The sequence below is a fragment of the Sus scrofa genome, chromosome 3 (assembly GCF_054392235.1).
Source record: "Sus scrofa isolate SSC_HxYL_T2T_F1_AM1 chromosome 3, Sscrofa_HxYL_maternal_Yorkshire_Landrace_v2.0, whole genome shotgun sequence".
NCBI classification, from domain to species: Eukaryota; Metazoa; Chordata; class Mammalia; order Artiodactyla; family Suidae; genus Sus; species Sus scrofa.
The window spans coordinates 43,683,773-43,823,606 of record NC_139385.1 but is presented as its reverse complement, the minus strand read 5'-3'; the positions used below and the strand labels follow the sequence as shown (position 1 = coordinate 43,823,606).

Sequence of the window (139,834 nt, the reverse complement as noted above, 5' to 3'; positions counted from 1 at the left end):
CCGCTGAGTCTTTAACTGCTAGGCCACCAGGGAACTTCTTTTTTTAATTTTAATTAATTTATTACTTATTTATTTTTAGGGTTGAACCTGTGGCATATGGAAGTTCCCAGGTTAGGGGCTGAATTAGAACTGCGGCTTCGGAGTTCCCGTCGTGGCGCAGTGGTTAACGAATCCGACTAGGAACCATGAGGTTGTGGGTTCGGTCCCTGCCCCGGCTCAGTGGGTTAAGGATCCGGCGTTGCCGTGAGCTGTGGTGTAGGTTGCAGACGCGGCTCGGATCTTGCGTTGCTGTGGCTCTGGCGTAGGCCTGTGGCTACAGCTCCGATTCAACCCCTAGCCTGGGAACCTCCATATGCCACGGAAGCGGCCCAAGAAATGGCAAAAAGACAAAAAAAAAAAAAAAAAAAGAACTGTGGCTGCCAGCCTATACCACAGTCACAGCAACACCAGATCTGAGCTGCGTCTGAAACCTACACTGCAGCTTGTGGGAACACCAGATCCTTAACCCAGTGAGCAAGGCCAGGGATCGAACCTGCATCCTCATGAATACTAGTCAGGTTCTTAACCGCTCAGCCATGACAGGAACTCCAGGGAACTTCTCTTTTTTTAAAAAAAAATGCTTGATATTCTCTTGTGGTGCAGTGGGTTAAGAATCCAGCGTTGTCTCTGCAGCAGCTTGGGCCACTGCTATGGCCAAGCCGCTGCTGTAGCAAGGATTTGCTTCTTGGCCAAGGAACTTCCACATGCTGAAGGTGCAATCAAAAAAAATATTTCTTTTAATTTAAAAGAAATTTCAAATGTTTTTGGTCACAGCATGCAGCAGCTGATGTGGGAATCTCAGTTCCTAGACCAGGACTCAAACCCAGGCTGCATCGGTGAAAGTGCTAAAGTCCTAAAGACCTGGAACTCTCCCTTTCTAAAGTGAAACCACATGCTCAGCTGCAGTGATAGCTCAGTCAGCCTCCTGCACACATGCCCTATGCAGCTTTTCTTCAAGGGGTTATGCTTCAAGAAGCCTCATGTGCTTCTATCTCAGAATCCCTGTCTCCACCTTGAACCCAAGCCTGAGCCACCCTCCTGGAGGATGAGACACCACGCAGACCAGATCTACATCCTCAGCTGTGGCCACCCCCGACCAGGTCCCAGCTGGCCCCTCAGCTGATCGCAGACACAAGAGTGAGCCCAGATGGAAACAGTGACCCTAACCCAGATCAACAGACTCACCCAGCTGACCCTAGAATCACAAGAAGCAATTATTTTCCAAGAGAAGCAATGACTTTTTGTTTGTTTGTTTGAAGGGCCGCGCCTGTGGCATATAGAGGTTCCCAGGCGAGGGGTCAAATCAGAGCTGTAGCTACGGGTCCACGCCACAGCAACGCAGGATCCAAGCCGGATCTGAGACCTACACCAGATCCTTAACCCACAGAGTGAGGCCAGAGATCGAACCTGCAACCACATGGTTGCTAGTCGGATTCGTTTCCACTTGTAAATAATGGGACCTCCTGGTTGTTTTAAACTACCAGTTTGGGGCCAGTTTGTTGGGCAGCACTATGCAAACCACTACAGTTATCATCCAAGAGGAAGGTGCCCGCAGATCCCATCCTCGGTGAAAGCCCCCTGCCTGCTTCGCAGGCGATCCCCTCCCGCCACATGCCCACATGGCCTTGTCCTCGTGTGCACATGTGCCCGTGCGGGAGAGTGCTCTCGCGTTGCTTCCTCTTCTTATAAAGACACCACGCTCATCACATCATCTAAACCTAATTTAAATAAGCCAAAGCCCCCACCTCCTAATACCATCATACTGGGGGGGTGGGGCGTCAATATGTGAATTTGGGGGGACACATTCAGCCTGCAACGTGCATGGATCTGAGGATCTGATGGAAGCAGCAGCACCGCCCCCACTTCCCCCCCTCCTGAGAAGCTGCTAAACATTCACGCGGCAGGCTGTCCCCAGGCACTTCCTGAAGACCCTTTGGGGCCACAAGTTACAAACTCTAATACTCACAGGGATGCAGGTCACAGGCGAGGGAAGCCGGTGGCTGGGGCTCCGAGGAGCTGGAGGAGGCGAAGCCAGAAGGGACCGCGATTCTGAGCCGGCAGACCACTTGCTTGCGGCCTTGAGAGGGCGCCAGCTCGGGCTGCGAGCTCTCTTTCTTCTCACGAGAAACCAGAAACCTGGAGTTGTTACGCTCCTGAATGTACTAGTTTGGTCACTTAAAATACAGTGTGGACTTAGCCTTTTTCCTTCCAGCGTGGCCCAGGCGCCCGAGCCACCACCACCAGGGAGCTCGCGAGACTTGTGGACTCGCGGCCCTGCCCCAGGCGGGAATCCGAGGTTTAACAAGCCCTCCACGTGGTTCCAGTGCCTTTAAGTGAGAAGATGCCCCCCCCCCCACCCCGCCCCATTGAACAACACAGACCAGGGAGCTGGAAGTTCCCTGTTGTGGCTCAGTGGGTTAAGGACCCAACACAGTGACCATGAGGATGTGGGTTCCATCCCTGGCCTTGCTCAGTGGGTTACAGATCTGGCCCCAGCCTGGAATTCCCATATGCTGCAGGTGCAGCCCTCAAATGGAAAAAAAAAAAAAAAAAACCAACAGGGAGTTGGATGTGTCCTCTGCTGCCCGCTTACAACCCCTAGGCAGCCCCACCTGTCAAGACCTAGGCCGGCCTCAAGTCCGCAGTTCCGAATTCAGAGGGTGCTCATCCTTGGATTGTATCAATTTATTCAAGTGGTAGAAAAACCCTCTTGGCAGTAGAGCCTGTAAACATGATTTCACCCCTCTTCCCTTCTAAGGATCTTCCCTTGACAGGAAACAGAATTCTAGTTGGCAAATTCAGTGATGAGGTCTGTAAAAAAAGGGTCCTGTGATGTGGCCGTTGCCCCTTCAATCCACCGGGTCCGAGGGGGCTGGCTGGACCCTGCACTTGGCCATGGCTCAGTCATGACAAGTTCCATTCACTGGCAGCCCCGTCCCAGGAGGCTGGAGGCTCTTTGGCAGTGGGGCAGGCCCTGGGGGATGGGCCTCCGAGCAGCAGACACAGGCAGGCGGGGAGGGAGGCAGTCTCTCCAGGAAGCGCTGGACTACTGGGGTGGCATGTGCCACGGCAGGCGTCCGGGTGAGGTGCTGAGGCACAGGTGCTGTCAGGAAACCACCCAGATGGTCAGGGCCTGGCACTTCCCCTGCAGAAGCCGGAGCTTGTGGAAACAAGCCCTCAAAACAGGCTGTGATGGGTAGCCGGAGGCTTCAGTCCTTGAAGGGATTACAGGTGTCACCTGGCTGCTCCTTCTCAACGGCCAGGAGCTCCCCATTCGTCTCCTGCAGCGGGTGGTAGGCGTAGGCCCCGACCAGATGCCGGCTCCGCTTTGCCCTTGACCCAAGGAACAAGGACACGTTCGCAGCCATGCTGATCAGCAGAAGGAAAACCAGGGCCAAGGTGAGGGCCAGCCAGGTGGTCCTGTGGGCAAGAGAGAAGCCCCGACTGGGGATGATGTTTGGTGACTCAGGCTGGGGTGTGCTGCAAGGGCCCAGGGTCCAGGACTGTGCAGGGACCGTCAGGAGCAAACGGGGCTGGGTGGGGGTAGGCACTCCACGCCTGTTTGGAGCAGCAGCAACAGTTCTCATGTGGGACAAAGGCCAGCACTGCCACATCTGATCTTTCAAGAGAAGCCGTGAAAAGATTTTTACGTGACTGTTACCGATTTTCAGATGTTGCTAGTAAATGATACTTTTAACTGCTCAGGCCAAATGCAATAGTTTGGGATCTCGTCTGCCCTGGGAAGCAGGGGTTTGTGTCTTGTGCTCCCAGGGATGCTGCCCACAGAGACCGGGCTCCCTCCAGGGTCCTCAAAGCAGACAGAGCAGGGAGGACCCACACCGCTCCTCTAGGCAGGGAGCTGGTGGGGGGGATGGATGGGGTCCTTCAATGATCTTTTTTCCTACACAGTCTTTGCCTGAAGCCCTCAGCCCCAAAGAGGACACAAACAGGAGTTCCCGCCGTGGTGCAAAGGGATGGGCAGCCTGTCTGGAGCACCAGGACACGGGTTCGATCCCTGGCCTGGCACAGTGGATTAAGGGTGGAGCATTGCCTGAGAACTCCATATGCTGCAGGGCAGGCGGGGGGGGGGGGGGGAAGCAGACTGCCAGACCCCTCAGCCTGCCACAGCACCCCTCCTTTGCTCTAGTTCTACATGGTCTCATACCCAAGGAACCTCAGCTTGGGGTGTGGGGCTCCAGGGGGCCACCATCCCTGCTTTCTGCGTTTCTCAGCATGCTTCCAGGATTTTCCTCTGGGCTGCACTCAAGTTATGGGGTCAGGACCTACAGGAGGGACCCAGGATCTGCATCTGATGAGCTCCCAGGTGCTGCCTCCAAGACAAGGTCGAGGGGCTCTTCGTTCATGCCCATGCCCGTTCCCACCTGAGGGGGTGGGGCTGGCACCCAGGGCTGGGTTATGGGCGGTGAGAACCATGGGAAGTGGTTCTTCCTCCAAGAGTTTCTTTGGGCTCCCAGACCGACTACCTCAATTCTTGCACCCAGATACTTTTTCTTTTCAGGGTCACACCTGCAGCACAAGGAAGTTCCCAGGCTAGGGATCGAATCAGAGCTGCCGCTGCCAGCCTACACCACAGCCACAGAACACCAGATCTGAGCCATGTCCGTGACCTGTGCCACAGCTCATGGCCACATCAGATCCTTAACCCACTGAGCCATGATGGGAACTCTGCCCAACTCTCTATCTTACTGTCTTCGTCTTTTTAGAGCTGCACCCACGGCATATGGAGATTCCCAAGCCAGGATTCAAAATGGAGCTGTAGCTGCCAGCCTCTGCCACAGCCATGGCAATGTGGGATCCAAGCCCTGTCTGTGACCTACACCACAGCTCATGGTGACACCGGATCCTCAACCCACTGAGCAAGGCCAAGGATTGAACCTACATCCTCATGGATGCTAGTCAGATCCATTTCCTCTGAGCCATGACGGGAACTCCCCAACCCTTTAATACACCCCTTTGCACTAGAAAACAGAGATAAAACCTCCAAGATAAGGCCTGAGCACATGGGGGTGCCCAAGAATGAAGTGAATTCCTCAGGGCTTCACGCTTCTGCACTGGGAACAGAGAAAAGCAGCCCACAACCTGCTCCATCAGTTCCACTGGGTTGGTGGCTGGGGTCCTTCTCAGCATCTCCCTGGATGGTTCAGGTGGCTGCAAGCATTAGCTGGGACTCTTTGTGTGCTTATGTGGGAGAAATGTCACATGGTGCCCAGCTGCCACCCCCCAGCCCCGCCCAGTCCCTGAGCAGAGATCACACCTCCTCTCTCCTGCCCCAGCTCCCACCAAAGCACCCACCTGGTGGAGACAGAGAGCTCTTCTGTCTTCAGGGTGGCCCCGGGAGGCGGGAGACACTGCTTCACTGCAAGATGCCAGGGAGAGGCTGAAGGTGGGGAGGGGAGGGGAGGGGTCTGCCCGCTGCTGCCCTGGAGGGCCCGGGAGCTGTACCTTGGGAGAGGAGGCTGTTCAGTGTGGGTGACCAGGTGAGGCTGCAGTTGCCTGTCTGCGGGTCACAGGGACACTGGTGCTCACACTTGCAAGGGCTCTGGCAGCCTGGCCCGTACCAGCCGAGGGGACACTCTGTGGGGAGAAGGCAGAAGGACATGGGTGAGGCCTTGGGGGCGGGGCTCTCTCTGCGAGGCCAGCATGGGCCCCGGTGTGTGCAGAGCTGGGCTGACACAGAAGCGCCCCAGGCGGGGCTCCCTCCCTGCTGATGCAAGGGCCATCCAGCTTACCCTGCACACACGTGTCTCCAGTGAAGCCAGGGGGACAGGCACAGGTCCCCTGTATGGGGTCACAGGTGGCTCCATTATGACACTGGCACTTCTTGGCACAGTCCTCCCCAAAGAAGCCGTTGGTGCAAGCTAGGATGGGGGAAGGGGGGCGGTCTTTGCAAAATCCAGTCTTGCGCCACCCCAGGCCTGGGCCAACAGGATGGCAAACACACCCAAGTGGCCCCACAGGTTCAGGCATTCTCCCTACAGCTTGTTCCAGAGAACTTGCTATGCGGCAGGCCCTGGGGCTGCGCCCTCGCCAACTTCCGGTCTGGCAGGACAGGCCGCCAGCGAGCCAGAAAGCAGGTATCAAAGGACAATGAGGACACAGGTGGGAGGGACCAGACCCAGGGTGGCGGCAACAGAGCACGGAGGGAGGGGGTGGGGCGGGGAGGCTTTCGAGGACACTGAGGCTGAGACTTGGAAAGCATGGTGATGCTGGAGCACCTGGGGCCTGGAGGACCAGCCAAGGAGTTCAGACTTCTCTCTTAGCGCCAAAGAAAGCCACTGCAGCATTTAAGCTGTGGATGGCTGTAGTGGACTGAACTGTGTCCCCCTGCGAAGACACACTCTCACCCCCAGAACCTGTAAGCTCATTTGGAAAAAGGGTCTTTGCAGACGTAAGTTAGGGATCTCGGGATGAGAACACCCTGCATTGAGGGTGGACCCCAAATCCAGTGGCCTGGGATCCGTGTAAGAAGGCGGAGAGGAAGCCTGGACACGGAAGAAAAAGCTGTGCTGGTGAAGCCAGAGGCAGGGACCAGGGTGATGCAGCCATAAGCCAAGGACTGCAGGAGCCACCAGGAGTGGGGAGAGGTAGAAGGGACCCTCCCCTAGAGCCTTCAGAGCAAGTCTGGCCCTGCTGACCCCTTGATTGCGGAGTTCTAGCCTCCAGAACTGGGAGAGAATGAAGTACTGCCGTTTTAAGATCCTGTTTGTGGAATCGGCTGCAGCAGCCCCAGGACACTAACTCGCTGATTCACGCATGAGACACAAATAACAGGCAAGAGGCAAGCGACCTGCAGCCCAAGAGGCAGGCTCGCCCGCTGCCAGGCTCCCCCTGTCCCGTGTGCCTGGGGGGTCAGGGAGGAGGCTGGCCCAGTGGCTTTTACCTTCACTGCAGTTGGACCCTGTCCATCCAGCTTCGCAGCGGCAGCCGGCTGCCAAGACAAGACCGAGAAGGCCAGGTGAGGGCCCGGGCAGGGCGGCGGCAGCGAGAGGGGGGCGCCCGGGCTGGAGCTGCCTCCCACAGAGCCCCACTCACTCTCCGTGCAGAGCCCGTGCTGGCTGCAGTTGGCGGGGCCACAGTCCAGCTCGTCGCAGGCAGCGCCCCGCCAGAAGCTCCCCACGCACTGGCAGTGCCCCTCCACACAGGTCCCATGGCCGCTGCAGTCAGGCGGCTGGCAGCGGGGCTCGTGCACGCACACCACAGTGGACACGCTGCGGGGACAGCGCCACATGTTGTCCTGGCTGCGGGAGACAGGAGAGTGAAGCAAGCCTGAGGTGCTGGCCCGCAGAAACCCCTCAAAGCGCCCGCTGCATCCCTGAGGGCTGCCTCTCCCTGCCTCTCTCCGCTGTGCCTTCTCCGGCCTCTTAGAAGGTCTTCCCATCCCCATGATCCCTTTCATCCCAGGGCCTTTGCACGTGCTGGGTGTTTTTTGTTGTTGTTTTTTTTTTTTTTTTTTTTTTTTTTTTGCTTTTTAGGGCCGTACTCGTGGCATGTGGAGGTTCCCAGGCTAGGGGTCCAATCAGAGCTGTAGCTGCTGTCTGTGACAACCATAGCAATGCCAGATCTGAGCCACGTCTGTGATCTACACCACAGCTCAGGACAATGCCGGATCATTAACCCACTGACCGAGGCCAGGGATCAAACGTGCATCCTCATGGATACTAGTCAGCTTTTCCTCCGCTGCACCACAACGGGAACTCCCTGCGTGTGCTGTTCTGTACCCACTCCCACCCAGCAGCTGCCTCCTCATCCTCCAGATCTCAGCCATGCTTCACTATCCCCAGGTCTCTCCTGATCAATCACCCCCTTCCATCCGCCTGGGCGGAGCGGGCATGTATACTTCCTGGAAGGAGCGAGAAGCGGGGGTCTCGGTGCCCCCTGCTCTCTGCTGAATCCCCAGGGCCTGGCACATAGTAGGCACTCAATATTTGTGAATGAGATCGTCAGGGACAGGCCTGGCCTCGAACCTCAACAAGGGGGCTGTGGTAGGCTTACCAGTGATCAGACGGGTAACTGGCCAAGGTCCCGTTGAGCACGAAGGTGGCGGAGCCCCCTCCGTCCAGGTTGATGGCGTTAACCACGTCCTGTTTCAGCAGGAACTCTGCCATTTCCCACAGGTTGATGCTGCAGCACAAGAGCGGTGTCGCTGACCACAACATGGCCGTTTTCTGGTTGACAGTCTTACTTTCCATGGTGGGGGCGGTATCACACACCCACTGTGGCAGGCAAATTTCTGAATGGCCCCCTAAAGGTGTCCCCCTTTCAGTCCCTGAAGCTCTTGACTACAACCAGAGATCACTCTCATGACTGTGTTATGAAACGAGGCACAGCCATCCATAAATGGGGACACTGTCCTGGATTATCTGGGCGGACCCAATGGAATCAGAAGAGCCCTTAGAAGCTCAGGACGTTCTCAGGCTGGGGGCAAAAATGGAAGTGAGAGAGATGGGAAATACAAGGGGGTTAGATGGATTCAACACACTTCTGCAGCTTGAAGGAGGAACATTGGTGGCCTTAGGAGTGGAGAGGCTCTGCTGACAGCCAGCAAAGGCATAAAGCCCTCAGTCCTACAATCGCTGCATCCTGCCAACCTGAATGAGCCAGGAAGAGGAGTCTTTCCCAGAAGCTCCAGATGAGCACCCTGCCTGGCCAGCAGCTGGACTCTGGTCTGTGGGACTCCAGGAACAGAGAACCCAGGTGAGCCCTCCCAGACTGCCGACCTCTAGAGTGATGTATGATCTAATAAATTAGTGCAGCCTGGGCTAGTTTGTTACACAGCAACAGCAAACTAGCACACTCACTTTACAGAGGAGAAAAGAGCAGCTCAGAGAGAGCAAGGGACTTGTCTGTGGCCACAGACCTAGCCGCTGGTTGAGCTCGGACTGGAACTGAGTCACCTCCCTGCTACCATTGTGATACTTTGCTTTCACCCCAACCACAGCTCAGAGATGAGGCCCTAAGTTGGGGAGACTGAGTGCTAGTGTATGGAAGATGACGAATTCTTAGAAGTGGGACAGACCTAGGGACCCTCTACTGGTGGGAAGATCCCCAGGGGATGGCTGGGGGTCAGAAGAGCAGCTGCTGGTGGGGTGAAGTTCCTCAGAGCAGGACTCAGCCCTGGCCAAGAGACCCTGGCTCACAGCACTCACCCCCGCTGCTCTGTCTGCCCGTCCACATGGAAGAGCACCAGCTGCCCCTTCCGGTCGTGGCCCACAGCTGTCCGGGCCGATATCACGTTTATAAATTTGCTGAAGGAACCTGAGGGAGAGACAACCTAGCTGAGCACCCAGGCTTCAGGAGGCTTTCTGGGCTCTGCCCACTACTTCCTGCCAGTCCAACACCACTCTCCACCTCCAGTCTATGCAGCCAGCTCTCCCTGCCTCCCCTGCCCCATCCCAGTCATCTCTACAGAGTAGCCAAAGGGCTCTTCTTCAGTGTCGATCAAGAAACATCAGCCTCCAAATGACAACGCTCCAACAGTCTCCCATGTCCTTAAAAAAAATCCAAATGCCTTACCAAGGCCTGGCATGACCTCCCTGACCTGCTTCTTCTACCATATCTCCTGGGGGCACCCTAACCCCCTCAACACCTGCAGCCACCATCTGCTCCTTCTGACCAGACTGTGCCTCTCCTTGGCTCCTCCCATGGCTTGCTCCTTCTGACTTCAGTCACCTCCTCCATGTGCCTTCCATGATTGCAGGGTCTCAAAGAGTCCATTTCCTGAAGCTGCTGCTGTGGCCTAGCAGGTTAAAGATCTGGCGCTGTTCTGCAGTGGTGCCAGTTCAATCCCCCGCCCGGAGCAGGGGGTTAAGGATTGGGTGTTGCCATAGCCGTGTAGGTCACAGCTGCACCTGGGAACTTCCATATGCCGTGGCTGCAGCCAAAAAAATAAAATAGCCTTTTTCCACATCAGGGCCAATGGCATCCCTTCCCTATCCCAGCATTCCACATCCCAGTGGTTCTCAAACTGGAACATCAATCAGAATCACCTGGGAGGCTCCTTAGAGCACACACTCTTGGGTCTCACCCCCAGGGATTCTGATCCTGTAGTTCTGGGGTGCAGGGGAGAGAGGGAGGAGGAGGGCAGGTGCTGAAGTTGTGCATTTATAACAAGCTCCCGGGCAATGCTGATGCTGCTGGTCCATAAACAACTTAGCGACACTTCTCTATTCCCTTGCCCATGCGCCTTTCCTCCAACTTTATTTTTCTTTCTTAGCACTTAGCCCTTCTTTTCAGCATACTCTATATTTATTTTCCCCCTCATATGTTCCACGAGAGCACAGATCTTATCTGTCTTAATCCCCACTGATTCCCCAGGACCTAGAATAGCACTTGCTGAAAAACTACACCTCCCTGGCCAGTCCTGCTTCTCAAGCTGTTGCCAACTCCCCCGCCCTTCACCCACATCTCACTGCAAGCAATGCCCCCTTCCCCACCTGTCTCCTGTGTCTCGTCACACTCAGCCGCCTGACTCTCATTGATGTGGATACTTCCATTGCGAATCAGCCACACGACCCCACTCAGCAGCTGCACAAAGGGGTTCTCAGTGTCCAGAACCTCCTCTTCAGACAGGTACCTGGACACAGGGAAGGCAGGAGATGAGATTCATCCAACAGCAGTGGCAGCCCCACCCCTGGTCTGGCTACTCGATCCCTCCTCATGGCCCAGGAACCTGCCAGGAACTGGAAGCAGCCTTTACAAATAATCTACACATCCCAGTCAACACTTCATTTAACAGAAACAACCATTCCCAACAGGTCTCAAGTCCACCTATGGTGGCCCTCAATCTCTCAGGCTGTCACTCCAACCAAACTACCACTTGATGCCTGAAACAGCCTCTTAATTGGTCTCCTTGCTTCTACTATGACCTCATGTCCAGTCAGAGTAAGCTTTTAAGGAGGAGTTCCCGTCGTGGTGCAGTGGTTAACGAATCCGACTAGGAACCATGAGATTGTGGGTTTGATCCCTGCCCTTGCTCAGTGGGTTAAGGATCCGGTGCTGCCATGAGCGTGATGAAGGTTGCAGACGTGGCTTGGATCCTGTGTTGCTGTGGCTCTGGCGCAGGCTGGCGGCTACAGCTTTGAGTAGACCCCTAGCCTGGAAACCTCCATATGCCGCAGGAGTGGCCCTAGAAAAGGCAAAAAAAAAAAAAAAAAAAAAAAAAAGTAAGAGTAAGCTTTTAAATAACCAGAGTCAGGAGTTCTCTTGTGCAGCAGGTTAAGGATCTGCCGTTGTCACTGCAGTGAAGCAGCTTCGATCTCTGGCCCGGGAACTTCCACCTGCCACAGCTGTGGCCAAAAATTAAAATAAATAACCAAAAGTCAGTTCTGTCCTCCTCTGATACTTTGCTCCTTCCTTCAGTCCCTCATACATACCAAACCCTTCTCTGCACCTCTCGCCTTTTCCTTCTGAGGCAATGCTCTTCCTCCAATTCTGACACTGGCTGACTTGTGATTAATCTTCAGATCTCAACTCAAAGGTTACCTTCTCAGATAAGCCAATCCTGATCACCTTCCCTAAATGTAACACTCTATTAACAATCAGTTCAACCTGTTCATGGCTTCACTGCACATATACAATTTGATTGATTGATTTTCCTGCCTTTTGTTTATTTTCTCTAGTCACGGGAGAGGTCCGTGAAGGCAAGGACCGTGTGCTTGTTCACAGCTACATCTCGGGGTACAGCACCGCTCGACACAAAGCAAGCGCTCCAAAATACGGGAACATGAATAAACTCTGTAAGGAAGGTATTACTGTTTCCATTCTGCAGATGAGGAAAACGGAAGCTGAGCTTGGTAAGGAGACCTGAACACGGACACAAGGCTACACTCCAAATCTCAGGCCCTCGGCCAGTGACAGTCCTGGGGCTCCCCGCCTCCTCACCCAGTGACGAGGGTCCCGTCGCGGCGGATCCCGAACTGCGCGTTCTGCAGCCCCTCGGCGTTCCCCACCAGCCGCCCGTCGCTCACAACGTTCCCCAGGCACTCGCCAGTGTCCATGCGGAAGAAGCCGCCGTTCTGAGCAACGCTGCAGCCGGCCTCCCGCGCAGTCTCTTCCACCGTCACGCGGCGCCTCGACGCGCAGCCGCCGGGTCCGCCAGGCTCCAGTACCGAGAAGGTGCGCAGGGGCTCGGCGGCCCGTGTCAGGTGGCCCGCAACTGCGCGGCCTGAAAAGTGTGAGACGAAAGTGCGCACTGAGGGGCCGCGGGCGCTGGGGGTCGCGGAGGATGGCAGCCAGCTCTCATGCTCTCGGCGGCCGGCGCGCACCCTTGTGCAGTCCCGGGAGAAGCGCGTGCGCGCACGGGGGTAAGGCAGCAGCAAGTCGTCGTCGCGGGAGGCCCTGCGAAGATAGGGCAGGCATGAGTTCCGAGGACTATGCCCCAGGCAAGGAGACTCCTGAACCAGACTTGCCCCCAAGAGTGGTACTCACCCTAAGCCGAGGTAGCCGGACGCCTCACCGAGGAAATGGCACAGCGCAATGAGGAAGAGAAGGCAGCGGCCTATGGAGGCCGCCATGTTGGACTTGGTTGCTGGTCACGTGGGCTCGCCCCACGTGACTCGGGTCCTCTGGCGGCGGCTTTTAGCCTGAAGTGCTTCCTTTCGTCGTTTATCGCGCGATCTCGTCTTGTTTGTATTTTTGTATTTTGTTCTGACGGGATGGTGGCGGGAGTTTTTATTTATTTGTTTGTTTGTTTGTCTTTTGTCTTTTTAGGGCCGCACCCACGGCACATGGAGGTTCCCAGGTTAGGGGTCTACTCGGAGCTGCAGCCTGCAGCCTACACCAGAGTCACAGCAACGCCAGGCAGATCCAAGCCGCGTCTGCAACCTACACCAGAGCTCATGGCAACGCAGGATACCCAACCCACTGAGCGAGGCCAGGGATCGAACCTTCAACCTCATGGTTCCTAGTTCGGATTTGTTTCCGCTGCACCACAAGGGGAACTCCGTGTTGGTTTTTTTTTGTTTGTTTTTGGGGTTTTTTTTGGGGGGTGGAGTTTTTTATGTTGAGTGAATTTCACGTTTAAGGAAAGTTGAAAAAGTGCTATAAGGAACACCTGTATACGTTTTATTTATCTTTACCAATTGTTACCGTTTGTATAAAGTATACATTTACCATGTATATAAAGTATATTTTTACTGTATATATACAGTATTGTGTGTATATATAGTATTACTGTGTAAAGTATTTTACTGTATGTATATTCATGTACCTTTTTTCAGAATCATTTGCAACCAGCCTGCAGACATTACGGCCTTTCACCTGAGCACTTCATGTATCTTCTGCCAACAGATTTTCTTACATAACCACAGGTCAAGTAAAATGAGCACATTTCACACTGATAGAGTTCTATTAACTAATCCACAGCTCACATTCACATGTTGCCAGTTGTCTCTATAATGCCCTTTATGGCTGGTCCAGGGTTAGGTGGCCTTTTGATGCCACTGTAATGCACAGGCCACCCAGGACACAGTACAAGTCTAATTGTCCTTTGGTGCCAAGAGTACTCAGGGCCAGGCAGTTGTTGGTTAAGAACCCAACCAGCTGAAGCTCTGATTCAAACCCCTAGCCCTGTAATTTACATATGCCACAGGTGCTGCAGAAAGAGAGAGAGAGAAAAAAAAAAAAAGGAGTTCCCATCATGCTCAGTGGTTAGTGAATCCGACTAGGAACACTGAGGTTGTTGGTTTGATCCCTGGCCTAGCTCAGTAAGGATCTGGTGCTGCCGTGAGCTGTGATGTAGGTCGAAGACACGGCTCAGATCCCGTGTTGCTGTGGCTCTGGCGTAGGCTGGCGGCTACAGCTCCGATTAGACCCCTAGCCTGGGAACCTCCATGTGCCACGGGTGCGGCCCTAGAAAAGACAAAAGGACAAAAAAAGAAGAGCATGCCAGGCCAGCCCTTTTCTGTCCACAGTGCCTGAGCAGAGGCCCCTCTTTGAGCCACTGTCAGGACACTGGGTGGAATAGTGTCTCAGTGACTCCCCAGATGAACACCCTCCTAGAACCTCAGAATCTGATCTTACTTGAAAACAGGATCTTTGCAGATGCGATTAGTGAAGACGAGGTCATACTAGGGTAGGGTGAGCCCTGAATTCAATCCAGCTGGTGTCCTTAGGAGAAGAGAAGGAGACACACAGAGAGCAGAAGACCAGTTGAGGACAGAGGCAGAGACTGAGGGATGCAGCCACAAGCCAAGGACATCCACGATTGCTGGCAACCAGAAGCTCGAAGAGAGGCTCAGAACAGATTCTCCTCTCCAGGCTTCAGAGAGAGCAGAGCCCTCTGACACCTTCGTTTCAGAAATAATACTGTCAGACTTCAAGTGAGCCCCTGGGAGCATCCCTGTGAACTTGGGGGAACCACAGATAGTTCACTTTAGTGAACAACATTCAAAATGATTGCTCCCCTGTGAGTTAAATGATCTAGCCTAATGCAAATATGTTGATGTGGAGGGAATGCCTTTCTTTTTATTTTTTGGGGGGCCGCACCCACAGCATATGTAAGTCCCCAGGCGAGGAGTCAAATTGGAGCTGCAGCTGCTGGCCTACGCCACAGCCATAGCAATGGCAGATCAGAACTGCATCTGCTATCTACGCAGCAGCTCCCGGCAACGCCAGATCCTGTAACCCACTGAGCGAGGCCAGGGATCCAACCCAAATCCTCATGGAGATGAGTCAAGTTCTGAACCCTCTGAGCCACACCGGGAACTCTGGGGGATGTCTTTCTAATCTTTATATCCAGGCGACAGAAATCATCAGCAAACCAGCAAAGCCTGCCACCAACCTCCCTGCTCCTGATGGCCTCTGCTCTCAGTCAACTAGGAGTTGCAGGTGGCGGGCAGTCTTTGCTAACTTCTGGCTTCTCCCTACTTTGAGGTTTGTCACACCCTTGTCAAGTTGTTATATGCCTACTAGGGAAGAACAAATGTGACTCCATATCAGACCTTTCTTTTACTTTAACCTTTGTATTCTGTTGCTCTTGCTTCAAGTGGAGGATATTGCCTCTAGCCTGAAATATGCAGGAGGGCCCATTCTCAAGACTCTGACCTTTAAATGTGTAACACTTTTGCATTCACAGAGATAAAAAGTTGCAGAACAGAGAATAGCATTTGTCCTGTTGTAGGTTTATAGCAACATGGTGACCTGACATATGCAGACAGCTGCGAGAACAAAGGGTTATGACAAGAAGTTTCCACCAACCAACCACACCTCGTCCTCTTTTAGTGTAAAAGAAGCCTAAATTCTTTTTTTTTTTTAATTTTATTTTCCCACTGTACAGCAAGGGGGTCAGGTTATCCTTACATGTATACATTACAATTACAGTTTTTCCCCCACCATTTCTTCTGTTGCAACATGAGTATCTAGACATAGTTCTCAATGCTATTCAGCAGGATCTCCTTGTAAATCTATTCTAGGTTGTGTCTGATAAGCCCAAGCTCCTGATCCCTCCCACTCCCTCCCCCTCCCATCAGGCAACCACAAGTCTCTTCTCCAAGTCCATGATTTTCTCTTTTGAGGAGATGTTCATTTGTGCTGGATATTAGATTCCAGTTATAAGTGATATCATATGGTATTTGTCTTTGTCTTTCTGGCTCATTTCACTCAGGATGAGATTCTCTAGTTCCATCCATGTTGCTGCAAATGGCATGATGTCATCCTTTTTTATGGCTGAGTAGTATTCCATTGTGTATATATACCACATCTTCCGAATCCAATCCTCTGTCGATGGACATTTGGGTTGTTTCCATGTCCTGGCTATTGTGAATAGTGCTGCAATGAACATGCGGGTGCATGTGTCTCTTTTAAGTAGAGCTTTGTCCGAATAGATGCCCAAGAGTGGGATTGCAGGGTCATATGGAAGTTCTATGTATAGATTTCTAAGGTATCTCCAAACTGTTCTCCATAGTGGCTGTACCAGTTTACATTCCCACCAGCAGTGCAGGAGGGTTCCCTTTTCTCCACAGCCCCTCCAGCACTTGTTATTTGTGGATTTATTAATGAGGGCCATTCTGACTGGTGTGAGGTGGTATCTCATGGTAGTTTTGATTTGCATTTCTCTTATAATCAGCGATGTTGAGCATTTTTTCATGTGTTTGCTGGCCATCTGTATATCTTCTTTGGAGAAATGTCTATTCATGTCTTTTGCCCATTTTTCCATTGATTGATTGGTTTTTTTGCTGTTGAGTTGTATAAGTTGCTTATATATTCTAGAGATTAAGCCCTTGTCGGTTGCATCATTTGAAACTATTTTCTCCCATTCTGTAAGTTGTCTTTTTGTTTTCTTTTGGGTTTCCTTTGCTGTGCAAAAGCTTTTCAGTTTGATGAGGTCCCATGGGTTTATTTTTGCTCTAATTTCTATTGCTTTGGGAGACTGCCCTGAGAAAATATTCATGATGTTGATGTCAGAGAGTGTTTTGCCTATGTTTTCTTCTAGGAGTTTGATGGTGTCCTGTCGTATATTTAAGTCTTTCAGCCATTTGGAGTTTATTTTTGTGCATGGTGTGAGGGTGTGTTCTAGTTTCATTGCTTTGCATGCAGCTGTCCAGGTTTCCCAGCAATGCTTGCTGAATAGACTTTCCTTTTCCCATTTTATGTTCTTGCCTCCCTTGTCAAAGATTAATTGACCATAGGTGTCAGGGTTAATTTCCGGATTCTCTATTCTGTTCCATTGGTCTGTCTGTCTGTTTTGATACCAGTACCACACTGTTTTGATGACTGTGGCTTTGTAGTATTTCTTGAAGTCTGGGAGAGTTATGCCTCCTGCTTGGTTTTTGTTTCTCAGGATTGCTTTGGCGATTCTGGGTCTTTTGTTGTTCCATATAAATGTTTGGATTGTTTGTTCTAGTTCTGTGAAAAATGTCATGGGTAATTTGATAGGGATTGCATTGAATCTGTAGATTGCTTTGGGTAGGATGGCCATTTTCACAATATTGATTTTTCCAATCCAGGAACATGGAATATCTTTCCATTTCTTTACATCTTCTTTGATTTCTTTGATTAAGGTTTTATAGTTCTCAGCATATAGGTCCTTTACCTCTTTGGTCAGGTGTATTCCGAGGTATTTGATTTTGTGAGGTACAATTTTAAAAGGTATCGTATTTTTGTATTCCTTTTCTAATGTTTCATTGCTGGTATACAGAAATGCAACTGACTTCTGAATGTTAATCTTATATCCTGCCACTTTGCTGAATTTATTAATCAGTTCAAGGAGTTTTGGGGTTGTGTCCTTAGGGTTTTCTAGGTATAGAATCATGTCATCTGCATACAGTGACAGTTTGATCTCTTCTCTTCCTATATGGATGCCTTTGATTTCTTTTGTTTGTCTAATTGCTGTGGCTAGGACTTCCAAAACTATGTTGAAGAGCAGTGGTGAGAGTGGGCATCCCTGTCTTGTTCCAGATTTGAGTGAGAAGGCTTTCAGTTTTTCCCCATTGAGTATTATATTTGCTGTGGGTTTATCATAAATGGCTTTGATTATATTCAGGAATGTTCCCTCTATACCCACTTTGGCGAGGGTCTTGATCATGAATGGATGTTGGACTTTGTCAAATGCTTTTTCTGCATCTATTGAGATGATCATATGATTTTTGACTTTTTTTTTGTTAATGTGGTGTATGATGCTGATTGATTTGCGTATGTTGAACCATCCTTGTGAACCTGGGATGAACCCAACCTGGTCATGGTGTATAATTTTTTTGATATGTTGTTGAATTCGGTTGGCTAAGATTTTGTTGAGAATTTTTGCATCTATATTCATCAAAGATATTGGGCGATAGTTTTCTTTTTTGGTGGTATCTCTGCCTGGTTTTGGAATGAGGGTGATGGTGGCATCATAGAATGTCTTTGGGAGTATTCCTTCTTCTTCAACCTTTTGGAAGAGTTTAAGGAGGATGGGCACCAATTCCTCTTTATATGTTTGATAAAATTCACCTGTGAAGCCATCTGGTCCTGGGCTTTTATTTGTAGGGAGTGATTTTATGACCTCTTCAATTTCATTTCTAGTGATTGGTCTGTTCAGTTGGTCTGTTTCTGCTTGATTCAGTTTTGGCAGGCTGTAAGATTCTAGAAAATTGTCCATTTCTTCCAGATTGTCAAACTTATTGCCATACAGTTGTTCATAGTATTCTCTTATGGTTTTCTGTATTTCTGCTGTATCCGTTGTGATTTCTCCCTTTTCATTTATAATTTTGGTGATTTGGGTTCTTTCTCTCCTCTTTTTAGTGAGTCTGGCCAGGGGTTTATCAATTTTGTTCACCTTTTCAAAGAACCAGCTCTTGGTTTTATTAATTTTCTCTATTGTTTTTTGAGTCTCTATTTTATTGATTTCTTCTTTGAGCTTTATAATTTCCTTCCTTCTGCTGACTTTAGGACTTTTTTGTTAAGAAGCCTAAATTCTAACTAGGATATGCTAGTCTTCTCAGGATGATGGTTTTCTGAATAAAGTCACTATTTCCTATTCCTGTCATGGCTCAGCAGTAACAAATGCAAGTAGTATCCATGAGGACATGGGTTCCATCCTGGCCTCGCTTAGTGGGTTAAACTATCTGAATCTGACGTTGCTGTGAGCTGTGGTGAAGTTTGCAGATGTGGCTCGTATCTGGTGTTGCAGTGGCTGTGGTGTAGACCAGCAGCTGCAGCTCCTATTCGACCTCTAACCTGGGAAACTCCATATGCTGTGGTGCAGCCCCCCCCCCCAAATTCCTTACTTTGCCTCTGCGCTTTCTCTATAGAAGACTTTCCTCTGCACCTAACCGCTTCTGGTTTGCTGTTGCTCATTTCAATTTTTTTTTCTTTCTTTTTAGGGATGCATCTACAGCATTTAGAAGTTCCTGGGCTAAAGGTCCAGTTACAGCTGCATCTGCCAGGCACAGCCACAGCCACAGCAACGCCAGATCTGAGCTGTGTCTGCAACTTATACTGCAGCTCATGCCACGCTGGATCCTTAACCAACTGAGGGTGGCCAGGGGTCGAACACGAGTCCTCATGGGTACTAGTCTGGTTCGTTACCACTGAGCCACAATGGGAACTCCTCAGTTTATCTTGTAACAACACCCAAAGTACAGTTCTAGCCAAACCAACTAACTCAGGGCTTCCTCCTTTGTTCACACCTACTCTTTTCAGAAAACCTTGGTCCCCTCCCTCTAAGCATCCTCATCTGGGCTCTCCAGTTGAAACTGACAGCACCAACAGCCTGAACCTAGCCAGAACACGGACTGGGACCTGAACCCGTGTGCCGGTACTCGAACCCAGCCTAAACCCAGACTGGGACTTGAACCCACAGTTTCAAATTAGAATCACTCACCCAGTGTCTGAACTCACTTTAGGTTCTTCATGCCTCCACACCCAAGGAATTCAGCGAGAGATAAAGCGATAGGCAATAGTGACAGAAATAGATTTATTAAGATAGGATGCTTGTGAGAGATGCAAGCAGGCAGGCACGGAAACTCTGCCCTGAGGATCCAGTGGGCTACAGTTTTATCATCCAAGGGGAGTGGGGATCGGAAAAGACCGCTTCTTCCTTTCTGGGAGTGGTAGCGACTCTGCGGTATCTGGTAAGGTGTGTGTTCAAATCAGCAGAAGGGATGTCCTCAAACGCTTGCCCTGGATCTGAACCTGAAATGCAGGCCTCATCCCATCCCCCACCCAATGACCTGAGGCAGTTCTTGCACCTCCACTAGTCAAGCAAGCCTGCCTTGTTCTGATGGCTTTTTTGAGCAATGTATTTACTTACAGTGATCTCCCAGATCTCCCCTAGATTTCCTTCTTTATCTGTGATCCTTTATTGGGACTTCTACAACCACCTGTGGCTATTCCATCCCTATCACAATCATTTGTGGATTCAGCAGATTGAGTACCTTTTCTCCTCTAGATGCTAATAAAACTGGCAGACGGACCCAGCTGTGTTGGAGTTTGGATCTGAGTAAGCTATGAGAGTGGAGAAGAAGCAGGACAAAAAAAGAAAGGTGTCCCAGGGGTGGCAGAGAAGGCCTGTGTAAGCCCGTTTAGACAGAGACAGAAGGATAGGGAAGGTGCAGCGCTATATACAACGGCCAAGACATGGAAACAACCTAAATGTCCGTCCACAGAGGAGTGGATCCAGAAGATGTGCTGCCCTGGAGTTCCCATCGTGGTGCAGTGGAAATGAATCCGACTAAGAACCATGAGGTTGTGGGTTTGATCTCTGACCTCACTCAGTGGGTTAAAGATCTCACGTTGCCATGGGCTGTGGTGTAGGTTGAAGATGTGGCTTGGATTTGGCATTGCTGTGATTGTGGTGTAGGCTGGCAGCTGTAGCTCTGATTAGACCCCTAGCCTGGGAACCTCCCTATGCCACGGGTGCAGCCCTAAAAAGAAAAAACAGAAAACTAACAAAAAAAACCCTTGATGTATAGCTCTGGGAACTATATCTAGCCACTTATGTTGGAGCATGATAATGAAGAAAAAAGAATGTATACATGTATGTGTGACTGGGTCACCTTGCTGTACAGTAGAAAATCGATAGAACACTGTAAACCAGCTATAATCAAAAAAATAAAAATCATTATGAAAAAATTAAAGATGTGGTACATATACACAATGGAATATTACTCAGCCTTTAAAAGGAAAGAAATAATGGCATTGCAGCAACATGGATGGACCTAGAAATTACCGTAAGTGAAGTTAGACAGTGAGACACCACCATAAAATGCTATCACTTACATGTGGAATCTAAAAAAAAAAGACACAATGAATTTCTTTGCAGAGCAGATACTGGCTCACAGATTTTGAAAAACAGGGTTTCCAAATGAGACAGGTTGGGGGTGGGGGGATGCACTGGGGGTTTAGGATGGAAATGCTATAAAATTGGGTTGTGATGATAGTTGTACAACTGTAAATGTAATAAAAGTCATTGGGTAATAATAATAAAAAAGAAGAAGGATTGGGAAGGGACAGCTGTGTGGAGATGGGGGCCAGAGCCCTGTAGGCAGAGGGCACTGCAGAGCCTGGAGCGGTTTAGAACCTGGGGAGAAGAAGAGGAAGATGAGCCAGGAGGGTGGAGGCAGGAGGGCCAGGCCATTGCCAGACCCTGCAGGGTTCCAGGGAAATAAATTCTGATTTCAGTCCAAGAGAAACAGGAAGCTTTTGAAGGGTTTTGTTTTGTTAAAAACAGTTTTATTGAGGTGTTTACATACCATACACTCTTTTTAAATGATTTTAGTAAATGTCCAGAGAGACTGCAGCATCGTCTTAAAACCACTTTGAGGATGTTTTTGTCACCTCTGAGATCCTCTGGATTCCATTTGTATTCAGTGTTGGGAAAAGGCCAATCTGGAGATGCAGAGAGGAGATTAGTGGTTGCCTGGAGCTGGGGGTGGAACAGGAAGAGGTTGCAGCTTTCCCCAGAGATAAAGCTGGCAGTATGGTGGTTGGGTGTTGTGGCCTCTCTTGGAGCCCTCAGTTCACAGTTCTTGGCAGTTCTTACTCTGCAGCTTTGGGCCATACATCTGATACATACACCATCTTTCTTTTTCTTTTTTTTCTTTTTTGGCTGCCCTGTAGCACATGGAGCTCCCAGGCCAAGGATCAATGCTGAGCCACAGCAGCAATGCTGGATCTTTAACCCACTGTGGTGCACCTGGAATCGAACCTGCTTTCTAGTGCTGCAGAGACACTGCCAATCCCATTGCACCGCAGCAGCAACTGCAGAAGATGCCTCTTCTGTAGCTGTGAGCTTGTTCATGCATTTTAGCAGACCCCTTTGCTGAGAGCTCTGAGCCTCAACTGGGCATGGAAAATAGCAAATATATGTTTCCTTCACCAGGAACACAATCTTTGTGCATTGGTCCATGTTTATCAGTCGAGGGGAAGAAGAACCCCTTTAAGCACTGCACCCAGTCTTTCCTGCCATAAGCTTGATGTGCTTGGTTACAATTGTCTCCTAATGCCCGTGTCCTCGCCTTGACTGTCATCTCCATGAGCAGGAGACAGACGGGCTCCAGGATGGACATTTACAACTTCCCTCTTGTTTACACCTTTTTTCTTTCTTTCTTTTTTTTTATCTTTTGTCTTTTTAGGGCCACACCCTCAGCATATGGAAGTTCCCAGGCTAGGGGTCAAATTGGAACTACAGCTGCCAGCCTGTGCCACAGCCCCAGCAACAAATGATCCAAGCCACATCTGTGCCCTATAACACAGCTCATGGCAATGCCAGATCCCGAACCCAGTGAGCGAGGCCAGAAATCAAACCTGCATCCTCATGCATCCCAATCAGGTTCCTTAACCACTGAGCCACATGGGAACTCCTGTTTACACGTCTTAAGGCAAGAGACAAATACAACCTTCCTCTTGCTTGCACTGCCCGAAGCAGGAGATGGGTGGGCTCCAGAATAAACATTTACAACCAGCCACCCATCTATATTCCAAGATAGAAAAAAACAAGCACAACGAAAATACCTGGAACTTGTCTTCTGTAAACTTGTTCAACAGGATCTTTTGACAGGATCCAAATAGAGGTGAAGCCCTGCTTGGGCAATAGACCAAAATGCCATATACTTCCCATCCTCAGGGTCAGGGGAACCCCAACTATACACATGCATCCCCTGGGTCAAAAAGGGAGGAGGTGCCAGGCCGTAATAAGTCTAGATAACCTTCCCATTATACTTTGCTTTTTAGGGCTTTACCTGCAGCATATGGAGACTCCCAGACTAGGGACTGAATTGGAGCTAGAGCTGCCAGCCTATGCCACAGCCACAGCAACATGGAATCCAAGACGAGCCTTCAACCTTCACCACGGCTCATGGCAATGCCGGATTCCCAATGTTGATGCTCACTGAGGCCAGGGATCGAACCCACATCCTCATAGGTACCAGTCATATTCGTTTCTGCTGTGCCACAACAGGAACTCCCTTCCTACCATATTTTGTTGAGGATTTTAAAATTTTTTATTTATTTTTATTTTTTGCTTTTTAGGGCCCCACCCCAGGTACACGGAAGTTCCCAGGCGAGGGGTCAAATTGGAGATATAGCTGCCAGCCTATACCACAGCCACAGCAACACGGGAATCCCAGCCGTGTCTGCGACCTACAACACAGCTCACAGCAACACCGGACCCTTAACCCACTAAGTGAGGCCAGGGATCGAACCTGCCACCTCGTGGTTCCTAGTCGGATTCTTTAACCACTGAGCCACGACGGGAACTCCTCAGCCACTGTTTTTATTACCTCTTTTCAGTGCCTGGCAGTGGCAGAAATCCAAAGAAGTGATGATTCAGGTGGGGTTCACCTTGCAAGTTTTTCTTCTATCTTTGCATTAGGATTCCCTTTTTAAAAAATTTTTATTTATTTTTTATTTTTTGCTTTTTAGGGCCGCACCTGAGGCATATGGAAGTTCCCAGGCTAGGGGTTGAATGGGAGCTGCAGTTGCCGGCCTTGACCACAGCCACAGCCACACTATTTATTTTTTAACTGAAGTGTTGTTGAAGGAGTCCCTTTTCTAGAAAATGACTTGTAAGCTCAGCTTTCTCCCAGACTCATTCCACCCTGGTCACTGAAGCCTTCTAAAAGTCTGTATGAGGCTCTGCTAACTAGTATGTCCCAAATTCAGGAAAGAGGGGTGGGGTGTGGTGGGGGGATTGGGGATGAGGGGTGGGATATAATCCCTACCCCGAATTCCGGTTCCATGCCGGTCTTGGTAATCTTTTGTTTGAACTGCAACGTTGAAGAAATCCCTGAAGTGTACAAAGTGCTGAGTGGGTATTAAATTCTGCCCCCGCTTCCGCTAGAAAACTACAACTTCAAAAGTGAGTCATGCTCGCCAGCACAATCCAGGTACATTCCTGCTGGCCTGACAATTCAAGAGCACCTTCGGGAAGGCATCGGGGGCTGTAGTAGAGAGGAAGAGATAGACCAGCTTCTAAAGGGCTGGTTTATTTAATTTAATTTGCTTTTGAGAGCCACACCTGTGGCATATGGAGGTTCCCAGACTAGGGGTCTAATCAGAGCTACAGCTGCCAACCTACACCACAGTCACAGCAATGCAGGATCCAAGCCACATCTGCGACATACACCCACAGCTCATGGCAACGTTCGGATCCTTAACCCACTGAGTGAGGCCAGGGATCGAACCTGTGTTCTCATGGATGCTAGTCAGATTTGTTAACCGCTGAGCTACAATGGGAACTCCTAAAGGGCAGGGTTAGAAGAAATTACTCCCCTCACTGGATTATTCAGCTTTGCACAAAAGGAGTAAAGCATATTTTAATTCAGTTTCCCAGAATTCAGATTCTCTAAATTGTCACAGGTGTTAATGGTGTGGCTCAGTGGGTTAAGAACACGACATGGTGTTCATGAGGGTGTGGGTTTGATCTTTGATCCCTGGCCTCACTCAGTGAATCAAGGATCTGGTGTTGCTAAGAGCTGTGGCGTAGGTTGCATGTGACTTATGGATTCGACCCCTAGCCTGGGAACTTCCATATGCAGAGAGTGTGGCCCTAAAAAATAATAATAATAATAAAATAAATTTTCACGTAAAGATGACTGTCAGCTACTTTGTGGCAAAGCAAGACGATGGACTTAAAGACCCTTCCAGGCCAACAACTGGGTTTTTTGCCGCTTGCTGACCCCTGACCCTTTTTTGGCTGAGCCCACAGCATTCAGATGTTCCCAGGCCAGGGATCCAAACCATGCCACAGCAGTGACAATGCCAGATCCTTAACCACCCTTTAGGTTTCTTTTTTTGATGCCCATAAAATCAGTACCACAGACACACCTGGGCCCATAGTAAGGTTCTGGGTCTTTTTCCAGACATGAGATTGGTGTCTGAGCAGCAGACACATTTAGATGCTTGCACACTGAAGCAGAACGGGAGGGAAGAAGAGCAAGCTGGGAACAAGAGAAATGTCCATGAGTCAGCTGCCCCTTCCCACTGCTTGGGGACAAGCGCCCACGGAATGTGACATCATCACTGTGTGGTAGCAGGTGGCACTTGCAGGGAAGGCATGGTTCTTGGTACTCTGCAGACATGGCTCCCCCAGGTGTGGAGGTACCACTGAGGCAGGTGCCATAATTACTCCAGTACTGATGGGGAAACTGAGTCACGGGGAGGCTAGATGACTTCACAAGAACACAGAGCTCATGAGCCGGGCGGCTGGGATTCGGACTTGGGTAGCCGGGGCACAGAAACGCCCCACTAATCACCCTGCTACGCTGCCTTTTGGGACATGACAGGACACACAAGCTCTTTGCATGGGATCTGAAGATCTTCTGTGCTGCCTTTCATGGTCCTATGTGGAGTTCTAGGTCATGACTTGGACTGTTATTTTCTGAGCCCCTTCTTTCTCCCCCACGAAGGATGCACCAGTTGATATCTGAACAATTCACCTTTAAGACTCAAGTTTACAGAGTTCCTGTTGTGGCTCAGCAGTAACGAACCTGACTGGTATCCATGAGGATGCAGGTTCGATCCCTGGCCTTGCTCAGTGGGTTAAGGATCCTGCGTTGCTGTGGCTAAAGCATAGGCTAGCAGCTGCAGTTCCGATTTGATCTGGGAACTTCCATATGCTGCAGGTACAGCCCTAAAAGAAAAAAAAAGACTCAAGTTTGTGCGTCTTTAGATCCTGGGTTGCTGGGGTTGAAGACTCAAAACGGAGCCCTAAAAGTTGCCAGAAAGTCTGAGAATCAAGACTCAATGCCCACTTGACGGCACTCCCCATTTATTCATCTGCTCCCAGACCAGGGCCCATCCCAACCCCACCTCCCAGGCCCACCTCCCCCAGAGGATGACGCTGGGTGGCTTTGCTTCAGCTGCCTCCTGACCCAGGCCCTAGGGCTTGAAGAAGGAAGGACTAAAGGCATGTATTTCATCTTTCTGGTGGGCGACAGGCCTGGAAACTTCCGTGTCAGTGGTCGCTGAGCAGTGCTGGTACAGAAGGCTGCAGCTCTCTGTCTGCTGGGGGGTGTTCCGCCAGGATGTAGAGGAAGCCACCCAGGGCCGCGACGGCCATGGCTGTGTTGTGGGAGGAGCAGCCGTCTAGGGGCAGAGGCAGAGGAGCAGCTGTCTGGGGGGCAGCCACCGTTCCATGGCAAGGGCTTTTCAGATGTTTCCCCAGCCAGCCTGGGGCCCCTGGATCACCTGGGCAGGGCTGGGCACCCACCTGCCAGCCTCCACGAGTGCTGGCTGCTAAAGGCTCCTTTCTCTGCAGAAATGTCTTCAGCCAGTCAGAGCCTCCACATCTGGGAGGTTATGCCGGTGATTTCTGGGTGTGTGTGTGGGGGGGTGACTCCGTGCTGTGATTTACGCCCCAGGGCTTCCTCCCATGGGATCTGACCTGAGGCCCACACCCTGGTCCACTCCTTCCCACCTTCTGTGCTCAGGCCCCCCGTGAGACCTTCTAGGAAGGCACCTGAGGCCCGGTTTCACAGATGGGGAAACTGAGGCTCAGGGAGCAGAGCTGAGCTCCCAGCCCTGGTGACTCTACAGCTTATTTCTTCACCTCGATGGCCTCCCTCATTGCTGCCTGGGCCCCACCTGGTCCCAGGCCACCCTGAACACCTGCCTGAGCCCTGAGCCCCTTAGATGTTGTTTAATCCTCTGAGCTGAAAGTGGGCAGCCCACCTTTAGTCTCAGGGCAGGTGTGAGGGGCTGGGGCTTTCCCCTCCCCTCCCAGACCTAGAGGAGGAAAAGACCCCAGGCCAGCCCCTTGCAGGGAGGGAGAAGGCAGATTTCCAGGAGCCTGATTACTAACCCTGGCAGTCCCCGCTTAGCGGTGGCCTTCCACAGGCCACATGTCATGGGGACCACTTTGCACAATGACCTACCATTAACCCCCATAAAGGAGGCATTGCTTGGTCCCCATTTTACAGATGAGGAGACTGAGGCTCAGAGTGATTGAGTGACTCCCACAGCAAAGAAAGGCAGAAGCAGACTCAAACCCAGACATTCTGACGTTCAAACCTCTTGGTCAACGCAGGTGTGTGTTGTAAGTGAGGGAAGGCGCGTGCCTCTGCCTGCCGGGCAGCTGTCCAGGCTGCTGGTCAACCTGCGGGGGCCCCAGGAGGGACCTCGGGCTTTGGAATTCCTGCAGCTCTGTCTCCAACCTTCAGGTCGGTCCTAGTATCCAGCTGTCAGTCTCTAGGGAGCAGCTAGCTCTCCAGGGAGCACGCAGCAGGCCCCCGACCACTGGCTATCAGCAGCCCCTGCCCCTGAATCGGGCAGACCTTGCCAGGGCAGGGGGCCTCTGGAGGTCTTCTGAGAACTTCCTCTCCCTTCGCCTGCCCAACTACAGCTACCAAACAGACCCATCAGATTTGTGACTTCACTCTCTTTTCTTGTCACCTGCAGGTAGATGGCGAGGCTGTAGGGGGTTGACAGCGAGATATTTCGGAGCTGGAATGGCTCCCCGAATGTGTGCTGGACATCTACTCTGAGCTGGCCATCCCACCTCCCTTCCTGTTTTGTCTTGCATCTGTTTATGTTTTTATTAATAAAAAACCCTGAAATCAAGTCTTCTCCCTTCTTTCTTTTTCTCTCCTTCCCTCCCTCTCACCATCCCTTCCTTCCACATTGTGTCTTGCTTTCTTCCCTTCCCTAAATAGGTGCATCCTCGTCTAACTTTCTCTATGGTGGTAGGCTACCCACATAACTGATCATCCCAACCAGGGTACATCTGGAATGGCAGGGGGACTACTCATAACGGCTCCAGGACAAGAGATGTAAACTGAGGATGCTAGGACACGTGGCCACCAGGACTGTGCTGGCCACTTGCCCGCTGGCTCAAAGATCCCCTTTCTGCCCTGTGCTCCAAACCCCAGTGCACCAACTCCTCCAAACTACACTTCCCAGACTGCCTTGCCCACCAGCAGCAAACTACACTTCCCAGACGGCCTTGCCCATGACCAGCAGGCACAGGTGGGACAAAGGGACAAAGACAAGGTATTTCTCCCCCTGCCCCTCTCTGTCTCCTCCGTGTCCAGTTTCCATAGGCTCTGCTCACGGCGCCTCCTTCCTGCAGTGGTTAATTTCTGTTTTCTCACTTCTGTTTTCAGCAACCGCAGCCCCTCTCAGATGAGTTTCCTACGTTCAATTCCCACTGCTGATGTTCCTGATGTGGGTCCTGTTTTCCTGACTAGACCTTGACTGAGAGGGTTATCAACGCGATTTTCAGTGTGTAATACACTGAACCATTTATGTTCCCTGCACTGGAGACATTGTCTCTGAACTCCCCACTTTCAAAGAGGAGGGCATCAGAGACCCCCACCCTTCCCTCCTGCTCCCAAACACGTAGACCCTCCACCTTGGCTCCTCGGTGAGAGTGGGAGCCTGTTTTCATGTGTGAGCCGTGTATATCCTTTTTATGATCCGTTGGTTTCCTGCTACGAAGGTCCCTTGGGTATTTTCATTACCTGTAAATTGCTTTTCTCGCCTCTTCACTCTTCTCAAAGAATGCTGTTGGTGGTGAATGGCTTTAGGTAATTCTTCACCGTCAGCAGCTGGAAGAAGAGTGCGAGGTGAACTTTTCAGGATGGATTTTTTTTTTTTTTTTTGTCTTTTTGCTATTTCTTGGGCCGCTCCCTCGGCATATGGAGGTTCCCAGGCTAGGGGTCTAATCGGAGCTGTAGCCACCGGCCTACGCCAGAGCCACAGCAACGCGGGATCCGAGCTGCGTCTGCAACCTACACCACAGCTAACAGCAACGCCGGATCGTTAACCCACTGAGCAAGGGCAGGGACCGAACCCGCGACCTCATGGTTCCTAGTCGGATTCGTTAACCACTGCGCCACGACGGGAACTCCTCAGGATGGATTTTTAAATGACACTGGCGAAGCCACCCTGCCCCCGTCCCCCAAGCAACTCAGGTCTTCTCTTGAATCTGGAAGCTCTTCAGGAAGTTTCCTCAAGCCCCTGGTACAGATATTTTCACAGCACCTAAACCTGTATCTACTGAGGTTTCCCAAATTGTGGTTCCCTAACCACCCATGTCAGTGTGGCCAGAGGAGCTCAGTGAAAATGCAGGTTCCCCAGCCCTTCCACCTGCGGCATCTATAGGTCCAGTTTTCATGTTAAAAACTCCTCTATTTTTTTTTTTGTTGTTGTTGATTTTTGCTTTTCAGGGCTGCACCTATGGTATATGGAGGTTCCCAGGCTAGGGGTCCAGTTGGAGCTGTAGCTGCCGACCTATACCACAGCCACAGCAACACAGGATCTGAGCACACCTGTGACCTACACCACAGCTCACAGCAACACGGGATCCTTAACCCACTGAGCAAGGCCAGGGATGGAACCCACAACCTCATGGTTCCTAGTTGGATTCATTTCAGCTGTGCCATAATGGGAACTCTCCCTAAAAACTCCTCTGTTTTAAAACAGACTATTTTGGAGTTCCCGTCATGGCTCAGTGGTTAACAAATCCAACCTGGAACTATGAGGTTGTGGGTTTGATCCCTGGCTTCGCTCAGTGGGTTAAGGATCTGGTGTTGCCATGAGTTGTGGTGTAAGTCGCAGATGCAGCTTGGATCTTCATTGTTGTGGCTCTGGCGTAGGCCAGAAGCTGTAGCTCCAATTAGACCCCTGGCCTGGGAACCTCCATAAGCCACAGGTGTGGCCCTAAAAAGAATAAATAAATAAATAAATAAAACAGACTATTTTGTTTCAAAAGCTTTGCTCTTTGTGTATCCTAAGCTTCTCATTTGGGAAGCTAGCATTTCCTGGGAGCCTTGACTGTACCCAGCCCAGGCTAGGTGGTTTCATATGTCTAGTCTTTACGGCTCAGGAAGGTGGAGGTTATTTTGCTCATTATTTTATTTTCATTTTTTTTGGCCACACCCACAGCATATGGATGTTCCCCGGCCAGGGATGGAATCCAAGCCATAGCTGTGACCCACGCCACAGCTGTGACATCACAGGATCTTTAACCTGCTGTCCCACAGCAGAAATTCCTGCTCATTTATTTACAGATGGGAACATTGAGACTCAGAGAGGTGAAGCAACTGACTCCAAAGAAGACCAGCTGTGTGGTGTCACAAGGCTGGAGAGGGACGGTGTCCTCTGCCTTTCCACCCTGCGCTTCTGTGTCACCCCCTCCCAGACATCTCCCCTGACCATCCCGCCTAAAGAACCTTCGCCAGTGATCTTCTCTTTCTCAGCCTGTTGTCTCCTTTGCAACCGTGATCGGAACTTGCATTCACTTATTGGTTTGTTTTGATGGTTTCTGTCTCTTCCTCTTTATTCTGTTCCCTGCCTAGTTTCCCCGGAGCCTAGAACAGGGTCCAGCACATCGTAGGTGCTCAGGGATACTGGATTAAGAAATAAATTTGTTAATGCAGGCACAGGGGCCCAACATCTTCCAACAAGACTGCCTCTCATCCTTCCAAAGCTCCGAGCTTATTTCCGTGTCTGTGTGTGTGAGCACACATGTGCACACATGCATATTGCATATCCCCCCACACACACCACTGCATCCTTTCCCCACCTAGTGTAGAAGCTCAGTGTCCCCCACCCCCTTCCGGATCCCAGCCAGGGAGGAAGTGTGGCTCACCAGGCCTCCCGAAGCATCCTTCCTGCGGCTTCTGCCAGCTGAGAATGGCCTCCAGCCACCGAAGCTTGTAGAAGTCAGAGAAGCCACCCAGGCCACAAAACATGACTGGAAGCAAAGACAGGAGACCCCCTGTAGGCCAGCCCCCCAGGCCACCTCTTCCCACTCTACCATGAGGCCACCTGCTAGAGAGGCAGGACCAGGTAGTGGGCACTCAAGCAGCAACTGGAAGGAGGCAGCCCCCAGGGTTTGCCGTAGTGAGCAAAAGTTCCCAGACCCCGGTCATGCCTCCGTTTAGGCCTTCACATGGGGCCACTCAAGGGTCAGGGTCAGTGGAGGGCGCTGGACATCTAAGCCAAGGAGCAGCCCCCCTAGGGACCCTCTTCTACCTCATATCTAAGGCTTTAAGGGTCTGTTTGCCAATTAGCTACTCGGTCAGTCCATCCAGAGCTCTACCACTGGGTTAGCTTGTGAGGGCAGGAAGTCAAAACAGTGGCAGATAACATATAGGATGCCCACTTAAATTTGAGTTTCCAGGAGTTCCCGTTGTAGCTTAGCAGTAACAAACCCAACTAGTATTCATGAAGATGCGGGTTCCATTCTTGGCCTTGCCCAGTGGGTTAAGCATCCCGTGTTGCCTTGAACTGTGATGCATGTTGAAGATGCAGCTCAGATCTTGCGTTGCTGTGGCTGTGGCGTAGGCTGGCAGCTGCAGCTCTGATTCGACCCCTAGCCTGGAAACTTCCACATGCCACGGGTGCAGCCCTAAAAAGACAAAAAAAAAAAAAGTTTTTAGGAGTTCCCCTGTGGCACAGTGGGTTAAGGACCTGGAGTTGTCACTGAAGTGGCTTGGGGTTGCTTCTTGCACCTCTGGCCTGGGAACTTCCACATGCTGCTGGCCAGGTCAAAAAAAAATTTTTTTTTGTTTCCAATAAATGATGAATTAAAAGTTGTTAGGTATAGCGCATGCAATGTTTGGGATATACTTATACTAAAAATATATTCATTGTTAATCAGAAGTTCAAATTTACTTGGGCCTTCTGTGTTTTCACTTGCCTAGCCTGGCAGCCCTAGTGTGTGTGTGTGTGTGTGTGTGTATGTGCGCGTGTGTGAGCGTGCGCGCGCTTGCATGTGCCTGGAATCAGGGACACCCTGTTGCTTTGTTCTTAGAGCAGAATGCGGGGTGGTCCCTACTGTTTTCCATGAAGACATCCCGGGTGGGGTAGGTGTAGCCGATGGCTTCAGCTCTCCGGTTCACGTCCATCATGTTGGCGCAGAAGAGATTCATGTAGCGCCGGCTTTGGCGGAACAGCCCCTCTGTGCATCCCCTCTGGGGTGGGGGAGAGGGGAACAAACACCAAGAGTCAGGGAAGTTGGTGGTCTGAGCGCGCGCTGATACAGGGAAAGACCCCCCTGCCACTGTCTTGAAATGGTTTTGCAAGTCTTCCTCCTTTTCCCAGAATTTTTTTCCCACCCACCCTCCCAGCTTGCTGGGGGCTCAGACACTGGGAGTCAGAGAGATCTGGGTTCAAGTTCCGGCTCTGATACTCTGGAGTCCTGCAATTTCCACTCCCTTGGGTAACCTCTGTGGGCCTCAGGGGTCTTCACAGGGAAAGGGCGATGCAGCGGGGAGCAGCACCTGGGGGTGGGGGTGGGCCAGCTCACAGGGCAGGAGGTACCATAACCAGGACCTGCTGGACACTAGGAGTCACTCCAAAGCCGTTAGCTGCTGTTCCTACATTTTTTTTTCTTTTTGTCACTACATTCGGATTCCTGGCTGGCTCTACACCCTGCAACCTCGACTGCAGCAGCTGCCCCCACCCTAGGCCAGCTACAGCGATACTCAAACCCTGGGCCTCGGAGGGGTCTCATTGAGAGGACAGAGGATGAGAAGGGGCTTTAGAAACTTCTACAGCAGTGTGCGAGCAACTTTCTAGCTACTGAATCTAATAATCACAATGATTTTCCTTGTAATTTGGCTTTTGCTGTATACAAAAACAGTGCTCAGTGGTTAATGAATCTGACTAGGAATCATGAGGTTGCAGGTTCGATCCCTGGCCTCGCTCAGTGGGTTAGGGATCTGGTGTTACCATGAGCTGTGGTGCAGGTTGCAGATGTGGCTTGGATCTGGCATGGCTGTGGCTGTGGTGTAGGCTGGCAGCTGTAGCTCCAATTGGACCCCTAGCCTGGGAACCTCCACATGCTGTGGATGCAGCCCTAAAAAGCAAAACAAACAAAAAAAAAACAAAAAAAACCCCACTGGTCTGCCACAGCTTGCAAATAAATAGTAACAAAGTCTCAAAGAAAATCAGCAAGTCCTTTCTCTGCTAAGAATTTCTGGACATTGCGTAACATTTTTGAATAGAGAAAGCAAGCCCCAATTTCTATATAAATAAATACGTTTAAAATGAGTATTTAGGAGTTCCCGTCGTGGCGCAGTGGTTAACCAATCCGACTAGGAACGATGAGGTTGCAGGTTCAATCCCTGCCCTTGCTCAGTGGGTTAACGATCTGGCGTTGCCGTGAGCTGTGGTGTAGGTTGCAGATTCGGCTCGGATCCCGTGTTGCTGTGGCTCTGGCATAGGCTGGCAGCTACAGCTCCGATTAGACCCCTAGCCTGGGAACCTCCATATGCTGCGGGAGCGGCCCAAGAAATGGCAAAAAGACCAAAAAAAAAAAAAAAAAGAGTATTTAGCAAAATTTGAGGGTTTTTTTCCCCCTTAGGGCCGTACCTGTGGCTTATGGCAGTTCCCAGGCTAGGGGGTTGAATTGGAGCTGCAGCTACCTGCCTTCACGGCCACAGCAATACCAGATCTGAGCTGCATCTGCGACCTACATTGCAGCTTGCAGCAATGCCAGATCCTCAACCCACTGAGCAAGACCAAGGCTGGAACCTGCATCCTCATGGATACTATGCCAGGTTCTTAACTTGCTGAGCCACAATGGGAACTCCCTTTCTTTTCTTTTTTCTTTTTGTTTTTTAGGGCTGCACCCGTGGCATATTGAAGTTCCCAGGCTAGGGGTCAACCACAGTCACAGCAACACCAGATCTGAGCATCTGCGACCTACATCACAGCTCATGGCATTGCTGGGTCCTTAAGCAGCTGAGCGAGGCCAGGGATCGAACGCTCATCCTCACAGATACTAGTTGGATTCATTACTGCCTAGCTACGATGGGAACGACCCCCCCTCCCCGTTTTTGACCATGCCCTCAGCACACAGAAATTCCTGGCCCTGGGATGGAACCTGTGCCACAGCAGTGACAATGCCAGATCCTTAACTCACTGCATTGCTAGGGAACTCTGCAAAATTTGAGTTCTTGAGCTTAGGAGAGTGTTGGGACTGGAGAGGTGTGTGTGGGGGAGTGCGTTTTGGTCTTGGTTTGGTTTTCTAGAAGCAGCTAGCGACTGACTTTGTCCTAAGAGCTTTTCCATTTGTGGTTTACTGAGTTCTCTCTGCTCTTTCTTTCTCTCTCTCTCTCCTCTGGACATCCCTCTCTCTCGGTTTTTCTGATGCCCTATGATCCAGCTCAGCTTGCAGAGCTCTCCGTGCAGTAGAATCTCGGTCCCCCACCGTCTACCAGCTTGGCTGGATTTCATTGCGGCTGAGTGGCAGGCTACTCACTTTCCCCTCCTGAAGTCCAAAGCACAAGGTTAAAGCCCGCTTGTTTTCCTGGTGTGAACGTACAAGACTACATTGTCAGGAGCCCCTTTGGGCCTTCCTGCTCCTCCTCGGGGTGTGATGGGCACTCACCATTCTGGCCGAGAGAAAGAAGAGCATCTGGTGGGACAGACAGTAGCCAGAGCAGCCAGGCTTGGTCATGAGGTTTCTGCAGAAGTCTGAGAGCCTGCAGGGCGGGCTGCTGTCTGCCCTGTGGGAGAGTTGTTCCGGGCTGTTAGGAGCATCCTAAATGAAGCCCAAGGGCATGGAGCCTTCCCTGGTCCTGATTCCCCCTCTAGCTATTGGTCCCCAGGCACACGGCTGAGCCATAAACACAGGTGTCCTGTGCCTGGATGGGTACCCCCAAATCAGTACCCCCCAGGATGTGCTGGGGGAGACACCAGCAGCTGTGACTTCCCATTGCTCTGTGTGACCCCCAAGTACTGTCTTCCCCCAAACTGCCCTAAACAGTGGGTCCCTGGGACCAGCATGCCCATCCCCACCCCTGTGCCAGTCCTGCCCCATAGAACGGACAGGGCAGGTCCTTCACAGGAACGCAGCCTCTCTGGGAGCCCAGCTCTGTCCTGGCCTAAACACCTCTCTGAAGGATGCTGAGAGGATGGCGGCCTGGGCAACTGCTGCCCCTTCTGCTCATGGGTCCTGGGTCCCTGCAGCCAGGGCTGCCCCTGGAAGTCTGTTCTAAGCTCACTGCACAGGAGGATAAAACAGTGAACTAAACTTGGCTGGGTCCTGTTTTCTGAGACCTATAGCCCTGTCTTGCTTTCTGGGACTGGTTCTTCTCTGCAGATGCACTTTCTGCTTTTTTTACAGAACCATAAAACTGGAGAACTGGTCCACCGTGGGAGGTCAGCCTCCTGCAGTGGGGTCAGGGAATGTTCTGGAGGAACAATGCTGGAGCTGGCCCTGAAGTGTGAGCAGTTACTTAGGCCCAGGAGCTGGGGTGGGGAAGGTGGGAACAGACCCCACAGAGGTGACTGCTGGGCATAAGTAGGAGGGAGTCGGTGCCTTTGAGCATCTGAAAAGCAGCCCCAGGGGCTGTACCTGGAGGACAGAGGAGCTGGGGCTTTGTCCTGAGAACAAGGAAGCTTCGCACTGGGGTGGGGACTTCAGATGGGGTTTTGGAAAGACCCCTCTGGTGTGGGGAGACCAGTCAGCTGGGGGAGGTGGGGCAGGAGTGCAGGGCGTGGAAGTGGCTGTTTGGACCAGCCTGGATGCCTCAGGTAGAGAGAGAGGGGCTGACTCACATGATGGGGGTGGGAGAGGCAGTGCCAGGGCGGGGCCAGGTTTTGGGCAGACCCCCTGGGGACTTGGAGAGCCAGTGGGTTGGGAAGACTGATGCGGAGCTAGCGCTTTGGGGTTTTCAGGAAGAGGGGCAGGTCCAGGGGGCCCACCCAGTTCCCAGAAGCTGTGCCAGGCACAGGTCACTGTGCTCCTCTGAGAAGGAGTCCTGTGGCTCGAACGAGGTGTAGACCATGGAGTCGCTGGTGTGGGTCCAGGCACGCGGGAGCTTCCAAAACCCAGGCTCGATGGTCGGCTGGAACTCTGGCAGAGAGGAGGGGTTTGGGGAGACCCAGGAGCCATGGGCCTTGCCATGCTTACTGCCCCCAGGCTCCTGCTGCTCCAAGCCCAGGTTCCAGAAACCGGGTGTCCTGCCCCAGGCAGCCCTGACCGCACTCAGGTGACTTCAGGGCTCTGAGCCTCGTGTGCAGGTTGGGCACTGCATTTGAAACACTCAGGAAGCCACTTTTCTAAAAATAATTTCTTAAGAAGTTCCTGTTATGGCTCAGGGGAGACAAACCTGACTAGTATCCATGAAGATGTGGGTTCGATCCCTGGCCTCACTCAGTGGGTTAAGGATCTGGCATTGCCGTGAGCTGTGGTATAGATCACAGATGTGGTTCAGATCCTGAGTTGCTGTGGCTGTGATGTAGGCTGGCAGCTGTAGCTCTGATTCTACTCCTAGCCTGGGAGCTTCCATATGCTGCAGGTGCAGCCCTAAAAAAAAAAAAATAATAAAAATAATATTTTAAAATCACTAGGAAGTGATTGGGATGGGCTCTATGTCCATTGCATCCCATGGAAGCTCGAGACATATAAATAGGGTTATTCACCTCCTTTGTTTTTTCTTCTTTTCTTTTTTTTTTTTGTCTTTTTATTTATTTTTAATTAATTAATTAATTAATTAATTTTTTTGTCTTTTTGCCATTTCTTGGGCCGCTCTTGTGGCATATGGAGGTTCCCAGCTAGGGGTCGAATTGGAGCTGTAGCCACCGGCCTACGCCAGAGCCACAGCAACATGGAATTCGAGCGGTGTCTGCAACCCTACACCACAGCTCACGGCAACGCTGGATCCTTAACCCACTGAGCAAGGCCAGGGATCGAACCTGAAACCTCGTGGTTCCTAGTCGGATTTGTTAACCACTGTGCCATGGCGGGAACTCCTTTTTTGTCTTTTTAGGGCCACATCCATGGCATATGGAAGTTCCCAGACTAGGGGTTGAATGGGAGCTGTAGCCGCTGGCCTGTGCCACAGCCGCAGCAACGCGGGATCTGAGGTATGTCTGTGACCTACACCACAGCTCATGGCAATGCCGCATCCTTTAACCCACTGATGGAAGCCAGGGATCGAATTTGCATCCTCATGGATATGAGTCGGGTTCATTCCCACTGAGCCCTGATGGGAACCCCTACTCACCTCCTTTGGTTCCATTAGAACGTGGAAGCCTTACAAGACAGACTTCTTCAGGATGACACAGGCTGGGGTGGTCTTAGGCACCAGGCCTGGAAGAGGGTGGGGGGCCCTGACTGCGGAGAGACAGGTGGGTGCTGGGGTGGGGGCCGCTGGGGTGTGGTCACATGAGCCGGCTGCTGTCTGGCCAGTCATCTCCCCTCTCGCCCCCACGTACCCGGGACCTGGGAGCCTGGGAGGCAGAGTCAGACAACTCAGGGGAATGGTTTATACACCACCCCTGCCTCACCCAGGAACAACTCAGGCCAGGGCTTATAGGGTGGGGCTCTTGGTGAGGTGACTCACGGTGGACAAGGAGACAGACGCTCTGCCTTATAAGGTGCAAGAGAGATGCTAGCAAGACACCAATGTTTGCTGTGCAAAGGACCGGACTGCCTTTCCCATCTCTGCCCCCCACCTCCCGGGGATGAGGATGGAGGTCCCCAAGTCTAGACATGAGCTGAACAAATGAGGGACACTCGTCCCACCCCTGCTGCGTGGGTGGGGGAGGCATCTCCAGCTGAAGTCAAGGATGACCCAACATCCCAGGGCAGCTGCTTATGGGCAGGACCAGACCCTCTCTTGCACTAGGAGGTTATTTCAATAAACACTCCCAAGTCCTGCCTGGGTTCCTAAGAAACCAGATGCCACCCGTGCTGTTACCTCTTAGGTACTCGGGGTCACTCAGCCTGAGGTAGAAGATGGATCTGTGGAGGAGAGGAGCCAGCTTGTCTGCCAGCTCCCCCACACGCAGGCTGAGCGGCTGCAGCTGGGGATCCCGGGCCCACTTCTCCTGGACGCCTTGGAGCTGTGCTGGGAGCAAGCAGAGTTCATTCATTCCAACATCTGACAAACCATGTGGACCGGAAAAAATACTCTCTGCTATAATGCTTACCGAGCCTCTCTGCTTCTTCCAGCTCCTGAAGGGAAAAAATTTGCTGAGCTTATTGGAAATTAGGCCTCCGTGGGGCTCAGCTGGGTCCTGGGAGGTGGGGCCATTGGGGGCTAAGAGTTTGAACTCTGGAGCTTGAACTCTGGATCTGCAGCTTGAGTTGCAAATTCGGCCTCGAATGCTTTTTTGTTGGGTGAGCAGGGAGAGTTATTTTCTCTTTCTCTGTCTCACTTTCTTTCTTTTTTCTTTTTCTTTCTTTTTTTTTTTTTTTTTGGTATTTTTGCCTTTTTCTAGGGTTGCTCCCATGGCATATGGAGGTTCCCAGGCTAGGGGTCCAATCGGAGCTGCAGGCAACGGCCTACGCCAGAGCCACAGCAACATGGAATCCGAGCCGTGTCTGCAACCCTACACCACAGCTCATGGCAACGCTGGATCCTTAACCCATGGAGCAAGGCCAGGGACCGAACCCGCCACCTCATGGTTCCTAGTCGGATTCGTTAACCACTGTCCCACGACGGGAACTCCTGTCTCACTTTCTTCATCTGTAAAATGGGGATAGTGAGAGTCTTTGCTTCTTAGAGGAGGGGGTTATTAAGGATTAAAGGAACTAATGCATAGAGAGAACTTAGCATTGTCCAGACTGCAAAGTGAACACTTTAAGTTTAGCTGTTACTATTCACTAGAGCGACTCTGGGTTTGCTGTACAGGAGGGAAAAATGTGAGGGAGGGAATCAGATGGCAGGGTAGAGAGCCACTGTGTGCAGTTGAGCAGGTTGTACACTGCACAAGGGCAACACACATTCCTATCAGGGGTTTGTTCAGGTTTCAAGACCATTTTCCAGCAGATGGCAGTCAAGTGACTTGAGAAAAGGGGCACCTTTTTCTAATTCTCATGGGGGTGCTCTGCGGACTAACAGTGGTCCTGCAGGGGTGGGAGAGGATGGTGGTGAGGGGGAGAGGAGGTCAAAGAGGTGGCCAGAAAGAGAGGAGATGTAAAGTATATCAGTGCAGGGCTGAGAGGTTGAGATCAGGTAAGGCAGGTGCCTTCAGGTAGGGCACTGGGTGGGGGAGGGGCAGATGAGGTTTAAGGAGGGTGCTGAGCCAGGCTTGGGGGTGATGGGCCCTGTAATACCCTTCCCCCCGACTTAGCTCCCTCTCTGAACTTGGACAAGGCAGTCTAGTTCAGAAGCCTTGTTCTAGACCATTTGGCTCTACCTGCAGATGGAACGTCCTGCATGGCAGCCAGGAGGGCGGCTGAATCATCAGAGTGACCAGGTGAGCCCAACCTGGCCTCACGGTGGTCCTGGTCCTAAGCCTTGTTGCCATCTCTCCCTGCATGTGTGGTGTGGGGCTGCTTCCACATTCTGAACCCCCCTTCGCCGCTGACAGAGGGATCCTTTGCTCTCTTAGGTCAATGTCTAGCCCCAAGCAGAGAGCACCTAGGAGACTGATGGCTATTCTGTTGCTCCGGGATCCCTCCCAGAATGTGAGTCCCACCTCTCTTTTCTAGGAAGGCAGGCAGGACCCTCATAAGGAGTGCTGAGGTAGCGGCTAATTTTTACCCCCTTTGAGCCCCCTCCCACTTTGCAAGGGGCCGACCTGTGAAACCAACAAGAAACTGGGGGATGATGGCATGTGACTTCCAAGGCGGTTGTAAAGGACACGGAGCTCTCTCCTGGGTCACTTGCTCTGGGGAAAGTGGCTGCCACGTTGCGAGGATGCAGAAGCAGCCCATGGAGTTGAGAGGCCCAGAGGGTGAGAAAGCCAGGCCTCCAGCCACCAGCCGGCGCCCACCCGCAGGGCCGAGCACAGTGAGGCAGAGGCAGCTCCTCCAGCACCAGAGGAGCCTTCGGATGACCACAGCCCTGGCCTGCAACCTTGTGTGAGACCCTGCATCAGAACCACCCAGCTAAGCTGCTCCTGGATTCCTGACCCACAAAAACCATGAGATAATAATTGTTGTTTCAAGCAGATAAATCCCGGGTGATTTGTTACTCAGCAATAGGCATTGAAGGGGAGGAGCAGAGACTGGAGGGGGAGGGGGCAGATGGCAGGAGAAGTCTGCAGAGGGGGGCGCCGCCTGGTGGAGGATTTGATGTGGTGCCCGCGGTGCCTGCTTCAGCTGCCACCTCCCTCCTTCTAAGCCGCTGCTGCCCTGCATCGATTCAGAGACCGGCACTGAGTCAGACAGTGCAGGGCTCCAATCGACCTCGTTCACTGACTCACTGTGTGACCCTGGACATTCTTTTTTTTTTTTTTTTTTTTGCTTTTTAGGGCTGTACCTACAGCATATGGAGGTTCCCAGGCTAGGGGTCGAATCAGAGCTACACCTGCCGGCCTACCCCACAGCCACTGCAATTCCAGGTCTGAGCCATGTCTGCAACCTACACCACAGCTCACGGCAATGCCAGATCCATGACCCACGGAGCGAGGCCAGGGATCGAACCCACGACCTTGTGGTTCCTAGTTAGATTCGTTTCCGCTGCGCCACCATGGGAACTCCTGGACATTCTCTAAAGCCCATTTCTTGTTGGTATAAAGGGGATGATGGTGATAATGGACTCAGCTCAAGGGTTACTGGGAGAAGTCAGTGAACACCCCATGTGTGCTTAGCGGGCACTCAAACAACATTAGCTTTTACTGTCACATGCACCCCAAAACCCACAGCCCAGGGAGCCACCTGAAGCCCCACCTCTCTCCACAATGAGCCAGCAGACCCACCGGGCTGCTGCTGTCAAGAGCCTGTTGCCTAGATCTGGAATGTTCATTTGACTACAACCAACGCTGTGCTCATCCCCCCCGGGGGGGGGGGGGACATAAAAGTCAGGATGATGCCGGAGTTTCCTCCGTGGGGCAGCGGGATCGGCAGTGTCTTGGGAGCACTGGGAAGCAGGTTCGATCCCCAGCCTGGCTCAGTGGGTTAAGGACCCAGCATTGCTGTAGGTGAGGCTTAGGTCGCAGCTGCGGCTCCTATCTGATCCCTGGCCTGGGAACTCCATGTGCCACGGGTCAGCCAAAAAAGAAAAAAAAAAGAATGATGCCTACCCTGCCCGTAAAGGGTGTTAGAGCTGGTGGATTTGAATCCGAGGCCCCTTCTTATCAGCTGTGAGGTGTCAGGGGGTGACTGAATCTCCCTGTGCCTCAGTTTCCCCACCTGCAGAAGAAACACCTCCCTCTCTGGGCTGTTGGGGGATTACAGGCAGCAGGTGCCCAGGCAGCACGCCGGGTGTGTCTGGGGGGCCCTGTCAAGGCTTCATGGGCTCTCTCCTCCATTAAAAAAGCACACTGGAGGAGTTCCCGTAGTGGCTCAGTGGTTAACGAATCCGACTAGGAACCATAAGGTTGATCCCTGGCCTTGCTCAGTGGGTTAAGGATCTGGTGTTGCCGTGAGCTGTGGTATAGGTTGCAGACGTGGCTTGGATCTCGTGTGTCGCGAGACATGTTTCTACAATATTTTCTTAGCCTCTTTGCTGAAAATCTTAGCCTCTTTGCTGAAAATCTATCTTGTCTTGCTTTACTTTACCCCATCTTCCTGCTTGAAAAACAGTCACAGTAACTGTGAATGACTTAAGCTTAAGAACAAAGACCTAAAGGCATAAGTTATTCATAGGGTCAGCTGAATGAGGACTTAATGCGTTGGTCTAGGCACGCTGGACCTGTGTAGATTGGCACACCGTTTGCACAGCATGATATGTCCTCTTAAGAATAAAAGAGGAGCCCCATAGCCCCAAGGGGTTTATGAGGGGTCATTAGCTGGATATGCATTAGCAAAGAACAACCGAGGTGCAAACCTAGGCAAGCTGGGTTGCTGCAAATATGCATGCTGTCTACAGAAGCACAATGGTGATTCTCTAGATGCTCTGCATAGGTAGCTGACACCAAGCTTCCTCAAATGCTAATGATTGTTAAATGCCTAAAGATCAGGGAGTTCCTTTCGTGGCTCAGTGGTTAAGGAATCCAGCTAGGAACCATGAGGTTGCGGGTTTGATCCCTGGCCTTGCTCAGTGGGTTAGGGATCTGGCATTGCCGTGAGCTGTGGTGTAGGTTGCAGACGCGGCTCGGATCCCGCGTTGCTGTGGCTCTGGCATAGGCCGGTGGCTACAGCTCTGATTCAACCCCTAGCCTGGGAATCTCCATATGCCGCGGGAGCGGCCCAAGAAATAGCAACAACAACAACAACAACAAAAAGACAAAAGACCAAAAATAAAATAAAATAAAATAAAATAAAATAACTTAAATAACCCTATATCCTGCACCTACAACGCCCTTCTCACTTAACATAATCCTAAAAAACACAATAAAAGCAGTGTGGTTTCTTGAGGTGGGGCTCTTGGTCCCTGAGACCTTGAGTCTCCGGGTTCCCACCTTTACTTAAGATAAATGTCTCTGTGTCTTGTTTTATGTTAACTTTTTTCCTTAAGTTTCACAGCACCCGTTCTTCAGCCCCATCCTGCTGAGCTGGTCTCCACACCCGCCTTGCTGTGGCTACAGCTCCGATTGGATCCCTAGCCTGGGAACCTCCATATGCCACGGGAGCGGCCCTACCAATGGCAAACAAACAAACAAATGAACAAAAAACCACACTGGAGATTGTTTTACAACTAGATTGTTAGAATGTCTGATAAAAATGGAAAATTATGTATTAAATCATTTTCTTTGACCTATAAGTTCATTTTTCTTCTCCCTAACTTAATAGAAATTAAAACATTTTCGGGTAGTTCCTGTGGTGGCTTGGTGAAAACGAATCCGACTAGCATCCATGAGGATGCAGGTTCGATCCCTGGCCTTGCTCAATGAGTTAAGGGTTCGGTGTTGCATGAGCTGTGGTGCAGGTCACAGACCCAGCTTGGATCCCTCGTGGCTGTGGGTGTGGTGTAGGCCAGTAGCTACAGCTCTGATTCCACCCCTAGCCTGGGAACCTCCATATGCTGTGGGTGTGGCCCTAAAAAGACAAAAAAAAAAACCCCAAACAAACCCAAAAACCCATTTTCATGGGCCCCTGAAAGTATCATGTGCCTGATGGGGAAGCTGGCCCTGCGTGTTTATGATTATTATTAATTTCTACAGGAGTCAGAGGCTGGGGCTGGGGTTAAATGTCTTGGCCCACCCTGGTCCTGGCCTGGAGGGGAGGGACCAGGTCTTGAGGGTCTCCAGGATCCAGCCCGGGGGCGCAGGGCGTGGGGAGGACACCATGACAGCCTGAGGTGTGAGGCCATGACACAGGCCAGGGAATGGAGGATGAAGCCTGGCAGGTGGAAAGCCGCTCTGGCAACACCGAGGGGTACCAGGGAGCAGGGAGCAGGGAGCAGGGTCTTTGTCCCTTGGGTGGGGGAGGGGCACGTGGCAACCCTGTGTGTGTGTGTGTGTGTGTGTGTGTGTGTTGGGGGGGAGGGATGGCTCCCTGCTGGTCTTGGCCTGTCTCCAGCCCCCTCCTTGGGTATCTTATATCCTTCAAAGCTGAACAAACACTTGGTCCTTTTCTCAGCGCTTTCAGGTGGCTTTGGCTGGATGCGTTGCCGGGGGGGGGGGGGGGCGCTACCACCCTCCCGTGACTACCTCCTTCCCTCTGCCTGCCTCCGTCCTGGCGTTTCAGGAGGGACAGACTGTCCAATGAATTGTTTCCTCCCAGGAAAATAACAATTTCCAAATCTTTTCTCAGTGGGGCTCCAGACACCCAAAAGGAGCAAGCTGCCCTCTGCTCCTCTTTCTTTTCCCTTCCTTTCTTTCTTTGTTTTCTTTTTTTAGGGCCGCACCTGAGGCATATGGAGGTTTCCAGGCTAGGGGCTGAATCAGAGCTGTGGCTGCTGGCCTACAGGATCCAAGCTGCATCTGCGACCTACACCACAGCTCACGGCAATCCCGGATCCTTAGCCCACTGAGCGAGGCCAGGGATTGAACCCCCAACCTCATGGTTCCTAGTCGGATTTGTTTCTGCTGCGCCACAATGGGAACTCCCTCTTTCTTTCTCTCTCCCTCCTTTTCTTTTTTTCCTTCCTCCCTCCCTTCCATCCTTCCTTCCTTTTTCTTTTTGGGGCCACACCTGCAGCATATGGAAGTTCCCAGGCTAGGGGTGCAATCAGAGCTGCAGCTGCCAGCCCACAACACAGCCACAGCAATGCAAGATCTGAACCAAGTCTGTGACCTACAGCACAGCTCACAGCAACTCTAGATCCTTAACCCACTGAGTGAGGCCAGGAATCCAACCTGCATCCTCAGGGATACTACTTGGGTTCTTAACCTGCTGAGCCACAACAGGAACTCCTGCCCCTCCTCCTTTATATCAAAGCAGACTATTTGGGAGCCAGAGGTGGGCAGGTCCTGGTGGTACAGAGCAGGCAGGCGTGTTGAGAACTGGTTTCCCAGAGGCCAGTCCAGGGCAATAAGAGCACACCCACCTTCCAGGACCCGGAACCCCACCATGCCATCCAGGTTGATTTCTGGCAGCCTCTTCTCCAGGAAGGATGTGGCTCTCTCCAGCGCAGAGAGGATGAGGCCCGTGACAGCGGCCTTGCCCCCTGGGGTGTCCAGTGGTGGCAGCAAGGAGGGCTGCAATGGCGGTGGGGCCAGCAGCAAGAGCAGGAGCAGGAGCCCCGGGCTGGACATGGCTGGCCTTCTGCGGGAGGCTGGTGCAGCGCTTCAGACCCGGCTGGCCTGGCTCCACGGGCCCTCCTCCCGCCTCCTCCTCCTCCCGCCTCCTCCTCTTCCCGCCTCCTCCTCTTCCTCCCTGCAGAGTGGCAGAGGAGTGGCTGGGCAGGGCTGACCCAGCAGCATGGGCACAGGACTGGGAAGGGCAGGTACAGGTGACTGACTGCGGGGTGTCAGGTCAGCCCTGGACTTGGAGCAGGCTGGCTGCAGGCTCGGGGGAGGGGTGTCTGTCCTGGGGGAGGGGTGTCTGTCCTTTTCCTTCTCACCCCCCACTCTCCAAGCCCAAAGGCTACATCTTTGCTTTTTTTTTTTTTTTTTTTTTTTTTTAAAGGGCCGCAGCTGTGGCACCTGGAGGTTCCCAGGCTAGGAGTCCAATCAGAGGAGCTGAAGCCACCTGCCTACACCACAGCTCACGGCAACACCAGATCCTTAATCCACTGGATTGACCCTGCAACCACATGGTTTCTAGTTGGATTCGTTTCCACTGCGCCACAACGGGAACTCCACAGGCTACATCTTTCTTTTTTCTTTTTTCTTTTTTGCTTTTTAGGGCTGCACCCGTGGCATATTGAGGTTCCCAGGCTAGGGGTCTAATCGGAGCTGTAGCTGCCAACCTACACCACAGCCACAGCAATGCCAGATCCAAGCCGAGTCTGCAATCTACACCACAGCTCATGGCAATGCTGGATCCTTAAACCCACTGAGAGAGGCTAGGGGTCGAACCTGCATCCTCATGGATTCTAGTCAGATTCACTAACCACTGAGGCAGGACGGGAACTCCCACAGGCTACATCTTTGATTTAGCAGTTGCAATTACAAAGTTTGTTTTGTTTGAAATAAGTTTGGAATAAACTCATTTGAAGGCACACTTGCCCCAAACTGAATATTTCTTTTTTTTTGTCTTTTGTTGTTGTTGTTACTATTTCTTGGGCCGCTCCTGCGGCATATGGAGGTTCCCAGGCTAGGGGTTGAATCAGAGCTGTAGCCACCGGCCTACGCCAGAGCCACAGCAACGCGGGATCTGAGCCGCGTCTGCAACCTACACCACAGCTCTGCAACCTACACCACAGCTCACGGCAACGCCGGATCGTTAACCCACTGAGCAAGGGCAGGGACCGAACCCGCAACCTCATGGTTCCTAGTCGGATTCGTTAACCACTGCGCCACGACGGGAACTCCCAAACTGAATATTTCTTAGAGCGGCTCCCAGCCAACAGAAACAGAATGAGCCATAAAGGCAAGCTTCACGGGTGCTTCAAAATCTTCAAGTGGCCACGTTAAAAGAAGCAAAGAGGAGTTCCCGTCGTGGCGCAGTGGTTAACGAATTCGGCTAGGAACCGTGAAGTTGCAGGTTTGATCCCTGGCCTTGTTCAGTGGGTTAAGGATCTGGTGTTGCCGTGAGCTGTGGTGTAGGTTGCAGACGCAGCTCAGATCCCGAGTGGCTGTGGCTCTGGTGTAGGCTGGCAGCTACAGCTCTGATTAGACCCCCTAGCCTGGGAACCTCCATATGCTGCAAGTGCAGCCCTAGAAAAGACCAAAAAAAAAAAAAAAAAAAAAAAAGAAGCAAAGAGGAGCACGTGAAGTGAATTTTAACAATCTATTTTATTTGAATGCATAGATTCAAATATCTACGATATTAAGATAAGCAATGAGGTCCTGCTGTACAGCACAGGGAACTACATCCAACCACTTGTGATAGAACATGATGGAAAATATATATACCTTTCTGCTGTAACTTCTCCAGAGATTAAACTTCTCTCCTTGCTGTCTGGGAGGAGTGAAAGACTTTGTGATCTTTAAAAAAATCATTTCATTAGCAGACAGAAACTATTATATATAAAATGGATAGATAAACAACAAGGTCCCACTTTATAGCACCAAGAAATGCATTCAATATCCTGTGAAAAACCAAGGTGGAAACAAATATGAAAAAGAATGTATATTATGTATAATGAAACCACTTTGCTGTACAGCAGAAATTAACACACCATTGTAAATCCACTACGCTTTAATAAAATAATTAAAAAGATAATTTCAACTTGCTATCAATATAAAAAACAATAAAAATTAATTTTTTTGCACTTTTTTTTGGGGGGGGACCCCTCATCTGCGACACGCAAAAGTTCCCAGCCCAGGGACTGAACCCGAGCCACAGGAGCAACCGAAGCGCTGCAGTGACAATGCTGAATCCTTAACCTGCTGTGACACAAGGGAACTCCTGCATTCCTTTTTAAGTACTATTTCTTTTCCTACAAAGTCTTTGAAATCTGGGGAGTATTTTACACTTGAGGTGCATTTCAGCTCAGGTTCGTCTCAGCTCGAGCCCACAGCCATGTGTGCTTCTTGTGTCCTGTATGGGACAGTGAGGACTTCGTGCCCCCACGCAGCTCACTCACCATGAAAGTCCATCTGTTTCCAGGTGGCAGTGTCACTGTTGCAGTACTGGGTGCTGTCCCGAACCTTGCTGGGACTACTATGTGTGTGCCATATGACCTTCCTGAAATCCAAAAAATTCTGCGTTCAGAAACATACCTGGCCCCTGGGTTTCAGTTAAGAGATTACAGATCTGTAAAAATAATAAAAATTGCCACCACCAAAATGTGCATCTGATGCTCTTTATGGGCAGACTCCAGGTCAGGTTTTCTCATTTCTTTCTTTTTTTTTTTTTTGTCTTTTGTCTTTTTGTTGTTGTTGTTGTTGTTATTGTTGCTATTTCTTCTATTACTCTGTAAAAACTCTTTTTTTTTTTTTTTTTTTTTTTTGGTCTTTTTAGGGCCGCACCCGCGGCATATGGAGGTTCCCAGGCTAGGGGTCCAATTGGAGCTGTAGCCACCGGCCTACACCAGAGCCACAGCAACGCAGGATCCGAGCCGCGTCTGCAACCTACACCACAGCTCACGGCAACGCCGGATCGTTAACCCACTGAGCAAGGGCAGGGATCGAACCCGCAACCTCATGGTTCCTAGTCGGATTCGTTAACCACTGCGCCACGACGGGAACTCCAGGTTTTCTCATTTCTTTCTTTCCTTCTTTCCTTCCTTCCTTCTTTCTTTCTTTCTTTCTCTCTCTCTCTCTCTCTCTCCCTCCCTTCTTCCGCCCCTCCCTTCCTCCCTCCCTCCCTCTCTCTCTCTTTCTCTCTCTCCCTCCCGCTCCCTCTCCCTCTCTCTCTCTTTTTTTTAGGGCTGCACTTTAGGCATATGGAAGTGCCCAGGCTAGAGGTCAAATCAGAGCTGCAGCTGCCGGCCTACATCACAGCCACAGTAACGGCAGCTCTGAGCCACATGTTCGACTTATGCCACAACTTGCAGCAATGCTGGATCCTTAATCCACTGAGCAAGGCCCACGATTGAACTCACATCCTCATAGACACTAGTTGGATTCTTAACCCGCTGAACCACAATGGGAACTCTTTTTTTTTTCATTCTTTTCCTTCCCCAGCCTTTTAAGGAGCTTCTCTGAACATTTAAAGATAATAGCTTTATTGAGATATAATTCGCATGCCCTTTTAAAGTGTATAATTCAGCAAGGTCTTTTTTTTTTTTTTTTTTTTTTTTTCTTTGCCATTTCTTGGGCCGCTCCCGCGGCATGTGGAAGTTCCCAGGCTAGGGGTCAAATCAGAGCTGTAGCTGCCAGTCTAAGCCAGAGCCACAGCAACGCAGGATCTGAGCCGCGTCTGCCACCTACACCACAGCTCACGGCAACGCCGGATCCCCAACCCACTGAGCAAGGCCAGGGATTGAACCCGAAACCTCATGGTTCCTAGTCGGATTCGTTAACCACTGTGCCACGACGGGAACTCCCAATGTCTTTTTTTTTGGCCTTGCCCATGACATGTGGAATTTTCTGGGCCAGGGATTGAACCAGCGATCCAGGCCGCTGCAGTAACAACACTGGGTCCTTAACCCACTGTGCCACAAGGGAACTTTGTAGCAGTGTCTTTTACAGAATATTCACAGAGTTGTGCCCACACCACCACTGTCTAAGTCTGGAGTATTTTCATCATGCCAAAAGGAAACCCCACACCTCTTAGCAGCCACTCCTCATTCCCCTGACGCTAGACCCTGGCAACCACGATCTGCTTTCTGGTTCCATGGATTTGCCTGTTCTTGATATTTCACAGAAATAGACTCATACAACATGTGACCTTTTGTGTCTGACTTCTTTTACTGAGCACAGTGTTCCCAAAGTTCATGCATGTTGCAGCATGAATCAGTGCTCCCTTCCTTTTTATGCCTGAATAATATTCCATTGTATGGAGAGATCACATTTATCCCTTCATCAGCTGATGGATATTTGAATTGTTTCCTTCTTTCTGCTATTGTGAATAATGTTGAAATAAATATTTATGAGTTTTGTTTATATACCTAGGAGTGCAATGACTGGGTCACGTGGTAACTCTATGTTTAACGTACTGAAGATCTGCCAGGCTTCTTTCCGCTACAACCACTAGCCATGTAGGTGTGCACAAGTGTTTGTCCAGAACTCAGGTGAAAATTTTAATATAACAGATATACTGTATTTTGTTTTTGTTAAGTTTTTCTTTGATTCCCCAAGAACCATTTTTTGCTCTCCTGGGTGTGCCACTGAGAATGACTGTCATCACGTCTGTTAATGCTTATAACAACTCCTGAAGTGGGTACTATTCTTATCTTCTTTTACACCTTAAAATCTGAGGCTCGGGGTGGGGGGGTAAGTGACTTATAACCCCCTGTGTCACGGCTGGTACATGGTGGCTCAGGGACTCCAACACCTGAGTCCACATCTTAACTGTTGGGTAATTCTGCCAGGGTTCAGCCTCCAGTCTTTGCCAGAGGAACAATACCCTCTTGACCTCTGGAAGGATTGAATTTCATGTGTGAAGCAGGCCAAGTGGGCAAGCAGGCCGAGCAGGACTGGCTGGTGATGGATCTTGCGTCTGTCTCCCGACAGAATCAATCCCATCTCCTTCCTTAACTAGGGGTTCACCTTTTGGGCAGGGGCATTTACTTCCGGTGTGTCACAGCTGTGGCACCTGGTCCTTATCCTGTTAGATCATCAGAGCAAGAGGGGCTCTCTGAGGTCTGAGGTCCCTCTTCCTTAGTTTACAGGTCAGGAAAGCGATCTGCCTAAGATTAAAGATCCGGTGAGGTCAAGGTCTGGGGATCCCAGCCCTGTCCCAAAAGGGGCGGGGGAGGGGAGTGGGCAGGGTACATGCAACCGAAGGCAGGTCTCTGTCTGTCCATCTCTCCACCTATACATATTTACTCATCCTTCCTTATCCTGTTCAACTCGGTTTCCAGCCCTGCCTCTGCGGTACGCTCACGAATGTGTGAACTTCAGTGTCCTTACCTGTAAAAAGAGGACTCACTGAGCTATTGTGAGAAGCTAATGAGACATGTGCCAAGTCCTGAGCTGGGTTCTAGGGTCCCTGCAGGTTCTGGGGCAGCTCCCAAGGTGAGGGCAGTGGGGTAGCTTCAAGGGGACCCCTTTCAAGGTCAAAAAGCTGTCACACAGAACTCTTCAGTGTAGCTACTTTGGGAGGTGAAATGGGAGGGTCAGTGGGGAAATTTTCCCTTCTTACTACGGATACTTAAAATCATTACAGGAGTTTCCATCGTGGCTCAGCGGAAACGAATCCGACTAGAAACCATGAGGTTAGGGGTTGTTGAGGAGCCGGTGTTGCCGTGAGCTGTGGTGTAGGTGGCAGACGCGGCTGGGATCTGGCATTGTTGTGGCGGAGGGTGGCAACTGTAGCTCTGATTAGACCCCTAGCTTGGGAACCTCCATATGCCAGGGGTGCCCTAAAAAGACAAAAAAGAAAAAGAAACATACGATGACACAACCAGGTCCCCACTGCCTCCCTCCCACTTACTCCCCCACCCTCCCAGGCAGGTCACCTCTGATTTCTAACAGAAAAGAACAGTTTTGCTTTTATAATGGAACTGGCCGGTGTGCACTCGAGCCTCTCTGGCCTCTTTTCTCAATATTATGCTTGAGTTTCATCCAAACTGTTATCTCACTGTCTACTGAACTTCAAAGAAACAAATGTTCCTAGATCCCCACGGAGTGACAGCTTTGCCGTAATAGCTCTAAATCTCGGCCCCCCCGGAGGCTCCTCCGCGGTTCCGCGGGCCCCGCCTGGGGAACCACGTCCAGCCTCCCTTTTCTCCGCCCACCTCGGAGGCTCGGTCTGCGGCTGCGCGGTCACGTGACGGTTGCCGGCTCGCCAAGATGGCGGCCTCCTACGTCGCTCTGCTGGCGGTATCCGTAACCCTGCCGCTGCTGCTGCTGCTGCTGTTGCTGGTGGCGTGGAAGCGCTGGCGGTGGGGGCGCGCGTCCCGACACGTGATGGTCGTGGTGCTGGGAGACCTGGGCCGCAGCCCTCGCATGCAGTACCATGCGCTGTCGCTGGCCAAGAACGGCTTCTCCGTGACCCTCCTGGGGTTCTGCAGTGAGTGCAGGGGCTGGGGTCTGGGAGGGAGGGTGCACCCTCAGCTTTTGTCCCCACGGGGCTGAGGTAGGGGCGCCCCTTTTCTCTCTCCCTCCAGCAGCTCTCTGACATTGGCCCAGCCGCATCCTGGCTTGGACAGCTGTTGTCAGGTTTCTGTCCATCCTCTGCGGGGTGGGTCACTAGGAAGAGTCAGCATAAATCTAACGCCTGCCATATGCCACGACTGTACTAAACTAAATGCACTCAGTGAATAGTCTCACTTGATCATTCTCCTGTAGGTGATAAAATGGACTGCTATCCAGGTGCATGTGACTTCCGGGCCCGTGCTGGTAACCGCATCTCTGAGACTACTCTTGTCGGGCTGTGTCTGAACCGACAGGCAGCTTTTCTCCTCTCCATTCCTCACCCTCAGGGCAGAGCTTTGTAGGCAGGAGATGTTTCATTTTCCCATCATGTCCAGCCTTTTCTCTCAGTGTGCAGGGGGAGGGGTGTCTGCTTCTCCATCTTACTCTGCCTTGACATCTTTAGAGGGTAGCTCAGCCCCCATCAGCGAAAAGCAGGAATAGCTCTGGTTGCCTCTGGCCCCTGTATTTATTTATTTATTTATTTACTCAGTCTTTTTGGGGCTGTGCCCTCGGCATATGGAGTTTCCCAGGCTAGGGGTCAAACTGGAGCTGTAGCTGCCGGCCTACACCACAGCCACAGCAACATCAGATCCGAGCCTCCTCTGTGACCTACACCGCAGCTCAGGGCAAGGCTGGATCCTTAACCTACTGGGCGAGGCCAGGGCTTGAACCTGCATCCTCATGGATGCTAGTTAGATTTGTTTCTGCTGAGCCACGACGGGAACTCTGTGGCCCCTGTTTAGTCTGCTATCCCAGGGCGAGGGGTTGGAGTGAGACTTTCTAGGTGTTTCTCTGTGGTGTGATAATTCTACTACCCAGGGAATCTAGATCAGCTTGAGTGCCTACTGTCTTCCAGACAGTGTTACATAAAAGTAGATAAGATTCCAGCCGACCCTCTGTGGGTGGTCTAGTGGAATCTGGACAGCTGGCCTTATTCTCTGTTCTGGCTACTGAAGAACAGAGACAGGTTTGGGAAAGTCTCACTTTCCAAAACTCTTCCCTCTTTAGCCTGGGGTGTGGGATCACCTGACGTTAACTTAGATTGTCTTGTTCAGCACATTAAAGGTGGACCTTCTTTTCAGACTCCAGACCCCGTGAGGAGCTCTTGCAGAGCGACAGAATTCAGATTGTGAGTTTGACAGAACTTCCGAGACTTACAGGTAGGAAGCAGTTAACTTCAGATTTGTCTGAGTCTCTGTGTGTGTATGTATCTGCAAATTGCCAAGAACTCCTTTACTAGTGAGAGTTGTCTTCTGACTTGCAGTTGGGCCCCACATTCTCCAGTATGGAGTCAAAGTTGTATTTCAGGCAGTGCACTTGCTGTGGAAGTTGATGTGCAGGGATCCAGCCGCCTACATCTTTCTCCAGGTAACTGGTAGCTCTGCCTCCCACTGTGAGAACAACTGTGAGCAGTTTTCTTTACTTTCCGGTTTTTAAAAAAGTCCAAATTGGTGAATAAACTGCATGGTCATGTGTAAGTGTGTAAAAACTTTTAAAAACATGAGTAGGAGCCTCTGGTATGCGTTCATTCGATTTATGGTACCCATGCCTTTTATTTTTCAGTGTCATTACAGATTATATTGTACTTAGCTAAATGTTTTACGTACATTATCTCATTTAATTCTTTACAACATTCATAAGGAGTAGGTTCTCATATTATCTACATTTGAAAATGAGGACCTAGGAAGTTCCCTTGTGGTGCAGTAGGTTAAGGATCTGGTGTTGATGCAGCTGTGGAGCAGGCTGCAGCTGCTGAGAGGGTTTGATCCCTGGTCTGGGAACTTCCACATGCTGTGGGTGCTGCCAAAAAAAAAAGAGAGGAAACCTAGACACAAAGAGGTTTTGTAAGTAACATCAAGTAACGTTGACACACACACCTAGGAAGTGCTGGAGTCAGGATTTGAATCACTGACTCTGGTTGTCACTCTGGTTCTGGATTTATACTCTTAATCTCTTCCCTATACTGCTTTTTAAGACAGAGAAACTCCTTCTTTTAATTGGCAGTGTTGTATCTTGACATGTGATTAGAGTACCTAATGTATTTACTTAGTCAAACCTTTTTTTTTTTTTAGTCTTATCTTAATGGACACTTAGATTCTTTTTTTTTTTTTTTGTCTTTTGTCTTTTGTTGTTGTTGTTGCTATTTCTTGGGCTGCTCCCGCGGCATATGGAGATTCCCAGGCTAGGGGTTGAATCAGAGCTGTAGCCACCGGCCTATGCCAGAGCCACAGCAACGCGGGATCCGAGCCGCGTCTGCAACCTACACCACAGCTCACGGCAATGCCGGATCGTTAACCCACTGAGCAAGGGCAGGAACCGAACCCGCAACCTCATGGTTCCTAGTCGGATTCGTTAACCACTGCGCCACGACGGGAACTCCGACACTTAGATTCTTACCGATTTTTTTTTTACTTTTACAAATAGTGTGACAGCATCAGTGAACGTGTGTCTTTTGCATGGGTCTGGATTCTTCTTGGGGTAAATTCCTAGGGATGGAAATGCCTGATCAGAGTCCATGCACCTAATTATCTTTTATTTTAATTTTTTTATTTTTTTGCTTTTTAGAGCTGTACCTGTGGCATATGGAGGTTCCCAGGCTAGGGGTCAAATCGGAGCTACAGCTGCCGGCCTACACCACAGCCACAGCAATGCCGGATCCAAGCTGTGTCTGTGACCTACACCATAGCTCATGGCAACGCTGGATCCTTAACCCACTGAGTGAGGTCAGGGATCGAACCCGAAACCTCATGGTTCCTAGTTGGATTCATTTCTGCTGAGCCACATTGGGAATTCCAGAGTCCATGCCCTTAAAAAAACATATTCAAAAATTTTAGTTAATTTTTATTTTTTGTTTTTATGTATTTTTATTTTTTGAGGGCTGCACCTGAGACATATGGAAATTCCCAGGCTAGGGGTTGAATCAGAGCTGCAGCTGCCAACCTATACCACAGCTCATGGCAACACTGGATCCTTAACCCACTGAGCAAGTCCAGGGATCGAACCCACATCCTCATGGACGCTAGTTGGGTTCATTACCACTAAGCCACGATGGGAACTCCCCTTATTTTTATTTTTAAATTTTTTATTTTTATTTTTAATGATTAGTAGTATTTATTTATTTATTTGGCCCTGCCCTTAACATGTGGAAGTTCCTGGGCCAGGGCCCGAACCTGTGCCATAGCTATAACAAGAGCCACAGCAGTGACAACACCAGATCCTTAATGTGCTGAGCCACCATGGAGCCCTATTTTTGATTTTTTAAATTTTAAATTATTTATTATGCTGCGGGTGGGCCCTAAAAAGCACGCCAAAAAAATTACTTATTTATTTTTAATTTTCATTTTTATTTTGTTTATTTTTTTGCTTTTTAGGGCCACATGTGTGACACATGGAAGTTCCCAGGCTAGGTTTTGAATTGGAGTTGCAGCTGCCACCCTATGCCTCAGCTACAGAAAGGACAGATCCAAGCCATGTCCAAGACCTACACTGCAGCTTGAGGCAGTGCTGGATCCTTAACCCACTGAGCGAGGCCAGGGATTGAACCCGCATCCTCATGCGGTTTGTTTCCATTCAGCTACATGGAAACGTCTATTTTTTATTTTTTAATTAAATTTTTTTTGGTCATGCTGTGGTGTATGGAGTTCCTGGGCCAAGGGTCAGATCTGTGCTGCTGTTGTGACCTACACCACAGCTGCGGTAACTTGGGATCCTTCAACCCATTGTGCTGGACTGGGTGGGGGTCAAACCTGGTTCCTGATGCTGTAGGGATCCTGTTGCACCATGGTGGGAGCCATGCCCACGGCATGTGGAAGTTCCTGGGCCAGGATTGAACCTGCGCCACAGCAGTAACCTGAGCCATAGCAGTGCCAATGTCAGATCCTTTTTTTTTTTTTTTTTTTTTTTTTTTGTCTTTTTGCCATTTCTTGGGCCGCTTCTCACAGCATATGGGGGTTCCCAGGCTAGGGGTCGAATTGGAGCTGTAGCCGCCGGCCTACATGGATCCTTAACCCACTGAGCAAGGCCAGGGATCAAACCCGAAACCTCATGGTACCTAGTCGGATTGGTTAACCACTGAGCCACGGCGGGAACTCCCTACAATGCCAGAACCTTAACAGCTAGCCCACCAGGGTACTCCTCCATGCCCTTTTCTTTTTCTTTTTAGGGCCGTACCTGCGGCATGCGGACGTTCGCAGGTTAGGGGTCCAGTCAGAGCTGCAGCCTCCAGCCTACACCACAGCCGCAGCAACATAGGATCTGAGCCTCATCTGCGACCTACACCACAGCTCATGGCAACGCCAGATCCTTAACCCACTCAGCGAGGCCAGGGATTGAACCCACAACCTCATGGTTCCTAGTCAGATTTGTTTCTGCTGCGCCACGACATGGGAACTTCTCCATGTACTGTTAAAATGTTGTGATGTATGGGAGTTAGAGCCCTAGCCTGGGAACTTCCATATGCTGAGGGAGTGGCCCTAGAAAAGGCAAAAAGACAAAAATAAATAAATAAACAAATAAAATGTTGTGATGTGTTCTCGGTTAGTCCTGGAGTAAGGCTGGGCCAGTTTGTCCCCCACTCAGTGGGGAGGCCTCTCCCCCCCCTCCTCACAACCACCAGGCCTTGCTAAATGTTTTAGAGTTTCTCTTATGATAGGTGGAAAATGGTACCTCTTTGCTCCATTTTTCATCAAGGATATCAATGATCTTGGACTTTTCAGGTTAGTCACCTTTTTTTTTTTTTTTTTTTTTTTTTTGTGACTTAAACCTTTTGGCCAGAAAGAGGGTCTTCCTTCTGCTTCTCAACTATCAAGAGCTCTGTGAAGACAATTGACTCTTTGACGTATATGTTGCGACTCTTGCTTGGTTTATTAGGAACTGTGTGGTCTGGTTTCCTCTTCTTCATCCAAGTCTCTCTTTCCCAGAACCCTCCAGGCCTGCCTGCCATTGCCGTCTGCTGGTTCGCGGCCTGCCTCTGCGGGAGCAAGCTCGTCATCGACTGGCACAACTATGGCTACTCCATTATGGGGCTGGTGCACGGCCCCGGCCACCGCCTCGTTCTGCTGGCCAAGTGGTGAGGGTCTGGGAGGAGGGTGCAGACTCCGACCCCGAACTGTGGCAGAAGGAAGGGCCAGTGTGGAAACCTGGGAGAGCTGGTTCCCCGTGTGCTCTGGGGGCGAGGGTGCGGGCAGGGCTGGGGAGTTGGGCTGATGCACGTTACAGGCGATGGAAACAGAGCTGAGCCAAGGAGCGCATCGGTTAGCCCCTGAAACTGAAAGTCTGGAGAAATGGCAGACTCTGTGCTTGGGAAGGGCGTCCTCAGGAGCCCCCATCCCTCTCTCCACGCTCCCTCCTGGAGGTGTTTCTCAGGCTCTGGGAGCTGCCCCCACCCTCCTCCCTACCCATCAGGCTCAGTGGAGAGACCAGGCCTCTGATTGGCTCCTGCTCCATGGTGTCCTCTGACCCTCCCTGAGCCTGGGGGGCTTCGATACCCCATTGTCTCAGGTCTGCGACAAGTGCTGCACTGGAGAGCTGGGGTCCCTGGTGCACCCAGACCAGATCCCCAAATGAAAACCAGGGCTGCTGCAGCCGATGAAGCTGGTGAGGGAAGAAGGCCCGGGGGAGCAGATTAGACTGGGAGGCAGAAGCGTCTCCTCCGTGTGGACTTGCAGCCTCAAGCCACTGGCCGACTGGGGCCTTTCCCCTGAAGGGGCATTTGTGGGTGGAGGTCACGGCCGTGGTTAGTGGTACCTGCCGCGTGCCAGGTTTCAGGCCAAGTCCTTTATCGCATTCGGTCTCCACGGCCCCCCCAGTGATGGTGTCATGCCATCACTCTGTTCTTATTTATTTTTATTTTTGTTCTTTTATTGGGTTTAATTGGATTGGTTTTATTGCTGTTATTTTATTTTTCTAATGATTTTTATTTTTCCCATGATAGGTAGTTTACAGCGTTCTGTCAGTTTTCTGCTGTGCAGCAGGGTGACCCAGCCACACGTATATGTCTACATTGTTTCTGAGTACCCACTGGTAGCATCCTTAATGACCATATTTCTTTTTTTAATGAAAAGCAATTTTTTTTTGGTCCTTTTTGCCATTTCTTGGGCTGTTCCTGCAGCATATGGAGGTTCCCAGGCTAGAGGTCGAATCGGAGCCATAGCTGCTGGCCTACACCACAGCCACAGCAGCGCGGGATCCGAGCTGCGTCTGTGACCTACACCATGGCTCATGGCAACGCCAGATCCTTAACCCACTGAGCAAGAGCAGGGATCGAACCTGCAACCTCATGGTTCCTAGTCGGATTCGTTAACCACTGAGCCACGCGGGAACTCCTGAAAAGCAATTTTTATTTTTATTTTCTTCATTATGGCTGGTTTACAGTGTTCTATCAGTTTTCTGTTGTTCAGCAAGGTGACCCAGTCACACATACATATATACATTCCTTTTTCTCACATTATCATGCTCCACCATAAGTTACTAGATATAGTTCCCAGGGCTACACAGCAGGATCTTACAGCTCATCCATTCCAAAGGCAGGAGTCTGCATCTGTTAACCCCAGAGTCCCAGTCCATCCCACTCCGTCCTCCTCCCCCTTGGCAACCACAAGTCTGTTCTCCAAGTCCATGATTTTCTTTTCTGTGGAAAGGTTCATTTGTGCCATATAGTAGATTCCAGATATAAGTGATATCATGTGGTATTTGCCTTTCTCTTTCTGACTTACTTAGTATGAGAGTCGCTAGCTGCACCCATGTTGCTGCAGATGGCATTATTTCGTTGTTCTTTATGGCTACGTAGTATTCCATTGTGTATATATACCACATTTTCTTAATCCTGTCATCCATTGATGGACATTTAGGTTGTTTCCCTGTCTTGGCTGTTGTGAATCACTCTGTTTTTATAAACTGGGACCCCAGGCTGAGCGCCTCATGTCCCTTACCACACAGCTGGGAAGTGTGGGCTCCAAAATTCAGGCCCAGGCAGTCCAGCTCTGGAGGCTTTCCTTGCATCCTGAGTAAGGAACAGCCGTGGGACCCACACGTGTTCCGTCACCCCTTTCGTTTCCAGTTCTCTTTCAGTTCTTCCCTGTCATCAGGGCTCGAGTCTCAGTTTGGAGCTAATCTGTTGCTAACGCCCTGCTGACTTTAGCTAAACTCCCCTGGTCACACATGGGGAGCGAGCCTCAGTCCCACAGCCGTTGCAGGGAATAGCGCCATGTGGCTGAGATTTGATAATGAGGCCTTTATTGTATTTCTTCTTCTTTCATGGCAGGAGAGACTGGATTTTCCCTTCTGTGGTGATAAACGGTTTCCCATGAAAGCAATTGTATTTAAGCCAGAGAACAATATGATTTAAAGAAAGGTGTGAAGGAGAGAATAGTACAGGCAGCGTTCAGAGCAGGCACTGGGAAGAATTTGGGAGACCCCAGCTCTGCAGCCTCTTCTCTATGAGAAGGTGCAGAAGCACATGGCGCTGGGGTAGGGGTGCCCGGCCCAGCTCCGGGCTGACCACTGACACGTCTTTTCAGGTACGAGAAGCTCTGTGGCCGCCTGTCCCACCTGAACCTGTGTGTGACCAACGCGATGCGGGAAGACCTGGCAGAGAACTGGGGCATCAAGTAAGGGCCTCGGGAGGCGAGGGGCCCCTCCCAGCACGGTTGGCTGCTGTGTCGTGTTGCCAAGGCATTGGGAGCTCCAGGAGGTTGTTGCTAGCTTGGGGAGGCTGAGGGCGTTTCTTTCCCGGCCAGCCACATGGTGCAGGCAGTTTGCATGTTAGGACTTCTCTCTGTGCCTCCCCAAGAAGGAAGGAAGTGTCGTGTCGGAGATTTGGAGCCCCAGACATCCTCCTTCTAGATCCTTCTGGGTCTTATATTCCTTACCCTTTCTCCCACCCTCCGTAAAGCCCCACCATGATCTCGTTGCAGAGCTGTGACCGTCTATGACAAGCCGGCATCTTTCTTTAAAGAGACGCCCTTGGACCTGCAACACCAGCTCTTTATGAAGCTGAGCCGCATCTACTCTGTGTTCAGGGCCCGGTACGTCGGCTCTCCTCAGCCTTCAGCTGCCTTCTGTATGGTCGCTGTGACCTGGTCCCTCCCCTGTCTCCTTGCCGCAGACCCGGGGATCCGCGAACCCAAGGCCTGACAAACTGTGGCTGCAGGCCCGCTGCTTGTTTTTGTAAATGACGTTTTATTAGAGCACAGCACATGTATTTACATGTTGTCCGTGGCTGGTTCTGTGCTACAAGAGCAGAGCTGAGTTTTGCAGCAGGGATGGTGCGGCCCCCAGGCCTGCAGTGTTCCTTCTTGGCGCTTAGGGAAGTGTTTGCCCTGCACTGGGCTGTGGGTGTCCTCCCCCTGCCCCCGCCGCCCATGGTTCCTGACCCTCTGGCGGGGTCTGGGTACCTGTGTGTTCTCTGGGCATCTCTCAGGGCTAAGGAGAGTTACCCGGGACAGTTGGAGGGGCCACAGCGGCCTCCTCTTAAGTTGAGGGATGAGGCGTTCCTGCTGTGGCGCAGCGGGATCATTGGCGTCTTGGGAGCTCTGGGATGCAGGTTTGATGCCTGGCACAGTGGGTTAAGGATTTGGTGTTGCCACAGCTGTGGCTTGGGTCGAGACTGATCCTTGGCCTGGGAACTCCATGGGCTGCCAGGCTGCGAAAAAATGGGGAAAAAAAAAAAATTGAGGGATGCTGAGAACCTTGAGCCCTGTGAGGCGGGAGCTGAGTTGGTTTTATCCACTGTTGTGATTCCCTAGCAACGCATACATGCTCACACAGAGAAATGGGCCTCAGGTGGTGGCTGCACACTGACCACCGGGAGCCTGTGGGCCTCGCTGTGGCGGGAGACGGCCATCCGCGGCCTGAGGGCCTGCTCTGTGGCAGCTCACAGGCTGTCTCTGCTCCTGCAGCTCAGAGCCCTCGGACCTGGATATGGAGCGGTCGGCCTTCACAGAGCGGGATGCCCAGAGTGCAGTGGTGACCCACCTTCACGGGCGGCCGGCGCTGTTGGTCAGCAGCACCAGCTGGACAGGTGTCTGGACTGACCCCCACCCAGGCCCTTTGGTTTCGTACAGGCCCCTGGCACAGCCTGTGTCCTCTGCACGGGGCCCCAGGGAGAAGGGGGGGCACACTGAGCTGGGTGGGGACATGTCTAGAAACTGGCCGCTGACGCTTGGTTCTCTTTTCTCCCAGAGGATGAAGACTTTTCCGTCTTGCTGGCAGCGTTAGAAAGTAGGTGTGTGGCTGTGATCAGGAGCTGGGCTTGTCAGGGGCTGTGGAGCTGGGAGATGCGTGCCTGGCCTTGTGTGGTGTCCTCTGCCATGATCTCAGGGCCACTGGGTGGCCGGCCCGGGGACTCGGGGTGCAGGTGGCGGGCCTGACTCTCTGTTTGGGTCCCTGAGCCACCAGCCTCGCTCTGAAGGGCCGCCTCCAGGAGTGGGATGGCGCAGTTGGGAGCAGCGCCCCTCCCCCACTCCCTGGATCTCCCTGTCCCGCCTCCCCTCCCCCATCCATGCTGTCAACCCCTCTCTCGGCTGAATACAGGTTTCTGTTTATCACATATTTCATTTCTTCAACACAGAATTTGAACAGCTGATCAACGATGGAGAAAGCCTCCCTTCTCTGGTCTGTGTTATAACAGGTACCCACCTGGGACTGGGCCTGTTCCCGTAGTCAGTGGGGGCAGTGGAGTGGACGGAACGCCCATAACCTTGGTCATGGGTGCCTTCCCCGTGTCAGGCACGTGATGTGTGTGGTTGATCCTCACCTGGCTCTCTGGCACATGGTTTTCTGCACCAGCTTGGCAGAGGGGAGGCTGAGATCAGAAGGGCGTCCCAGCAGGGCAGAGTCTAGATCTGCATCTCAGGTATCATGACCTGAGAGATGCTGAGCTGCTTTCTTCGCAGTAGTCTTCGAGCATCTTTTTGTTGTTGTTACAAATGAGAGGAGTCCACTGTCCAATGTAAGACTATTTCCCAAGTTGCCCAGCAAGGGGAGAGAAGCAGAGAAGATTGGGGTGGAGAAGGAGGGTCCTGGCCCTACTGGCCCACCTAGGCACCCCCTCCCCCTGGGCCCCCAGGGGCGGCAGGAGCGCCCCTCTCAGGCTGTGCCATCCTTGGGGGTTGGGCAGTGTGCGGAGCATAGGGCAGTCTGTGAGAGAAGCTGTATTGGGTGCTGTGCTTCCCGGCCAGAGTTTATCCCACCGTGTTCCCATCCTCAGGCCTGCTGGGCACAAGCTGCTGGGGGGAAGGGCTGTGATCTCTGGTCGGCGTGCACACTCCTGGGGGTTTTTGGAAGGGGCTGGATGGGAGCCTGATTGGAGTTGCCGAGCGTGGGCCTCGCAGGGGCTTCTCAGGCCTGGGGCTCTGGGACGGGGCCAGGGGTGGGCTGGTACAGTGACTGGTCTTCTCTGCCAGGCAAGGGGCCGCTGAAGGAGTATTATAGCCACCTCATCTGCCAGAAGCGCTTCCAGCACATCCAGGTCTGTACCCCGTGGCTGGAGGCCCAGGACTACCCCTTGCTTCTAGGTAAGAGCATCTGGCTGGAGGCCTATGGGGAGCGGGCTGGGGTTTAAAGGGGTATAACTGAGGGCAGGGGACAGAGGTTTTCTGAAAAGGCTTAGTAAGTATTTTACCAGCCTCTTTGGCCTAGTCTTTATTTTTACAATCCTTTAAAGATTTAAAGCCATCTTCAGAGCTCCAGTTGTAGCTCAGTGGGTTAAGAACCCAGCTACTATCCATGAGGATGCAGGTTCGATCCCTGGCCTCACTCAGTGGGTCAAGGATCTGGTTGGTGTTGCTGTGAGCTGTGGTGTAGGTTACAGATATGGCTCTGATTTGATCCCTAGCCTAGGAACTTCCATATGCTGCAGATGTGGCTGTAAAAAGAAGAAAAAAAAAGTCATTCTCTGCTCAGGGGCCTACACTCGCAGGCCTCAGGCTGGGTTGGGCCCTGGCTCCTGGACATGTGGCCGTTCCCTGGTGTGCCAGCTCCTCCCTGCCTGGTGGGCTGTATGCCAAGGTCAAATCTCAAATCTGCACGCTCCAGGCCTCCACGCCCTCCCGTCAGTCCTGCCCTTCCATTGGGCAGAAGGGCTGGGCTGGGCTTGGGTGGGGGCTACTTCCCAAGTCTGAGAGGTGCCGAGTTACACAGTTACACAGCGTGGGTTTGCTCAGGGAGGATGCCCGCCCGCTCAGCTCCTTCCGGCTTGCTCTCTTGGCTTGGTGTCTGTCGGTTGCTAAGGCCTCGGTCTTCAGCAGCCAGTCCGCGGTCTTGGGGGCTCCTCTACAGGCGGGAGCGCCTGCCCCACCGAGCAATGCCGGGTTTCGTCCTTGGCCTGATCTTCAGTGACACGTGGTGTTCCGTTGGGGCTGCTTTGGGTTCCTTTTCTATTTATTGAGAGAAAATATACATAGCAAAATTTGCCATTTTAACCATTTTCAAGTTTGTGCAATCCAGTGGCACTAATTATATTCATGGTGTCCAACTATCGTGACTGTGTCTTCCCCAAATGTTCCATCATGCCAAGCAGAATCTCTGAACCAGTGTTTTTTTGTTTTTTTTTTTTTGTTTTTTTTTTTGCTTTTTAGGGTACTCTGAACTTATGAGCAGTAATTGTTATAGCTTTTAAGATCTATTTTGGTTGAGAGTTCCCTGGTGGTGCAGACGTTAAGGATCTGGCACTGTCACTGCTGTGGCATGGGTTCTATCCCTGGCCCTGGAGCTTCTACATGCTGCAGGCATGATCAGCCCCTGCCCCCCAACCACATCACAACATCGTGGTTAAGGAGTAAAAGGGGGTTTGGTGAAGGGTGGGCAGTTTTCAGAAAGGGCCGAATGGCTGGGGTGGCAGGTGGGAGGCACCTCCGTGTCCCTGCCCCACGCGAGGCTGCTGGGCCAACTCCAGGTGGTCGTCTGCAGGGTTGGGGGAGATATTATCCCCTCTCCACTCCTCCCCGAAGGCCTCGGTCCACAGTCCCGTGGGATGTGTGGTCACCGCGTGCACAGCCAGCACTGACGGCCCCTCACCCTCATGCTCACCCTGCAGGGTCGGCGGACCTGGGTGTCTGCCTGCACCGCTCCTCCAGCGGCCTGGACCTGCCCATGAAGGTGGTGGACATGTTCGGGTGCTGCCTGCCTGTGTGCGCCGTGAACTTCCCGTGGTAGGAGCGGAAACCCAGTCTTCCTGGATCAGGGTCTCGCCTCAGCAGTTGGGGGTGGGGGGAGGAGGCGGGGAGACTAGTGTGGTCAGAATTGGCCCCAGAGACCTGCCTGGAGGCTGCATTGTTGGGGCAGCTCAGCCACCCACAGGGAGTGGGAGCCCTTGCAGACCGGGCGACTCCCACTTAGGGCTCATGTTGGATGAAAGCTCTGAGTTTGGAGTCCCTTGTGGCTTAGCGGTTAAGGATTCGGTATTGTCACTGCTGTAGCACGGGTTCCATCCCTGGCCTGGGAACTTCCACAGGCCGTGGGCGCAGCCAAAAAACAAAACAACAACCACCACAAAGCTACGAGCCTTAAATTCTCCAGGTGGGGGCTTTTGCTAATGGGCAGGACGGCGCTGTACTTGCCCTTCAACTCACGCAGACCTTTCTTTTCTTTCCCTTTTGTCTGCGCTCACGTAGTTGGATGCGGATCAGTTAAGTGAGTGTGATTCTGCCTCCGCTCTTCCTGGCAAAGATGGACAGGAGAGGGTGTCTGGAGGGGGCTGTGTTGGAAGAGCTTCTAGAGACAGTGGCCCCACTGAGGGGCCAGCCTCCACATGGGAAATCCAGGATGTTAGACCCTAGGCTCAGGTCATGTTGGGGTCAGCCAGCCCCCTTATCACCTACAGGCTTGTGTCCAGCAGAGTTGTCTTGTATCTGGTTTCTCTTCCATGGAATTAAAAAAAAAAAAAAAAAAAAAAAGCAGAACTTACCGAGCATGTTCTCAAAGAAAAGAGCATGTAGCACAGAAAGTCCAAATATCTCCTTACTGCCCCTCCTTCCCCAAGTTGGTATGGATTTTAATTTTTTTCCTTTTTCCTTTTTACAGTCATACTTGCAGCATATGGAAGCTCCCAGGCTAGGGGTCAGATTGGATCTTCAGCTGTCGGCCTGCACCACAGCCACAGCAATGCGGGATCTGAGCCACGTCTGTGATCTATACCACAACTTGCAGCAATGCCGGATCCTTAGTCCACTGAGCAAGGCCAGGGATCGAACCTGCGTCCTCGCAGAGACAATGTCGAGTTCTTAACCTGCTGAGTCACGTGGGACCTTCTGGGTTTTTAATGTGTATCCTTCCAGGGCTCTTTTTCTGTCCGGATGCCAAATCTAAGAACAGGCTCCCTAACCCAGACCTGACCCCCAGCCTAGCCCGCAGGTGGGTGGGGCCTGGGTGGCCACTGTTTCTCCTCCCTGCGTCTTCCAGAGAGCCTGCCTTGTCTCTGCAGCTTACACGAACTTGTGAAACACGAGGAGAACGGCCTGGTCTTCGAGGACGCGCAGGGGCTGGCAGCTCAGCTGCAGGTAGCGTGTCTGCCTCCAGCCTGGGGCTTGCAGGGTTTTGGAGATTCCTTGCTCCTGACCTGGGCTGGGTCTGGGTGAAAAGCGGACGGAGGGAGGGAGGGAGCGGTGGTCTCATGGCCTGGATCCCCTGTAGGCCTGGGGATCAGGGCTCACACCACCTGCCATCTGGGTTTACTGAGCCCAAACCACACAGGTGACGCTAGAGCCAGGTGGACTGTGTGTGGCATTTAGGGAGCGTTTGGATCCGGGAAGGGAGTGAGGATCAAGGGAGCTTCCTGGAGCAGTCTTAGGCGATGGATGGGCATCTTCAAAGGATACTAATTTCTTAACTACATATGACAAAAACACTGTCATCATTGACAACCTGTGGATGAAAGGGTGTGGCTGTGTTCCAGTAAAACTTTATTTGCAAAGACAGGTGGAGGGCGGCCTGTGGCGCACAGGCTGGAGTCTGCAGACACCTGGCTTAGTTTAGCAGAGCTGGGAAGAGCAGACATTGCCTGGCTCTCAGCACATGGGCAGGATGATGCTGGGCTGAGGCCGAGGGGTGGGTGCTCTTGGTGGAAGGAGCAGCATGGCAGAGGTGGGGGCTGCTGCAGGGCACGGGCTGTGGATGGTGAACGCTGCAGCTCGGCTGTGCTGTCAGGTCAGAGCCGAGTAGGAGATGAGCACGGCCTGGGTGTGAGGGCCCCCCTGTGCCTGGTGATGGAGGGGTCTCGCTGCCTGGGGACACTGGGGTCAGCTGTGTTGAGAAGGGTTCGTTAGCCAGGCCTGGTGTGGAAGCTGGGCAGGGGCGGGAGGCCTGCTGGAGGCTCCTGGAGACTCTGGTGGTTCAGGACGTGTGGTGATGGTTTGAGCAGACTCACCGGCCTGGAAGCTGGGGCTGGGGGATGTGGGGGAGCCTAGGCTGCCCGAAGGAGGAGCAGCTGGAGGAGCAGCTCGGGGTGGCAGCTGGGAAGGGGAGGGAAGGGTGAGGAGGTAAGTTGTTGCCTTTATTTTTCTCTTAGTTGCTTCTCTCCAAGTTTCCTGATCCTGCTGGCAAACTGAACCGGTTCCGGGAGAACCTCCGCGAGTCAGAGCAGCTTCGCTGGGATGAGAGCTGGAAGCAGACGGTGCTTCCTTTGATTTCGGACACATGACCCCTCGGGGTGCCGACAGAAACCCCAGAAGTGTCTGTACTGGTGGAAAGGCCCTCACGCGGACGTCCTCCCCTCCCTCTTCCTCCCCAGAAGGCGGTCCCGTCCCCTCCCCTCCTCGCAGCCACCTCCGCTGCTGGCCAGTCCCTGGGCAAACTCTGTAGAGCAGCGCCGCCTGGTGGACGGCAGCTTAAAGGAAGGGGAATTAAGTTACTTTTAATCTTCAGGTTTGTGGCCCGGCAAACTGGTTCTGCCTGGTTTCTTTGGAGGTGCTGAATCTCTTCACTCGTATTCTTTTTCAGTCTTGTGAAATCCCCCCCCCCCCCCCCCCGTCTTATGGCCTTCCTGTTATTTGCTTGTGGCATCTTCAGCATCTCCTTGTTCCTCTTGTCTCCTGCTGTTTCTGCCTTTCTCAGCATCCGACAGGTCGGGTCGTGTCCCTGACATTCTGATTTCTGTCTTGGAAACAGGTATGCAGCCCACTGCACTGCAGGGGTTGTTAGACCGCCCACGTGCACAGCAGGCTTGGCTCCCTGAGGGACGTGTGTCCAGGCTGGGGACAAACAGACTTTGTGTATGTTTTTATTTGCACAAATGAAATGCTTATCACTGAGCCTTAAATTTTCATCTCTAATGATTTATGGTGATTTGCTCGAGAACTGAGACAACAGGCAGAAAGGGGCACAAACACACTTGAACAGTTTAATGTGGAACACCGTTTGATTCAGAATTTAATGTTCCTCAAACATTCAAGTCCAATGGATGTTTTAGCAGCTTTCCCACATAAAAATTCTGTATATTTACAGCAGAAATCAACAGAACATTGTAAATCAACTGGAATAAAAAAAAAATTCTTTCTAAGGGAGTTCCCTGCTGGCTCAGCAGGTTGAGGACCTGGTGCTGTCACTGCTGTGGCGCAGGCTTGATCCCTGGCCCCAGAACTCATGCATGCTGCCGGTGCGGCCAAAAAAGTCCTAGGATGGTGATTTAATTTTCACATTATTTTTCAAAACTGTAAACCTACAGTGTTAGTTTCAGAATTGTCATCTCCGAGCACTCTTCATAGGGGAACAGCTTCTGATCATGACCAGGCACCACTTCCCACAGGATCCCAGCTTGGTCTGGAAACAAAATGTATGTGTCTCAGGGTGCTGGGGTTTGGGGGGTAGGGGCATATAGACACAGATTTCCAGCCCCCATCCAGACTCCTGGAATCGGCCTCCAGAGGTGGGGCCAGGAGTCTTGTCTGTAAGCCGCTCATGGCAGCCAGGTCTGCCATCTGTCCACTGGGCCATGTGTACCCTGGAAGGTCATGGCCTGGCTGGGTTCCCTGTCACTCCCTGCATCCCCCACCCCATCCCAGGGCACAGCTCGGTCTGACCGAGGTTTGACCATGTCTGCCTGACCATTTGGATGGACGTGCCTTTGAAAGGGCTCATGTCATCTTTGTAAGCACAGATGTCTGAGGAGCCCTTGGGGAGGGAGGATCATTTGTCCTTACTTTTTATGAATGGAAAATTAGTATTTATAAAATGAAATGCTGGACAGTGTGTAAGTGTCATGATCCTGCCTGAGTAGAACATGTCAGCAATATTAATTGGTGTATGCACTTTTCCCATGTGTATGTTAACATGATTATTTTTTTAAATAAAAATGGGCTTATACTACATATACTGTTTAGCACCCTCAGCTTTCTTCACTTGAAATACACTGTGGGGAGTTCCCTGGTGGCTCAATGGGTTAGGAACCAGCATTGTCACTGCAGCAGCTCAGTGGTGTACGTTTGATTCCTGACCTGGAACTTCCACATGCATGGGCGTGGCCAAAAAAAAAATAACGCATGGATATTTTTTCACATAAGCATCTGAAGAAGGACTTCATTATTTTGAGGCTGAATAGCCCTCTGTCAGTGGGGCACGGTGTACGGGGGCGGGCACTGGTCGTCTCTGTGGCAGAGGCAGCAGTGGGGGGGCTCTGCTTAGTGGGGGTGGTTGGGGCAAGCACGGTGGTGGCCCTGGTCAGCCCTGGCATGTGGTGGGCATTGCGGGGCAAGGGTCATGGGGTTTGGGGGGTGGAAAGTGGAGCCTGCTGTCTGGCTCTAATCCGTGGGTCCCTGGGTCATTACTCAGCTGACTCGCACGGAGGTGTCCTCTGGGCTGAGACAGGAAGACAGCACACCCCACCCCATCCCCACGCTGGAGGGGTGGACACAGGCCACAGGTCGGGTCTGAGGACTGTGCCCACCTGCAGCAGTGAGGATCCAGGCAGACTCCTCCCTCCTCTAAAAGCATGCTTTGCTCTTCATTTACTGTGGGTTTGATCTAGTAAGGGCAGCTGCCCTCTTCCTGAGTGTGCTCGCGTGCCAGCCCCATGCCACCTGCAAGTGGATGTTTCCACTGTACAGTGAGGACGGGGAGAGGCTGGCCCAGCGCCACCTGGGTGGGTGGCGGGACCCAGCTCTAGAGCCCACGCCTGACCTCTGTGTGGCCAGAACTCATCTACCCTGATACCCGCTGGCATCCATACCGTCTCCGTTTTGACAAGGAAACAGGCCCAAAGGCTCTCAAAACCTGCCCTAAACACAGGCCAGGACTGCTGGCCTCAGACTTCCGAGATGACAGTATAAACTGCCTCCCCCTCCCCAGAGCACCTGCTCCCTCTGCTGACCTTCTGAACGGGGGTGGGGGGGGGGTGGGGGGGTTGTCTGCCCAGCAGATCATGGTCTGGGGCTCCCGCCTTGGCTCCACAGCCCCATTCTTTGACTTTCCTAGCTACTGCCTCCCTGGAGTCCTGTGTGGGGCCAGCACAGTGTCCCCGCAGGCCTGGGTGGCTGGCCTCTCAGAGCTAGCAGCCCCCGAGTCCTGCAGTGGATGGCAGCCTGTCCCAGGCCCAGGGCTCACCCAGCTCCGTGATGAACAGCTGGTATGTCTCCGGGTTGCGGACAGTGAAGGCAACGTAGGCATCAGGAGCCCGCTGGTCCTTCCGGCACGCAGAGAGCTTCTGCAGTACCCCGACCAGGGAGAGTAGAGTTTCCGGGCAGTACAGCACATCTGCGGTGAGAACCCCGGGTTACTGGAAGGGGCTCCTCCAGGACCCAGGGCCCCAGTGGCCTGAGCTGGGCGATACCTGCTGCAATGACAATGTCTGGCTGGAGGGCCGCGAGCTGAGGGACTGTCACCACGTCCCAGTCCAGCCGGGCCACTGTCACCCTGGGGCTCTCTGCCTGGGGGGTGTCGTGTCCTGGGGGCTCGGAGGGGGTGCTGACACTCGGCTCCAATGAGAAGCCATTGAGAAGGATGTTCCCGCGGAGCTGCTCGAGGACAAGGCTGTGACAGTCGCTGAAGACGAACGCGCGGGGACGGCACGTCTTGCAGATGGCCAGGCCCGTGAGGCCGGCTCCGCTGCCCAGCTCGAGGACAGTCCTGGGGGAGGAGGGGCCGTGTCCAGGGCTGCGCTGTGGCTAGGCAGCCCGGGGCCCAGCCCTGCGCCCCAGGTCACCTGTGAGCAAAGGCCGCCGGGTGCTCCAGGGCCCACTCTGCGAGGTAGAGGGCGGCGTTCCACGTGACCAGGCCCGTGGTGCCGTGGGAGATGATGGCTAAGCTCTCAGCCAGCGTGACTGCGTCCCCGGAAGGCTAGGCGGGAACAGGAGAGAGAATTAACCCAGCGACCGGGGCAGGTGGGGGCCTCATGGGCCCCATAAGGAATTAGGATTTGAGTCTACAAGTCACGGGAAGCAGAGTTCCCCATTGTGGTTCGGTGGGTTAAGAACCCAACTAGTAGCCATGAGGATGTGGGTTCGATCCCTGGCTCCACTCAGTGGTTAAGGAAGTGGCGTGGCTGTGAGCTGTGGTGTAGGTCACAGATGTGGCTTGGACCTGGGGTTGCTGCAGCTGTGGTGTAGCTTGGTGACTGTAGCTGCAATTCGACCCCTAACTTGGGAACTTCCATAAAATGTGGGTGCGGTCCTTAAAAAAAAAAAAGTCACAGGAAGCCACCGGCAAGAGAGATGACCTTCGTGAGGTCAACCTGCCAGTAGAGACAGAAGAGGGAAGAGGTGGGGCACATGGTGGACCTGGGCACAGGGGCCAGAGCCCACAGGCATCCCTGGAAATGCAGGGGCCCAGCCGGGAGAGGACTTGCCCAGCCCAGGAGTGGGGGGCGTGAGGGCTCTGTGGCGAGGCCCAAAGGGCCCCTAGAAACAGAACACGTCATTTCAGTAATAAAGGCTACTCAAAGGAGCACCGGGGATAAAAACAGAACATAAAACAGATAAACCCTTAGGAGATGGGAGGTGAAAGGAGTGAAGTTTTAAAAACCAAAAAGAAATTAAGAGCCTCTTATAGGTTGAATCACTTCCTCCCCAGAGTCACATGCTGAAGTCCTCCTTTTTGGAGACAGGGTGGGGTCTTTAAAGAGGGAATGATGTTTAACGTGAGGGTATAAAGGCGACCCGAACCCAGTCTGACTGTGTTCTGATGTGAAGGACGCTGGGACACAGGAGGGGAGACGGCTGTGTGCAGGCTGAGGAGGGAGGCTGGCCCTCATCCTTCCCTCGCAGCTTTAGATGGACCAGCCCTGCCCACACCCTGCTTTTTTTTTTTTTTTTTTTAAATGTTTGCACCCTTGATACTACGACGCTCACGGGCCAGGGATGGAATCCGAGCTGCAGCTGTGGCTGCCACCGCCACAGAGACAACAGATAACACTGGATCCCTAACTCACTGCACCACAGCAGGAACTCCCAACACTCTGATTTTGGACTTAGAGCTTCCAGCACTGAGAGATGATAAATTTCTGCTGTTTAAGCCACCCATCTTTAGGTCCATTGAATGGAAAATGAAAGTAAAGAACAAACACTGAAAAAACAAAATTCGAGAGACCACTCCTGAAAAATCAAAGATTGGAAAGGCATATTAAAGGAATATACAACTGCGCCCAAGGTCACTGACCCAGAAGGATCTCAACCTTGAGAGGCAGTCTAATAGAATTACTGGACTGGGAAGAAGGAATGCTCCGGCTGTCTCAGAGAAAAGGGCATGGACAAAAAAGGGCAAGAAAATTAAATGATTATCAGGCTTTTGCACAGTAATGCTTTATGGCAAAGAAAATGGAGAAATATATTTAAGAAACTCAGGGAGTTCCTGGTGGCTCGGTGGGTTGGGGATCCAGCCCTGTCACTGCTGTGGCATGGGTTTGAGCTCTAGTCTGGGAACCGACAATGCGAGTGCAGCCCCCACCTCAAAACAAAAAACAAAAAACTCAGGAAGAGAAGGTGTGAGCCAGGATTCAAGGATAATCGGCTCAAACTGTTATTAATATGCAAGAACTCAGGAAGGTCCACGCCACAAGCCCTTCTTAACCTCTGAGAAAATGAACTTGAGACAAACCAAATGGCTAGAGACATCAATATACAGCCCAGCACAGAGACTGAGAAGAGACTTTGGTATGTGCACAAGGTTGGTACCGTTTCTGCCTGAATCCCTGGACCCTGTGACTGAGTTAGGCCACCTGGCGAAGGGACACTGAAGATGCACTTAAGGTCACAGAATTTGACATCAGGATGGTAGCCTGGATTACCCAGGTGGGCTCGATTTAGTCATCAGGCTGAAGTCTGGGAGATGCAGAGGAAGATGAGGCAGTAGGCATCTGAAGCGGTTGCCGGCTTTGGAATGAAGGGGGCACAAGTCAGGGGACAGGGTGGCCTCTAGAAGCTGAGAACCACCCCCGGTCAAGAGCCAGGGAGGAAAAATGGAACCTCAGTCCTGCAGCCACAGGAAATGCAATTGTGCCAAATGACCTGAACGGCCTGGAATGGTTCTCCCCCAGGGCCCAGTCCTGCAGATGCTTTGGTTCTAGCTCTGTGAGTCTCATGTTAGCACACTTCTGACAGCTAACTACAAGGAGGTACTGATGTTGCTCTGAGCAGCTGAGTTTGTGGTGATACTGTGTAACGGCTCTGTGATGACAATGTAGGAAGGATGAGGATAGAGTGTATAAAAATGTTCACAGTTACACTAACCACAGTTGGTGGCAGGGATTAGCCTTTTTTTTTTTTTTTTTTTTTTTTTTTTTTGCCATTTTTCTAGGGCCGCACCCGTGGCATATGGAGGTTCCCAGGCTAGGGGTCAAATCAGAGCTATAGTCGCCGGCCTACGCCAGAGCCACAACAATGAGGGATCTGAGCCGCGTCTGTGACCTACATCACAGCTCACGGCAACGCCGGATCCTTAACCCACTGAGCAAGGGCAGGGATGGAACCTGCAACCTCATGGTTCCTAGTCGGATTCGTTAACCACTGCGCCACGACGGACAGGAACTCCTAGCCTGTTGTGTTGAGTCGGCTGCCTCAGTAATATGGGGATAAAGCCAGTAGGCGGGTGGGGAATAGCCTAACGTCATCCCCTGTGACCTTGAGAAGCAGAATTTCCAGTGCAGAAGAAAGCAGATGGGGACACAATGCAGAAAAGGCCGAGTATAAACTCTGCTGTTCTGATTTTGCGTTAGAAACAGCAATATGGACTCAAGGGATATTTTCTCTTAAATAGTATGGATATGGGAGTTCCTGCTGAGGCTCAGCGGTTAATGCACCTGACTAGTATCCATGAGGATGTGGGTTCAGTCCCTAGCCTTGCTCAGTGGGTTAAGGATCCGGTGTCGCCATGAGCTGTGGTGTAGGTCGCAGATGTGGCTCAGATCTGGCGTGGCTGTGGCTGTGGTGGAGGCCGGCAGCTCCAGCTCTGATTTGACCCCTAGCCTGGGAACCTCCTTATGCTGCGGGTGTGGCCCTAAAAAGACAAAAACAAAAACTATGGCTCTCTATCTCCATTCATATCCTAGCTCTGTCCATGGATAGCAGCAGGGATCATCTCTAATGCCCAGACTGTGTATATCTGAATATCATTTCCCACTAAGAGAAACCAGGGCTTCTTGAAGATATGGCTGATTTCAGGTCTGGAGCAGGAAACATACAAGATGAGTCTGGAAAAGCTTCACATAAAGTGAAGTAAGAAATCTACGAGGTGGAGTTCCCGTCGTGGCGCAGTGGTTAACGAATCCGACTAGGAACCATGAGGTTGCAGGTTCGGTCCCTGGCCTTGCTCAGTGGGTTAAGGATCCGGCGTTGCTGTGAGCTGTGGTGTAGGTTGCAGACACGGCTTGGCTCTGGCGTTGCTTGGGTCTGGTGTAGGCTGGTGGCTACAGCTCTGATTCGACCCCTAGCCTGGGAACCTCCATATGCTACCGGAGCGGCCCAAGAAATAGCAAAAACAAAAAAAAAGAAAGAAATCTACGAGGTGATGTCAAAGGACCCAGAAGCCTATTTGAAATGGCTCAAAAGAGCACATAATGACCCACTTTGCAATGGACCAAAGCCCTACTGAGAATGACAGGAAACCAATTCACTAACTTGAAAAGGAAAGAATTAAGTCTGCATGTCACCTTTCCCCTGCGCTGTACCAGCAGGTAACAAAATTCGGATGAAAGGAGGCATGTCCTTATCAAATTTCTCCAGCTAATTGGAGTTCCTGTTGTGGCGCAGCAGAAACAAATCCAACTAGGAACCTCGAGGTTGCAGGTTCAATCCCTGGCCTCGCTCAGTGGGTTAAGGATTCGGGTTGCCGTGAGCTGTGGTGTAGGTAGCAGACGTGGCTAAGATCCCACGTTGCTGTGGCTGTGGTGTAGGCCGGCAGCAATAGCTCTGATTAGACCCCTAGCCTGGGAACCTCCATATGCCACGGGTGTGGTCTTAAAGAGACAAAAGACAAAAGACAAAAGACAAAAAAAAAAAAAAAACTCCAGCTAATGAATGAGAACAAAATGATAGAAAACCACCCTTTTGCCATGTCTCATGAATTAATGAGTCTAAGCTCTAAGCTTTAAGCATGTGCAACTGCTACCACAAAGAGAATGAAAAACAGATATTGTGCCTTCTAGAACCCCAGTTGTGTTCTTGCCCAAGGGATCAACAGACAGGAGTGGGCCTCTGAATCCAGATGGCAATTGGCCGGAAACAGAAGATGAAGGAACAAGCTATGGTTCCACACGCGTGCAACCCAAAGCCAGCTGGGAAAGCTGTTTAGGCCAAACCGCCAGGGCTGCTCAGGAGGAAATGCCAGGAAGAGAAAGAGCTGGGGCGCCTGCATATGAAGGGAGGTTTTGAGCCAGATCTGGTCAACAGGCAAGTCCAAGTGCAGGTGTCCAGGGGAACTCATGGAAGTGAGAAGACTGCAGAGCCAGTACTCTGCAAGGGAGGGAGGGCTGGGACAGGGATGGGGCAGATGAGGGCCCTGTGGCCTGGCTGCCTAAGTCCTTGACGAGATTGACAATTACCATGGTGGCCATCTTGCAATGATGTAATAATCTAATTCTTTTGTGTGGTTTTCTTTATATGTTTTTTTTTTTCTTTTCTTTTTTAGTCTTTTTAGGGCTACACTCATGGCATATGGAGGTTCCCAGGCTAGAGGCTGAATCTGAGCCATAGCTGCCAGCAATGCCACAGCCACAGCCATGCCAGATCCAAGCCGCGTCTGTGACCTATACCGCAGCTTGCAGCAACACCGGATCCCTAACCCACTGAGGGAGGCCAGGGGTCAAACCCACATTCTTATGGATCCTCGTTGGGTTCTTAACCCTCGGAGCCACAATAGGAACTCCATTTCTGTATCTATGTTTTATAACAAAAGGTTAAAGTATTCTTTTTTTTTTTTTTTTGGTCTTTTTTTTAGGGCCCCACCCATGGCATATAGAGGTTCCCAGGCTAGGGGTCCAATCGGAGCTGTTGCTGCCGGCCTACGCCAGAGCCACAGCAATGTCATATCTGAGCCACGTCTGCAACCTACACCACAGCTCACGGCAACGCTGGATCCTTAACCACTGAGTGAGGCCAGGGATCGAACCCGCAACCTCATAGTTCCTAGTCAGATCTGTTTCCGCTGCACCACGATAGGAATTCCTAAAGTGTTCTTTAACCATGAAACAAACATGGTTCTGTGCAGAACGGATTTCTGTGGGGTGAGAAGCCAGAAGACCAGTCAGAGGGCACAGCATTTGTCAGGGTGCTGATGGTGGCAGTGGACAGTGAGAAGGGACTGCTGTCCTGTAACATCCATCCACCAAGTATTTACTGGGGTCTGAGTGCCAGGTCCCTGCTTGCAATTCACGTGGCGGTGCTTTAAGCCCAGCCATCTCATAGGACGACGGGTGTTACCTGTTGAAGGGCTTGGTTTACAGATGAGGCTCAGGAAGGTTAATGGACCTCGTCTAAGACCACGGAGCTGATGCGTCAGGACCTGAACCCACATGAGGCTGACTGCAGCTTGAATTAACTCTGTGTGTGTGTGTGCACATGTACATGTGTGGAAGGCGCACGTCTCCTACCAGCAGATAGCTCCGGTGGCAGCGGGTGGACTCCTCGGCCGTCAAGACTTTCGCCAGCGCCTCGTACAGCTCGTCCAGAGGCTCCGTGTGGACAGCCTCATGCTGCGGGGAGGGGCGGGGAGGGCGGGTGGCACTTCAGCAAGAGGGTTAAGGTGACCCTCACAAATCATACCAACCAGCCACCTGCTGGCTTTTACTGTGACTTGTAAAAACGGCTGGAGGATTTTCACCCTATCTGGAGCGGAGGCTGGGGGTAGCCTGACTTAATACAGGGCACCTGGTTGGGGGACATGGGGGGGGGGCTCAAAGAGAGGTTTAGAGAAGGGGAGGGTGCGGTATAGTGAAGGGCAGCAGAAAGGGGGTGAGAGCTGGCAGGACAGAGGGAGAAGGTGGGGTTTCCCACACTCAGGGGTTGCCAGGTGGGAGAGGGCTGGAGACCCCTGGAAGCAGAGAGGAACTGCCCTGGCCTCCCGCTTCCTCCGCCCTCCACGGCTTCTCATCAGTGGAACCCAGTTGGGAGCTGCTGCCCACGGAGCCCCCTGCTGTACCGGGGTCTGCAGGGCAAGGGCATCGGATGATCTGTGCTCCCACTTCTGGAGAGCCAGCTGCGTCGCCAGCGCTGCCTGGTCACCGGGGGATGGTGCCCATCACTGACCTTTCTGATGAGCTCCGAGAGGAAGCTGCGGGCGTACTTCACCGGTGGTGGATGCCTCATGCACAGAGGATGGTGCACAGTCTGTGGCAAGGACACAGTGTGGGCTGCTGGAGAGATGCTGCCTTTTTTTTTTTGTGCTTTTTAGGGCTGCACCTCAGCATATGGAAGTTCCCAGGCTAGGGGTCGAATTCGAGCTATAGATGCCGGCCTACACCACAGCCACAGCAATGCAGGATCTGAGCTCCATCTGCAACCTACGCCACAGCTCCCAGCAATGCTGGATCCCAGATCCACTGAGTGAGACCAGGGATCAAACCTGCATCCTCATGGATACTAATTGGATTTGTTTCCCCTGAGCCACAATGGGAACTTCCGAGATGCTGCCTTAAGTCCCCCTCGAGCTTCAAGTGAACACAGGGCAAACCCGTTACTCTATCCCTAGAATTCTGGCTCTGGTTGACCCTCATGCATCTAAGTATAAGCCTTTCCCCAAAATATTTCTCCACTACAGTGGCATGGACTGTGGCAGTATTTCTAATGCCCTTTCTGTGAAAGAACATGGGATGCAAGGACTCAGGCTAACATCCTGCTGTGGACTGAATTATTTGTGCCCATTTCAAAGTCTCATGTTGAATCTGACACCCAATGTGGTGATATGGGGGGTGGGGTGGGGGCATGATTAGGTCATAAGGCTAAAGCCTCCATAAATTGGATTACTGCCCTTATAAAAAAGACACACTCCTCCCCGGGGTTCCCATTGTGGCTCCATGGATTAAGAAACTGATGTTGTCTCTGCAAGGATGTGGTTTGATCCTTGGCCTGGCTTGGTGGGTTAAGGATCCAGTGTTGTGGCAAGCTACAGGGTAGGTCTTCAGATACAGCTTGGATTTGGTGTGGCTGTGGCTGTGGCTGTGGCTTAGGCCTGCAGCTGCAGCTCCAATTTAACCCCTGCCCAGGAACTTCCACATGCCGCAAGTGCAGCTGTTAAAAAAAAAAAGAACACAGAGAGCTCCCTCCCCTGCTGTCATGGGAGGACACAGCAAGAAGACAGCCATCTACGAGCCAGGAAGCAGGCCATCATACAACAATCTGCTGGCACCTTGATCTTGGACCTCCCAGCCTCCAGAACTGTGAGGTATAAATTCCGGCTGTTTATAAGCCACCGGAGTGGTGGCATCTGTTACAGCAGGACCAAGACATATCCCTTCTTAGGGCAGCTGGCAGGCACCAGAGTTTACAGTGAGGACAAACGTGGGACTATCTGGCTCCGAGGAAGAGCCGAGAGCCCACACGGTGGGAAGAAGGCAGATTCTGCATCTGCTCTTCTGGAGCGCACGTCTGGGGCTGCAGGGCTATGGGGCCCGCACAGAGCAAGCTGGCCTCTGCCTGGGATGTGGTGGAGGGAGATGGGGACTCTCAGGGCAACGCTTCAGCTGAAGCCTCGAGAAGCAAAGAGCAGGGGAGGGAGTTCCAGGCAGGAGGGCAGCTTGGGTGGGCTCTGAGGCTGCGCTGGACCAGCCTTTTCGGGGACAGGAGCAGGGAGAAGAGAGGCCTGGTCACATGAGGCTTGTTTGCTGGGGGGACACGATTTGATTCGAGGGCCACAAAACACCCACATGACGCTTTTAGGGGCTTTCTGGGTGGCCGGTGTTAGGCTTTAACCCCTGGGTGAGAATCAGAAAAGGCTGTAAGATGGGGACCTCAGAGATGTTGGGTCTGCTGGATCCCCCCGGGGTCTCCCTAGTTACGCCTGCACCTTCGCCACGTGGTGGTCAGACGGCTGCTCTTGGTTTGCTCTCCATACACAAATTCTGAACCTGCGCTCTCTGGATGGGACTGCTGGTTGGAGGCAGGTGTGCGACTCACATGCTTTTGTACACTAAACCTACTTTCCTGCTGCATTTTTCTCTAGGGGGAGAGTCCGTAACTTTGGGGTTTCAGAAGGATTCATGACCCTTCGGTGGGTAAAGAGCCCAGATGCAGTGTGATCCACACCTGATCCACAGGGCCAGGGGCAGCGGGGGACAGGCCAGGCAGAGTGGTGGTCCTTCCTCTACCTGCACCCAGATGTGTCTTAGAGTCCAAAACCCACCTCCAAAAAGCAGGGGTCCATCCACAACTAGAAAAGACACAGGGATAGGCAAGACTCGCCTCCTTGTTTTCCCCTTATACACAAAGAAGAAAGTCTCTGAGCAGCTAGGAAAGTCTCTGAGCAGCTAGCAAACGCTAGATATTCCCACAGCTGTCATCTTCACTTCCCTCTGTGGACAGTTTAAAAAAAAACATCCCCAGATTCCCTCCTCTCCTGTGGATTTTTGTACATTTTGATGTCTTCATCTAAGAAAACAGAAGCGCTGGAGCTGTCTGAGGTGCTCAAGCCGGATGCAGTGTCTTTTTTAAAGGATACGTGTGCACACACCGTGGGGCTGTTACATCTTCATGGGCAGCTCAGGCCAGTGACCCGTCCCAGCGATTCTGTGATTCTTACCTTCTGCAAAATATCCAGCAGCAGCTCAGAACCTGACGAGTCTCTTAATTTCTCTTCTAGGCTCTATCCAAAGAGAGGAGGGCAGAGAGAGAGAAATCTCAAGGGCATTATCACAGGAACATTAAACATGCAATAGGACATGTTGGCAAAGTGCTAAGTGATCTCTCCCCAGAGACCTGGGGCCAAATGATGTGAAGCACACACGGCTGAAAGCCTGACCTGAGACGTCCGGGTTACATCCGGATGAGTCAGAGGAAGAATGTCAGAAGACAGACTCCGTTTGCATTAGCCCTGGCAGCTTAGCCTCACCTGGGTCACAGATCAGCTTTGTGGCTGAACTGGTCCGCTAGGAACTAACACCTACCTGATAGGCTCCCTGAGACCCTCTCGTGGAAGGTTGCCTGCATCGCTGCAGAGATCCCAGCTCCTATGTCACCTCCTTGGAAGGCCTTCCCGTTTCTCCTAATTTGATCCGTTTCCCTGTTGTACTTTCCTGCATATGGCTCTCCCATCTAAGCAGAGCCTTGTTTATATGTTACCCATCCTGGTGTCTGGCTCATGTGCCTTCAGCAAACATGTGGTAACAGAAGAAAAACACTAGCTAACACATATTCATGTAATCTGACCACAGCCCTATGAGGTTCAGCATCATTCCAACCTCTGTTTCACTCGTAAGGCACAGAGAGACAGTCACTTGCCCAGGGTCACACAGCTTGTGCGGGGTGGGCCCAGGATTCAAAGCGGGCAGGCGGTCTTCCACGTCTGCTCTCAACCTTTCTGGTCAAACCAGTGATAACAATAGTTCCCACTGCACGGGGGCTGTGGGTGTATGTAAGCAAGTGCTTAGCATGGGCCTGTGCAGAGTAAGCACTCACTTCGCCTGAGCAATTATAGTCAATATGGAATTGGGACCCATGCATTGGGGCATCATAAAGGTTTAAATTTTGGGTTAAAAAATGTGTAATTCCTTTCTGATGGGAAATGCTCTCCCAGAATGTGATATGGTTTGTATCAATGAAAGAATATAAAAGACTAACTACCACTCTTAAGATGGGGCAGACGTGGGGAGGACTATGTGTCCAAACTGAGTCATCCCAATGAGCTCACCGCACATGAATTATGAATTTAAAGAAGGCAGTGTCCTTAGAACCCCTGTCTTGGCAAAAGGCAGCAGCTACCTCTGCCCTGTGCCTGTGTGGGATGGCAGGTCCCCTGGGCAGGGAGGTGAGCTTTTTCCCAGACAGTTCTGTATCTTCCTGTCTCTTCCATCAGCTGACTCTGAGAACATTTTGTCCAATGCTACTGATACTATGAGTTCAGGAGGCCCAAGGGGGTCTGTGACCTGGTCACTGCGCTCAAGGCAGCGTGGTCTCCCGCTGTCTTGAGACTGCTGGCTATTTAAATGAGCAGCAGCAGCAGCTGTTACCCAAGGCCAGGATGATAACTGGCTAAAGAAAAGTCACGAACTGTCCGTGATCCTAAAAACTCCAGTGAAAAAAGGGAGTTGGAAGGAAACCTCACATTCCTTCAATTTGTGAGATTCAGTTTGCAAAGTCAGCGAAGGGTAGGAAGGGCCCCAGGGACGGAAGGAGCTGATGGCTGAGCACAGGGTGGGCCAGGGGCGCGCAGAAGGATCTCCTGCTCTGCGCCGCCAGCCCTGGAGAGCTGCGAAGATGCTGGGGGATCCAAGGGTGTTGCCAGGAGCAGAGGCCGTCACGTGGCAGGGAGGGCGGGGATGTGAGCCCGGAACCCGGTCCCATCCTGACCCCCCCACCCCCCGGCGCCCCCTACCCGCCTTCTGTGCGCCCACCTAGCCGCCCACCTGCCAGGGGAAAGAGCGCAGTGCGCGCGCCGCCAGGAAGCGGCGCTCGAAACTCCACAGCAGCCTCGCGGCGTCCGCAGTCTCCTCAGGCGCCATGGCGGGGCGGGGCCGTGGCGTTCCCTGGGAGACGGGGCGGGAGCAGGGCGGAGCCTGGAGGCGGCCCGAGGCCATACGCAGGCAGGGGCGGGGCCAGGCGCTGCTCGTGCCCTGGGAGGCGGGTCTTGGGAGTGTCGAGGCGGGGCGCAGAGCCCAGGAGGAGGGGCTTAGGGCGGGGCCAGGGTTCAGGAGGCGGCAGGTCGTGCGTGCGGAGGTGGGGCCGGGGGCGGGCCAGGCGTGGCGGGGCCCTAGGAGGCGGGACTTGGGGATGTGGGATGTGGGGCCAGGGGCGGGAGGGGGCGGGGCCAGAGCTTCGGTGGGGGCGGAGTTACCGTTTGGCGCCAAGTTCGGTCGGGTGGGGCAGCGAGGGTTCCCTGGGAGCGTCCAGTCAGGCCATGGGCCAGGTAATCATTCTCGTCGTTCCCGCACCTTCTCAAGGGTCTTTTTGGCAGGGCCCTAAGGGCAGACCGTCGCCCCGTGGGCCTTTTCCCAGCCCTGCGCTGTCCCTCTGGGGCTGCGTCCTCAAACCCACTCGGGAGCATGTATCTCTCAGCTCTGTGGACCGCGGCTGCCCTTTCTCTCCTAGGAAGGGTGCTGGGGTGAAGGTGTTGGTTCGCAGCCCGCCCCTTACACGGAGGGCGAGGAGAGACTAAGCCGCAGGCCCCTCCAGGTGGTAGGTGGAAGTTTTAATAAGCGAGGGAGCTCGCTTGCCAGGCTTGTCTTGGCCGCGAGGCCGATAGTACCCTCCCGCCAGAATCTTAGCAGCTTGAATCGAGGCCTTCACGGGGCCCCGTCACTGGCCGTCCAGGGGTTTCCACGGCTGGTTGCTCCCTCCAGGCTGCTCCCTCAAGTTCTTGAAAGAGCTTGGACCGTGGGAACCGTGGGCAGAAGTACATACTGAGGGGGGCGGGGAGCCTTTTGGGGTCAGTTTGGGGTCAGCCAGCGGTCACCTTGTTATCCAGCCAGGTTTGTTTGCCAGACGTGCAGCAGGGCAAATACTGAGATGAGGTTTGCAGAAAGGGTTTATTCACAAGGCAGCTGTTCAAGGAGACGGAAAAAACAAATCTTTTTTTTTTTTTTTAATTCCACTTTCTTTAATGTTGTATAAAAAAGTAACGAGTAGAACCAAAAGTAAATTAAACATAATCACATTTGCTTATACCACAATCTCAGTTTTTCATATGAACTTTACTATTCAAACAACAGAAAGTAGGTGGCAATTTAGGGATTGGCAAAGAGATAAAACCAAAACTACTTTACTAGCATGTTTATTCTATACTGCGTATAGCTTGCTCACAAAGATGGCGTCTCTTACTTCTCCGCTGTGTAGGAATTCAGTTTGTTTATAAAACTGAGCCTGCTCAGGAGTTCCCGTTGTGGCTCAGTGATGTGGGTTCGATCCCTGGCCTTGCTCAGTGGGTTAATGATCTGGCGTTGCAGTGAGCTGTGGGGTAGGTCACAGATGCGGCTCTGATCCCGAGTTGCTGTGGTTGTGGTGTAGGCTGGCAGCTGCAGCTCTGATTCGACCCCAAGCCTGGGAAACTTCATGTGCCATGGGTGCAACTCCAAAAAGCAAAAGAAAAAAGTAAAAATATAAAAAATAGAAAAATTGAAACTGCTCAAAAGCTGAGGGAGACTAGAAATGATAGGTCCATATCTGGGTGCATTGTCATACAGTTCAAACAGTGGTGTAGCTACTAGCTTGTAATTTTTAGGGACAGCAAATAAGGCTTTCTCTTGAAACTGAACCAAAAACAACGTCTTGTGTTGCTTAGGTTTTGTAATGTGTGCAGGAATATATGGACACCGAGGAGGTTCAGAATTTGGTCTCCACCCGTTACCAATGCAATCATCAGTGACCCAGTCTTGCAGGACTCCTTCTTGACGACCCAGTATCTCTGTCATTAAGCGTCTTAGCCCTTCATCTTCTCCTGGGTTAAGCTCACCACCAGGTTATTTGAAGAAAGTTGTTCCCAGCTGTAGCAGTAACGCATGGGGTAGCCGGTGCTCATGGGCAATCAACACCGCTTCTACAGTCCTCCTCATGCCAGTGTAATCAAATTCCTCCCTTATGTACTGAAATCTGGTGGCAACAGAGCTGACCTTCTCATAGAGGGGCTCTTTTGTACCAAAAGTATAATTGGTAGGAGGGTATGGGTTGATGGTGAGGGGTTCTAGGGTGAGGGAGCTGGTCTGCTGAATGTACCTGCTGCCACACTGATTGACCTCCCCCGCCCCGTGGGGGGGAGCCAGCAGTCTGCCAGTGATTGGGTAGCACCATGGACATGCTGGCGAGCCCTGGCACTAGCAGCGAGCAGAAAGGGGGAGGCAGGGAGATCAGTGTCCCACTCAGCAGCTGCTGCCTGCCATTAACAAGGGAGGTCAAGGGGAGGCCAAAAAACAAATTTTTTGTTTGTTTGTTTTTGTTTTTAGGGTCACACTGTAGTATATGGAGATTCCCAGGCTAGAGGTTGAATTGGAGATGTAGCTGCCAGCCTACACCGCAGCCACTGCAATGTGGGATCCGAGCCACGTCTGCGACCTACACCACAGTTCATGGCAACACTGGATCCTTAACCCACTGAGCGAGGCCAGGGATCACACCTGCGTCCTCATGAATGCTAGTCAGATTTGTTTCCACTGCAGCACAACGGGAACTCCCAAAGGACAAATCTTAGATGAGCCTCCCCACCCCTGTTTACAGGCAAAAGAAGCAGGGTGGTCTGGGATGTGGGTAAGGGGGTTGGAAATAAGAGAAAAGATGAGTAAGTTGTCGTTTTGAAACCAAACACGGCCCTGTGGGGTTCCTGGGCACAAAAGCCTTTCTGTATCCCCCATTTCTTGTTCTTAGGAAATGGGCCTCCTTCAGCCTCCATGACCTCCCCTGAGTTCCAAGGGGCAGGGGCAGACTGGTGCTGATCAGGGAAGGAAGGGGATGCAGAGACCAGGGAGGAACAGTCCAGAAACAACAGTAATGGCCTCGGGGCAGGACCCTGGTTCCCTCTCAAGGGATGCACATAATAATATAGGCATCTTATATGCCGAAGAGAAAAGTTAGATTCCTTATGCTTCTTTTAGAAATGAGTACTTTGAAACTGAACAGCTTAGAGTCCTTCCTTGTTCTTCTCCCTGGCTTAATGGCACCCTAAACACAGTCACCCATAAACTAAAGATCAGGCACCCTGAGCACACTTGCCTGTGGGTTAAAGATGTTTAGCACGTGATGTTTTTCAGGACTTTTCCTAGTTTGTTCTCATCTCTGATCCATATGCCCTTTTCGCAAGTACTGTTATTCTAGGCAAGAACCCAGAAGATCCCCGGCATGGTCCTGTGGAGGTCTCTCTTGACTCCAGCTTTGATGATTAAGATGTCCCCAAAGAAAGAAGAATGAATGCATGTTTGTCCCAATCCTGATTCCTATCTGAAAACCTGTTTTTCTCCTTTTTACTATAAAACTCCTCACACTTCTAATAGGGGTACAGTCTTTACGGCATGAGCCTGCTCTGACCCTCCTTTGCTTGGCAAAGCAATACTATTTTTTCTCCTTTGCCCCAAACTCTGTCTCCGCGTTCCAGGTCGGCACTGGCAGACAGAGGCCGAACTCTGGCAGTGGTTTTGCAAGGGTGCAGCTAAACTACAGGCTTATTTAGGGGACCCTTGTCTAGAATGTGCCTAAGGGTGAAGTTCTTGGTCCTCTGACGTCAAAAGGTCACGGGGGTGGGGGTGGGGGGACTCGCACATGCCCAGACGGAGGGGAGGGTTGGCCGTGCTAACCAGTCTTAACCGGCTCCAATTAGACACAGCTGACTCCACCTTCCTGGAAAACAACTTGGGTGAACATCTTATTGTTTGGGCTATACGATGCTTGGAGGACATGTGAGTCTTTTGCAGCAACAACTAAAGTGAGCTTGAGCGGTGAGGGCAGGCTGCAGGTGTGATAGATTTAACCATGATGCCCTGGGGTTCATCAGCCTCTCAATGACCTCCTCTAAGAGGCGGCAGGAGCCTCTGCTCCCCCAGCCTTTGGGTCTGTCCCTAACCCTGGAGTCTTTAGTTCACCAAATACTAAGCACCAGCTTAGCTATGTGCCTGGCATTGTCAGGCATTGAGCATGCAACAGTGAGAAGAACCAGGAGTGGTTCCTGGGCACAGGGTCTCATAGGGGAAGTGGGTATTGAACTATCACAAAAATAGGAGATCCCTTTGGGGCTCATTGGTAACAAACCCAACTAGGATCCATGAAGATGCAGGTTCCATCCCTGGCCTTGCTCAGTGGGTTAAGGATCTGGCGTTGCCAGGAGCTGTGGTGTAGGTCGCAGTTGTGGCTCAGATCCCAAGTTGCTGTGTCTGTGGTGTAGTCCGGCAGCTGCAGCTCCCATTTGACCCCTAACCTGGGAACTTCCATATGCTGTGGGTTCGGCCCTAAAAAGCAAAACAAACAAAAAACAAACAAGAATAAACAAGAACTCTCACACAAATCTAAAGGCACAGTGGCAATATGCACTGTGCCACCAAGCACACGGAGCTGTGAAGGCTTCCCATAGGAGTTTTGACTTTGCAGGGAAAGGAATCCAGAAGAGTAGAGGGCTCCTGGGGGTGGGGGTGTGGTGGTACAGAGGGGGGATGGGGAAGAAAAGAAAAATTACTTCCATTCGACCTTATTGTGTCTTGAGTGAGGAGCAGGACAGTGAAAGGCACTGGTGCTGCCTCTGGAGTTTGAAGTGTGTTCAAAATCTAACTCGTTTACCTTCGCAAATCTCATAAAATGCCACGTGGAAGTGGCTTGGGAGCTCATTTGTTAAATATGCTCGCACAAGGTGGAGGAGGGGGAGAGATGAAATCTTATTACCCCTTTCAGATGAGAAACATCTGAGAACAAGTGAGGAGAATTAAATTTTTTTTTTTTTTTTAAAGGGCTATACCTGAGGCATATGGAAGTTCCCAGGCTAGGGGTTGAATTGGAGCTTTGGTCACCAGCCTACGCCACAGCCACGGAAAGGTGCGATCCGAGCTGCATCTGTGACCCACACCACAGCTCAGCTCACTGCAACGCTGAATTCTTTAACCCACTGAGTGCGTCCAGAGGTTGAACCTGCGTCCTCATGGATACTAGCTGGGTTATCACTGAGCCACAGTGAGAACTCTGAGGAGAATTAATTCTTTTTTTTTGTAGTTGTCTTTTTGCTATTTCTTGGGCCGCTCCCTCGGCATATGGAGGTTCCCAGGCTAGGGGTCTAATCGGAGCTGTAGCCACCGGCCTACACCAGAGCCACAGCAACGTGGGATCCGAGCCGCGTCTGCAACCTACAGCACAGCTCACGGCAACGCCGGATCGTTAACCCACTGAGCAAGGGCAGGGATCGAACCTGCAACCTCATGGTTCCTAGTCAGATTCGTTAACCACTGCGCCACGACGGGAACTCCTGAGGAGAATTAATTCTAATTGAATGCATTTATTCTCTCCTATTTGTTCTTCCACCAGAACCATGGGAGCACAGGATCGAACACAAAATTTTTGCTTTTATTCCATCAACGCTTAATTTAAAGAGGGCAGACTGTGGTTATTGTTGTGTTTTTACATGGAATTAATGGTGTTGGGTCCGAGATGTTGCATGAATCCTCTGAGTTACAGCATCTTGGGGGAGAAACACCTGACACCCACTCTGGTTGCGCCTTGGTCCTAAAGGAACCATGTCGGAGCTCCCTCAGGTGTACTGGTTCACTTGTGCTGTTTTGATCAGCTCTCTGCCTGCAGTAAACAATGGTGACGAATGAGAATGGGTCAAACTCATAAATACTGAGCTCTTATTAACACATGATGGCTATTAATTACCTTTCTTCTGAGGAGCCAAAGGGGCACAGTCAACACTGGAGTAAGTGATACTCCATGATGTTAGAGTAAGATATTAAAAAAATCTAGGCTGGTCCAGCCTTCCTGATGCCCCAGATGAGAGGCTGACCGGGGAAGGACCCTGCGTGAGCCACCCCACTGAAATGCACACAGAAGATACTTTGTTCTATGCGTGTGGGTTCTTGGGAGGGACAAAGGTCATAGGGTCACATAGATCTGAACCTAGAAGGCACTCAAGGGATTTGTGATGTCCCCTGGGCCTCACAGCTCTGGTGCGTTCAGAGGTAAGTGAAGGTTAGGGCTACTGTTTTTTTGTTGTTTGTTTGTTTTTTTCTTTTTTTAGGGCTGCACCCTCAGCATATGGAGGTTCCCAGGCCAGGGGTCCAGTTGGAGCTACAGCTGCCAGCCTATGCCACAGCCAGCCACAGCAATGCCAGGTCTAAGCCGCCTCTGCGATCTACACCACAGCTCCTGGCAACACCGGATGCTTAACCCACTGAAAGAGGCCAGGGATCAAACCTGCAACCTCATGGTTCCTAGTTGGATTTGTTTCCACTCACCACGACAGGAATTCCTAGGGCTGCCGTTTTAACATAAAACATGAGAATTCCAGGTGATATTGACATGGCGAGAAGAACGAGGATATATCCAAACTGGTGGCAGAGCCCATGTGTATGTGCACGTGTTATATAGCAAAGGTTCAACGTCTTTAGATTTGAATTTGAAAGAAAGATTTGAGGCTTTATTAATAATAATAAGTTACTGCATTTTAACGGTATGGAATGGGTTGCCTTTTAGAAATTATGCTGCGGGCATGGCTGTTCCATCAAGACATTGACATTTTTCCTGTCTCTCTCTTATGCCTAATGGTTTCTGTAGAAAAGGGCCAATTGATTTCTTTCTAAAATGTTGCTTCAGGGTGTAGAGACCTTTGCAGGTCATGTTTCAGCTTATAGGAAAATTTTATAGTTACATATAAGTTATGTTAAATATGGGCTTTGTAATGGAGTTAAGGTTAGGTAAAGGTCTTGACTTTGCTTAGGCCGTTGAGCGTGTTCAGGAGGCTCTGGTGCAGCTGAGACAGGTGCTCTTTGAAAGCAAAGGAATGGTCAGGATTGGGTGTAACAAAGGACAAGGGAGTCTCATGATATACCTACAGAAATATGGAAGGGGGTGCCTCGGGACCATATAATGCTTGGGTTGGTGGCAGGACCGGTGTCATGGGTTGAATTGTGTCCCCCGCAAAGGTTGGAAGTCCTGTCCCTGGTACCTAAGAATGTGACTTGATTTGGAAATAGGGTCCCTGCAGGTATGGTTAGGTCAGGAGGAGGTCACACTGGATTACTGGGGGCTCTAAATCCCATGTGAAGACAGACACAGAGAGAAGCAAGCCCTGAAACGGTGGACGCCGAGATTGTGTCTACAAGCCAAGGAATGCCAAGGGTTGCCGGCAACCACCAGAAGCTAGTAGAAGCAAGGAAGGATTCTTCCCTACAGACTTCAGAAGGATCACGGCCCTGGGACACCCTGATTTCAGACTTCTAGCCTCCAGTTCTTTGAGACAACACGTGTCTGTCATTGTAAGCCACACAAGTGTGTGGTTGGTAACTTGTTAAGGCAAATGAATGCAATTGGAACATAATTTTTGGAGCACAGTGAAAAATGAAAATGCGAGCCCTTTGTTAAAAAAAAGAATCAAGATTTTTAAGACCATTCCAAGCTGGGGCTTTTCTTATCTCTGGGCCCTGTATGGCTGCCTAGGCTGCAAGACCATGAAGTTGGCCTTGGTTTCCGGGTTCTCAGAGTGCTTTGCCCCAAGGCACTCAGGAAGTGGCTGAAGTGAATTATTACAATATGCACTTATCACCTACATGGACCTGCAGACTGTTCACTTCTTTTACCAACAAAAGGCTGTGAATGTCACACTGGCGACAAACAGAACTGCAAGTCCTCCTATGACAACCCCAAGACCAATTACTATGTTTTAGAGAGCAGATGCCCTCTGCATTTCCACTCCTGCTAAAAAAATCAGATGGTTTTAAATTGTCTGATTATTGAGAAGCTGCTCATGAGTCCCTGGGAAGTTTCCCATCCAGGCGCTAGTGAATATTAATTACGGAAATGAAATGTACATTTAACCCAAGGAAGTGCTCAGTGTAGAGAAATCTCACAGGGCAAGTCGTTGAAAGCCAATTTACTAAACGACCTATTTGCCAGATGACCCATTTGCCTAATGACCACTTTTACCAAATGACCAATTTGCTAGAAGCCAATTCACTGAAAATCAGTTGGTGGGATGTCCTGTTTATCAATAACGGATGGTCAAACACACCTTACCCCAGGCTCCTGGGACTATGACACAGGGTTAGGGGCCAGAGAGTTGAAGGAAAACTCTAAAAGTTAAAAAAAGACAATAATTTAGAGAATTGTCATTCATTTACTTAGTTTTCTGCAAAACAGTTTGCTTCCTATAAATTCACAAGAGGATTGTGGGCAGTGGCTTGGAAGAAGGGAAGAGGGTGCAGGAAGCTGTTCTTTGTACTCCACTTCGATTGAGTGTGGTCCCTCTAAGCATCTGATAAATCACTGGGCAATGTCTTTTTTTTTTTTTTTGTCTTTTTGTCTTTTTGTCTTTCTAAGGCCACACCCATGGCATATGGAGGTTCCCAGGCTAGGGGTCAAATTGGAGCTGTAGTTGCTGGCCTACACCACAGCCACAGCAATGCAGGATCTGAGCTGCGTCTGTGACCTACACCACAGCTCACGGCAACACCGGATCCTTAACCCACTGAGCGAGGCCAGGGATGGAAGCTGCATCCTCACGGATCCTAGTTGGATTTGTTTCTGCTGTGCCCCAACAGGGACTCCTGGACATTTCATTTAAATGAAATCATACAGTATGTGGTGTTTTGTATCTGCTTCCTTTCACTGAGCATCATGTTCTCAAGGTTCATTCAAATTGTAAGATGTATCAGTACTTCATTTCCTTTCAGTGGCTACATAATATTCCAGAGAATGGATAGACCATATTTTGTTTATTCATTTATCAGGTTATGGGCATTTGGGTTGTTTCCACCATTTGTTTATTATGAATAGTGCTGCTATGGGCGTCTGTGTATACATTTTTATGTGAACAAGATTGACTTTTTTTTGGATATATGCAAATGGAACTTTTTTTTTTTTTTTTTTTTTTAGTGAATCTTTTGGTGATCTATGCGTAATTATCAAACACAAACACATAGGCTTGAGTTCGGACATCCACCTTGCATTTCTTTTCTCTTTAGGGCTGCGCCCAAAGCATATGGAAGTTCCCAGACTAGGGGTCAAATTGGAGCTACACCACAGCAATACCGGATCCGAGCTATGTCTGTGACCTACACCACAGCTCATGGCAATGCCGGATCCTTAACCCACTGAATGGGGCCAGGGATTGAACCCACATCCTAACCCACATCCTCATGGATACTAGTTAGGTTCTTCATTCGCTGAGCCACAAAGGGAACTCCCAGCCTTACATTTCGAATCCCAAACAGCTTTGGTTTCTTCCTTGTTAAAATGGGGAGATAAGAGCATCTATCTTTAGGGTTGTTGGGAAGACAAAAATGAAATAACTCACATCAATTTTTTTTTTTGGCTTTTCATCTTTTCCAGGGCTGCACCCACGGCATATGGAGGTTCCCAGGCTAGGAGTCGAATCCCGCCGGCCTACACCACAGCCACAGCCACCCCAGATCCGAGCCGCGTCTGCAACCTACACCACAGCTCATGGCAATGCCGAATCCTCAACCCACTGAGCGAGGCCAAGGATCGAACCCGCAACCTCATGGTTCCTAGTAGGATTCGTTAACCGCTAAGTCAGGACAGGAACTCCAACACATCAAATTTTTAACACAGCCCTGGACACAACCTTGGTCAGGGATGTTTGTCGCTATCATTGCGTTGTGGTAACGTGGGCAGGGTTGGGTGGCTGGGGTGTGGAGTCGGGTGTGGGGAACACTCAGAAAGCAGGGGGTTATAACTTATCATGCCTGTACTTTTTAAAAATTTAATTAATTTATTTAAAAATTTTTATTATAGTGGATTCACTTTTTAAATATATTTTATTATAGTTGGTGTACACGCCTGTACTTATTATGTTTTAATTTTTTTCAGAACTGCCCTTCCCTTGTTGCTGCCTCCCAGATCCACGTGGACTTGACTCATTTTAGAAGCTGCTCACCCCATTGATGTTATAACCAGGGACTGCATACATCACAATTGGCAGGACCTGCTCATGTTTGGCAAAATGGAAGCGTTCTGGAAGTTCCTTCTTCTTATAGACATTGAGGGGAGGGTGTGCGTGCTTCAGCGCTTGGTCAACAGCTTCCTCCTGCCCGGGCTTGGGCAGGAGCACCCCAAAGCTGCCGTAGTCCACGATATCACACTTGACCAAGTCCCTGAAGCTGATGTAGTTGCTCAGGAGGATCTCGGTGACATTGGGCTTCTTTTTCACGATGGTCATGCCGTGGTCTGATGTGATGATGACGTTGAGGTGCAGGGTCAAGCCGTGCCTCTGGATGGCTTCCAACAGGTACCCGATGGGTCTGTCGATGGGCCGAATCCTCACCCTCCTGTCCTCTGTCTTGGGCCTGAAGCGGTGCCCCATGTCATCAGGCTCCCTGTAGTACAGAGTCACGAAGTCAAGGTCCGCCTTGGTGAACCAGTTCATGATGATCTCGATGTTCTCCTGCTCTTCTGCCTCATTGTCCTTCGGGTGAGGGTATGACTCCACCAGGGACCGCCAGCCGGCCTCCCCTTCGTACTTGGCACCTCCCTGGGATAGTGGAATGATGCCCTTTCCCTCCCCTGCAAGGCCAAGAAGAGAAGACTGTCAGGGCCATTTCTCCCATCTTTCTCTTATTGTGCAAAGCCCAGTGTGCCAGCCTCCCTGCCCCGGGCCAGAGGCATCAGAAACACGTGGGCTGTGGACGGAATTGGGTGGGGCTGGGCTTCCTTCCTGGCATCACCAGGATCTCATGGAATCTAAAACACTCCTAGTTGTGAGACGTGTCTTTATTTTACATACTCCTGTGAAGAAAAATGCTGCCAATGACAGCAGGACGCGCCAGTGATTGTAGGATGCATTTCGATTCTGGACGGCAAAATGAACAAAAAGTGCCTTGGGATGGAGGAAGAATGGTACTAAGTTGGCGATGGTGAGTGATTTCTTTCATCTCTTAGTGCTTCAGTGCTTCTACCTGTAAAATGCCAAAAAGCTGATGGGATTTTTTTTTTGAGGATTAATTCAAGTAACTTTCAGATAAAGTGTTGGGCATCGTCTTAGGGCACATAATGGGCACTGGTGTCTTTGCCTCCAGACCTAACAAGCCACCACAAGCCTTCCCATTGCCCTGGTGGCTGGTTTGGAGCCCCTTGAGGGCTCGTTTCCCTGCTCTCACTCCATGCCTACTTCGGGATGGGTGGGCCCCACATCAGGCTGCAGAGGTGGGATGTGGCTCTGGCCTGGCCAGCCAGAGGACACTGCATCCTCTGGCCACAGTGGCTGCTTCAGCCTTGGGCCCATGTCCCAGTCAGAGCCCATGACATGAGATCGGGGGACTTCCTCTGGGACTGTTGGAGAATCTGCTTCACTGGTTCCTGTCGCCGGTGCTTATAAAATCCGGGGGTGTTTGCAAGAGGGGGAGACTGTTATCTTGTTCCCATGCAGGTGTCTGCTCAGATGGGGGCTTGGAGACCCACCCAGAGGCAGAGAACAGGGCAGTTAAAGGTGTGCTCGATGCTGGGTTGCCTGGTTTACCTCCTCTCTCCCACTTGGGTACATGCTACTCAAATGCTCTCCACCTCAGTTTCCTCATCTGTAAAATGGGGATGTTAATGCCACATCGTGGGATGGTTGGGAGGACTAAATGCACACAAAGCATATTAGTAAGTCTTCAGTGGGCTCAGCTTTTATTTTTCCTGAAGAGAAACAAAGAGCATTGGGCAGACCACGTGGTCAGGCGAGGAGGGGGCAGTGATCATTTCCTCTGGTTTCTGTCTCCTGAGGGGGACTGAGGGTGGATCTGGAATGTGCCTGTAGACTCCAGGTTTGGGGGTCTGCAGAAAGAAGATGAGATCAGGGGCTCTAGTGATGACAGAAATGGTGTAGCAGGGGGTATGGGTTTCCTTAAATCAGAGAAATATGTCCGCCATGAAAGGTGGCTGAGTCTTGCAAGGCCTGGGCAGGGCCTGGGGTTGCTGCTTGACCCTGAAAGCCTTGTCCCTGGAGCCCAGTGACCTTCACCTTGTAGACAGGACAGTAGATCACAGGCAGCAGGCAAAGGGCCCCTGCCTCCCCATGGGAGGAGCTGCTGTCTCTTCCCTCTCCTTGTCCCCAGTGGGTAAACCAGGGAAAAGGGGTGAGGGGCCATAGAGAACAAATCACAGGTCACACTCCTTCTAGTCCAGGCTTCTGAGGTCCCCAGAGGGTCTATGGTGAGGGTGGGAACAGGCTGGGGAGCAGGGCTTTGGCTTGGATCCAAGATGAAGGTTTTGCCATGAGCAGAACTGAATCTTCAGACTGAAAATGAGGCTGTTTGAACAACAGAAGTAATTTCAAAGTCATGAAAATATTAAGTGATTTGCTTATCAGCAGAAAGGTGATTTTTGACAAAGCCGGGTAAAATAGTTAGGAAAATAATTTTTTTGGGCTCTCACCACAGAGTTAACAGTAAGATGGACTCATCTCCCTTAATAAGGTTCTGTTGTAAAGCAGCAGCTCAACCAAGACCTGCACAACGTAGGCAGTCGATAGATTTCTGGTTCTATGAATGACTGACCCGCTTATCTGGGAAGCACGTATTTTCCTTCATCTCAGCCATTAACTTGAGGGCTCTTCTGTGACACTTCTTATGTCACCCAAGGTTTGGATGTTCTGAAAAACACTCTCAAGTTCATTGGCTTTAGTAGAACCAGGAGAGGGAGCTGGGGTAACGGTGTCAACCTGGTATGGAGAATAAATGGCGGGGACAAACTGTGGGATAACAGCACCTACACTGTGGCTGTCTGGTACCTGGTTTGTGTCTATCTGGTCTACCAATGGGCAGAAGCGTATAACCAAGTGTGATGCCAAAACTTCCCATGTACCATGTGTGGGAGAGACGCAGGAAAGCAATTTGCGAGTTGTGGGGGCTGCTGTTGGCGTCCCACCCAGATCCCCTTGCTGGGCTAGTGCACCCACACCCATCTCTCTGAGGGTGGCTGCTAATGTCTCAGAGCTGCTCCATCTTCTGGAAAATTCCCTCACCAAGCAGCTAGGTCCTGCCTTACCAGGCAAGTATCCTATACTGTTCCTCTATCCCCAGCAGCCTGTGGCCAGTGATGGACAGGAGGACATAAAGCCAGCTCCCTGGCTTCAGGGTGGGATAAAATGGGGGTGCAGTCCATGCTCCAGAGCTCCCCGTGGGTTCTGGCTGAGGCTGGTCTCCAGCTGGGGCCATGTCTCACTCAGCTCCTTGTCTTGCCCTGTCACTTTTCCACGCTCCCATCTTCTGAGAGCTCTTCCTCGATGCATTACCTGCATTGAATCCCTGCCTCAGGCTCTGCTTTGAGGAAGCTTGACCCAAGACAAAAGTCAGTACTAAAGACTTTGCAAGGTTCTAGAAGCTTGAAATACTGTCCCCTCTGCCCTTTTCTAGAATGTGAGCTTTGGGAAATCAGGGGCTGTGCTGATTTTATTGATAGCATTTTTCCTGGGACCTAGAACAGGCCTGGCTCAGAGTGCTGCTGCCTGATGATTAAATGTGGGTTGAATGAATGCATGAATCACATATCCTTTTAGGTGTGCAAAACCCATGCTATTCTCACTCTTGATTAACTTATGGAAATAGTTACAGAAATGCTTTCTCTTTTGGGTTCTAGCATCTTATTTGTAACCTCCACAGGTAACACATTTTCCTTTCTGATAATAGAATTTCTATGGTTGCTTTAACTTGCAAATCCTCTAATATTTATTTATTGCATTTCTGATTGGCATTAGACATAATTCTCAGTTTTCAGTGACGGTACTTTGTTTAACTTCCATGTAAATCGACTTTGCTTTCCAGTATGGAATTGACTGGAAGGATGAAACTTCTAACATTTTGTACAACATATTTGACTGGCTATTTTATTATGTGGAGTAAACTGACATTGACATTGTGAGGGACTTAGGCAACCCTGCATATTCAGTTAAGTTCCTGGTGTTTGCATTGTTAAATCTCAGATATTCCCAACTTGAAATTGTTTTCTCAGGCTGTGTTCTCAACACACACACTTTCTTTAAAGATATCCCAAACTGTAGTCTTAGGAAACTATGTTCTTTTTTTCACTTGGTTCCATAGGAATTTTAGGAATTATGCCTCTTTGTGAAATGAGTTCCAGAGAGAACTGTATGTGTGTGAGCATGCATGTAAACACACACACACACACACACACACACACACACACACGCGCGCGCGCGCGCGCGCGACTCTGTTTATTTGGGACCCATGATAATCAAAAGCGCTGTTTTCAACAAACACTTCTGAGAAACAATCCGAGCACTTAATTGGATGCAAAAGAGTGGGTATTTACTATTCTACCCTTTAATTAGCATAATCAGTGTTTCTAGTAGCAATAGCAATTGGAAAGCGCTAGTTTTATTAGGTGTATTATTCTTCTTTAGTGTAGTGTTGCATCAGTATGGCTATTAATCTTAAGTTGCTTTGTTTAAAACAAGAGTTGGTACTTATTAGGGCAAAGCCCTAAGACTGTTGTACAGAATCTACCAAACTCTTCAGAACCAATCATTAGAGGAAGAGTTTTCTGTCTGGTTTTGCATTTTGTCTTGTCTCTTCCTTTAAGGGACAGCATTAATGTCACCCTTAGGAAGGCCTGTGAAGGGTTCACCGCAGTTGTGCTTTGGTGGAGAGTGTGTGCAGTAGTTTAGGGAAAGGAGTTAGTTACTTGTTCTAGGGAGTGACTAGTAGAAAGAGGCGGAGTGCATATATTTGAAATCCAGGAGGTTGGTTCTGAGTGTTTTCATGGCTTTCTTGTGCCCTGGAGGAGTCTGTGGACAGAAGGACTGGCTAAGCGTCTGTATTTTCTTATCCTCCCACACCCTTTTGGAGGTCAGATTATTATTGTTATTATTATTATTATTATTGCTTTTTAGGGCCGCACCGACGGCATATGGAAGTTCCCAGGCTAGGGGTCAAATCAGAGTTACAGCTGTCAGCCCATGCCACAGCCATGGTAATGCAGGATCTGAGCCACATCTGTGACCTACACCACAGCTCATGGCAGTGCTGGGTCCTTACTTAACCCACTGAGCAAGGCCAGGGATCGAACCTGCCACCTCATGGTTACTAGTCAGATTCGTTCCTGACTCCCTGGAGGTCAGTTTATTATTCTTAGAACCTTTATGATGTGTGAGAGAGACATGGCTTGGGCCAGTATTGGGATGTGTCATCTTTCCATTAATGCTCTTTTAAGCAGAAGCTGCTGACCCCTTTTTCTCACGGCTCTTCCAAATTCGGAGGCGGTGTCTGGGAGACTGGCTGACACCGAGAGCCCTAGCTGCCCTCCCCACCCTCTCTCCAAACTCCCTCCTGGAGTAGCCTCCCATGGTCCTGTTCCAGACTCTTGACAGCCACGAGGATTCCACCCACATCATCCCTCTGCCATTTCACATCCTAATAATCTCTGCGGCTCTTCCACGGAGAAGAGAAATGTGCCCTTAGGTTTTCCTGAGTCTAACAGTCAGGGCTGCCTGCCTTAGAGAATTAGGACTTCTGAACTGGGTGAAACCCCTCATCATTCATCAGATGCAGTTATCCTGGGAGCTCCTTTAAAATCCCTGCCTGCTCTCAACGAAGCTTCTCTGTTCATAGCCTGACCACTCGGAAAGTCTTGATGGCATGTGTTTATGCTCACGGACCATGGCGAGTGGCCACAGAGGTGGTCAGGAATCCTATCTTCTAGGCATTAGCTTCCAAAGCAGGCCGCTTCTCCTGGATCTTTTTTTTTTTTTTTTTTTTTTTTTTTTTTTTTGTCTTTTGCCTTTTTGTTGTTGTTGTTGTTGCTATTTCTTGGGCCGCTCCCGCGGCATGTGGAGGTTCCCAGGCTAGGGGTTGAATCGGAGCTGTAGCCACCGGCCTACGCCAGAGGCACAGCAACGCAGGATGCGAGCCGCGTCTGCAACCTACAGCACAGCTCACGGCAACGCCGGATCGTTAACCCACTGAGCAAGGGCAGGGACCAAACCGGCAACCTCATGGTTCCTAGTCGGATTCGTTAACCACTGCGCCACGACAGGAACTCCTTCTCCTGGATCTTGATGGACTCTGGCAGCATTAGTGTCGCTGAAGGAAAACATTTCAGTCCTATTAAAGGTTAATGCATCAATCTCCATGAAGCCTGACTGGAAGAGACTCAGAAGAAGCATGGCTTTCCCCAGTGATGGATACAGGGCAGGCCTCCTCCTGCAGATGTGCCCTGGAGTGGCATTTGGCATTTGTCCCCCTGTTTCCGGAGGGCTGACCTGGGGCCACAGGCTTGCTCTGATTGCAGCAGCTTTTGTGTCAGCTCCTCAGGGAGCTGGCTGATGGCCCTGTCCCAGGCAGGAGCTGCCAGTGGCAGAGCACGATATACCAACTTGACGTTCACTGGCCAAACAAGTGGCGTGTTGTCAGTCGCCTGGCCCCACACCAAGTTCTCTTTTTGTACAACCACTTATGGATTCAGCAAAGAGGAAAAGCACTCTGATCATGAGTTGAGAAGAAGGAAACAAAGTCCTGCAAATAAATGACAAGGAGACGTGAACCGCGCATCAGAAAATGCCAGGGAGGGAGAATATCGCTAGAAGCCTCATGCCAGTGAACAAATTTCATAGTGAGAGAGACTCTGGGTTTTGAATAATGAATTAAGGAAGACTAGGCTCACCCCCTTGGCAGCTAGGCAAATACAAGATTCATTCTGAAATCCATGCCTAAATGCTTTGGCCACAGAAGAAATATTGTGTCATGGTTAACGGTTAAGAATTGCTTAGAGTTCCCGTTGTGGTGCAGCAGAAACGAAACTGACTTGTATCCATGAGGACTCGAGTTTGATCCCTGGCCTCACGCAGTGGGTTAAGAATCCAGCGTTGTCATGAGCTGTGTTGTAGGTCACAAACATGGCTCGAATCTGGCGTTGCTGTGGCTGTGGTGTAGGCCAGCAGCTGTAGCTCCGATTTGGCCCCTAGCCTGGGAACCTCCAAATATCTCAGGTTTGGCCCTAAAAAGCAAAAAAAAAAAAAAGGAAAAAAGAGTTGCTGAACCCAAGGTGAGTTCAAATCTTAGCTCTGCCTCTCACTAGCTTTGTGGTTTTGAGAAGTTATGATATCCCCAATTTATCTCAATTTACTCATCTGTTAAATGGACATAATCATAGAACCTACCTCAGAGTGGTTATAAATTAATGTACATAAAGCGCTTAAATCAGTGCCTGGTATAGTGAGTGTCTTGGATATTATTTTCTCCGGAGGACAGAGTTTATTTGCATGGTCTATGCCTCAGAGTTTAGAAATGCTGAGACAGAAGAGGAAGGAATCGAGAGTGCTGAGTCAGGGGGAGAAAATGAACCTGAGATAGAGTAGGGTCACAGACAACCCTTGTGGTTATTCTAGAGCTGTGTTGTCCAGGATACTAGCCCCTCATCTGTATGGTATTCAGACTTACGTTGAAATTACTTAGAATTAAGTACAGTTAAAAATTCAGTTCCTCAGTCTCACTAGCCACATTTCGAGGGCTCAGTTTTGACCTGTGGCTTGCGGTTTCCACGTTGGACCATGCAGGACAGAACCTGTCCATCATCATAGACTGTTCCATGGGATAGTGCTGACCTAGAGCTCTTTTGACCACCTGAAGTTGTGCTAAAACGATTCTGCTTCCATTCATAAGAATGACTGATTTTTGAGCAGGGTTGAGCCATTCGTGCTAAGCACCTTATTTGCGTTATCTCAGTTAACCCTCCCAATGAGTCTAGGAAGCAGGGATCCTGACAGCCCTCATTCTAAGGGTAGGGCAAGTCAAGCACAGAGGAGAGGTCATTACCCAAGGTCACACAACTGGAGCAGAGTGGAGCTGGTTGGATCTCCATGAGTCTGAGTCTACAACCTGCGTTCTGAGCTGCTGCAATGACACCCCCTTGCAATGCAACGCGCACGACATGAGCTGGGAGCATGGAGGTGAAATGTCAGGGCCTGGGGTAGCTTGGGAGCCAAAGCTGGTGTCTTGGGGGAAGAGGAGGAAGATCTATTCTGAAGTGATGACTTTGGAAGCTCATTGAGAAAATGCAACAGGTTGGGGGCTGGGAGTTCAACACACAACCCTGATGTCTGCCTTTTGGAAACAACAGTGAATGGCCGCTGGGTTACTTTCAAGCACATGTTCTCATCAGAGCTTCTCATGCCTTGAACGATCAACCTTGTTCCTAAGGGCTCTTATGTCTAAGTCAGAGGCAAGTGTATAAAGAGATATTTATTAAAGAGCTGCTGGGTCCAGACTCTGTGATGAGCCCTGAAGGTCCAGCCTTGATTAAGCCAACTCTGCCCTCAGGGAGACTCATCTATCCAAACTGCTAAAAGCCACTGAGCTATGCATTAAATGTACATCTTATTTAATCCTTACATCAGCTCTATTAAGTATGCACAACACCATGATCCCTATATCATGGTTTTTTTTTTTTTTGTTTTGTTTTTGTTTTTTTTTGCTTTTTAGGGCTGCACCTGAGGCATACGGAAGTTCCCAGGCGACGGGTCGAATTGGAGCTACAGCTGCTGGCTTATTCCATAGCCACAGCAATGCAGGATCCGAGCTGCATCCTCGACCTACACCACAGCTCACAGCAACGCTGGATCCTTAACCCACTGAGCAAGGCCAGGAATCAAACCTGCATCCTCATGGATCCTAGTTGGGTTCATTAACTGCTGAGCCACGACGGGAACTCCCATGATCCCTATATCATGTTTAGGGAAATAGATGCTGAGAGAAATTAAGTCACTTGTCCAAGGCCACACAGCTTCTAGCCCATCCACGTGCCTAGGAATGAAAGGCCATGTCCCAGGAAGTCAGCCCAGGGTTTCCAGTGGTACTTGTCCCTGGACAGTGATCCAGAGCGGGAGAATGCCATTGTCCCACCACTCAGTCTTGTTCTGGGCGGGGCGGCCCTGAAAGAGTACTCCGGCATGTCTCTGTGTTAAAACGTCATGTTGTGAATGACTCATGATCTTCAATCATCGACCTTGGGGATAAAGGAAGGAAGGTCCGTAAGTGCTGTGAACGGATGCTGCCAGGAGTCCACATGGGCTTAGGACCACATCCCTTAACATCCTTCTGGTTGGCCTCCTTCATCTGGGAGCTGCCCCTCTGGGCTTCGGACCTCTTTCTCTGGGGCGCAAATGTTGGCAGCCACAAAGGAAGGGCTCGTCTCATCTCATACCTTCCAGATTAGATCTTCGTCCTGAGCAGACCTCACACCCCAGGGGGAAGTTGGTGTTGGCTGTGGAAGCTGATGAGGGAGGCAGGAAGACAGAGAGGCCAAGTTCCTTGGGCTACTCTGTGTCCAGAAGCTAAGAGTCTGGAGTCTGGACGCTTCCTGTGATCTCACATTGTACCAGGAAAGAGGGACTGCATGTCTAAGGGGTGAGCTGAGATCCAAGGGGAGCGCTGAGTGTTCACTCCTCTGGCCTCCTGGGAGACGAAGCCTCTGTGTGACTCCACTGATTGTGATAAGGTGGTGATGATTTCTCCTGTGTTTATGGTAAGCAGGACCTTCTATGACTAGAACCTGATGGTCATGGGCACAGAGAAGGGAAAAGCTCTCCGAGGGGTCAAAGGTGCTGCCAAACTCCTGGTGGGTAAAGTCCCCAGCCCCCAATTCCCACAGCTCCTGGCAGCCACTAATCTGCTTTCTGTCTCTGTGGATTTAGCTATTCTGGACATTTCCGTAGAAATGGACTCATACCTTATGTGACCTTTCATGTCTGGCTTCTTTCCCTGAGCATCACATTTCTCAGCTTCATTCATGTTTTGGTATGAATCTGTACACCATTCCTTTTTTATGGCTGCATAATATTCCATTGTCTGGCTAGACCACAATTTTTTTGTCTGTACATCAGTTGACGAATGCCTGTATTGTTTGCATTTTTGACTGCTATGAATAATGCTGCCATGAACGTTCTCTTGGGTATATGCCTAAGAGTAGAATTGCTGGGTCATATGGTAACATTATGTTTCATGTTTAACAGGCTACCAGACCTTCCCACCAGCAGTGTTCAAGGGTCCCGGTTCCGCCATATACTCGCCAAACTTACTGTTTTCCTTTTTTAATGACCTACTTAGTGGGTGTTACTGTCCTTTTGACTTGCATTCCCCAGATGCCTGATAATGTTGAGCACTACAGCCTGTGAATACCATGACTGAGAGTCCTCTGATAGGGGGCTAAAGGCCAAACGGGCAAGCATTTTGGAGCCTCACAAATGAATAATGGGAGGCTTCTGAAATCTACAAGGAACGCTTTTGCCATTATAGCTTCCCGAGGGCTGAGCCATGCCGTCACAGCAGATGAAATAGAAGCGCAGAGCTAACTCACCCAGGAGGCGGCTTGCCTTTGCCTTATTTAAACTGTAACATTCTGAACCCTGTTCTGTGTGTCTCTTCTCCCCAGTAGAGAGCAAATCACTCTGGAATTATGAACCCCTGTCATTTCACCTATTCTAGTGTTTTTCATGGTGTTTTCCACCACCAACATTAGAATCGATTGAGTTGCTTGATAAAAACACAGATTCCTGGGTCCCTACCCTAGTCCTTGCTGAATCTTGCAGTTGGGACGTGGGGTCCAGGAGTCTGCATTTTAACAGCCTCCCCAGATACTTTGATGCCACATGACACATCAGCACCACTGGTTCTGGGGCTATTAGTCATTCATATATGCACGTGGATTACTTCTAGCAGATTGCCCTTTTATTATTATTATCATTTTTTTGTCTTTTTAGGGCAGCACCCATGGCATATGGAGGTTCCCAGGCCAGGGGTCTAATTGGAGCTGTAGCCACCGGCCTACGCCAGAGCCACAGCAATGCCAGATCTAAGCCTCGTCTGTGACCCACACCACAGCTCACGGCAATGCCAAATCCTTAACCCATTGAGCGAGGCCAGGGATCGAACCTGTGTCCCCATGCATACTAGTCAGATTCATTTCCACTGAGCCACAACGGGAACTCCCAGATTGCCCATTGATCCCAAGATCTGGATTGACAGTAACCCTAACCCCCACTCCCTGAGGGACCTGGGGAGGGCAGGCAGCCATCAGAACCTGGACCACTTTGGTATCTGGGAAAACCTGGGGCTCCAGAGCCACTGGGAGGATGTGGGAGGAGGGATTGGAGGAAGCCACAGGCACAGAAACTTCCCCTTCCTGCTCTGAATGGATTCTGGCATCCATGCCCTGGGACCCAGAGGTCAACTATAACATCAGCTAAGTAGGCTAGGCTGGGAACCAAGCATAGAATCCATTTTCCCCTCCGAGCGATATTACCCAGGTTTCAAACAACTAACCTAAAATGAGCTCAGGGAGCATGACCTCCCATCCTGTGGCATCGCCTGTCCCAGTAACCGTACGAAGGGAGCCATCTCTGCAATGTTTGGGTTATTTCCACCCTGACACTTAGAATCACGTGCCAGCCAGTGGCCGGGGACCATCCATGACTCAGCAGGGTTTCCACTGCCTCGTCAGTTCTTCCTTCTCCCTGCTCAACCTCTTATCCTGGTCAGGGGCAAGTTTTAGACATGTGGGCAAAAGAAGACACAGGAGAGGGAAGGCTAAGAAATAGGCAGCTGAAGGGAGCAGCCATCCCAGTTTTACCTGAATTGCATTTTCTACTCTGGAGACAATTGGGGGGTGGAGGGTGGGGGGGCTGGCTGGAAAAGCTGTGTGAAGGCTGTGCCTGCGGTTCCAGAGCCTGCAAAGGAGCTGGTTTCACTTGGGTCCCATGATGCTGCACAACAGGGGCTGGACTTAGAGGCAGGATACCTGGTCTTGCCTCTTGCCGAGCGCGTGCTCTCTCCCTGGGCCTCAGGCTCCTGTCTGTAGCATGAGTGGAGTTCTAGCCATTTCCAAGGGCCTCTCTGGCTGCATCACTCTGGGAGTCTGTCCTCGCTCTCATTTCCGTGTCTGGCGAAGTGGGTAATTAGGCTAGTGAAACAGGACATGGATGAGCTCTCCCAGTGAATGGGATGCCTGCTGCTTGCTAACTATGCTTTAATCGGGGTACAGTGCACACTCATATACCGTTTCGGTTATGGCAAGGTGCGGGTAGTTCACCTAGCCGAGTGTTTGAGGTCTGGGAGCGAACCCAGCTAGACTCCACTCCTTCCCTTGGTTCTCAGAGACCAATATTTATTTATTTCCCAAATACTTGCAGAGTGATTTGGGAAACCAGGAAGTCCAGAGTTGACCCGGCCTCTTCCTTGCTCCTTCCCTTTCTCAAATATTTGGAGTCAAGTCCTATCGTAGCATGCCTTGGGGTGTTTCCACTCTGGGGGGGAGGGAGAGTTAAAAATAGAGTGAGCGTCTTCTGGGCGCCTGCAGGGCTCCCTGTGTCTCCTCTTGGAATTTCTCTACTCATAAGCCCTGCTGAAAGGAAGGTCTTGGCATTGTGTTTGTACCACATCTCCTCTCTGTGGTTATTTGGTTGGTTGGAAACCCAATTCTTAAATTTTTTTTTTAAAATTATAGTTTATTTACAACTGTTGGAAACCCAACTCTTTCTCGAGATTTTAACCAAGAGACCCAGTAATGAACAGCAGGTGGCCGGTGGTGGGCTCTGCTGTCTTCCACGATGAACCAGGATCAGAAAGAGAAAGCTGGTCACAAGTGAGGGAAGCAGAGCGAAGAAAACCCATAGAGCTGTTAAGAAAGACCACCGGGCTTCTGAGAGCCAGAAGGAGGAAGTTTGATTTCTATAATTGCAGTTTTTATTCCCGGATTCCCTTTATTTTTGTTCCCAGGCTTATGAGTTTGCCTGCCAGAGCCTTGCCTCCAGGTCCTTTTCCTTGAGCTACCGTGAATGGATTTCTGTTTCTTACAGCTGCTGTTCCCTGAAGTGGCTGAGAGCAGGGCTGTGCGTCATTTATTGTGGTGTCTCCTCGGCACAAAGCATGGAGCCTTGCCCTTAGTAGGCATTCCACCAGTGTTTGCTGGGTTTAATCAAACAAACCACTCCCACCCTCTGCCCATTTGTAGATGGCCAGGAACAAACCCAACAGGTAGGAAGTGGACCTCGATTTATTCAGGAGTCAGGCCAACGGAGAAGGGCTTTCTCACTCCCCACCTCTTCCTTTAATGTGCCAGCAGGAACAGAAACATTCTCTCTCCAGGAAGCTGTAAGCAGGAGTTCCCGTTGTGGCGCAGTGGTTAACGAATCCAACTAAGAACCATGAGGTTGCAGGTTCAATCCCTGGCCTTGCTCAGTGGGTTAAGGATCCGGCGCTGCTTTGAGCTTTGGTGTAGGCCGGTGGCTACAGCTCCGATTAGACCATAGCCTGGGACCTCCATTTGCCATGGGAGTGGCTCAAGAAAAGGCAAAAAGACAAAAAGACAAAAAAAAAGAAAAAAAAGAAAGAAAAAAAAAGAAGCTGTAAGCAGACGGCTGTACTTGCATTCCATCTGGGAACCCTTGTGATACACAGTTCTACCCTTGGCCTGCCTAACTGGCCACTGTCACCAAAACAGGGATCTGTCCTCTCCTGCGTTTTTTCCCTCACTTCATTTTTCCCTTACCAGTGCCGTGGGCTAAATGGTACCCCTTGCCCCTCTCCAAAGATAGGTCTACAGTCTTAGTCTCAGAACTTGTGAATGTTGCTTCATTTGATTTGATTTGTTTGGTTCTTTGGCTGTGCCCATGGCATATGTAAGTTCCTGAGCCAGGGATTGAATCCACGCCACAGCAGCAGCCTGAGCCTCTGCAGTGACAATGCCGGATCCTTAACCTGCTGTGCCACAAGGGAACTCCATGTTGCCTTATTTGAGCACAGGGTCTTTGCAGATGTAATTCAGTGAAGGGTTGTGAGACAAGGAGATTGTCCTGGATTATCTGTGTGGGCTTAAATGCAAAGACGCGTGTTCTTATAGGAGGCAGAGGAGGACAAGACACAGAAAAAAGGAGGAGATGGACCAAGGAGGCAGAGGGACCAAGGAAGCAGAGGGGCGTGATGCAGCCACAAGCCCAGGAGTGCTGGCAGCCACCAGACATGGAAGAAGCAAAGACAGATTCTCCCCTAGAGCCTCGAGAGGGAATATGGACCCCTGACACCTTGATTTTGGACTTCTGGCCTCCAGACTTTCTGTTGCTCTAAGCATCCTATGGCACTTTGTGACAACAGCTGCAGGGAACAAATACACCTGTGCCCTCAGTCTCAGGTGGTTCCAGCTACTCCTCTCACTCCAGGCCTTGGAATCCCGAGCAGTCATGACCTTTTTGCTCCATTGCCCTGGTGTTTCGGGCTGACCCTTCCTCTTGTGTGATGCGTGGACCTGCAGCATTGGCATCCACTGGGGGCTCATTGGAAATGTAGATTCTCAGGCCCCACCCCAGACCCACTGAAACACAGTCTGCATTTTAACCAGATCCCCAGGTGATTCACGAACACATTCAAATTTGAGAAGCACCAGTGGAAGCTCTCAGGTGGCAACTAGAGCATTTCTCCTCCCGCAAGTATCCTAGTTTCTTCATGTCAGTTCTGTTAAATATGGTGGGGAGATTTTGTAAAAAGAAACCCAACCCTTAGCTTAGAACTGCACATTGATGTGTTATGGATGCAATGGCGCGATGTCTGAACTTTGCTGTAAAAGATTCAAGGAGGGAGGGAAGGAGGAAAAGAAGGAAGGCAGGGAGGAAGGAGAAGGCTTTGGGTGGGGACAGTAGAATAAGACTGGTAAAACGTGAACAGGTTCTTGCAGCTCCGTGTTGGGTAGAGGGGGCTTCACTGCGCAGTTTTCTCTGCTTTTTCTGCATGTTGGAAATTTCCATAATGAAATGTTAGGAAACATCCTGGTTTCCCAGCCTTCCTTATGTTTAGTTTTTTTCCATGGCTCTGTTTTTTTCTCTCCTCATGGTAATGGCTGGTGCTGGAGAGACATCTTTTCTGTCTCGGCTTGTGCTTTTCTTTGCTCTGTTTGTTCATGTTTGTGGCTTTCTTGGCTTCTGGGACTTTTTCAGCAGAGAGTTATTGCTGGGGGAGTAGGATGGGAGCTGATTAAGGTTTATGGCCTTGTCTAACTGGGTTTCCAACAACATCTGCTAGCCTTGTATTGTTACTGGCAGCAGGAATTTAATTTCCCTTCTCTTTCTCTACTCTCTCACCTCTTTTAGACTTTGTCCACTGGCCAGAGTATCACGTTTGGAAGCTTTGGCTCTCTGATTTACATGTGATTTGCATATTACAATCTAGTCCAGGGATTCCAATTAGGGGGTGAGTTTACCTCCAAAGGAACATGGGGAACTGTCTGGAGACATTTTTGGTTGGCTCGACTAGGAGAGGGATGCTGCTGGCATCTAGTGAGTAGAAGCTGGGGATACTGCTAAACACTTTATAATGCACAGGGCAGCCTCCCCGCCCCCACCCTGGTCCCCAAGACAAAGAGTGATCTGGCCCCAAAAGTCAACGGTGGGACATAGAGACAGCCCGATCTAGTCTTAAAGATCATCCAAGTGCACTTGGCCACACTTTCTTTGCTTCTGTCCCATGAAGGAGAGGTGGATTCATGGCTTATGACAACATCCAAAGGAAAGTTTACTTCTTATAGGTTGATTTTGGCAGCGAATGCAAGGGATGGCTCATTTGTGTAGGTTGTGCCCTGCACACCTCCAGGGGGCACCACCCACAAAATATTCATGAAAACAACCCTCTCAGAATTGCCTACACAGCTCTAAGTGGTTGTTCTGGTTTTGGGGTTGCCCTAGGGGTTCTGGAACTGGGAGAGACTTTATATCTGGCTCCCAGGGGCCATGAGCATGCCATCGAGGGTCCTTTACAGAAGGGAGGAAAAGTGGAACTGTGAGGACCCCACTTGCATTATTCTCGACCATCATCTCATTATGGAGTTTCTCCTTTTCACCCCTGGGCCATGGCCTTTGGACTAGATCTAAAATTGTCAGATTATAATATCACAGTTTTGTTTGAAATATGGTGGTGATAGCTTCTTATTTTCCATCAGTTCCTTGGGGGAGGAAATACATGCTGTTGCCATAAGACTTTCTATCCACCCACTCTTTGCTTGGCGGGATTTCCTTAGTTTCACCAGCATAATTTATTCTCGCTGGCCCTCAATCACTTTGCAATAAAAACTGAGATTGCAAAAATGTTCATTGTCATTACCAGTGATGGAGCAGTAAGTACAGGCTTCTGGAGAGAGAGGGAGGAAATCAGGTGATTTAAAATAGCAGAATGAGCTGCTCACCCCCAGAGAATGGCTTTTCATTTTGGCAGGATCTGAGGGGAATTACAACAGAGTTCAGGGGCACGGAGGGACAGGGCTGGGAGGTATGGTCACCCATTGCATTGGGAGCCTGTGCCCTGTGGGCAGCCCCATGGATGGAGCTTTGATTTCTTGGGCCTCAGTACTGGGTCACTGGCTGCAAACCCATCATCACACTGTTGGGCCCAGGCCGGATGGTAGACCACTGAGGTTTCTGCCAGGCCTCTTCCCTTACTCCTCCCTCTGATGCTAGTCTTGACTCCCCCCTGGGGGCCCACCCCCTCCATGGGTGACATGGTTTGTGTGGGGCTTGCTATTGCTCGCCTTGACCTGGAGGTGGGCGTAGGGGCCCAGCTTGGGTGGTCACCATCATTCCATCCCCCTGGCCACGGAGATTGGTTGTGAGAAGCAAACTGGCCCAGTGAAAGTCAATCTCGGTCACTCTTAGGAAAGAGAAGTAGACAGAAGAATTGGAAGAAGTAAAGAGAGAGCTCCATCATTCTGATGACATAGTTTGGGGATCTGGATGTAGCCATGCCTATAGCTTTGGGTTAATTATATGTTACAGTTTCAGTCACGCTCCTCACAAAAGATAGGGTGGCGTCCTGAGCCCCAGCGCCTCAGAATGTGACCTTATTTGCAAATAGGGGCATTGCAGAGGTGAGGTCATCCTGGAGTAGTCCATTAAGCCAAGAAACTGGTGTCCTTATCATAAGATGGCCATGTGAAGACAGAGACCCAGGAAGAACCTTGTGGGTGGATGGAGGCTGAGAGAGAGGCATCTCCAAGCCAAGGAAAGACAGAGATCACCAGCAAACCAGGGGAGGCTTTCAGAGGGAGTATGGCTAGATCAACATCTTGATTTCACGCTTCCGGTTTCTACAACCATGAGACAATGAATTTCTGTTGTTTTAAGCCATATAGTTTGTGGTACTTTGTTCTGGCAGCCCTAGGAAATTAATAGAAGTACTTTCTTTTTCTTTTTTTTTTTTTTTTGTCTTTTGTCTTTTTGTCTTTTTTTTTTTTTTTTTTTTTGTTGTTGTTGTTGTTGTTGCTATTTCTTGGGCCGCTCCCGCGGCATGTGGAGGTTCCCAGGCTAGGGGTTGAATCGGAGCTGTAGCCACCGGCCTACGCCAGAGGCACAGCAACGCAGGATGCGAGCCGCGTCTGCAACCTACACCACAGCTCACGGCAACGCCGGATCGTTAACCCACTGAGCAAGGGCAGGGACCGAACCCGCAACCTCATGGTTCCTAGTCGGATTCGTTAACCACTGTGCCACGACGGGAACTCCAATAGAAGTACTTTCAAATGAATAATCCTCCTCTTTCTCCTCCTCCTTCTAAATCATCCTCATCTTCATCCCTTTGCCTGAGCAAAAGAAAGGGTCTCCTCCAGATGTGGAGACTGATGTGCAGAGTCCAGACTCCATGGTCACTCAGTGCCCCTCTTGCATTGGCTCCCGGGCCTTGGGTTAGACCATAAGTCTAGGGCTTTCTGGAGCTCCATTGGAGAACCACCCCTATTACCTGTTGCCTTTACACAAAGGCTGATGCTCACCTTCTGGTTATCTGAGCTCCATCCAGGACTTATTCATGGTAGGCAGAATTAAGATGGTCCCAAGGAGGGGGGATGCGCTGGGGTTTGGGATGGAAATACTATAAAATTGGGTTGTGATGATTGTTATACAACTATAAATGTAATAAAATCTGTAAAATTCATTGAGTAATAATAATTAAAAAAGATGGTCCCAAGTTCCCTGTCCCAGATATACACGCCTTGTATAATTCTCTCCCTTTGCATATGGGTAGGACTGGTGGCTGGCTCCTAACCAACAGAATGTGGAAACGTTGAAGGGATTTTACAGATGTAACTCAGGTCCCTGAGCAGTTCACTTTGAGTTAGCCCAAAGGGAGATTATCCTGGGTGGGCCTGACCTCATCAGGTGTGCTCTCAGCAGAGGGTCCAGAGGAGAGACTCCTGCTGGCCGTGAAGAAGCAAGCTGACACAGATTCTATGGCTGCAAGGAAATGAAGTCTTCCAACAGTCACGTGAGCTTGGGAGAGGACCCCAAGCCTCAGATGAGAAGCCACCCCAGCCGACACCCTGATTTCAGCCTCCTGAGACCCTGAGCAGAGGACTAAATTCAGCTGTGCTTGGACTCCTGCCCTCTGAACCTGAGAGATAATAAATGAGCATTGCTCTAAGCTGCGAAGTTTGTAGTTATTTGTTATGCAACCACAGAAGATGAATACATCTTTCCATTTTAAGGAACTACCAGGTGCTGTGGCCAAGACCTCCAAGTGTGTGTGCAGGTGTGTGTGTGTATGTGTCTGTGTGTACATGGAGGTGGGGTGATAAAGGGTGACTGGTGGAGCTAGATGGGAAGAAGGAGGGCCAAGGGGGGGTTTGCCAAGGGGGGCAGTGGAAGGAAGTGATGGCCCTTTGGATGAAGGAAAGGAGCAGCCTGATCAATATGCAGACCTGCTCAGGGCCCAGCCTGGGGCTCTGGAGGGAGAACCCAGCCCCCCAGAGCCAGGTCTTAGGAGCCTCCATCCTAGACAGAGGCCCCACTTCCACTGCCTTGCAGGTGGTGCTGAGGGGCAAATACTTGGAAAAACACACCTTTTGTGAGGACGCCAATTTCTTTCTCATGTGAAGAGAGGATGAACGGGGCTATTTCGAATTAATAACCAATTTTATTAAAAAAGTCCTCTCTCCCTTCACTCAATTTAAAAACTCTTTCCTTGGGAGTTCCCTTCGTGGCGCAGTGGTTAACGAATCCGACTAGGAACCATGAGGTTGCGGGTTCTGTCCCTGCCCTTGCTCAGTGGGTTAATGATCCGGCTTTGCCGTGAGCTGTGGTGTAGATCGCAGACTCGGCTCGGATCCCACGTTGCTGTGGCTCTGGCGTAGGCTGGAAGCTACAGCTCCGATTGGACGCCTAGCCTGGGAACCTCCATGTGCTACGGGAGCGGCCCAAAAAAATAGCAAAAAAGACAAAAAACCAAAAAACCAAAAAAACAACCCCCAACTCTTTCCTTCACTCAAACAGCCAGGGCTTCTGTTTTTCATGCTGCAAGGAAAGGATGCCATGGGAGGAAGTGGAGAAAGCAGAACCCCTGGCTTCGGATTTTCACATGCTTGACTCCTTATGGGAGCCACAGAAAAGTTGGGGTGCAGAGAAAAGTTTAGGGGATACAGGAGAGTAAGAACCAGTCTCTCCTGTCTGCTTCCCTGAGGAAGGAAGCAAAGATGTGGAAAGATCCCCAAGAAGAGGCTCTTTGTCCTTGACACCAGCAGAGCTCCAGCTGGAAGGAACCATGACCCCACCCCTCAAAAACAATATCTGTGGGATTTGGGAGCAGAGGGGCTGGGAGCCTGAGCTGATGACACAACCCTGGAGACATATCAGTGTGCAGCTGGCCACCATCTATACCGCCTGGCCCAACGGAGATGCTCAAACAATATATGTCAAATGAAAGGATGAGTGCATCTCATACTAAGTGAATTAAGTCAGAAAAAGAAAGACAAATATTATGTGATATCACTTCAATGTGAAATCTAAAATATGGCGCAAATGAACCTGTCTACAAAACAGAAACAGACTCACTGACACGGAGACTAGACCTGCGGCTGCCAAGAGGGGCAGTGGGAGGGAGTGGGATGCACTGGGAGGTTGGGGCTCATAGATGCAAACTATTCCATTTAGAATGGATGAGCAATGAGGTCCTACTGTACAGAACAGGGAACTATATCCAGTCTCTTTTGATAGAACATGATCGAATATGAGAAAAAGTATGTATATGTGTGACTGGGTCACTTTGTTGTGCAGCAGAAATCAACAGAACGTTGTAAATCAACTATATACTTTAATAAAAAAATTTTTTTAAAAAGGATGAATACAACCTAAGCTGTCTAAAAACTCTCTGGGAAGATTTTCCAGACCAGCATCAGAAAAGCTGATGAGAGTCATGTGGTCCTGGCTGTGGGGTGAGGGCTCGGATATCCACACATGTGACAGCCCCCAGGCACAGGGAGGCCCTGCTGTCCAGGTGTGGACCTGAGGGGCTCAGAGTTCTGACCCGACCAGCCAGGTCAGCTAAGCCTGATGCCTGGGGTATGGCCTCCCCCTGCCCTGCTCCCTGCCTGGGACCACCAGGCCCCTGGGCCCTTGGACTCATTTAGGAAGCTTGCAGGGGTGGCCATGGGGCTCCTCAGACCTGAACCCTTTGAGAGCTGCCTCCTGGTGCAGAAGTGGGGCAGCAGCAGCATCTCTTCCCTTCTCTCCCTGAGCTAATGTGCCCGAGAGGTGTTGCTTGGAACTCCAGTTAGTTAGTCCTTGGGCCAAGAGAGCCCCTTAATCATACTTTGTGTCAAGCCTACCCCTGGAATCCAAAGAGGTCTTTGGGTGCTGGCAGCACCAATTTTTATCCATTATTTTTTCTATTATGGATGATGCTTTTCCACATTGGAGTCAGACAGAGGTCGACTCGAGCCCAGCTCATGAAGACAAATGCTGGTGCTTTTGCTGGGTCTGGGGTGGGCTCTGTGTCATTAATACAACATATTCAGGATGACTACACATCGCGCAGGAGAGTGGAGAATGTGCAACATTCAGAGATGTTTGGAGTGAGGCCTTAATTACAAGGAAAATCCTGGAGGGCTGTAGGCATGCTAGTGGCAGGGATTGTCCCCGTATCTGGAACCCGAGGCTGAGTTCCCTACGCGGAACCCCATGTCCAGGGCTGAGTTCAAATCCTGCTCCTGCTTCTCAGCCGCTGTGGGACCTCAGGAGAGTTTTGTACATTGGTGGGCCTCCGACAGCTCACCTGTTCTGACTTCTGATCACTGTGACAAGAATTGAAGGCTATGATGATTGTGGGAGCTGGTAAGTCTTTTTGTAAGCCAGGAAGTGGTTCAGCCACTCAAGACTCTCAAGTTTCAGCTGGGGGCCAGGCTGTCCCCCAGGGGGTGTTGGGAAATGCCTGGAGACATTCTTGGTTGTCGCAATAGGAGGTGGGGGCACTCCTGGCACCTTGAGGGTACAGACCAGGGATGGTGCTCAACATCTCACAGGGTGCAGGATGGTCCCACCATAGAGAAGGATCCGGTCCCAAACGTTCGTGGTGCTGAGGCCGCAAAACCTGTTTTAAAGCAGAGACTGTTCAGCAGCTCGATACATGGGAGGCCGGTTATAAATAAGAGGGACAGAGGAACACGTTTTTTTTTTTCTACAAGGGAGGAATTAAAAAGGGTACTTTATGTATATACATTTTGTTATTTATAGGTAATACACCCACATGGTCCAAGATCTGAAAGGTATGCAGGATGTACAGTCCAGAGTCTTCCCTTCCTGTCCTTTGCTGGAGGAACCCCTGTTGCCAGTTTCTTTCTTTAGAGCCTTATTTATTTATTTAGAGGTCCTCTGTGCATCTCTAACCAACTGTATGCACGTATCCACGCATAGCATATGCACTCATATGTGCACACTAAACATATTCGTGGTACCTTGCTTTTGTCACTTAATCCATCTTGGAGATCACGTCCTACTGGCTGCAGAAAGCTTCCTCACTTTTTCTTTCAAAGGTGACAAGTATGTCATTCTAGGCACGTCTAGTATTTATGTAGCCACTCCCCTCTGGACGGACAGTTTGTTTTCATTCCCTTTGGTATTATAGCCACGAATGCAATGAATAACTTCGTCTGTACATCATTTTCCACTGAGTACGTATGTGAAAGACGTAACATTAGGATAAAGTCCTACAGGTGGAACTGCCAAATAAGAAAGTTCGTGCGTTCGTAATTGTACAGGATGTCGCCAAATTACCCTCCCTTGAAGCTGTACCCGTTTTCGTTCCAATGGCAATGAACGTAGAAGAGGCGTTGGGGTGATTCTGTAATTCAAAAAATTTGCTTCTTACTGTTTGTATCTTCTCAGCAAAGGCCTCTGGAGAATAAATAGAAGGTGGGTGTGCCTTACAATATTTTCGTGCCCATTGTATTCTCAGCAATCAGGACCCGGGCTCTGCCCACAGGAGATCTTTTAAGTGTTATGAAGTTAATGCCTCTGAGAAGTGGCGTTCACTTTCTCCAGAAAGGGCTCTCTCATTCCTGCTTCCTGGTGCTAACAGTTCCCAAATGACTTGCTTCTCAGAGTTTACACATAGGAAAATCTCTTGGCAAATCTCCGAGTGGTTGCTCTGCTTTGTTTTAGTTTCTGACTCAAGGGTCCCTTTGAGAGTCTTGATGGAAGTCATGAGACCCTCTCCTTGCAAAAAGGCACCAGCAGTTTGCCCATCACTTCAGAGATTCCTGGACCACAGGGAGCAGCTCCCTGAGTGGGGATGAGGATCCCGCTGCCAGCACCTATCCCTGCCCCTCCAGATGGGCCTGCGGATTCCTACTTCCTGGGTGAGTGATTGGTCAGTTCTTCAGCCTTGCTGAGCCTTAGCTTTCTCATCTCAGGAATGGGGACAACACTTCCTTTGCAGAATCGTAATGGAGATAATGGAGGCAAAGCACCACTGGAGAAATGGAAGCTATTGTTAGTCTTACTATAGTGGAGTCCTTTGCATCTTTTAAAAAAAATTTATTCTTTTTAAGGCCACTCTTGTAGCATATTGAAATTCCCAGACTAGGGAATTGGAGCTGCAGCTGTCAGCCTATACCACAGCCACAGCAATGCCAGATCTGAGCTGCATCTGCAACCTACACCGCAGCTTGTGGGAAGGCTGGATCCTTAACCCACTGAGCGGGGCCAGGGATTGAACCTGCATCCTCATGGAAACTGATCAGGTTCTTAACCCACTGAGCCACAATGGGAACTCCATGGAGTCCTTTTCATCTCGACTGTCTCCTGCTCTGCCTCTCTTTTAGACTGGAATCTCTTTATTTGGTAGCAACTGGGATTCTGGAACAATCACGTTCCTTCCGTCACAGAGACCTCGTATGTGCTGTTCCCTCTGCCTGGAACACTTTTCCTTCTTCTGGACGCTAAGAGTCTCTTACTCGCTAGTCCACTGCCCCTCCTTGCTGACGCCTTCCTTGCCTCTCAGATTTCTAATGGTTTGCCCTTGCCGTCCTCTCTCAGGGAAGCTCTCCTCTTCCTTTTTGGTGCCCCTGACTTGTGATGAGATCTGCGTGTTTGCTTATCTAACATCTGTCTCCTCTGTTGGACCACACCCTCCAGGTGCACTGGGGGGACTGGCACAGTCCCCTGAGGCAGGTGGGGGCTGGCAGGAGGCACAGGCAGGGGCCTCTGTGATCTGGCGCAAAGCTCGTGAGGGGAAGAGAAGACGCGAGGGGCCAGACCGAGGGGACCTTCTCTTGCTGAGAGACAGAATTTGAATTTTCTTCAAAGAGCATTGGTGTCCCTTCAATTTGCCAGTATTAAGCAGGGGAGTTACCTGATCTGCGTTCTTTCAAGTTTTATTATTTTTATAAAAATTTTTAATGATTCACTTTCAAGAAAGCTCACTGACTGCAGTGTGAGAGGCAGGGTGGAGGGTGGGGTGGGCCTGGGCATTGGAGAGATCCTGGGAGGCTGCCACTATGGACCCTAGAAACAGCCCTGGGCGTTCCTGGATGTTCTAAGCTAGTGCTTCTTCCAGGGGGTGACCCCAACTGGATGGGGGGCCTGAGTCTCCCCAGAGCTCACTGACAATGGACTCTGTTTCAGGGAACAACAGATGCTGAGCTTCCCCTAGCATCGCAGGCTAGCTGCAGGGTGGAGCTTACCCGAGATGGTGGTGAAGTAGGTTGGGGAGGTCATTGTCACCGAGGGTGGCCTTCACGCCCTCCTGGGCCAGGCGGTCCCTGTTGGGGGTGTCCACGTCCTGGTCGTAGTCCCAGCAGAACCCATCGAACGAGATCAGCGGCCGCTTGTGGAAACTCTTCCTCCTGGGGATGGGGATGGGGATGGGGACGGGGACGGGGATGGGGTGGCAGCTGGCCCAGTCCAGCAGGATGGACAGCGGCAGCACAAAGACCCCGGGCCCCGTCATGTCCCCAGCACCTCCCACGCTCACATCGCCCAGTTCACAGCCGCTCCGATTTTCTCCCGTTTTCATCTGCGGTTTAGTGAAGTCCAAAGTGCTAATTCCGCCCCGGCTCTGTTATGGATCAGAATACCTGGGGCGTAGTGAGATGGCATGTTTGACGTGATGAGAAAGTTCTGGAGGCGGTGGTGGTGGTTGTGCGACATTGTGAATATGCTGAAGGCTGCTGAACGATACACTTTAAAAGGGTAAAAAATGCTAAATATTGTGTGCAATTTACCATGATCAAAAAAAAGGCAAACCACATGAACCATTGTGGACGCTTATACAATGCCACTGTTGTGAACATTTGGAGAACAAAGTAGCCTGGTGCTTTCCTCTGCTCAGTGTAGCCTGTTTTTATAGGGAGAACAAATTACTGTTCATTATGACTCTGAAAACAGCTGCTGTGGATTGACTGTCCGGGAGGGCGAGGAACTGCGTATACATCACCTCCGCCATCCCATTTAAAGTTTCTGTAAAATCCTAGAAAGGTTATCCATTGAAAATTCCCCATGCGAGTTAAAAACAATCATTGTGGTCAAATACACATGAGATAAAATTGACCCTGTTAACCAGCTGAAAGTGCACAAATTCTGTGACAGGACATTCACAGTGCTGTGCAGCCACCACCCAGGTTCAGAATATTTTCGTCACCCCCAAAAGGAAATAGGACTCCATACCTAAGAACAGTCACCCCTCTTTCCTTCCTCTCCCAAGCCCCAGCAACCACTAATCTGCTTTTTGTCTGTCTGGATTTACCTATTCCGGACATACCATCAGAGTGGAATCATACAATATCTGGCCTTTCCTGTCCAGCTTCTTGTACCAAGCACCTTGTTTTTAAGCTTCATTCGTGTTGTAGCTGTGTGTCAGGGCTTCCTTCCATTTTATGTCTGAATAATATTCAGCTGTATGGGTGTTCCACATTTTATATGTCCATTCGCCAGCTGATGGACATTTGGGTTAATTCCACCTTTTGGCTATTGTGAATAACGCTGCTGTGAACATTTGCATATGAGCTTTTGTTTGAACACTCTCTGCTTTACAGTTAAGTTTTGCAACATATCTATGAGGTGGGTTTTTTCTTTGCAGCTGAATAAGCAGCTCAGAGAGGCTATGGATCCACTCCAAGGTCACAATGGAAGGAAGACTGGGACTGCAGTTTTAATACCTGGCTGCAATTTTGCTGCACACAGAGGGGTTAAATTCCCCAAGGGAGCAACGTGCTTTGAGCAGGCTTGAGCATTCACCCATCCACCCCACATCTATTGAGCACATACTATGTGCTAGGTGCCAGAGATACAGGCATATAGATGTGGAGGTTGCCTGTAGGCGGCTCAGAGTCCAGGGGACAGGCAGATAAGCAGAGGGTTCCACACAGTGGAAGGGCCCGGCCACAGGTGTGATGGGAGGTGATGCACAAGCACAGGGAGACGGTCCTAGCCCAGAGAAGCCGCACAGGGGAGGGCTCCCTGGAGGAGGTAGTGCTCGACCTGAGTTTTGCAGGCTGGGGGGAATTAGCCTATTGGAAGCATCATCGCTTAGCTGCTCATCCAGATCTGACGGCAGTCTCCTAACAGATCTGCCTGTGGCTGCTTCCTACAGGTACCTGAATGACATTTACTTTCACAGCTTTAGAAAGATCTGGGATTTGCATAAAGAGGTCACCAGTGGGTCTTCCAGTGACAGGAGGTGACAGTTTGCCCAGGATGGTTTGTTTGTTAGTGTTTTGGCTATACTGTGCAGCAGCTTGACGGGGGATCTCAGTTCCCAGACCAGGGATTGAACCTGGACTGCTGTGGTGGATATGCTTAATCCTAACCACTAGATTACCAGGGAACTCCCTTGCCCAGGTTTTTCGGTGAAGTGTTTGGAAGGTTTTGTCTTGGTGTGGGTGGACTGCAGGCTGGATATCAGACCCAGATAAGGTGACCTGTCTCCCCTTTCCTGAAGTTGCTTGAGAATTCTGTTCCAGGTATTTGCTTAGGTTGAATTTTGGGGGTGAGGCGGTGGTGTGTCAGGGGAGCTCCATTTTGTGTTTGCACAGCTTGGCCTCTTCTATTAATTAGCACGGTGTTTTGCTATATGGAGGAGTTTGGTAGAATTTTATGATGAGCATGCAGCAAAGCAGTTGAGAGCGTTTTGTAGCTTGTAGGCCGGGCTTACGTCTCTGCTCTGCCACTTACTACCTGTGACCCTGGGACAAGTCCCATTGCCTTTTGTGCCTCTGTTTCCTTCTCAGTAAAAAGGAACAGTGATATACTTCCTGGGGTTGTGAGGCTCCAACGAGATAATGCTCTCGGCAGGAATGTTTACTGCTCCTTCCATATCCATGGACTCTCTCTCCCCTCCCCGCCCCCTTGTTATCATGGCCCCATGAATTGTGAGTGGAAGCCACAGGTATCACTTCCAGGCCGAAGGTTTCAAGGGCTGGTGCGTAACTGGCTTACCCTTTCATCTCTTGCCCCAGTGACTGTGGAAGCCTGGAAATGGTAGGATTTCCAGCATTCTGGGTCTTTGACTGACCACATAGAGTATAGTCCCTGTTTAACCCTTGGTGGGCATGGAATGTGAGAAGTCAGCCTTTGCTGCCAACCCACTGAGCTCTGGGGGTTAATTTGTTACTGTGACAGAACCTGGTCTACCCTGGCTAATGCAGCAGGTAAAGCACTTACATTGGTCCTTAGTATTGACAAGTGCTCAACAGATGTTAGTTACTTTCAGTATAGTGATAAACTGCCACTGATGCCAATGGTGCTATTTTGTGCTTGGACAAACTGGACTTGGCATTCCTTCCAGCAGGTGGAAGGGACATATGATTGGGGGCCAATAAAGCATCATTATCATTATCATTATGTCCCTGGATACCCTGGGTGGCAAACAGTGATGTATGCCACTCTGAGAAGGCCAGGCCTTTGGGAGAGCCACTCTTAATTCCAGGATCGGGACTGCCCCAGGCCAGGCATCCTTTGGTCTGGAGAGAACTTTGAGTCCCTGGTGTGTAGATGCTCTGAGGAAATGCAAATAACTTGTACTCCATGGTTTGGCCCTCTGGGAACTGTGTATTAATCACTTAGGCCCTTTTGGGGGTAATTCACAGCTCTCTTGATATTCTGGAAACACATTAAAAACAGCCAGCAGTCCTGCAACGCTCCTCCAAGTCCATTGAAACTTCTCCAAAATGCAACATTTGGTATAGTCAGGAGCGCTTTGGGGAGGTGGCTGGCTAGAGAGATGTCTCATTATAGTCACAGGATGCCTATGGTCACAGCATTGCCATGCATCTTGTTCTGTCTTTTGTGGGTACTGGTCTGGAAGGCATCAATCCATCATTTGCTTAGCAAATATTTATTGCACTTTGCATAGGATGGAGGATGACATATGGAGAAGACAGTAAATCTCTTCCTGCTGCTATGGTTTCAGGCTGTCCTGGTACTCAGCTGTGGGTCATGCACGCTTGAGGGTCCTGCGGTTTCAGGAGCATCTCAAAACCATGCCACCTGGACTAGAATCCTCTTAGCCACACAGTAGAGCCATCTCTGACTCTGACTCTCTTTTGCATGGCTGTTGTATCAGTCATGGGGAACTGTTACAGAAGGGCAGTGCATTTTTTGAAACTGATGGTTGATCAAGAATACCGTTAAATTTGGTAAGAAATCTATTTTATTTATTTATTTATTTATTTAGTCTTTTTCGGACTGCACTCGCAGCACATGGAATTTCCCAGGCTAGGGCTAGAATCGGGGAGCTGTAGCCACTGGCCTATGCCAGAATCACTGCAACGCCAGATCGAGCCATGTCTGCAACCTACACCACAGCTCACGGCAACACTGGATCCTTAACCCAATGAGTGAGGCCAGGGATTGAACCCATATCCTCATGGATTCTAGGTGGGTTCGTTAGCCACTGAGCCATGATGGGAACTCCCAAGAAATCTACATATTTGTAACATAGGCACTGGGATGGAGATGGGGAGATTTCTAAATGCATCCAGTCATCCTAGCCAAAGGTAATCATCAGAACTCTTGGTGGAAATGACAGAAACCCACATCTTACCAGTGTAGGTAAGAAAAGGGACCATGCTTTAGTCTGGTTTTCCCTCAAAGCCGACCCTGAAACAAGGATGGAAGTGCCAGTGGTTTATCTGGGAGGTGACTCCAGGGAGCACCCAGAGGGGATTGGGGAAGTGATTGGAGGAAGGGAAGGAGGCCAACATGGGGAGCTTCAGTCTGGGATGCATGGAGAGTACCAGTGGGTCAAGAGCAGGGCATCTGGGGTAGGCTTTTTGGGCATAATCTCCCTTGCCATTGAAGTCACTCTGCAGAAAGGCAAGGATACAGCTGGGCTTGAGGAGCCAGGGCCTCACACACCGGTAGAGCTCTCTCTCCATCTCTGTCTGCCTCTGCATATCACCTTAATTTTCTCTCACTTGAGACTTTGTCCATAAGGTGAGGCATATGGCCACAAAAGTGCCTTTCTGTTTCACTCCACAATTCCTGACATCACAGATCATGGCTATATTCTACCAGTTCCAGCTAGGAAAAACAAATCCGAGGGAAAACTCTGATTGGCCTATTTGGATCGGATGCCCATCCCTGGACCAATCACCTGTGATGACCAAGCGGGTGGAGTCATGTAAGAACATGGCAGCTCTCCCTGGAACCACCTGCCTGGGCTAGGAAGGGACACAAGTCACCATAGAAGGGAAGGGTGGTAGGCGGGGAAAAAAAAGGTGTCTGTGATGAAAGGAAAGCATTAAGGGCTGCATCTTGTTAAGCCTGTTAACGATCAGGGCTTTGAACATTTTTTTGAATATAAAGTTTCACTGTGGTTCTCTCAGCATGATTGAGCAGGAAGGAAAAACCTAGCATGAGCTGGACTTTCCTATCCACAGATCAATTGCAGTGCTTCTCAAGGGGTGTAAACTCTGATAGGGTCTGCTTATGATGGGGCTGAAGTCAAGCAGGAGGAGAACTGGTATGTAGGACTCTCTAATGTCTTTCCTCCATTGAGGACTGTCGAGTTTAGGTTCTGGCTGGCAGTGGGTGCACCTCAAGTGTGGGTTCATACAAAGGACTCTGTGTTTGTGTGTGTGTATGTGTGTGTGTGTCAGGTATTATCCAAAGATGAGTGAGACATCCCACAAATGCCCTTTTGCAGTGTGACTGCAAACTGTTTATTAAGAGGTGGAATTTATGCCCCTCCTCTCACACTGGGCCGGCCCACGACTTGCTTTGACTAGTAGAATGCAGCTGAAGTGATGATGTTTGACTTTGGGTCCCGGGCTTAAGAGCCCTATAACTTCCCTCATTTTTGCTCACTTGGAAGCCAGCACCAAGTAAGCCCTGGCTGTCCTGCTCCAGGGACCTGGGGGAGAGGGCTCTGGAGGATGAGAGGGCACATGAAGGAAAACCAGGTTCCTGGGCACCAGCAGCAGCACCTGCCAAGCGCATGTGTGAGGCTATCATTGACCTTCCAGCCCAGCTGGACCTCCAGCTGCTTGTAGCCACATAAGTGAGCCCGGGTGAGACCAGCGGAGAAAATGCCCAGCCAACTCACAGAATCATGAGAAATAATAAATTGTTGTGGTTCAGAGCTACTAAGTTTTGGGTGCAATAGAAATAGCCCATGAGACTTGGAGAACAGACTCGTGGTTGCTAAGGGGGAGGGGGAGGGAGTGGGACGGACTGGGAATCGGGTTAAAAAGCAATTATTATTAACCCCAGATGAGCCATGGGGCTAAGCAATGGAGTGGATAAGCAATGAGATCCTGCTGTATAGCACAGGGAACTATAGCTAGTCACTTGTGATGGGGACATGATGGAGGATAATGTGAGAAAGAGAATATCTGTATATATGTGTGACTGGGTCACTCTGCTGTATAGTGGAAATTGACAGAACACTGTGAATCAACTATAATGGAAAAATAAAAATCACATATATATATATAAAGAGAAATAGCCCATGAGGATGTGAGCGTGTGGGGTACACAGTGTCCATCTGTTGATCCATAGGTACCTAGGACCCAACCCAAAGCCAGCTTATGTCCTCATTGTTCTTTGCGTTTGAAAATTTTATGAACATTTTCTTTTTTTTTTTTCTTTTCCTTTTTTGTCTTTTTGCCATTTCTTGGGCCGCTCCCTTGGCCTATGGAGGTTCCCAGGGTAGGGGTCGAATCGGAGCTGTAGCCGCCGGCCTTCGCCAGAGCCACAGCAACGCGGGATCTGAGCCGAGTCTGCAGTCTACATCACAGCTCACGGCAGCGCTGGATCTTTAATCCACTGAGCAAGGCCAGGGATCGAACCTGCAACCTCATGGTTCCTCGTCAGATTTGTTAACCACTGCGCCATGATGAGAACTCCTATGAACATTTTCTTTAGAGACAGTATGTTAAGAGTGGTTTTAGGTTCACAGCAAAATCAAGAGAAAGGTACAGAGATTCTCCATATGTCCTCTGCCCTGCAGATGCACAGCCTCCCCCCTTATCAACATTCCCACCAGAATGGTACTTTTGTTTCAGCTGATGAACCCACACGGGCACATCATAGTCACCCAAAGCCCATAGCTTACATTACAGTTCACTCTTAGTGTTGTCCATTGTATGAGTTTGGACAATTCCTATGAAATTATCACAGATTTGGACCATCCTCAGGGAAATCCCAAAGCTCAGAAATTATGTTGCCTCCTGGCATCTTCTACACGTAGTTGAACCTTGGCAATTCCTAAATAGAATCTGAAATAAAAAAATTAACAAATGTATTTAAAAAAAATACAAGCAAGATTTATGTTGAGTGTTCAACTAAGTGCTAGTGTTAAATTAAGCCAGATCATGTTTTCAAAGACTCCTATGGCCCCAAGGTTGGCAGGATCTGAATGGCCTCCCAGCATCTGTGACATCTGTACAAGTGTTGGTTCAACTGCATTGGACTCAGGTCTCTCTGGGCTAATAGGCTATTTCCTGAAGACTTGTGCCAGCACTTCACACCCCCTCCTCAAAATCTCCACAAATACAACCCCAGAAGCATTGGCAGAATATTGTTTTAACTGAAGATCTCAGGAGGACATGGAAGAGAGTATGCCACATGCCACATGGTGAAACCTTATTTTGTAAATTTTCTCGTTGTATGGTCACATCACTCTGTCCTTCCTCCCTGTAATTTCTTCCCTCTGCTCTCTAGCCACAGCCCTTTCTCCAGCCACACCCTGCCTTTCAAAACCTCTTTAGCTTGCATGCTTCCTTTAGCAAAATCTTTAGCTAAACCTGCATGCCCCTGGGGGATCTTAGTCCACCTGACAGCTATGGACTTCCAGTGACATCTTTCTGTTCCAGGCAGCCCTTCTGGCGTGGCTTCCATGCCTCCTGGAGAGCTCATCCTTATCTTCAGCTGAGCTCTTGTCCTGTAACTTCAATCTATTGCAACCTGTCTGATATCTTGGGCCACGCTGAACACATAGAATTCTTCTTTCTTACAATAGATGTTTGAATATAACCGTATTTCTCCTCTTCTTTACCCTCCCTCCCTCCTGCCCTTATTCTCTTTTCTTTCCAGAGCAGGGGTTGGCAAACCTTTTCTGTGATGAGCCAGATAGTAACTATTTTAGACCTTGCAAACCTGACAGTCTCTGTCACAACTACTCAGCTCTGTCACTGGAGCACGATAAGCAGCCCTCAACAATGTGTAAATGAATGGACGTGTTCTGAGTTCCAATAAAACTTTATTGGAACGGCAGGTCAGATGTGGCCCTTGGGCCATTGTTTCCTGACCCCTGCACCGGGATATTCTCTTCAACCTGAACATCTCTGATTCTTTTGACTAGTGCTTATTTGGTGTGGCTTTGGTTTTCTTCTCTATTGTAGCAACCGTTTTCTGAATGCCTGTTAGTTTGTCCATCTTTCTGAAAATGTGGCTCTGAAGAGTTCCCTGGTGGTTCAGGGGGTTGATGAGCTGGTGTTTTCACTGGCTTGGGTTGCTGCTGCGGTGCAGGTTCGATCCCTGGTTTGGGAACGTCTGCATGCTGTGGGCATGGCCAAAGAAAAATATGGCCCCCAGAACAAGATGCATACCCTGCAAGTGTAATAATGTAACACCTTCTCCTGCCACATTTTGAGCAGGAGAAAGAGAGCAGGAGTGACTGCCACCCTTGGCAACTCATGAAAATCTGGTGAGACATCTCTGTGAGGGAGGTAAACCCATTCACCCATAGGCTGGCAGGAAGGCGACTGGGAGCGTGACCTCTCGAGTGTGAGTTTAATATTTGATGTGCAGAGATCTCTGGCTTGTCTGACTGAGATTAGAAGAGGAGGACTTGTCCACAGAAAACAATTTCTGTCCCCAAGTGAGGATCCCGCAGATAATCGTGTGAGCAGAACTTCCTGAGAACAAAGATGAGGGGAAGAGGGGGTGTTAGGAGAGTGAAAAGGTCAATAATTAAGGCTGTGACTGTGCCGGGAGAGGCGAAAGAAGAAAATTAGACTGCCAGGCGTGAATAACGAGAAATCTGATGGAATTAGCAGTGCAGAACCGACACTGAAAGCTTCTTTATTACTCTTGTCGTCAAAAGTTTTTGCTTAGACTGGATGGGGGAGGAAAAGACAGGTCTACTGAGAATCCCACTTCACTAAGTATGGAAGGAGGATCTTGGAGAAGGTCTCAGAAGACAGAGAGACACGCGAGGGCTCAGTAGAAGTCTCCAGAGGCTGAGCCCCCGCTTGGTACAATACACAGTTGGGGAGTTCCCGTCGTGGCTCAGTGGTTAACAAAACCGACTAGGAACCATGAGGTTGTGGGTTCCATCTCTGCCCTTGCTCAGTGGGTTAAGGACCCGGCATTGCCATGAGCTGTGGTGTAGGTCGCAGACACGGCTCGGATCCCAGGTTGCTGTGGCTCTGGTGTAGCCCAGCGGCTACAGCTCCGATTCGACCCCTAGCCTGGGAACTTCCATATGCCGCAGGAGCAGCCCTAGAAAATGCAAAAAGACAAAAAGACAAAAAAACAAAAACAAAAAACAAAAAAAAAACACAGTTGGGGGGGCAGGCAGATGGCATTCAATTGGGTCTTTTCTTGTCCAACACAAGCACCTCTTAAACACTGGCTGTTCTCACAGGCTAGTCCAGACATTCTTCTCTGCCCTCCTAGACTTGCTCTCGGGTGAGCCCATCCAAGGCCCCTGCTTTCGCAGCCGCGCCTCAGCTGATCGCCCTCCACGACCCATCTCCAGCTCACACTTCTCCTTTGAACACCAGACATACACATCCAGCGTGTTTCTTGCTTTTCTCCCCTTGTCAACAAAGTCGACGTCTCATGCTTGACATGCCCGCAGCCACCAAAGCCAAACTCTTGCTTTTCAAACCCCCCTTCCCTGTGCCCCAGCCGTGCCTCCCCCGTTCCTTAAGTAGCATGCTGGCTACCTAGCTGTTCCAGGCAATGAACCAGATGTTTTCCTCTTTTTCCCTCTCCCCTCATTAGCCAGTCCCGTGATTCTGAACTTTATCTCAACTTGCTCACTCGCTCCATCTTTGCCGCTGCTGTCTTTTGCTGTCACATCTCAGCCAGGCTTTGGTAGCAGCCTCCTAACGGGTCTTCCTGCTTTTACTCTCAGCCCTCAGCAATCCATTTCCCACCTGGGAGCTAAAGGAACCTCAGCGTCTCTACTTTGGCTTCCCATTGTCTGGAGAATAACATCGAGACCATGAGTCTCCCGATGGCTCCTGCCCTGCCTGCCGCCCCCCAACCCCAGCCTACTCTGCTTCAGTCACCCTGGCACCATTGGATACTTTAGACCCAACAAGCCTTTTCTCACCTCAGAACCTGTTGTTCTAACCTGGAATGATTTTCCTCTGCTCCTCCCCAAACTAGCCTCTGATCATCCTTTAAGTGTTAGCTTAAATTTCAGTTCCACGGAGAGGTCTTTCCTGACCTCCTTTATAAAGTGGACTCTGTTCCCTATCTCACTCACTTGCCGCTCTCTTCAGGGACTTTTGGATTTTGTGTTTGTCTCCCCCAAGAGCCCATCAGCTCCTTAAGGACAGGGGCACACCTACCGTGTTCATCGTTGTATCACCGGCACCCAGCACAGTGCCTGACACAGGATAATTGCTCCATAAATAAATCCACAGTGAAGAAATAAATAAATGGAGAGTTACTTCTCTGAACTATAGATAATGAGATTAAACACTTCATGTTTTCCTTAGTCAGGCATTATGTGCAATTAGGCATACGATAAATGATGCTGATGACAACATCTGTGTCTTGCCTGATGTTCATCACCAATCACTAAATTAGTCAGTTGTGCCTCTTTTGACAGTTCTGTTTTCAACCTAATGATTTGTCTCTTTTAACTTATGGCTGTTGGCTTCATTTGGGTTTGTTAGCCTGACAAACTGGCAGATTGTGTTAGTATTTGCTCTTTTGTTTACAATGATGTTAACTTTAAAAATGTCTTTGCTTTTGCTAAGGAAGCCCTAGTTAGGACACTGTATCAGTCAGGATGGTCTGGGTTATGCTGCTGTAACAACAATCCCCAAATCACGGTGGCTCAATGCAGCAAGGTTCCTTTTGTTGTTGTTGTTTTGGGCCACACCAATGGCATGTGGAAGTTCCTGGGCCAGAGCTCAAACCTGTGGATCTGCAGTGACCTGAGCTGCTGCAGTGGTAACTTCAGATCCTTAACCCACTGAGCCACCAGGGAACTCCAGCAAGGTTTACTCTTGGTCATATTACATGTCTAGTGTGTATCTGTGTGTTTTTGCAGTAGTCCATCCAGTCTTAGTGTCTCAGGGATCCAGGCTGGTGAGAGCTCCACCTGCATGTGTCTCCTTAATCACCAGCACAGGGAAATCACAGTCTCTTTAGCCTTCCACCTGGGAATGATCCGAGTTACCTCTGCTCATATTTCATTGACAAAAGAGAACACATGGTCAAGCCAAATCACCCTGTGCCCAGAAGGAGAACCAGAATATTTGTGAACAGCCTCACTGACAACTCCCATCAGTTAGACAGAAGACCTCACCTAAATACAGTTACTTATCTGTGATTCTTCCCAAATTCTTTTTTTTTTGTCTTTTTGTCTTTTTAGGGCTACACCTGGGGTATATGGAGGCTCCCAGGCTAGGGGTTGAATCAGAGCCACAACTGCCAGCCTATGCCACAGCCACGGCAACACCAGATCTGAGCTGCATCTTCGACTTACACCACAGCTCATGGCAATGCTGGATCCTCAACCCACTGAGCGAGGCTAGGGATTGAACCTGCATCCTCATGGATACTAGTCGGGTTTGTTAACCACTGAGCCATGACAGGAACTCCCCAATTTCTTTCTTTTTCTTTTTGGCTGCGCCAGTAGCATGTGAAAGTTCCCAGGGCCAGGAATTGAACTCAATGACCCAAGCTGCAGCAGTGACAATGCTGGGTCCTTAACCTGCTGAGCCATAGAGGAACTCCCTTCCCAATTTCTGAAGTGAATTATAATCCATTAGCCTTCAGAAGATATGTGCATTTCCAAGGTATTAATTTGGCACTGTCTTTCCCCCCCCTCCCAGAATGTCAGACTTAAGACTTGTTGGAGGATAGCAGGTGTGATGGTTAAAAGGAGGGCTTTGATGTTAGTTTGCTTGGGCTCAGGTGCTATTTCTACTGCTAACAGGTTGGGTGATCTTTAGCAAGTTTCTTTACCTTTTTAATGTTTCATCAGTAAGATGGAGATAACAACAACAACAATAGTATCATTTATCCCTATGGGCCACAAACATATAGACTCAAACTACTACCACTTATTATTACTGATTTGGGAGGCTGTTACTAAATTTTGTCAAAATTAGGAGTTCAGGAGTTCTCATTGTGGTGCAGCAGAAACGAATCAGACTGGTATCCACATGATGCAGGTTCGATCCCTGGCCTCGCTCAGTGGATCGGGATCTGGCATTGCCGTGAGCTGTGTTATAGGTGGAAGATGCGGCTTGGATCCCTCATGGCTGTGGCTGTGGCATAGGCTGGCACCTGTAGCTCTGATTTGACCCCCTAGCCTGGGAATGTCCCTATTTATCTTGCTATTTTAAGGTATGGCCCTAAAAAAGCAAAATAAATAAATACGTAAGTATAAGTAAAAATAAAAAAAATTAGGAGTTCAATAACTTTGAACTCTTGGTTGGGATTTAGCACTGAAGGAACAGATTTCTGAAGAGCAAGCCTGGGGGAGAGGGGCCAAACTTAGTGGATATTTTAAAGGTTGTGGATTTTAATTGGATTGTTATGATCTTTATACAACTACAGATGTGATAAATTCATTTGAGTAATAAAACAAAATAAATAAAAAGCCACTAAAAAATAATAAAGATCATGGACTTTAGTTTTATGGACTCGGGACTGAATTCTAGCCCAAGTGCCAGAAAACAAAGCAGCCTTTGCTAAATTCCATTGCTTTCCTGGGCCTCAGCTTCATCTATGACAAATGGAGTTAACAACATCCATTTTTCAGAGCTGATATAAAGATGATTAAGTAAGAGAGAATGGAAGTAACTTCTGTCTCTGTCGTTGGTCAAAAGCATTTGTTTACTTCTATATTAAAATTCTATGGCTGGGTAACAAATTACTACAAACTTAGCAGCTGGAAACAACCCTCATTTATTATCTCACAGTTTCCGTGGGACAGGAGTCTGGGCAGGGCTTACCTGGGTCTCACAGGCTGTAATCAAGGCGTCAGCTGATGCTGGGGTCTCAGCTGAGGCTTGGGGTATGCCTGGCTTATTTGGTTTGTTGGCTAAATTCATTTTCTTGAGTGTCTCCATGCTGCTCCTTGGAGGCCAAGGTGTGAATCTGTCTGACACATCACCCTCTTTAAAGGGCTCCCCTGATTAGGTCAGGCCCACCCAGGACAATCAATCTCTTTTAACTCCAGGCCAACTGATTAAGGACCTTAATTACATCAGAAAACCCCTTCTCCTTTGCTGTGTAACCTAATCATGGATTCTGACCACACTCAAAGCGAGATTATACAGGACATGGACACCAGAGGGCGGGAATCTTGGGGACCATCTTAGAGTTCTGCCTTCCTCATCTCCCCCCTGCCCCCCAGAAGAGTATGTGGTGGGGGAGTGGGAGTATCATAGATGAGCACATCTCAAAAGTTGAGAGAGCCTGGCGCTGGGCTGGGATGGAGGAGGCTGAGAGTGTGAGACTGTTCATTTTGTGCTTTGTGGGGGCTGTGCTTTCCCAACCTGCCCAGACCAAGGTAAGACTTGGTTGTTTAGATTCCTTTTCTCTCTTCCTCCTGAAGCAGTGCCTGCAGCCCCCCAGCCCTTCCCCTTCCCATGTGAGACCCACCAGCTGTCAGTTGAATAACCAGATGCCATGATCAGAGATGCAGGTGAGCAACAGGTGGTATCACAGGAACAGAGCAACACCCATGATGCTTCTTCTCAATGAGTTCACAGACCATGGGTCAAGGACAAGCCTCAGGTGAAATAAAACCTAGAGAGAAAGCAAGTTTCTTGTTTCTTTTTTCGGGCCACACCTACAACATATGGAAGTCCCTAGGCTGGGGGTCAAATTGGAACTACAGCTGCCAGCCTATGCCACAGCCACTGCAATGCAGGATCCAAGTTGGGTCTGTGACTTACACCAAAGCTCACAGCAACGCTGGATCCTTAACCTCCTGAGCAAGGCCGGGGATTGAACCCACAGCCTCATGGATATTAGACATGTTCATAACCCACTGAGCTATAATGGGAAATCCAGAACCTAGAGAGAAAGCTCTAAAGCCTGGCATTTTAAGTGGTGGTGTTTTTCTTTCGAAACTGCCAGAGGTTGGCGGCTCCTTGAAACCACACAGTAGTGCTCAGTGCTTCGAAGGAGGCCCCGAGAAGCTGGTGTGAGAACCAAATGACCACCCACCTGTGCAGGAAGAGAGTCGCTTCCTGCTCGCAGGGCCATGGGGCGCAGTTGACGATAAGTGATACAGAGGTCAAGGTCTCCTCAACACAAAAATGCACTAACCCTCTGGTCTCTAGATTCTTTTCAGCAAAGGCTTGAGTGTAATAAGGTCACTATCAGGGATCGAGCTGAGAAGGTCACTCTGAGGTCGTTTTCAGAGGAACTGTGACAGATGCCCACAGTCCCCTAATGGGACTGCAGGGCCAGAAGCACCCTGGGATGTATTTTTTTGTTTTTTGTTTTTGTCTTTTTAGGGCTGCACCCATAGCATATGGAAGTTCCCAGGCTAGGGGTCCAATTGGAGCTGTAGCTGCTAGCCTACACCACAGCAACGGCAACACAGGATCCGAGCTGCTTCTGAGACCTACACCACAGCTCAAGGCAACGGGGGATCCTTAACACACTGATCGAGGCCAGGAATCGAACCCGAATCCTCAAGGATACTAGTCAGATTCGTTTCCGCTGGGCCACGATGGGAACTCCCACCCCAGGACATCTCCATCTGTCCCAGAGCCCCCTCACTTCCCTCTGCAAACGCAGCTCGTCCTGCACATTGAGGTACACTCAGTACTTGTCAACATCTGCCCCACAGAAGGGATGGAAAGAGCTTGCTTGTACATCATTGCCAGGCAGGATGGAGAAGGACCCTCCTCTCTCAACAACAAAAAAAAATGGCCTGATAGAGTAAGATGGAGCATCGGTTTGCATTATGAGGCATTCTTAGAATCGATGCAAGTCCAAAGGGGGAGGGAGGGCCCCAGCCGGCCGGGGGCTGGGAATGACATTGACAAAGCCAGTGTCGCTCGGGGGGGATACAGATTAGAAGAAGCTTTTGTCCTCGCCCCGATGCTAAATGGGCTGCCTGTGAGATGAACTAAAATTCAGAGTCAGGAAACAAGTACAAAAGCCCACGTACTGTCGAGCTTGTTGATAAATGTTAATGAGACAGGAGCAAGCGCCGTGATGGGGCAATATTGATTGAGAGAGGAAAGAAAAAGCACCGAGTGGTTCCTGACAATCTCAGGCATTATGTTTAAAGAATCTCTTGCCACGGCATACATCCTTGTAACATGGGCTGTGATGTATGCAGTATGTGGTGATTGTGTTCCCTCCCTGCTCCCCTCCTCTCTCTCCCATTCATTCTGTCTCTCATGCATTCATTCAACAACCATTTGAGTGACTGTTATTATAGTTAGTGCCTACTAACTATGCAGGGCCGCTTAATAGGGTTAAAATAGGGGGCACACAGACTAACTCCCTCTTGGAGTTTATGTACAGTGGTAGGAGAGATGCTTTAAAAGGCAACTTCAAGGCTTGGTGGATAACTTGGGAAAAGACAAGGGCCCCTTCATGGGGATGGGGGGTGGGAAGGCTTCCCCGGGAAGGTGACGGCTGGGCTGGGACTGAAGGATGAGGAGGAACAAGATGGGGGCCAGGAGGAGGGATGCTGAAAAGCATCCCTGTGAAGGATTGGGGGAGCAGAGTAGCGCTTCCGAGGGTTGTGGTGGGCAGCTGGGGTGGGCAGGAAGAAGGGTAAGAAATGAGGCTGGAGGGGCATGTGGCTAGTGGTAGGCACCGTGGGTTAATTTGTGTCCCCTTAAAAGATGTGTCCCAGTCCTAACCCATGCTACCTGTGAATGTGGCCTTATTCGGAAATGGGGTCTTCGCAGAGGCAATCGGGTTGAGATCGTACTGGATTGGAAGTGGGGAGGCTTAATCCAAAGACTACTGTCTTCACAAGACAAAGAAGAGGGAGATTTAGATCTGGAGACACAGAGACACAGGGAGAAGGGAAAATGCAATGAAGGCAGAGACTGGAGTGATGAGCTACAAGCCATGGGACGCCAGGGATTGCAGGGAGCACGAGCAGCCGGAAGAGGTGAGGAAGGAGTCTTCCTAGGAGCCTTCAGAGGGAGCACGGCCCCGCTGACACCTTGATTTTGGACTTCTGCCTCCAGAACCATGAAGGAATAAATTTCTGCTGTCTTAAGCCCACTGGTTTGTTACAGCCACCACGGGAAGCTAACACAGAGGGTGGACACGTCGGGGAACACACCTGTTCCCTCAGTTTCCCAAGGAGGAAAGCTGTGTGATGTTGGGAGCTGCCAGCTCCATTGCCCACAGGCGCTAGAGGGGCAGGGGGCAAACAGAGGCCCCACTGAGAGGGACAGCCACTCCTCACCTTTGGTTGATTGTGCCATGTGCTCTGATTTTTCAGTAGACGTTAAGAGATCAGATTTTAAAAAATATGTGAAAATCCTCATTTAAAAATATGTGGTGGCTCAGGGGTAACTAACCCGACTAGTATCCATGAGGACCTGAGTTTGATCCAGTGGGTTAAGGATCCAGCATTGCTGTGAGCTGTGGTGTACGTCACAAACACTGCTTGGAGCTGGTGTTGCTATGGCTGTGGCCCAGGCTGGTGGCTACAGCTCCGATTCGACACCTAGTCTTGGAACTCCCATATACCTTGGGGTGCCCATAAAAAGACAAACAAAAACTTGGCAGCTAATTAACAAATATGTAAAAACATGGTGCAGGCAAAACCAAACAGGTGCACAGTGTTGCTGTGGACAGTGGTCTAACTGCCCAAGATGTCATGAGAGAAGTTTAAAAGCCAATGACATCACCTATGTCAATTGCTACACACAGTTCTGTCTCTTTTGGGACAATATGAAAATGACCAATTTCCCATTAGTATTGCAAAGAAAATACGCTGGAGAAGAGCTGGGTGCTGTCTCCAGGGAGACCGAGAATGAGCCTCAGGGAGGCAGCTGAGGTCTATTATCCTCTCACCCCAAACTTTCTGAGGCAGCGTCCCTCCACATGGAGAGGACCTCAAGCTCTATTCTGGGGACAGTGGGAACTTCAGACTTTAATGTGTACAGACAAGTCGCAAGAGGATCTTACCAAAATGCAGATTCTGGTCCGGGTGAGGCCTGAGGTTCTGCGTTTCTGATAAGATCCTGAGTAGGTGCTGATGCTCATGCTGCCGGCCAGGGACTCCACTTTGAGCAATAAAGTTTTCGAGGATCTGGGCTGCCACTGTGCACATCAGAGGAGAAGTTCCTCAGCTCCGACACACGTTGAGCCTAGCCTGCCTGCCCACTGTCTGGGGCTGGATGGGGTCATAAGCAGGAGAGATGGGAATTCTGTTTACTTTCAGAAGCCAGGGCTAGGGAGTGTTGCTTAAATTGACAGAAAGCCTTGGAAGAGGTTCCCCTTGTTGCCTTGGGCGGGTCTGACAGGCAGGAAACGAAGGCATCTGGAGAGCCAGCTGCGCTCCCCAGACCAAATTCCAGCTTCATCCTGGGGAACCCCGCTGTCTCTCCTTCTCACCCAGGCCTGTGGCGGCTGGCCATTCTTCTCATGCAAACATTTTTCTTTGCTTTCCTGGAAAAATTCACCCATAAACTGTATCCACCTTCAGGCAGTTTAACTTGCGTGGCCAGCACTTACTCAGCAGATAATCACCAGCCTCATTAACCTTGGCTCATTCTCGAGAGGGTCTTTTTTTTGAGGAAGTGGGGAGAGTTGGTGGTGGTTGTAGTGGTGGAACTTATGAATGACTCTTCGATAATTTTGGGAGTATGTTGAGAGCAGAGTCATTTATTCTGTTGAGTCAATGCAGTTGGTGTCCCAAGCCCTGTTTGTTGGTGTTGATGTGTGTGTGTGTGTATGTGTGTGTGTGTGTGTGTGATGTGAGTTCAGGTGTACACAGTCAATTTATATGCTGAGTAGTGACCTATCCCTGGAGATGTGTTTTACCCACCTGGTGTTGCCAGGAGATCTGAAACCTAATGCCTTGGGTTCTGTTAGCACTGTGTTTTTCAAAATGGGGTCCTTTTCCCACCTGCGTCACATCACCTGGAGAGCTTGCTAAAGTGCAGATTCCTGGGCCCCACCCAGAATCTCTGGTGCTTGGGCCTAGGAATCTGCATTTTATCAACCATCATTGATGATCCTGATGCACAGAATCTGGAGAATCGCTGCTGTACGTGAGATGCATAGAGTTCTCTCTGCATGTCTGCTGGGTCGTCCCAGCACCTTTGGGTGGTTGTCTCACTTGTATTTTAGCTTAAAAAGGACTTGTGTTTCTCAGGGATTAATGGGTTGATGTTTTGTTTTATTTTGTTTTATTTCATTTTATTTTATTTTGCTTTTTAGGGCTGCACCCATGGCATATGGAAGTTCCTAGGCTGGGGGTCGAATTCGAGCTGCAGCTGCTGGCCTACACCATAGCCACAGCAACACCAGATCCAATGCCGGATCCTTAACCCACTGATCCAGGCCAGGGATCTAACCTGCATCCTCATGGATCCTAGTCCAGTTCGTTAACCACTGAGCCATGATGAGAACTCCTGGGTTGATGTTTTAAATGAACACTGTGGCCCGGTGGGATGACCTTTGTTGCTCACCTTCATGTCCTCATGTTCTGCCAGCAGCCCTGGTTAACAGCTTAGGACTCTTGCCTCCCCTACGCCCTCAAAACTCCACAGCTGGTAGGTGGTAGAGTGGGGATTCAACCCCAGGCACCCTGGCTGTGAAGTCTGTTCTCTCTCTCTCTCTCTCTCTTTTGTGTGTGTGTGTGTGTGTGTGTGTGTGTGTGTTTGCCTCAGAAGTTCCCAGGCCAGGGATTGAACCCATGTCTCAGCAGTGACCAGAGAGCTATAGCAGTGACAATGCTGGCTCCTTAACCTATTGAGTCACCAGGGAGCTCCTTGAAGTCTGTTCTCTTGTCCACTGTAGCATGCATGCAGCTGTAGCTGACTGGGGCCACTGATCAGCACTCACATTATTTTGCACACAGAACTTCTTCCTGCATCCATCACCACTTGCTTGTCTAGCCATGCATGGGGTAGACCAGATGTACCAGGAAGTACCATGCCAGGAACATCCTCAGCCAACCACTAGCAGGCACTGGAGGGTAAACAAAACCCAGCTTTGGAGTTTTCATTGTGGCACAGCAGAAACCAATCTGACTAGAAACCATGAGGTTGCAGGTTCGATTCCTGGCCTGGCTCAGTGGGTTAAGGACCCAGCATTGCTGTGAGCTGTGGTGTATGTGGTGTAGGTCACAGACACAGCTTGGATCTGGCGTTGCTGTGGTTGTGGTATAGGCTGGCAGCTGTAGCTCCTATTCGACCCCCAGCCTGGAAACTTCCATATGCCATGGGTGCGGCCCTAAAAAAAACCCAGCTTCCTTCCCCTTCAGGAGACTAGGTTCTGAGACTTGCTCTAGGCAGTATCCCTGAATTTCCAAGAGTGAATGAGCGCCAGTTGCCCACAGCAGGAACCTACTCATCACCCTTCTGGTATTGGCTTCCTCACTATCTCATGGCCCCACTTCTCTATGTGAGCTTCTTAGGATCACCTCCCAGATCACTTCTCCCCAAACCCTCATCTCAAGGGATCTGCATCTGAGAAATCATGTGCTTGAACTGCCTTCAGCATATCATCTCATTTAATTTTCACATCAGCCTCGCCCAATAGGAACCATCATGGTCCACTTTATAGATGAAGAAATGGAGGCTTAGGAAACTAACGCCCCTTGGCCAAACCTGGGAGTCAAGCCAGGACTGGAACCCAGGTCCATTGGCACCAAAGCCCAAGCTCTCAGTCTGTACTTTATACAGTGGAGTTTTGGGATAAGTAGTGGGTTGTGCGTGGCATGTGTTGAGGTGGGCGAGTTTTGATCTTCTTTTGTCCCACCCGCCTACCTCCTAGCAAGAAGGACTTTGTGGTGCACATCTCTAAACTCAGTTTGGGTAGAGAAGGTGAGAACCATGGTATCAGGCCCCATGCCGTGTGCGAGCCAGAGTGCCTACCTTGGGCTCAGCTTACTTGTGTCCATTCCTTTTCTTTCTTTCTTTTTTTTAGGGGGGGCATACTTGTGGCATGCAAAAGTTCCTAGGCCAGGGACTGAACCCTCACCACAGCAGTGACCCAAGCCACAGAAGTGATAATGCCAGATCCTTAACCCACTGAGACACCAGGGAACTCCCAAGCCTTTGGATAATGACTTGAGCTGAACTCAGCAGAGTGAACCCTAGGCAAGACAGACTCTTTCTGGTGGAGCCCCCCACTCCCCACTGCCCTGAGCCTAAGCACACTGTGCCCCCTGCATCCCCTGTGAGCTGACCTCTGAGTGCCAGCAAAATGCTTCTGTCAAAACCGACTTTTCCTGTTGGGAAGGCTTACAGGGTTTTTGTGTTGATCGATTTCAAGTCTGTGATCTTGTTTGCAGCTGCCTGGGTGGTTCTCAAGGTCTGCCTTCATGTTATAATTTTGCACTTGAGCCTACAGGCTATTCTGCCAAGAGCACAATTTTTATTTAAAAAAAGTAAATAATAAACTGCTCTGGAATTATAATAAACTTCCAGCGCCTCCTGGGGTCCACTCTCTCACTTGCTCGTTTGGTGAATTTGGCAAGTTCTTAGGCTCCACAGGTATAAGGCAGTGAAGCCACACACTCACCTGGCAAATATCTATGGAGTATTAGTATGCACAAGCCTGTGTGTAATAACAGAGGAGGGAAGTGCTATTCTGGAGACGAAATGGTGATTTGAGGAGTTCCCGTCGTGGCTCAGTGGAAACAAATCCGACTAGGAACCATGAGGTTGTGGGTGCGACCCCTGGCCTCGATCAGTGGGTTAAGGATCTGGCATTGCCGTGAGCGGTGGTGTAGGTTGCCGACGTGGCTCAGACCCAACGTTGCTGTGGCTGTGGTGTAGGCTGGCAGCTGTAGCTCCAACTGGACCCCTAGCCTGGGAACCCCCATATGCTGCAAGTGCAGCCCTAAAAAGCCAAAAAAAAAAAAAAAAAGAAATGGCAATTTGAGAGAGAATATTAGTGGACCACATTTTCTCACCATTATTGTTCTTGTATAATTATTACAGAGTGTATAGATTTAATAATTAAATCATTATAGATCTTATAATTATTATCTGTAATAACCACAGAAGATTCTCTGTACACACAGTCATGTAAAGCATCCATACATGTACAAGTAAGTGGGATTATACCGTGTGTATTATCTTCAATTTGCTATTTTTAAAAATTTAGAATATATCATAGACCTCTTTCTAAGTGCAGAAAGACCACCTCATTTATAAAAACTCCCTGTGACAGAAACTTGCAAACATATACAAAACTAAAAAGAATAGTAAAATGAATCCTTTATCCAACTCAACAATGATCAACTCTTAGCCAAAAATATTTCATCTAGATGCTCCCTCCACCTGCTTCCCCCCTTACCACATTATTTTTAAGAAAATCCCAACTGCTGTGTCACTGCATTTATAAATATCTCAGTATGTAACTCATTCCTTTTAACTTACTGTGTAATAGTCCACCAATAAATACAGCATAACTTATTTATCATGTCTCCTGTTGAGGGGCATTTCAGCTGTGTTTAGTCTAGGTAAAGACATTCGCTAGTTGTAAATATGAATTAAGTGAAAGGTTTTTTTTCCCCTCTTCTCTGAAGGGGCCCTTATATTGAGGATGCAGATTCTTTAGGCCTGAGTAAGACAAAGTGTTGCTTCATTGCTGCCTCCTTCTATGCCATACCCAGTGAGGAGGAAGGGACAGGTCCCTAAGCTAGGCAGGAAGGGAAGAGGTTTACTGGCCATGGGGTGGGGGCGGGGTGTTCATCCTCACAACCTGGTCAGGGAGCACAGAAGGTTCACCAGTGGGTCCCAGCAGGGGTTAGGAAGAGACCTGGGTATGGCAGTTTCTGGGGCTGCCACAGCAAACTGCCACATGTGGGTGGCTTAAGACAACAGAAGTGTATTCTCTCAGTGTTCCGAAGTCTGGAGTCAAGGTGTTGGCAGGGTCATGCTCCTGTGGAAGTCTCTAGGGGAGATCCTTCCTGGCCTCTTCCACATTCCAGTGGCTCCTGGCATTCCCTAGCTTGGGGCTGCATCACCGCAATCTCAGCCTCTGTCTTCATCTGGCCTTCTTCCCCGTGTATCTGTATGTGCTTTTCTTAGAAAGATGCTGTCCTTGGACTTACGGCCTAATAATCTCATCTTAATTCGTACCTTAATTATATCTGCAAAGACCCTATTTCCAAATAAGGTCATATTCTGAGGTTTGGAGTGAATGTAATTATGTTGAGGGGATACTCCTCAAACTCCTATGGGACTGTCCTAGTGTTTCCAGGGGCTCAGGCAGAAGGCCAGGGCTTTTCGGAGGCTGAATGGGTGTTACTGTGGTGGCCGGATAGTCACAGGCCAGGCCACAGGGCAGTTAGGGCACATTCACTTGCAGGAAACCAAGAACCCACCTTTTGGCATGTTAGCGGGAAGATCCAGAAGAAGCCTGGAGGTTGGTGTTTCTGGGTATGGTTCAGAAGCTTCATGACATCTGGGCTCTGTGTTGTGGATTCTACAGTTCTCTTGGCTTTTCCTTGTGGTTATAAGATGACTGCTGTGGCTGAAGCAGAAAACCTAGAGAGAGAGAGAAAGAGAGAAAAGAGAGAAAGGGAGGGAGAAGAAGAAGGAGGAAAGAGGAAAAAGGAAAAGGGGAAAAAGGAGGAGGAGGAGAAGGTGGAGGAAAAGAAGAAAAGGAAGAAGGAGAAGGAGGAGGAGGAAGAGAAGGGGAAGGAGAAGAAAAAGAAGGAGAAGAAGAAAAAGGAGAAAAAGAGGAGGAGGAGGAAGAATGAGAAGGAGAAAAAGAAGGAGAAGGAGAAGAAGGAGGAGGAAGAGAAGGAGAAGGGGAAGAAAAAGAAGAAGGAGAAGGAGGAGAAGGAGGAGGAGGTGGAGGAGGAGAAGAAAAAGAGGAAGAAGGAGAAGGAGGAAAAGGTGGAGAAGGAGGAAGAGAAGGAGGAGGAAGAAGAGAAGGAGGAGGGTAGGAAAAGAAGAAGGAGAAGGAGGAGGAGAAAAAGAAGAAGGAGCAGGAAGAGGAAGGAGAGGAAGAGGAAGGAAAAAAGGGGGAGAGGAAGGAGAAGAGGAAATGAGATTAGTCTTCCTATGAAGGGGGAGACCTCTTTCCCAGGAGACCTCCCTTTGCATCTCACTGGTCAAGACGGGGTCATGTGGGCGCCCCTAGCTGCAAGGGGGGCTGGGAAAGCAGGCATCTCTTTTGTTCAGCCTCTGTAGATGGAGCTAAGGGAGAAAGAAGGAGTGGAGGAGGGGCCTCGACCTACAGACCAGCAACCCCCCACCTCTTCCAAATAAAGCTCCAACGAATTCATTACTCTCGCCTATTTCCCTGCATTCAGTCTCTCTGCCAGAAGAAAGTCCTATCATCTTGTTATCGCTCAAGATGTACGTGCATCAGTTCACGCCAGGGCTCGCCTCATTAGGAGGCAGCTTCTATTTGGAGGGCTCCTGCCCCAAGAGGGGGACCTTCTGGAGTGACCCTATTAAATCCGTAGCTTTAGTTTTGTTCCCCGTACGATTAGGACAGTGCTGAAACGAGCATCTTTGTCCATAAATATTTGTACAGCCACCACTGTATTTTGGTGGGTTGCGTTTGTGGATGGGGTTGCTGTGTTGGAATACTCGGTACGTTCTTGTTGGGAGCTTCCTCTGGGGCCAGATGAAGATCCCACTTGCTCATCTTCAAGCTGACAGTAACCCAGAATTTTCAGGGAAAACGATGCATTTCTCTCGCTTCCCCCTCAAATCCATTATCTCGGCCTGCCGTGCCTTCCCTGTTTTGGCAGCGAGGTTCTCTGATGACTCTGGTGCTGCTGTATACATTATTCATACATCTTTTTATATCACCTACTGTGGCACCAGCTGGGGACAGCAAATACTACAAACATGGCACCAACAAAAAAGAATGTATAATCAGTCTTTAAAAATTCCTTCTTGTCTGCCAAGGGCAGCACGTGAGGGTGGAAAGTGAGCAGCTGGCTGGTCCTGCTAATTTTGAGGTGGCTTCACTCTGAAAATGACGCCTGCTTCACCCTCAGTCTCTCCCTGACCTCTGGAAGAGGCAGGTCCCAGGAACCCAGCAGATTTTATGGGGAGGGAGTACATGTTTGATGCTGTGAAAGAAAAAAAAACAAAAAAACACATTGAGGGTTATTATTACTGGCTCTATCTCCCAGATGCTGACGGGAAGTGGGGCTTGTTGGTTATTGCTTATTTATTTCTTCCTTCTATTTTGCTGTCGTGAGACATAATATTTATAAAGTGCATTAATTTTAAACAATTTGATGATTTTTTTTTTTACACGTGTATACCTGTTGTTGCGGGTTGAATTGTGTCTTCACAAAACATAAGTCCTAACCCACAGGACCTTAGCCTGTGACCTGACTTGGTAACAGGTTGTTGTAGATGCAACTAGTTAGGATGAAGTCACACTGGATTGGGGCCGGTCCTTAGTCCAATATGACCAGTGTCTTTGTAAGAAGAGGGAAATTTGGACACAGACCCACACACAGGGAGGAGGTCATGTGAAGAGGAAAGCACAGAGTGAGATGATCCCTCTAGGAACTAAGAAGTCAAGGTTGCTGGCAGCTTGGGGTTCCTCTTGTGGCTCAGCAGATTAAGGACCCAGTGCTGTCTCTGTGAGGATGTGAGTTCGATCCCTGGCCTGGATCAGAGGGTTAAGGATCTGGTGTTACCATAGCTGTGGTGGAGGTTGCAGAAGTGGCTCCGATTTGACCCCTAGCCTGGGAGCTTCCATGTGCTCCAGGTGCCGAGTGGAAAAAAAAAAAAGATTGCTGGCAACCACCAGAAGCTGGTAGGAAGTCATGGAAGGAAGTCTACTCCCTTAGAACAGTTGGAGAGAGACCATGGCCCTGATGACATCTTTATCTCAGACTTCTGACCTTCAGAACTTTGAGATCGCAAATTTTTGGTGTCTTAAGCCACCTGCTTTTCTGTGTGTTGTTGTGGTAGCGTAGCAAACTGATATCCCCGTGTAACCGCCACTGAGATGTAGATAGAGCATCTTTTCAACTCCCAGACATTTTCCTTGGGCTCCTGCACAAATCATAACCTCCTACTCCACCGAGGTAACCATCTGTTCTGATTTCTATGGTTATTGATTGGTTTTGCCTATTCTTTTTTTTTTTTTTTTTTTTTTTTTGGTCTTTTTATGGCCACATCCACGGCATATAGAGGTTCCCAGGCTAGGGGTCTAATCGGAGCTATGGTTGCTGGCCTCGGCCACAGCAACACAGGATCTGAGCTGTGTCTGCAACCTACACCACAGATCATGGCAATGCTGGATCCTTAACCCACTAAGTGAGGCCAGGGATCGAACCCACAACCTCATGGATCCTAGTGGGATCTGTTTCTGCTGCACCACGACGGGAATTCCCGGTTTTGCCTCTTTTGACTTTTGTATAGCTGACATCATCCAGCAGTACCTCTTCTGTATGCAGCTTCTTTCACTCAATGTC

General features: G+C 50.3%; 4 protein-coding genes and 2 pseudogenes across 16 annotated transcripts; 1 reads left to right on the top strand and 5 right to left on the bottom strand.

Annotated features, from left to right (window-relative positions):
- Positions 1–2,708: 2,708 nt before the first annotated feature.
- On the bottom strand, positions 2,709–12,596 carry NAGPA (N-acetylglucosamine-1-phosphodiester alpha-N-acetylglucosaminidase). Of its 7 annotated transcripts, none has more exons than NM_001244574.1 (11): positions 12,487–12,596; positions 11,941–12,396; positions 10,494–10,633; positions 9,207–9,315; positions 8,053–8,181; positions 7,093–7,298; positions 6,941–6,988; positions 5,790–5,918; positions 5,503–5,634; positions 5,353–5,416; positions 2,709–3,459 (listed from the first exon to the last, which is right to left on the bottom strand). In NM_001244574.1, the coding sequence occupies exons 1-11, from the start codon at positions 12,570–12,572 to the stop codon at positions 3,249–3,251; spliced, it is 1,710 nt and encodes a 569-aa protein (NP_001231503.1). In that variant the 5' UTR covers positions 12,573–12,596; the 3' UTR covers positions 2,709–3,248. The 7 variants fall into 7 exon arrangements, with proteins under 7 accessions (NP_001231503.1, XP_005662210.1, XP_005662208.1 ...); XM_005662153.4 differs by having other exon boundaries at positions 2,710–3,653; positions 12,487–12,592; XM_005662151.4 differs by having other exon boundaries at positions 2,710–3,483; positions 12,487–12,592.
- A 13,131-nt stretch (positions 12,597–25,727) lies between these two features.
- On the bottom strand, positions 25,728–44,496 carry C3H16orf89 (chromosome 3 C16orf89 homolog). Of its 3 annotated transcripts, XM_003354629.5 has the most exons (8): positions 44,259–44,496; positions 37,635–37,784; positions 35,635–35,785; positions 34,316–34,433; positions 31,757–31,892; positions 30,566–30,670; positions 28,434–28,520; positions 25,728–26,061 (listed from the first exon to the last, which is right to left on the bottom strand). In XM_003354629.5, the coding sequence occupies exons 1-8, from the start codon at positions 44,464–44,466 to the stop codon at positions 25,931–25,933; spliced, it is 1,086 nt and encodes a 361-aa protein (XP_003354677.1). In that variant the 5' UTR covers positions 44,467–44,496; the 3' UTR covers positions 25,728–25,930. The 3 variants fall into 3 exon arrangements, with proteins under 3 accessions (XP_003354677.1, XP_013851122.1, XP_013851123.1); XM_013995668.3 differs by lacking the exon at positions 30,566–30,670; XM_013995669.3 differs by lacking the exons at positions 25,728–26,061; positions 28,434–28,520 and adding an exon at positions 29,812–30,323.
- A 6,193-nt stretch (positions 44,497–50,689) lies between these two features.
- ALG1 (ALG1 chitobiosyldiphosphodolichol beta-mannosyltransferase) lies at positions 50,690–67,364 on the top strand. 4 transcript variants are annotated; one of them, XR_001307482.3, is made up of 13 exons: positions 50,690–50,938; positions 52,146–52,223; positions 52,328–52,431; positions 55,983–56,131; positions 58,581–58,670; positions 58,977–59,087; positions 59,961–60,082; positions 60,244–60,282; positions 60,632–60,691; positions 61,467–61,577; positions 63,098–63,212; positions 64,462–64,559; positions 65,567–67,364. XR_001307482.3 is itself a non-coding variant. In XM_013995667.2 (13 exons), exons 1-13 carry the CDS (start codon positions 50,719–50,721, stop codon positions 65,696–65,698), a joined length of 1,407 nt encoding a protein of 468 aa, XP_013851121.2. In that variant the 5' UTR covers positions 50,690–50,718; the 3' UTR covers positions 65,699–67,364. The 4 variants fall into 4 exon arrangements, 1 of the variants encoding a protein (XP_013851121.2); XR_014840868.1 differs by having other exon boundaries at positions 60,244–60,286; positions 64,484–64,559; XR_014840869.1 differs by having other exon boundaries at positions 60,244–60,286.
- On the bottom strand, positions 66,384–80,157 carry EEF2KMT (eukaryotic elongation factor 2 lysine methyltransferase). Of its 2 annotated transcripts, XM_003124619.7 has the most exons (8): positions 80,036–80,157; positions 78,214–78,276; positions 75,726–75,806; positions 75,071–75,172; positions 69,194–69,327; positions 68,822–69,117; positions 68,596–68,745; positions 66,384–66,816 (listed from the first exon to the last, which is right to left on the bottom strand). In XM_003124619.7, exons 1-8 carry the CDS (start codon positions 80,129–80,131, stop codon positions 66,716–66,718), a joined length of 1,023 nt encoding a protein of 340 aa, XP_003124667.3. In that variant the 5' UTR covers positions 80,132–80,157; the 3' UTR covers positions 66,384–66,715. The 2 variants fall into 2 exon arrangements, 1 of the variants encoding a protein (XP_003124667.3); XR_014840870.1 differs by lacking the exon at positions 68,822–69,117.
- A 159-nt stretch (positions 80,158–80,316) lies between these two features.
- On the bottom strand, positions 80,317–83,455 carry LOC100524367 (cleavage and polyadenylation specificity factor subunit 5-like; annotated as a pseudogene).
- Positions 83,456–85,836: 2,381 nt separating this feature from the next.
- On the bottom strand, positions 85,837–114,505 carry LOC110260112 (ectonucleotide pyrophosphatase/phosphodiesterase family member 7-like; annotated as a pseudogene).
- Positions 114,506–139,834: the final 25,329 nt, after the last annotated feature.

Excerpts from the sequence above, each read along its gene's own strand:
- NAGPA (XM_005662151.4), bottom strand. The coding sequence starts at position 12,572 with ATGGCGGCCTCCATAGGCCGCTGCCTTCTCTTCCTCATTGCGCTGTGC. Across the intron at positions 10,634-11,940 it reads GACGGGACCCTCGTCACTGG|GTACCTGTCTGAAGAGGAGG; the intron begins GTGAGGAGGCGG and ends CCCTGTGTCCAG. Across the intron at positions 7,299-8,052 it reads AGTTACCCGTCTGATCACTG|CCAGGACAACATGTGGCGCT; the intron begins GTAAGCCTACCA and ends TGTCTCCCGCAG.
- C3H16orf89 (XM_003354629.5), bottom strand. The coding sequence starts at position 44,466 with ATGTCCAGCCCGGGGCTCCTGCTCCTGCTCTTGCTGCTGGCCCCACCG. Across the intron at positions 31,893-34,315 it reads TCTTTCTCTCGGCCAGAATG|AGGGGATGCACAGAGGGGCT; the intron begins GTGAGTGCCCAT and ends CCCCCACCCCAG. Across the intron at positions 26,062-28,433 it reads GCGAGAAAAGCAATTTACAG|ACGGCTGCTCCTCCCACAAC; the intron begins GTAATGAAAATA and ends CTCTGCCCCTAG.
- ALG1 (XM_013995667.2), top strand. The coding sequence starts at position 50,719 with ATGGCGGCCTCCTACGTCGCTCTGCTGGCGGTATCCGTAACCCTGCCG. Across the intron at positions 60,283-60,631 it reads CTTGCTGGCAGCGTTAGAAA|AATTTGAACAGCTGATCAAC; the intron begins GTAGGTGTGTGG and ends TCTTCAACACAG. Across the intron at positions 60,692-61,466 it reads TCTGGTCTGTGTTATAACAG|GCAAGGGGCCGCTGAAGGAG; the intron begins GTACCCACCTGG and ends CTTCTCTGCCAG.
- EEF2KMT (XM_003124619.7), bottom strand. The coding sequence starts at position 80,131 with ATGGCGCCTGAGGAGACTGCGGACGCCGCGAGGCTGCTGTGGAGTTTC. Across the intron at positions 75,173-75,725 it reads TCTCGGAGCTCATCAGAAAG|CATGAGGCTGTCCACACGGA; the intron begins GTCAGTGATGGG and ends CCCTCCCCGCAG. Across the intron at positions 69,328-75,070 it reads GCCACCGGAGCTATCTGCTG|CCTTCCGGGGACGCAGTCAC; the intron begins GTAGGAGACGTG and ends GTTCCCGCCTAG.